The sequence below is a fragment of the Hyalella azteca genome, unplaced genomic scaffold, assembly GCF_000764305.2.
Source record: "Hyalella azteca isolate HAZT.00-mixed unplaced genomic scaffold, Hazt_2.0.2 contig3451, whole genome shotgun sequence".
NCBI lineage: Eukaryota > Metazoa > Arthropoda > Malacostraca > Amphipoda > Hyalellidae > Hyalella > Hyalella azteca.
The window spans coordinates 37142-181320 of NW_025933700.1; the positions used below are offsets into that span (position 1 = coordinate 37142).

The 144179-nt window shown below is 39.5% G+C and overlaps 8 protein-coding genes across 9 annotated transcripts in view; 5 read left to right on the forward strand and 3 right to left on the reverse strand.

The window, feature by feature from the left end:
- The first annotated feature begins 2646 nt into the window (after positions 1 to 2646).
- LOC108678919 lies at positions 2647 to 15751 on the forward strand. The gene is made up of 6 exons (XM_018167416.2): positions 2647 to 2835; positions 8714 to 8770; positions 9849 to 9977; positions 10367 to 10502; positions 10787 to 10897; positions 11544 to 15751. Exons 1-6 carry the CDS (start codon positions 2791 to 2793, stop codon positions 15155 to 15157), a joined length of 4092 nt encoding a protein of 1363 aa, XP_018022905.1. The 5' UTR covers positions 2647 to 2790; the 3' UTR covers positions 15158 to 15751.
- Positions 15752 to 15898: 147 nt separating this feature from the next.
- Positions 15899 to 21129, reverse strand: LOC108678921 (Hermansky-Pudlak syndrome 1 protein homolog). The gene is made up of 8 exons (XM_018167417.2): positions 20928 to 21129; positions 20499 to 20639; positions 19980 to 20092; positions 19691 to 19835; positions 19084 to 19444; positions 18819 to 18934; positions 18173 to 18355; positions 15899 to 17510 (listed from the first exon to the last, which is right to left on the reverse strand). Exons 1-8 carry the CDS (start codon positions 21054 to 21056, stop codon positions 16650 to 16652), a joined length of 2049 nt encoding a protein of 682 aa, XP_018022906.1. The 5' UTR covers positions 21057 to 21129; the 3' UTR covers positions 15899 to 16649.
- Positions 21130 to 27338: 6209 nt separating this feature from the next.
- On the forward strand, positions 27339 to 29419 carry LOC125177601. The gene is made up of 5 exons (XM_047879622.1): positions 27339 to 27434; positions 27548 to 27765; positions 27915 to 28083; positions 28194 to 28737; positions 28941 to 29419. Exons 1-5 carry the CDS (start codon positions 27399 to 27401, stop codon positions 29273 to 29275), a joined length of 1302 nt encoding a protein of 433 aa, XP_047735578.1. The 5' UTR covers positions 27339 to 27398; the 3' UTR covers positions 29276 to 29419.
- A 9227-nt stretch (positions 29420 to 38646) lies between these two features.
- LOC108678916 (RNA-binding protein 8A) lies at positions 38647 to 41158 on the forward strand. Its single transcript, XM_018167413.2, has 5 exons — positions 38647 to 38849; positions 39570 to 39710; positions 40223 to 40359; positions 40650 to 40774; positions 41051 to 41158. Exons 1-5 carry the CDS (start codon positions 38789 to 38791, stop codon positions 41076 to 41078), a joined length of 492 nt encoding a protein of 163 aa, XP_018022902.1. The 5' UTR covers positions 38647 to 38788; the 3' UTR covers positions 41079 to 41158.
- On the reverse strand, positions 41149 to 55194 carry LOC108678915 (exosome RNA helicase MTR4). Its single transcript, XM_018167411.2, has 16 exons — positions 54792 to 55194; positions 49710 to 49823; positions 48724 to 49324; positions 48321 to 48515; positions 47535 to 47714; positions 47113 to 47269; positions 46370 to 46530; positions 45880 to 46005; positions 45499 to 45649; positions 44874 to 45046; positions 43863 to 44003; positions 43411 to 43572; positions 42852 to 43040; positions 42264 to 42486; positions 41706 to 41972; positions 41149 to 41439 (listed from the first exon to the last, which is right to left on the reverse strand). Exons 1-16 carry the CDS (start codon positions 54887 to 54889, stop codon positions 41285 to 41287), a joined length of 3093 nt encoding a protein of 1030 aa, XP_018022900.1. The 5' UTR covers positions 54890 to 55194; the 3' UTR covers positions 41149 to 41284.
- A 221-nt stretch (positions 55195 to 55415) lies between these two features.
- LOC108678917 (dnaJ homolog subfamily C member 21) lies at positions 55416 to 62891 on the reverse strand. Its single transcript, XM_018167414.2, has 10 exons — positions 62644 to 62891; positions 61671 to 61802; positions 61342 to 61450; positions 59232 to 59328; positions 58975 to 59082; positions 58573 to 58689; positions 57862 to 58011; positions 57203 to 57458; positions 56046 to 56458; positions 55416 to 55624 (listed from the first exon to the last, which is right to left on the reverse strand). Exons 1-10 carry the CDS (start codon positions 62738 to 62740, stop codon positions 55490 to 55492), a joined length of 1614 nt encoding a protein of 537 aa, XP_018022903.1. The 5' UTR covers positions 62741 to 62891; the 3' UTR covers positions 55416 to 55489.
- A 5726-nt stretch (positions 62892 to 68617) lies between these two features.
- On the forward strand, positions 68618 to 110819 carry LOC108678918 (glutamate synthase [NADH]). 2 transcript variants are annotated; one of them, XM_047879624.1, is made up of 31 exons: positions 68618 to 68823; positions 72746 to 72872; positions 77471 to 77598; positions 83422 to 83548; positions 86538 to 86669; positions 88239 to 88382; positions 88656 to 88744; positions 89378 to 89582; positions 90377 to 90537; positions 91993 to 92098; positions 93185 to 93307; positions 93648 to 93650; positions 94109 to 94308; positions 94483 to 94646; positions 95032 to 95120; positions 95784 to 95965; positions 96239 to 96343; positions 96845 to 96980; positions 97245 to 97382; positions 97802 to 97987; positions 98196 to 98327; positions 98501 to 98636; positions 98915 to 99096; positions 99288 to 99488; positions 99834 to 100223; positions 100365 to 101987; positions 102202 to 102621; positions 103366 to 103533; positions 103651 to 103764; positions 104047 to 104203; positions 105308 to 110819. In XM_047879624.1, the coding sequence occupies exons 2-31, from the start codon at positions 72759 to 72761 to the stop codon at positions 105448 to 105450; spliced, it is 6198 nt and encodes a 2065-aa protein (XP_047735580.1). In that variant the 5' UTR covers positions 68618 to 68823; positions 72746 to 72758; the 3' UTR covers positions 105451 to 110819. The 2 variants fall into 2 exon arrangements, with proteins under 2 accessions (XP_047735580.1, XP_018022904.1); XM_018167415.2 differs by lacking the exon at positions 93648 to 93650.
- Positions 110820 to 127600: 16781 nt separating this feature from the next.
- The window catches only part of LOC108678922 (metalloprotease TIKI2), a 53440-nt gene continuing 36861 nt past the window's right edge, over positions 127601 to 144179 (forward strand). The window contains exons 1-2 of the mRNA XM_018167418.2: positions 127601 to 128426; positions 134600 to 134662. Of these exons, the coding sequence (XP_018022907.1) occupies positions 128391 to 128426; positions 134600 to 134662 (99 nt within the window). The 5' untranslated portion in view covers positions 127601 to 128390. The remainder of the gene's footprint in view (positions 128427 to 134599; positions 134663 to 144179) is intronic.

The following is a 144179-nucleotide window of genomic DNA, read 5'->3' on the forward strand; positions in this document are numbered from 1 at the left end:
TATTTTGAAATCTAATATTTGTTAAAGGAAAATTGAGCTGGTCATGGCATATGTAAGGGAAATTCATCCATTGTCAGGTTTTTGTTGTGGTCAAAATTATTTCTTGTTATACGGTATAATGTTACCGGTAAAGTTGGCTACCATGTCGCGTGTGCTGACGTGGCATCACCGGGTTAAAGTCCGCGTTAGGATACCCATTCATTATTTCGTTGAGACTTGGTCGGAGCGCACCTTCCTCTCACTGTGCTCTAGTGACTGTGTAGAGTCCCTAGTAGGTGAGTTGCAGTGGAGATATAAGATAGGCTAATTCTGTGTTTGTAATTTAGCTTATGAATTTTCTAATAAGTGTTTACCGACCCGCTAATTTGAATTGCATAACTGATGTAATTAATAGTGTTGTGTATTTATCTGCGTAACTAGAGTAGTTCACCACCATTGTTTGGCAGGATCGATTTCTTGCCTGGCCAACAAGTACGGCTCCTACGTAGGCCGACGACTGCGGCGCTTCTAGGGAAGTGTCCGCCACATTCAAGTCTCTACCGGTCCAGACACCTACTGTGTGTTAACTCACAGCTGATGCTGTGCATCTTGTTGAACACTCCTTACTGTACTGTGTGCCGTCAGCATATGGTGTCATCTGTGTATTGCCTTCAGCATAGAGCTATCTGTGTATTGCCATCAGCATATAGTATTATCTGTGTATTGCCTTCAGCATATAGTGTCGTCTGTGTATTGCCTTCAGCATATAGTGTCGTCTGTGTATTGCCTTCAGCATATAGTGTCGTCTGTGTATTGCCTTCAGCATATAGTGTCATTTGCGTGTTGCCTTCAGGATATTGTGTCCTAAGCTTATTGTGCCTTCAGCATATTGTTTATTTATAAAGTTACGTATATTTTCAGTTCCGTGTTCGTATGTTTTCAGTTCCGTATATTTTCAGTTCCGCCTATTATTCGTAGTTATCTGTTCATGTTTTAAACTATTAATTAGTTGAAGTGTTCTGTTACCTAGTCATTATTGTTGTAGTTGTCTCTGGTTAATAGATACTTGTTTATTTGGCTTTCATTTTTCCTTTGTTGAGGTTCGGCGGTAGTCGTGGGCTCAAATTTATCGAATCTATTTGGAGTCGTCCTGATTTGAACTTTACAGCATAGAAGATGTCAAAGAAAAAATTGAAAGAGGCTCAGGGGATAACGGAAGAAAGTAAATAAAGGAATACGACATCATCGAAGATTGAATTTATCAATGATTAAAATACCGGCTTCCGGGGCTCACACATGTTTTCCGTAGAGATAAGGAGTATGAAAATTCCCATAAATTAGGGTGGCTCATATATATCCTCGTTTTATACCGAGATGGAAATGTGAACTGTAAAACAGCTGTGCCTGAGAAACATGGTGAACGCCTATATGCTCTGATGTGACGCCCTGGCTTGATAACAGTTATTCGCAGGTTAATGCATCGATGGAGTCAAGCAACTCTCCTTCACTAAGATGAACATAGACGTAGACAGAACTTTTGCGCTCGGTAGTTAGGGAAAAAATTACTATTAAATGACTGAACGCACCATATCATCAATGACACCTACATTATCACTCACGTACACAAACATTACTTCTGTCAAAATCCCTGTATCGCTGGAAATTTTTTTCTTCCATTTCATTATTAAAATTTAATTTGGTGAACGTGACCCATAATTAAGATAAGATTGCTGCGAGCATTGATTTGTGGAGATGGGAGGCACGTTCAATAGGATATTTTGACAAATGACATGTCATCGGCCGTTGAACTGACCCATCTATCGGCATGAACACTTCAATTCGTATCAATACAACGGAAAAATCTCCAAGCATTAGAAGCTCAATTGTTGCGAAAACTGTTACATTTTTGCAGTCACATTCCCTGCTCCAGGTTCTGGAGCAGGGAATGTGACTGCAAAAATGTAACAGTTTTCGCAACAATTGAGCGAAAGGTTCTGGAGCAGGGAGGAATGATCAGTTCATGAGGAGGGAGATTGGGAAGTGCTCGTCGTGTGCGGGGGAGCGGCAGTGACTCCGCCATGAGACAGAGATGCCCTCAACGAGCAGTTCAGGAGGAGGGAGTCTCGGAGACGCTCCTGCGTGCAGGGCAGCGGCTGTGCTGCGTTCTCGAGTGCAGTGAACAATAATTTTCGAGTAAAGTTATAAGCGAATCTAGCGTTCACATTGATTATTTCTCTAAGTTTCATTAGCAATGGGATCATTTTGTATCACATGAGCAATTCTAAATGTTTTCTTACTTTTTTATCTCATAGCATTGTAAGTACTTAAGATATTGCGCAACACTGATTATTTGATTATTTTTTGCGGTTAATTTTGTGCAAGCCCAGAAAATCGGGTAAATCCTCATCTCCCGTTAAATTCGAATAACTAAACTAAAAAATCACAGAGGTTATTTCTATAACTATCCGTGCATTTAGTTGTTCTACAGCACACAAGTCAAAGCTAAGATTTACACCGCTCACTGCGGCGGCTGACAGGAACAATGGCGAAACATGTTCTTTAAGGAAGTGTCGACATGACAAGTGCTTCTTCCCGATTTGAAATGCATGAATACAAATTTTAGTGATGTGATTTCTACTTTTGATGCTCGCGATGCAGATAATATATTTTGCGCATATCTTTTGCAGTGCTGTGTAAAGAGACCGATGAAGTTGACTGCTTCTATATACGGCAGCTCTGAGTGAGACCAATATATTTCTTAGTCATTACAGATCTCGCAGTGTGATCATATAAGAAACGCTCGTCTCCAAAATGGCGGTCGTAGATGCCTTCTTCCTGGTCGGCGCCATCTTGCCGGTGAGTTTTGCTATCTCCACACTTCGATCATCTTAGCATCCGCTCAAGTTTAGCAAATAAAGATGACTCCACAGAATAAAACTTACGAGAGTCAGAAGTAAGCTTATTTTTGTTTGTTTATGAGAGATTCCGTTGATTTAATTCAACTATATGAACTAAATACTTTCAATTTTTAAACAATGATATCAAATTGGTTACTGGCGCATCAATTGCCATCCATACAAGTTTTCTAATATTCACAGAGTAGGCGTTAGTTTGCAAAAATGTACGTATACAGATTAAGTGGAGTTTGGCTTTTAAACTATGCAATATTCTATCTTCTGAACACTCTTAATTTTTACTACCATTAATGAGCTTTTGATCGCAATTGATTGGGGAATAATTCGAATGATGATAGTTTTTTCATGTGATTCATATTGTTATTAAACCCAGTGCATTTTTTCCCAATAATGGGTGAAATCAATACGAGTACATCAAACTAAAACGACTGAAATAATTTATTTTCCTACAATGAACTCATAATTTTATAAAACGATGTTTTGATTTAACGATGAATGTGGAAAAGTCTCTTTCAATGATAAATGTTATTAATTACCAGAAGCCGAAGCCGGAGTTTCTCTGAATAGATGGTCCCTGATACTCCAGTTCTTCGTACCATCGTTAATGATTTGCATTTTTAACTGGACTGTAATAACCCCCAGTTTTATATATAGCTAGAATTCTAACCATTATTTTTAAATTAAAATCTGACTAAACAAAATACCAAAATACAATTAGTTCGTTAATTTTCTTATCGAACTCTTCCCTTCACATTTCCCAGTGTCTCGTAACTCCATGCACTGTGAAAGTTAATTCTATTTGTATAGGCAAGTATCGTGGATGCAGCTCCAATACATTTGCGGTGCCAGGCTTCAAACAAGAACACAAATTAGTCAAATATGTACAAGATTTTTGCTCTATTACGAGTAAAATTATACTTTTTTCAAATATAAAGACGAGTAATAAGTGCGAGCAGGTTAACAGAATAAGCTGTCAGACTCATAATTTCATTTTTGTTGGTAGCATTAAATCCATGCGAGGTCAGCATGCGACTTGTAAATGGTGGTCAATAAATATTCTATTCAACAGCTTTCAGTCCGATTAGTGTACGAGAGTTAATGAGAGTCAAGCAGCAGTCAGTTATCTAAACCCTGCAGCAAACATGACCAATTCGAGAGAGTAGCATATTCAATTGCAGAACATAAACTAATATCTTGTTCGTATTCGCTATGCGTGTCTGGCTTTGAGTGACATCGTTGTTTGCTTTTATATAGAAGATATGTTTATTGATTATTTAATGCGTATATAGAGAGTTAGTTATTCATCGTTCTATAAATATGCGTCTTAATCTGATTTGGGTGTCCATGCATATACAACCGACACTGGGAGAGAGAGATCGGCAGGCATACATGGGGCGCGGGACAGAGGCCCAGTGTTGCCTCTCCCTTGACAACAGCGCCATAGTTGATCGCTTTAGCCGTGACCTCGTTGAGTGTCTTGTAAATGAACGCCTTCAAGCACCCCGCCTCTCCCTTGACAACAGCGCCATAGTTGATCGCTTTAGCCGTGACCTCGTTGAGTGTCTTGTAAATAATTAAACAACTTCAAGCATCAACGTCTCGCCCGTCTCTGCACTTACTTGAGACGCAAGAGCGGCCTTTGCTTTGTGATGATAATAACAACAATCACAACAATCATAGGAAAAATATTCTACAATTTTCAATGGAATGAGCGAGTAAACTTATATTACTGTGCGCACCAGCTGTATACTGACTTTCAAAGTGGTTAGTATAATAAAGTTTTACGATGGAATTCAAAACGGAAAACTCAAATAGAAATTTAAATATAAATGCTGCTTTTTGTTAAATTTAGTGATGTAGCAAGTTTAGTTCAATTTAGTGATCGACATTTTTCGAAAAATCTTACATTTTCTTTTTATTTCATAATGGGAGATTAACTGGAGTTTCATGTTAAATGAAGGTCTGAACGGGTCTCTTTTCGATAAAAATACTTTAGTTATAAACTGCCCACTGGATCCGAGATGTCGGTATTCTGCTGACGGGAATAGGTATGCAACAGAGATAACTAATGCGACTTGAGTTCCGGCTTACGCGAACGGGGAAGGAATTTTCTGTACCAACCGCAAGCGATGAGACACGTGATCGTATACTGAAAGCTGCTAAATGCGGCACTGATATAAGAGTGACTCACCATTGATGGGCATGATGCCGCACTGATATAAGAGTGACTCACCATTGATGGGCATGATGCGGCACTGATATAAGAGTGACTCATCATTGATGGGCATGATGCGGCACTGATATAAGAGTGACTCATCATTGATGGGCATGATGCGGCACTGATATATGAGCGACTCATCATCAACGTACAGGGTATTTAACGCGTGCACCATACGGTCTTGCTATACGAGTGCAAATCTGTTTCTACAATTAAACCCGTGCCACGCCCACTGCCTGTCTCTTATACACATCTAGATGTGTATAAGAGACAGTATTTGCAGAGTCATCATCACAGTGCTTGATTTAAAAGACACAATTTCAACAGTATAGCTTTTTGTATGCACGAGTTTTAATAACGTTCTATTTTATTATCTTGATTAGTTTCAATAAATGCGTATCAAATCTTTTTGTCGTTTATTCTTGCTCGTATTTTGCACAGCTGTCTAATAAACTGGAACTTCCAGGCTATCTTATCTTGATCAGCAAGAAAATCTTCTCGCACGAAGGAAAAAGTGCGTCGATCAGGTGAGATATTTCCTCTTTCGGTCAGGATGGAAGAGTAAATTATTTTATTTAAACACAAAGATGAATATTCCTCTATTAATAAATTATTCTGAGCAATTGAATTTCATTTATCGATGCATAGGCACGAAACATTTCCGCCCATCAACATTCTTTTTCAATAGTTAATTGTGTGCGGAATGTTGATTGCCTCTCACATTTGGATCAAATTGAGCTAGCTTTGAAATTAATATATATTTATTCAAATCAATTATTATTACTTCGAATGCCGTCAAATTTGCAACAGGCACTCGAATAATTTTTAAGTTGCCCCGTTGAGTCTCTGATCCTGTCAATTAAATATAAATATGTTCACTAAGTGATGGGATAATTTTACGTATATGTCGAAGATATAAAGAAAATGAATGCACGAACGCATTTTCAGAAATAATTTATAAACTTTTATTGGGAATGTAGTTACTCTACACGGAAAGTAGAAAATAATATTTGAAGTATTGAGGTAGTGAATTTGAGAGAAAAAACCTTGGTCTCAGCTAAGGAAACGTGTTCTTCAGCAAACTTTTGACACGTCGCCCTACATTGAGGTTAAACTTCAATTGATTAGTTATTGATTGATTTAATTTATTAATTGATCAAATAATTTATCTAGAGCAGCGTAGAATGCTGTCTGAAGAATGAATGAACCCTGAGTAAATTGACTACCTACTTTAACTACGAAATTGAATATAACCTGAATGAAATGCGAAAATTAACCTATTAAAATGAAGAAATAACAAAAATTTGTTATGGCGAGNGCATACATGGGGCGCGGGACAGAGGCCCAGTGTTGCCTCTCCCTTGACAACAGCGCCATAGTTGATCGCTTTAGCCGTGACCTCGTTGAGTGTCTTGTAAATAATTAAACAACTTCAAGCATCAACGTCTCGCCCGTCTCTGCACTTACTTGAGACGCAAGAGCGGCCTTTGCTTTGTGATGATAATAACAACAATCACAACAATCATAGGAAAAATATTCTACAATTTTCAATGGAATGAGCGAGTAAACTTATATTACTGTGCGCACCAGCTGTATACTGACTTTCAAAGTGGTTAGTATAATAAAGTTTTACGATGGAATTCAAAACGGAAAACTCAAATAGAAATTTAAATATAAATGCTGCTTTTTGTTAAATTTAGTGATGTAGCAAGTTTAGTTCAATTTAGTGATCGACATTTTTCGAAAAATCTTACATTTTCTTTTTATTTCATAATGGGAGATTAACTGGAGTTTCATGTTAAATGAAGGTCTGAACGGGTCTCTTTTCGATAAAAATACTTTAGTTATAAACTGCCCACTGGATCCGAGATGTCGGTATTCTGCTGACGGGAATAGGTATGCAACAGAGATAACTAATGCGACTTGAGTTCCGGCTTACGCGAACGGGGAAGGAATTTTCTGTACCAACCGCAAGCGATGAGACACGTGATCGTATACTGAAAGCTGCTAAATGCGGCACTGATATAAGAGTGACTCACCATTGATGGGCATGATGCCGCACTGATATAAGAGTGACTCACCATTGATGGGCATGATGCGGCACTGATATAAGAGTGACTCATCATTGATGGGCATGATGCGGCACTGATATAAGAGTGACTCATCATTGATGGGCATGATGCGGCACTGATATATGAGCGACTCATCATCAACGTACAGGGTATTTAACGCGTGCACCATACGGTCTTGCTATACGAGTGCAAATCTGTTTCTACAATTAAACCCGTGCCACGCCCACTGCTGACGGCTTAACATAGTTATCGTTGTCTTTTTACAACACTTCTCTTTAACTTCCCTTCTTGTTTGTCTGTCTGCTATAAATCTTGTAATAGAAATTTAATATACTTCTACTTATCCTATCGATCTGAAATCTAGCACACTTGTGTAAAGTTGGAGACAATGCATGAATCAAATGTCAAAATAAATTATTTTAAAAATTAAAAAAAAATTCTTTTTTAATATTAAAAAATTGAAAAAATAATTTCGTCAGCTACATATCTTATAACTGATATTTGACACACTTTTACCTGTCTAATTGATCTGAAATTTTGCACACTTGTGTGAAGTCAGAGGCAATGCATGAATCAATTAACAGAATAAATAAATTTGAAAAAATGTATATATTAAAAAAAATTATATGTTAAAAAAATTTAAAAATTAATTTTTTTAATATTCGACAATTAAATTAGAAATTCATTGTACATCTGTAAGATTGTAGACACTGGATTTTTTGGAAGTGTTGTCTTTAAAAAGTAATTTTTAAACGTATATTATTTTATTTACAACACTTCTCTTTAACTTCACTTCTTGTTTGTTTGTTTGTCTGTCTGCTACAAATCTTATAATCGATATATAACACCCTTCTACCTGTCCAATCGATCTGAAATTTTACAAGCTTTCGTAAAGTAGGAGACAATGCATGAATCAATTGACAAAATAAATACTTAATAATACTTAAAATAATAATAATAATAAATACTTAAAAATAAGATCAGAAATTCAATGTACATGTGTAACATCGGAGACACTGGCCTCTTTAAAAGTGTTGTCTTTAAAAGTAAGTTTTAAACGAATATTATTATCATTAAGGACGATAATGTACGTGTACTCAGAATTGTGATTGTTGTAAAAAAAAAGAAACCATAAAAACTCCTCTTATTCCTGATAACATCAATACTGGCGACCATGTTTGCCGAGGATTTCTCATTTCTCTATCGCGTTTACACAAATTTCTCTATCGCGTTTACACAAATTTCTCTATCGCGTTTACACAAATTTCTCTATCGCGTTTACACAAATTTCCCTATGGCGTTTACACACATTTCTCTATGGCATTTACACAAATTTATCTATGACGTTCACACAAATTTCTGTTAATATTAGGATTACTATATTTTATGTCATCTCTCCTTGCAATGACTTAAGTGCTGGGCTTTTATTTGCTTAAATTCTTTATGCTTAGGAATCTCCAATTTGACTAGGTAGAATCAGGTAATGTGTGATTAATAATGGAGAAAAATATTTTCTCTGTTTTTTACAGGTTCTGGCTCTGGCCAACAGCCAGGTTGACACAAAAACCTACGTTGCCTGGCGGACTGTAAGTATTAACATATCACCAAGGAAAAGGTTTTGGAATAAGATGAACTTGGGCAATCCAAGCTTTATTCAACAAATGTCCATTGACCTGAAAGGATCGTAACTGCCATCATATGCTTATAAACACAGAAGAAAACAATAAGAACACGAGTTATTACCGGGCGATTAACTGAGGTTTAAAATAAACTATGCAGTGAACTCATGACTAAGCAGCGATACGTCTTGCATCGCCCCACACAGCCGGACCACACAACACATTGTATCGCCCCACACAGCCGGACCACACAACGCATTGCATCGCCCCACACAGCCGGACCACACAACACCTTGTATCACCCCCAGTGCTGCACCACACAACACCTTGCATCGCCCCACATAGCTGCACCACACAACACCTTGTAGCACAACAAGGACCACAAACACCTGGACCACATATCAGCTTGTTTAGACTCTTATTCGTAGAAAACCATGTTCTTCTTTAACACAGGAAGAAAATTTAAAAAATTGTCGTAAATTTTTCAAACAAAACAGCAAATGCACAACTGGACTTAATGTAATCGATCTGTAGCTTTCGGCAAGTTTGACAGATTCTGAAACGCATGAAATACTGGAACTTACTCCCTAAGAGTTTCAAACATGTATATCTGATTCACATATATGCTTAGAATGTAAGTTTTCGGGCAAAATATATATGTGATTCTCGTAACGACGACATTTTAACCAGAATATTGTGCATTCTCTCATCGCATTTGTTGCTTAACATGGACGATTAATTATAAAAGATTATAGTGCAACTTGACATACGAAATTTAATAAATTGTAAGAATAAACATTGCTCATCATAAAGTATTTTACACTCAAACGTCATTTATGCAATATATCTGACCTCAAATAAGTCGAACGATTTACAAAAATATGTTAAGGTATAAATGCTGCTCTATGAGGATCTCTGTTTTAAGAAATCGTCTAATAACGAAGACTAAAATTGTAATTTGAATGAGGAATTTATAACAAGTTAGATTTAGAGCCGCATATTTTCAAGGCAGAATTCATGGTTAAACATTAAACTCGTCCCTCAGGGTGTGGTGGTGTACAAAGTAGACGACTTGTGCTTCTTGGGCACACTCACGCAGACGCCATCTAGCGGCACGCCGGCGCACCTGTCGTCCGCAACGCTCTATGCGGCCGATTATGTCGAGTCTTCTCAGGTCACAATTGAATGAGTAACATCTATTACATAAGAAGTCTTCTATAATCATTAAATCAATGAATATTTTTGACGATTCAGAAATATCTGTGTTGTTGCTTCCAAATTTTTGAATGATCGATTAGTCAGTAGCCAAAATTTTTGAAACATTTTTTCCCTTTTTGATGAACTCAAATATATGTCCCTAACTTTAATTATAAATTAATGATAGAATCTTTTCATGTTATTGGTATTTCTCTCATTTATTTTATGACGTTCATCTTTGACGTTCAGTTCGAAGTTAAGAAGGAACACCGAACAAAGACGAAATTTTATTATTTTCATATATTTAAACTTTGTGTAGTGTAGTGTTAGAACAATTTGGTATACTAACACATTTTCTAATTTTAGGTTACTCATGTCAACACTGAACTGAAGAGCAACTGCACTGCAGGTTCAACTTGGTGGCTGACAGCAACACGGCCTCAGCTACCGACACTCATCGACTACCTGCACGACTACAGGAACAACAAAACCAAGCATCAAGGTAAATAATGATAAACGTAAATGAAATCACTAAGATTGTGATGGCGTCGTCATGAAAGTTTAGACACCTTTGACAAAATAAGCCGAAGGAAAAACCAGAAACTGCAAAACGTATATAGGCTTTTAAATGAATTTAAAGTGATGTTGCTGTACGCAGAACTCTGTCTAATTCATAAAAAAAAATTGAAACTCTTTCAAAATATTAAATGCTTTTTAGAGTATCGATGCCTGGACACATCTTGTTTAAAATATTTTGTCAAATTCTCATAATACAAAACCAAACAGAACTTCCGGAGGACATCCCGAAGCCTCGCGTTCGCCGCAGCTCGGGAAATAGCAATCCATCTGACAGGCTTCGAAGACGTCTGCACGATCTCACGCAGCGACTTGCTCCAAGTGAATCAGTGTAGATACGATGCATTTATAATTTAGCTGCTTTCATCTTGAAGAGTGCATAAATGTGCCGCGTAATACTTTATATAGCTAACTCTAACCGTACCTCATGAGTCCTTGTGAGCCATAAGCAGAGCTAGGCAGCGCTACTTTGAAATGTAGCGGCCGCTACCGCTACCGAAAATGTAGCGGACGCTACATGTAGCGCGCTACTCCCACCTCTGGTAACAACTAACATGTTGACACTGGTAACAGGCTGAGGTTGACAACATTACACCGAAATCTTTCGTACAGTTTTATTCTGTAATTTATATTATTTATGTATGTATCATACTGGTTTTTAAATAATATTTAGTACTATTAAGTAAAATCTAAAGGCTTTATCTATAAATGTAGCGGTAGCGCTGTAGCGGCAAATCTCGTATCGCTACTTAAATATGTAGCGGGCGCTGCCGCTACAATTGCTTAAACGTACCTAGCGCAGCTATCGCTACCGCTACATGTAGCACGCTACTGCCAACCTCTGGCCATAAGTTTGCCTCAGCCCTGCATCAAGCTTATGTTCTATTCAGTGAAACACTATAAACACTGTCTCTTCTATTGTTCTATTCATTGTAACACTATAATATATAACGCTATCTTGCGCCAGATGCTGCTTGGACAACGATTGGCGCGGCAGAGACGCGAGGAAGAGTTCAGCTTACCAACGATCCTTACCCGTCTCCTCTCTTCTCGAGACAACCAAACGGTCAACGGTTCAAACACTACAGAGCATTTTACGATGAAATCGCACGTCAAGCTAGCTCCAATCCACAGTTGTCAAATACTTCGGATAAACAAAGTTTGAATGGAAATTTTCCAATTCAACGTTACTCCTTGAGGGTCAATAACCAACCGTCGTCCCATGTGAGACTTAAGAGCAAGGACGGGCCAGAGATTCGTCCCCGCTCGCCGAGACGACGACTCAGGTCTCAACAATCGGCATCCAGGAACATGGCAGTCACAAACAGAATATCAAATAACGACAAGCGCAATGTTGACTATGAAAGTTATGATTCAGAAAATGAATCAGATGAGGAAGAATATGACGAAAATGAGCATTCAGATTCTCACTACCAAATTCCCAGGAGAAGTCAACGATTACAAAATTACGAATCCAATAACAGAAGAGAGTTAGATACCACACAAAATCGTAACGAATTATTGGGAAACTCTCTTATTTTTTCACAAGCACATGGCAGTGCCGGTCCTGATGGTTCATTTCAAGCTGAATCGCGTGGAACTGGCCAGTCTGGAGAGTCGACCCAGAGCGCGGTTAATGGCGGCGCACGAGGTGCATCTGCTTCATCATCAGCTGTGAGGTTCAACCAACAAGCTTTAGCTCATGTTAACGTCTCGCCAACTTCTTCAAGACGAGCACAGACACACGAAGCTGCAAATTCAGACTATTCGGAAACGTCCCCAATAATTTCTGCTAGTGAAATAGAAGGCATAATGCGGAGTAACGGGTACACTGGGCTTGCAATGGCTTCAGTTACGTCAAGAAAGAAAGAACGAGGCCGGAATAAGGTTAAACCTTTGTCTAGTTTGGGTCTTTCAGTGGCTGGTTATCCTAGTGATGCAGGAAATGATAATTCTAACACTCAAGTGAACTCAGAAAATCGTGAAACAGGAGATGTACGTGTCCCACATGTTGCAAATAGAATTATTGATTATGGTGGACTGATAGGTGGAACCGGTTCTCATCATCGAGAAAGTGAATTTGAACAGATAAATCAGGGAGATAACCCCGAAGGGGGATTAAACAGAGATGGAAATGAAAAATCTGTTGGGTTGGCTACTTACGCACAAGGAACGTCCGGATATCCGTCAAGCGATTATACCGACGCCTACTATGACTTCGAACGCTACGGTCACAACCCACCACTTGATTTTCCGGATGATTACAACTCAATCGATTATCAGGCTTACGTCGACAATTCTTTTGCTAGTCCAGACAGCTCAGCCAATGCAATTCAAACACCTGGACGAGCCGGCGAGGCTATTGACAGCGGGGTCAATCATGCATCACCTGGTAGCTCTTCTCACCATGAAGCTGTGTTAGAACAAAATGATCCCTACGTTGCTAATGTGGACAATAGCCTTGTATCCGATCAGGAAAGATACCCTTATTTTCCTGGAATACCATATGGGCAAGATATCATTTCAAACCATCAGACTGGAACAATTAGCAATCCAGAAGATATTTCTCTTCAACAACCTGGCGAGTACGAACAAAGTGTCCATAGGCACCCAAGTAACGTGCACCCTGGACACGAGGCTCCAAACCTGTACGATCAAAACCAGTTCTACGGTCAAGGTAATCAAGTCTTAAATGAAGGGAGCATTCCAAATGAAACTGGCGTGGGTAACGATGAAAGTAGTTATATCCATGACAATGGGGAGCTTAGCTCACAAACTATTAACAATGGGATGATGATCGTTGATGATAGTCTACAGTCATATTTCATTCAACCTCCTGATGTAGAATTTCCAAATTCAGAGAATGCAGGTCAATTTTCAGTCCCAGACCATGTCCTGGATTATGATATTCATTCCAGAAGAACAAGTTCATCCTCTTCTCATCCTTCGTACGATTTTAGTTCGGGTGCGGATAGTACTTTGCCAGTGGATGTAGTAGAGTCACATTACAATTTAGAAGACGGTGGTATTCATCGGATTGAGAATGATCATGAGCCAGTCGACGCTTCTGACAACGAAGTTTGGGATCATCGACATTCAGGACCAAGTATACAATCATCAGCCCTACCGAGATACGACCAACCACATCATCAAGGAGCCAAGGGAAGGATTACACCCCCTCCTGATAGAAAGTCAGCCAGTAGCGTTACCCACTATCCTCCGGGACACAGAGATCAAGATAAACAGCCAGCTTCGCAAGGAATTGATAATAGTTATTCACGTTTTAATACTGAAAATTATCCAAGAAACAATTTTCCTGCAACCGCAGTAGATTCAGCCGATTCATCACAGTCTCTTCCACACTTATACGATAATCAACCTCGATCGAATTCTGGGAACGATGCTGGGGAGAAAAGTTACGAACCAAAACCCCCCGAATATGACAATACGGTCAGCAGCGGCGATTTTAATTACGAAACGGATGATTATACATCAGAAATTCAACCTGTGTACAACACGTCACATTCAGTGTATTCTTCATCTCATCATTATAGTTACCAACGTGGCTCCGATGAGAGAGGCATCGGCAGCTCATCAGACACGGTATTAGTTCCTGCGACAATTTCGACCGAACCTCCACAGCCGCATGTTACGCAAGCGGCTGGTGTTACTGCCAATGGACCATACCAACCAGTTTATCCGCTCGAAGTTCACCCGGAACCAAACATACATACAAGCAGAACGGATGACAATATTTCCCCGGGAGGTCAAGGAATGGAAATGATGAGACCTATAACGCCAGGCAGTATAGGAACCATGCATTCAATTCCTGCGTCAGATCCTAGCATAGCTGATGTGAAAGTAGTCATGGCTGCTGCTCCCAGCTCCTTTGAACTTAACAACAGACAAGGAACGGTACTTACCTCAGGAGAAAAAATCCCGGGCACGACTGGTTACATTGTTCCATCCGGCTTCCGGGGACGATTGATTTTAGGAAACTTTGGAGTGTCATCTACGAGTGAAGCGCAAATGATGCCTGGGGTTTCTTCTCAGGCATTCGACCCGATGCAAGGCATGCAGATGAGGGTGAGCTCTTCTTCTTCAGCTCGTTCGGGGGGATCTGGAATTTCACTCTCGTCATCATCATCGTCAAGTGCGTTTCCCCAGGGTATGTTGACATCTTCTTCTTCGAGCGCAAGTAACTCGCTAGGTGGTCAAACAAATTCCAACTATAATAAGCAGCCTGTCTATTCATATCAGCAAACACTCCACTCCAACGAGAATGGAGGTCCAATGATGCCTGGAAGTCCTGATTCCCATCAAATGCGTTGGCAGCAAGGAACTCCTGGCATCCCTGGTATGCGGAGTAAATCTTGGTCTAGTTGGAGGACAACATCATGGAGCAACGGAGAGCCTCGAGCTGGAGTTCCTCAGTCAGGCCAATATTCAAGCCAATCAGCTTTTCAGCCAAGTCCTGCTGACTGTGGTTACTGGTCAATGCAGTGCTACATGGTACAGGGACCTTTCCAGCAGAACGAACTTTGCAGGCCAACGCAGCACATCTTGCCGTGTTGCTGCTAATATCTGGCGATAAGCCTCTCATTTCAGTTAGATTCAGAGTAATAGGCCATCAACTACAACATGTTAGGATCATATTGTGAATAGTTAAAACGTGCATTAATTTGTGTAAATGTTCGGAGCACTTACGATAGAGCTGTATCTGTGCCTACCATCTATTTGCTTTAGCATATTGTTTGTAAAGAAAACCAAGCGTCGTTACTCAACGTTACTCTGGTAAAATAAACGTCACTAAACCGCACCGCAGAGTTACTCTGCTACTCTGAAGTAACCTGCTGGTGACCAATATCAAAGTCGTCTATGAATTGACGAAACAAATGAATGAGTTTTATGGGTACAACACTTCAACATTAGCAATATATGCAAACTAATGTAACTCAAGGAACGATGTTTACTCTGAATGCATTTCTGTTGAACAAGATTCCTCCCTGCCTTTGTTACGAATATTGTGACCTACAAGTTATTTAGCCCTGTCATTTAAATTGATTAAAAGAATAAAATTGTTTCGTTTGGTATTTCCAACACGTAAGAAGTAATCATTTCAATGAGAATTGTCTATTTATTGTAAGTTCATTACGTTCATATGAGAAACGTCAAGACAATTTTCGTTTTTCCTATTTATTTGAAAACAATCAAGTTCCAAACACTAACTATAAAATTGTTTTCCTCAACTAATAACTGTTATAGACGCAATGCAAAATTATGTTGGTAAAAACAAGACGAGGAAAAGAGTTAGATGAAGAGCAGCGCAAAAACATTTTTATATCATGACCATTGAGATGTGTCAAGACGGATCCTTCGATGGAAAAACATTATAAAAATTGGATCTCCTTCCGGTTTTTGGTACAAATCTTATCGGCTGATCTAATGGCATGAAAATAGTAATCAATCTGATGAGATTATTAGACTTTGGCCTTCAACTAAGCAGTGAACACATTTAGTACACGGCATTCTTAAAAACTACACGACCAACTCTTCAACCAATATATATAAATACATTTAAAATAACTTCAACTCACATTTTCCTAGTTGGAAAAAGGTTATTTCATTGAAAATTAAATAAAATCGTATAAAAAATAATAACAGCTAGGAAATAAAAAAGTATTTTCGACGTCAACATGACTGACAAAAATGACTAGAGTGCAAAGGAGTATATATATCTAACAGTATACGTCATACTACATCATACGTACAATTCGCATCAAAGATTATATTAAGTAGTCAATAAATCATTGAGATCAGAATTGGAATATTATAAGGACAATATGGAGCGCACTAGATAATTTTGTACGCCTCGTGCGAAAAGGAGCCATCGAAAAATGTTCGATTCATGAACTTTTAAATCATGCAGAAGTTGAATTATTTTCAATTGTAAAAAACAGATATCACGGAGAGATTCATTGGATTAGAATTACTATTTCATGTAGGAATGTCATTCATGATGAACATTTAAGAATGACAAATCAAGTGCCAATTCATTGAAAAGAAGAGCAATTCAGAGCAAGTCGGCAGGATGGCAGGAGGTTCCTTGCCCCGCGACCTCCCACACGGACGCCAGCAGCCGACGTGTCTGCTCGAGGATGCAGGGCGCCGTGACGAGGCCGAGGTGCACGCACAGCACCTCGCACACCTGCACCTGGTCAGGGCTGAGGGCGGGCACGCAGTGTGCCGTCAACCGGCGGTAGAAGTCCTCACTCAGTATCCCAGGCAAGGGCAGAGCCGCCAACACGTCCTCGTCTAGCTGCTCGGGAATCTGAGCAACTCCGTTACGATCCTCAAACCATAGGAAATAAGCGTAGCTAAAAGTTGTGTCCTTCCACATGACAGAAAAGTTGCCACTACTCAAATGAGATCGGGCAAACTCAAACATGGTCCATACGCGCTCCTTCGTGAGCTGTCGCGTCGCCTGGCACGACTCCAGGAACTGGTTGCTGGGGCCGTCAGCGTCGCAGGTCTCGCTCTCTAGAGGATCTAGCGACGGTGCCGTGAGCTCGTGCGTAGATCTGTTCACGTAGATGAAGTGCACGAGACCAGGAAAGTCATCCATATACTTGTTGACCGTCAACGCCCGGCACTCAAACTTTGAATTAGTCATAGCTTTGACATCGAGGAACTGAGCGTATGATGCTAGTTTTTCCTTGGCATAAAGTGCAGCTTGCTGTGCACATGCAGCGGCCACGAGGCTGCCGCCAGTGCTGGGCGAATATGGCAGCGAGATGAGCTTCCAGGCGACACGTACGGCGTCCAGCAGCGCCGTCAGGGCGGACTCCAGACGAGACGACATCTCGACGTCCTGGTCGCCCTCGCGCCACTCAAGCAAGCCGCCAGTCTTGCAGTGGTGCCACTGCAGCTCAACCTTCATGAACAACAATGAGCTTTAACAATCCAAAATGCGTTCAAAATATCAAGTTATGAAAGCTTTAATGACTGAAGGCTGAAATGGAAAGTTCTAAAAATCTGAACAAAATTCTGTCATAATTTAGTGGCGTAACACGAAGCAAAACAAGTACAGTGCAAGCTACAAACCGTTTCAAATTAATATTAGTCAACATTCAACGATATATATTCTGCTAGTGGAAACTTTCCGTATTTAATTATAATAGGTTTCTTATCAGAATATTTTGAGAATTTTTCAATGACAAAATTTGAATATTGATACACGCTCAGAAAACCTTATTGTCTTATTCTTGTCAAAGCTTATTTCGCGCTACGCTTCACCCAACTCATTATTTTGTCAACACAAGCAAGTATTTTCTTGTTTACTTATTTGAGCAAAAACTCTTCTTTTTGACGCGTGATATATAGCTTGTGATTGACATTAAATTGCGTTATAATAATGTTGATGTGAAACCAGCAGAAGGAGCGCAAACCTAGAACATTCACTTTAATATTCATCAGCATAATAATTTAATATACCTTAAAATTGTAATTGTTAAACTCGCTACTTTGTACCTGTGCACGGTAATTCGTTTGATACCAACCTCTGAGTTAATAGTTAGCAATGTAATAATATAATACCTTATCAAGAGCATGCGCTATAGCGTCGGTGTTGGAGTTAGGCGTGAGCTTGCGCGCGAGTTGCAGCGTCTGCAGCAGGGTTGCCTCGCACACGTCGACGGCGTGGGTGCCGCGGCCGCTGCTCAGCCCTGCCACACACTGCAGCAAACTCATCACGCTCCCGCTTACGCGACTCCGCCCGATCTGTCATGAAGGAAATACACGTAGGAATGTATTGGAGGTATAATTAGGAATGAAATGCAGGTATAATTAAGAATGAAATGCAGGTATGATTAGGAATGGCGTAACGATTCTTCAGGTTTGACGATAATTACGAAATTATCCGGCATATCAGATTTTCTGTATTTCAAATTAAGTAGGGGAGATTCACAAAAAAAATTTTGTGTTAAAGGATATCTGGAGAAATTGTTTGTTCAATATCTAATTTTCATACTAATATCTGCGAGTATCAAATACCTCAATATCTACATCAAACGTCCGAAAAAGGGATTCAAGACCTCAATTTGTCTTATTTAATAAATCTTTAAACGCCATATTATGAAGTTAACAATATCTCCGTATATACCGTATGACGTGACGTTTGATATCAGTTCGTTCACATACCTTATAGGAGCCATTAATTAATATAGCCCCGACATGGTCTCACCTCAGACACAACAATGAGTGCCAGGTTGGGGTGTAGGACGCTGTAGTGCACGAGGTGAGGGGTGAACACCGACAGTTCTGTCTTCAGCAGCATCAGCACGCTATGGCATGACACCCCTGACACAAATTAACTAGATTATTGTTCATATGTGTCCGATTTAGTGGTCAGACATCCATGACTTGCTAATTATTTGTAAATTTTCTACCTCCTCAGTACAGGAAACCAAGAAAAATTAATCACCATATAAATTCTAAGAGCAAATAACCTTCAAGAATCTGCTGTTCTTCTCCCTCCAGCTGCTCAAGAGTCACAGTTTGCAGGGTGCTGCCCTCATCCTCCACTTCTTGTAGTTGCGAATTTCCTTCAGTACGGGCAGATCCTGGGGACAGAGTGCAGTCATCCTCCAGCAGCAGCTGCAGGGAAGATGCTTCACTTTGGTCTTGATTTTCCTGCAGCAGCAAATTGAGCAGAAGAACATCACATGCCGACAGCTCCTGAGCACTGCGAGATGAGTAGAGAGCAAGCAGCTTGTTCCTGACAAGCAGGAGAGCGTGACACGGCAACAGAGCCCCGCCACTGCTTCTGCTCTGCTTACTCTTCATCTTGTCAAGGACTTGTGATAGAACCTGAAGTTGATATATTCTTGTCAGAAAAGCTTTAGCCAGCTAGCCATTCATTTAGGTATTATTTTATAGCTGCTTCACCAAGAAATAATTCAAACGAAAATCTTGGAGAAGGCAGAAATATTCAACTGATTTAGCTCATACTTATTATTGAATAAAAAAGATTAATCATCCTTCAAAGTAATGAAAATGAATGCAATTTTTTGAAATACTGTAAACAAATATTATATACAACTGGATGGTATGTACCTGCACAGCAGCAGTGGTAACCTCAGGACTCAAGACTAGTCGTTCAACAGCCTCCACAAGGTAGCACTGCTGGGAAGCTGATGCATGCAGCCAAGCCTTTATGAGTCTACCAAACACCTTCCGACGCTCCTTGCTCTCACGTAAACTGCCAAGAATTTGATAATATTGTCAGAAGAGGAAAATAAAAAATAGTTTATGCACCACACTGTCTTTTCTAACACAATAAATTTATCAATTATATTGTTCTAACACAACAATTATTGCCAAGTGAAACATACAATTAACTCACACAGTAACACAGGGTCCCACTAGCAGCTTTGTGAGTCTCACAACAGTGCTGAGAAGTCTTTGCAGCCACTCTTCCTCTGCCTGGCCTATCACCAGGAACACACAGGACTCATACTGCACAGTATAACAACTCTATTAGTTTCTTATATTTAACAATGAGTAGAAATTGTAGCTCAATATGGAATGTGACTTTATGCACAATACTTCGGCACCTACAATTATAAGCTGGTCTCATGGATAATCTCTAGGCAATGTAGAAGATCATCCTCAATTGCAGGTATTCATGGACTTATAAATAGTAATTGTAATCATTATTTTCTTATAAAGTTACATTTAAGAGCCTTTAGGGAATATTACACCCTTTGAAACATTTTTACCATAACTTAGTACTTATGCATTAGAGATGTCTATTGATCACTGTGAACAATGCTAAATTATCCACAATGAGCATTGAAATTTAATTTAGTTATTGTTAGGTCTCCTAAATCCAATATTAACAGAAATTTCCATCAGTTCTCACCTTATGAATAGCTAGTGTTGTGCCATCATGGCAAGTGATGGCTGTGTAGGGGTTCCCAAACTGCAGATCCATCACTTGGTGAGAGGTAAGCAGAGGTGAAAAAAGCTGCACCAAAATATTGGCCTCCACTGCCTTTTTCAGCTGGAAAGTGAAAATAATTGTAGAAAAATTCTATGCATCTCATAAATTCTGCTACAGACCATGAATTACTAGCTGCAATTTTTGTTGTTGGCATGAGTGTTGACTTGCCTACAGGCAAAAAAAAATTATATAGATAACATTTTTTGTGAAGAGCATATTTTATTGAATATGCTTGGTATATGCTTGACAATATACATTTTTCTGAAAATACAAGAACTGACCAAAATCTAGCCAAAACCATCATCACAGCCATCATCATTGATTTACAAGGGGAATTGGGGAACTTACATCATTGATTTCAGAAGGGGAATTGAGGCCTTGAGCCACAGCCATGCCTTGAACATGTCGAAGAAATCCAATATCACTTTTTATATAAATTATATCATTTAACTGATCAAAAATTAATATACCTAGCATGATGAATAATGGAACAAACAAGAATATACAAAGAGACAAAATTGCATTCAGGCAAAATAAATTTCTGCAAGAAAAATCAATCAATACTGCAAGAAAAATCAATCAATACTGCAAAATTCCTGTTACTCATAGCTAAATTACCTTTTATCTAATTGTAAATAAACAAAGTGTAACATTGGGCTGGGTCCTGGGAGATTCCAATGCATTGTAAATTTTTCACTTTGAGGCTGCAAGATTTCAGCAATAAGTAAATAAATAGGAAAATTCCAATGCTGCAAGCTGCAAGCGTGCAACCAGACATGGAATGTATTGTAAAACAGTTTGACTTGGACCATCGATGATGTGACTTCTGATTTGGACAGTTTTGACATTTAAGAAAAGAAAACTCTATATTCAAAATGTTCTAGCCTTAGACATTTTATTCATAGCTCTTCATTTCCTTGAAGTACCATAACTTCATAAGAAGGCAAGATAAAAACACCTACAAATAAAATTAATTTCTTTATAGCATTAAGCATTTATTTGTTTATTATGTCTATGTGACTGTCTCTGTCACAAAATGGTAAGTGCTAAAATTGGTCCAACTTTAGGTATACTTATTTACCTCATTTTATGGTATCACCTTTTTCAATGTGACTGTCAAATCCACAAAATCCTACCATTTATGAAGCTGTGAAGCTCTGCATAAATTTATGCAATGTATCAAGTACTATCTAATTATTATAAAAATACATGATCAATATGCAACCCTTTAACATTTTCCTAGGCAGGACTTGCCAGACTTGCCCTTGGTGACAGGCTGACACCAAGTACTGTCAGTGTCAGGACAGGATACAAGCTCCCACTGCTCTTGTTGCAGGGCAAGGTACAGGCTGGCAGCAAATCTAAAAAATAATATTAGTAATAATAATTTAAAAGCAAAGAAAACAGCAAAAAAATCACCATTTCTTATGCAAGAAAACGTTTTGGAGTCCAGCTCCATTGCCAGTTGAAAAACCTAAAGCACAAGTAAAACAATTACTAGCATTAGCAATTTCAAAATTTAACAATAGGAACACTGCTTTTTGTTCATTTCCTTAAATTTGTCCTGCTTTGGAGAATGAATCAGTAGAGACTATGATGGCTAAGGAATTAGAAATTTTGTTTTTAAATGCCTCCCAAATGTAATTCTTTGCATATTGCTGGTGAATGATTTAAAATCATTTTTTCCAGGCAAAAAGATACAATCCCCATTTCCATGCAATCATCTCTACTCCAGTCTTCCAGACTCCCTAGTTTATCAATATAGTTGTGCACAGTGCACATCTGCCGCAGATGTGCGCATAGGCCTACCAACATATGTAGCGCAGATGTTCTGCACCACTGTGCAGAGAGTGGATGAATATTGCAAGATCTTTGGCGACGCTTCATTAGCAAAATTTACGCCTTCAGAAGATCTTGCCGACACATTTAGATTGTATTTCTTGCATTTAATATATTTGTCAGTCTTTGGCACACTATTTAGAAAAAAGTAAGGTTTCCGGTACATTGGATAGATCAGGATGCAGTAAAGCTTGTCCGGAAATTGGTTGCGATGAGTTCCCGCCAAAAAAATGTAAACAATGTAATTGTGGTCACATTAGAGCGGTCAGACTGCATCATCGCATGTTCAGTTGACACTTGCTGTACAATCAGACTGTTTTTATGGTAAAATTAGTTATTTGGGGTAACATGTGCATGCAACCTTGTAAATAAGTTTGTGGCTTGTAAATAGTTTTACATTACTCAGTTTAAATGGCTTTTAATTAAAAATTACCTGGCGACGCATCTTGAAAATTGTCGGCGACGCTTTGGGCTTAAAAACCCATATATTGGCAATGCTGCTTCCACCTTCTGCACCCTGGGTTCTGCATAGGCCTATGTTGCTGTTGGCAACTTGGCATACATGCAATTTTTATAGTAGGCTGGCTGGGCATAAAAGAAGGAGTTATAGAACAGGAAACTTGCTTGCACTTAGTTGCACATTCCTGACCCTGAGTCTGATTTTAACACGTTTTTCTTAGCTTAGCTTCGCGTTTGTTTGTTTGTTTGTTTCTTTGTTTGTTGTTAACATTGACAACGAAAATTAGCCCACTTCTGATTGTTCTAGAGATCTGAAATTCGGCATGCAGGCTATTTTCGCCTAACAATTTCAGATACAATCATAAAAACTAGTAATTAGAGACCTAAATTAGTTTAATTGAGTAAAGTATATATAAGTAGTATATATATAGTATGACGTGCGGGCGCTCACGTTATAGATGAGCAGACGCTGCGTATCGTTGATAAGTATGTGAAGTCATACTTAATCAAATCTTAATCGTTTATCTTGTGGACTAAAAATTAGAAAATAAAATACTTAAAAACTTTTTAAAAAATCACATTTTTCTTGTGGACTAGAAAATAGAAAATAAATTATGGCTCGCTCCAAAAAACGTGTCGGGCAGATTTATGATTAAAGCAAAAAGCACACAACACACGAATTTTGGAAATTTAAAGGTGAACGTACAGCCCGACCCACGTTTTTTGGGGCGAGCCATAATTTATTTTCTATTTTCTAGTCCACAAGAAAAACGTGATTTTTTAAAAAGTTTTTAAGTATTTTATTAATTACTGTGACTAGGCTAGTTTTGTCTGCTCTGGCTAGTGGCTCATAGCCTGAAGCTAGTCTGGAAAAGTCCTATTTTTGTCTGAAATATCGCGGCTCTAATATCATATAATTTCAGTAGGTATGAAATCTTACGGCTCGAATGTCATAAATTTTTGTTTGATTAACACTTTAACCGCATCGTGACCCATATGTGGGTCACGCGTGTCTGTCTCAACCTGCATCGTGACCCACATATGGTGCACTCCCTTAAATTTATAATAATTCATTAAACTTCAATATTAACCTCCTCAATCACATTTTAGGTGTTATAAGTAAAGGATAATGATGACGATAATGTATACTAAGCATATATTTTGCGTGTAGCGAGTAAACATTATTAATCATTCTTCGTTGAACTTGAGTCCTTAGGCGCTCTATGACGAAATGGAATGCTTCAGATTGAAGCATGATACGCACAGATATGNGAGATGGATCCATGGGCCTGAAATGAGGATATTACATAATTCATTATATAGCAAACACTAAGTGTATCCAATAATCAACAATATATAATGAATACTTGAAGGATCTCACGAGAAATTTTACAAATAACATGCAGTGGTTGTGGTCACATATGGCGCACGTTGCTACAGATAATAGCTACAATTACTCTCCACATCGTGCACCTCTATTGGTGCACGGGCCACACTCAGGAAGATGTATATAAACGGTGAAAATTCCCGCGTATATATAGTTTTTGAAGCCCTAGGTCAGCGCAGTTCGGCGCAATATAATCTAATTATATTTTCTTAGCGCAGACGTTCGCGTAAATCACGGTCATTGATTTCACGCCGCGCAGCACTCGGCGCGCGGCGCGGAGCCATCCGACACAGTTCTGATTTAGACACAGTTTTCATCTGAATGGAATGGCAACATCATATGACACGTGCATTTTCGATCTTCGACTTCGAGTGTGATGTGTACAGTGTCCCTCTGAAGCCATTCTCATTTTTATTAATGTTCGTTGTTCGCCTCTATAATTAACCTTCATCGTTGCAATAAAAATGAAAAATTATCATTAAGATAGATTTCTTCTGGTGCCTGTGTTTTTTTTATGCAATTAGCACTTATTAGTGGGGCGTGAGCGCGTTATGGACGGTGAATGATTTGCGGTGTGGTTCTTTAATCTTGACTTTTCTTGGTACAATTATATTTATCATTTTATGTCCACTCTATCTTTTTTATTAAGAAATTTGTTTCGTTTGCTTGCTACGGACTTACGGCGCAATTTGCAAGTGTTGTCCCATAGTATGATAGTGCTCTAAAGAATTTTGTTTTATGATTGGTTTTTAATGGAACAGTGTGGGTGAATAGCTAGATAGCCTAAGTAGAGTTTTTCTAGCATTTTCTCTGACTTTGAGTTGACACTTGACAGGTTTCTATGGTGCATCACAGACAATGTTATAATGTGTGTCTCAAATCTCAATGGAAAATTATTTCACTGCTCACTGCTGCATTTACATGGGAATGCATGCGATGCGTAGGCGTAGCTATGCTTTTTTTCTAATCTAAATCCAAAATGGCTCATTGCCTTAAATTTTAATGCAATATGGCTAGGCTATAAGGCATAAGCTACTGGAATTTTAAATTTTGGAAACTGGAAAGGTCTAATCTTGCATCTTGGGCCACTTTCTGAAGCAAATTTGAAAATTATTTTCTTCTTTACTAGTGTATTTTTTATAAATCTATTGCTACAAATGTCATTGAGAGTTTTGTTCATTTTTTTCCTCATAGTTTCAAACTTTCAAGTGGTATTACAAATTTTGACATAATTGGTATTACAAAATACGACATACCATACCGCCTCAATAGTGTCTAAGCGACAATACTTATTAACTTATATACTGCTGACATTATGACATACGGCATACCAATTACCAACTGACTACCTACTGAGATGGATTCAAGCCAAAATAAGGCAACGGGTGATGTTAATGGTAAGCATGAATTTACTGATGAATTTACTTCTACCGTCTACATAGCTGATAGGCTGAGTGATAGCTTTATTTGATAGTTGAGATGTCTGCTGTGCACCTCAGTCGTCATGAGTCAGCACCTCTGCACCTGTGAGGCTGTGACCTGTGTCTGAATTCATCCAAAATCTGGCAGATGCTAGACTGGCATTACTCATTAGTTGTCTAATTGTCATATTTGTCCAGACAGAATCTTGCACCCTTTACCCTTTGCAAATTGCACCTTAAATTTGTAATAAATTCCAAGTTATTTGTTCTATTTCATTTTGAATTCATATTTTTAATAGCATTTTAGATGTATTTCAACTATTGAAGACACAGGGCCAAAATCTAACCCTGTCCCCATCATCCCATGATGGCGTTTTGATTCACTGCTATCTCTGGTTAATTCACTTCTATCACTGGCTGTATCCTGTAGGCTGTAGGACTGTTTCAATGAATTCTGTTAGCTCATACCAATTGTAGTATATTAGATTTTCTTTAAAAAACTTTGAAAATTATGCTTAGTGTTCATAAGTTACCATGCATGATTACATATTCTTCCTTTTCAGCATTTTCAGTTCTGATGAGTTGCCAGAAAAGGCCATCTTGTAGAACTGATTTATCTACAATAGCTTCAACTTCATCATCATCATCAATGCCACTTGTCAGGGATCACCGGAAGGGCGCACGTTAATGCGGTGCACCAATATGAGGCGGAGAAGAAACAAAAGACTCTAAATCAGAAAGTCGTGCGAACGCTCCTGCGATGTGCAGTGACTGACATAGAGGTTGCTGCTGGCTGCATGCATTTCGAGACGTTTGTAACACTTCTGCCGTCCTCTGGTGTCGATATTGGGTCCATTGGTCATGGCTTGTAAGTGTCCATTGCCTCTGTGTTCTAAATAAGTTGAGTTTCAATTTCATCCTAAAATAAATAGATTTTTAGTCTTATACTTTCTTTATTCTGACGTCAGTGCGTTGTAAAAAAACAAATTTGCACGCGACATATGTCAACAATGATGAAATGTATATAAGTGACAAATTTTCTCTTGCTTCTTCGACTTAATCTATACAAAAAGTTCTTTCCTACAACCCAGCCAATTCTGCACTGAGCTTTGGAAGCTGCTCGAGGCTTGCTTAGATAAAGAAACTTCACGTTTCCTGCAGCAACAATTACCGTCAACTGGGCTCCCACCGCTCTTCTGTTTGACGTGCGACAAGAGCACACCTTCACGCACCACCAACCAGGCCGTCATGTTATTAACCCGGTGCGATACTGGGCAGGCTTTGGCCATTCCAGCTGGCGCACCACCGATCTATGGTGATGACATGGATGCTGGAGGCAAGTCTTTAGCAATAAATCTTCTAAAGACGGTACGGATGCTTGATCCGCCTATGGGCAACCTTGTCGGTGTCGTTGCTGATGGGCAATACCAAAATGAGCCATTTGTACGTGCACTAAGAGATCAGCTTGAGATGTCTCCAAATGACAAGCAGCATCTACCTATCACCTGGGACCCAGCCCATTTTCTTAATTTGGCAGTGACCGATGTCAGAGATGGACCAGAAGGCCTCTTGCTGCAACGCTTCATTAAGCGTGCAAATCGGTTTGCTTCTTTGTTTGGGCGAGGCCGTGGGTATGCGGCGTTGCAAGCAACATCCGAGAAAGGTGCTCGTGCAATATCATCCTTTGCAACCCAACGATTTGCAAGCTCCGCCATGAAGCAGTGGCATTCCATTGCTTCCAGCTACGAGGTAATTGAGAAGTATATTATGCCAAGTTTACGATTTGAAAATTTAAAATGCTCACACATGTTGAAACTGCAAGCTACCTTTAACATTTCTTAACTATTGTTTATCTTATCTAGGAACTACACTCTGCATTTCGAACTGAAAATCCGAGCTGTTCAGACAATGAAGAACTGCAATACCAACTTTTCGGGTACGATTTCGTGTTCGATTTGCTGTGCCTGCGCGACCTCCTATCTCCCATATGTGCTTTAATGGAATTGGTCCAGGACATGCAGCAGCCACACTGGAAAATAACTCTACTTTGGCCTAAGGTCGCCACCTTTCTGAAGAATAGGTAAGCTATTGAAATTTTTGGATAATTACTTTTAATATGTTCAAGTGGAATTAATGTGATAAATTATTGTACAATTATTCCTAACCATTCTTTAGTGATGCATATAACATTCCTACAAAACTGCCAATTTTGTTCTTTTTTTAATACAGGTCTTCAGATTTTCGGGTTGAAGACTACCCTTCCCTGGCAGCGTGCCACCATTCTATCCGCCCAGGTGGCAGTTATTTGAACGTGCCGCTGCTCGATGGGTGGTTGGTTGAATCTCACAAAGCTGGAGGCCCAGTCAAATGGTGCACTAGAGAAGTTGAAGATATCCAGGTCAATTTTTGTCGTGTAGTGTTTTCTTGCTTGTTATCCCAATATCTAATATTTGTGGCTTGACGCATTTTTTACGCATCATGGGTCACTAGTTTTTATTTTAACCGCAGGACGAGCTTGTTAAGCTAGCCGCAGCTCTTCACAAGTCATTCGTGTCCCGCGTCTCGAAAGGATGTGGGTCGGAGGCGACTGATGCTGCATCCATGGATGCTGCTGCTGTCATACTGCTGCTGACGAAGCCTGATGTTGACATCGAGATCGAAATTCACACCAATTCAGCTTCCAGCCGGCGCCTTGTTCAGCAGGCGGAGAGTTACGAGCACCTAGAATTGCAAGCCCCTCTTTCACGAAAGTATTTATCTTCCTACGTGACTACTCTCCATGAGGCATTTAAATCTGGCTTAGGCAGAGACGCATGGCTATCACCACCGGTAACTGGTCCCATCACTTCTGTGTCAGAAACAGAAAGCTCAGCCTCATATTGCAAGTTTGAACTTCTTCTTCGGGTGTCAACGCCGAGTGGGGATACTATTGATACGCGGCTAAACGAGAAGGCAATTTATCAGTCGCTCTACAAGGATCCACGTCTCTACAAACGCATGGGCTACTCGGCTTGCCGGCTCCTCGACTTCGCCCTGCATCGTGGCGGCTCAGGTAGATTGTTCATTGCTTATCTAAATTTGGGTAAAATTATCTACTGTGTAAAGTATCACTAAATTAGTTTCCATGACTGCATTTGCATTTCATTCTCCAGTAACAGCGTAATCACGCTTATTACTCGCTTATAATATTAAGAATTAATTAAATTAGTTTTTTGCTAGAATTTCCATGTTACATAAACTATATCTATTTTACAGAAGCTGTGGTGGAGACATTTTATTCCACCATGCGTTCTCAGCAGCATCACGGGGGGCAGAATAACAGCACGCTACAGAGGCGTTCAAAGCTGCGATGGATGTTGCCTCCAGTTGGTAGCCAAGCTTGTGAGCGACTTTTGGATATGGCGGCACGGATTTACTACACGGGGGATTCTTCACGTGGTGTGAATCCTCACCGAGGCCCCTTCTTTAAGGATGCGAGGGCTAAAAATTATGATGTCAGCAAAGTTGTCAACCGCCGAGCACATTTACAGTCCAGATGTCCCTTCATTGGCTGCCCTACTGGAGAGGACAACGAGGAGAGTGACGAATAAAACGTGTTTCTTGTATTTTGTGAATCCTTTCAATTTGCTAACAACAGACCAAATATATTTTACTATTAATAGGTATTTCTTAGCTTTAAGTTACGGAAATGTTAATGTTTATTTTTTCTATTTGAATTTAGGTCTGTGATTCACTTAGCGACTGGAAGAAATTTGTTTCAACTTGCATGTTCATTGCACGGTCTTGACCTCAGAGGGATTGAGTACAGAATGTAAGGCTACGACCCTTACCACCGAGTTCAGTAAAGATCCTTGTACAGTAAATGCAGCATGCGGATGCGAACGATAACCATGTGTTCACTCGACCGTTAAGCGACGGAGTCGGAAGCAAGACGGAGACGTCTTATATTTTGTTATCATATTTCGCCTTGCGTAGTTCAGTAGTTGATATTATCTTTCATGACCAAGGATATATAAATTTTTAATAGGGAGATTTTATGTTTATTAATTTAAATGCGATGATCTTGATATGATTATAGCCAGGTTGCATTTTTTCTGTAGAGCCAGCTCTTAGATCGTTGTTGGTAAATACATACATCCTTTGCATTGTTAGAGACGCTCACCGCTCGCATCAGATCTGAAAGTAAAAAAGTTCAATAAATGCACGTTTGTAGGTCCATTTAATATCTTTGATCATATTTAATTGAGGGTGAAACCTGCTGTCAACCTGAGAATGGCTATGACTAATCTGGATTCTGGAGCAACTTTCACAAATTACCGTTAAATGAGCAAACGGTTGTCATTATTTGGGAACACGACCACCACAGCAGAAGGGTATTGTATGCATCTAGGATAATCAAAAATGACATAACATTCTATTTGCTAGTTTTACTCGTGTAAGAGAACAGTAAAAAATAGGATATTTGGCCTGATGCTTTCACTGTTTAGTGTTGAAGCCCTTCAGTAATGTCCATCCGCTGCAGCTCTCGCTTTGCCTTCGCGTCATTTACCAATTTGACCTGTCTTTTTCTAAATATATTTGTCTAGCGTTCATTAATACCTGATGGGCTGGCTGTACCTGTACGTGCAGTCCCCCAATGCATGTATACGTTCGGGTGCCATTGCGCTCGCGCGCATCCATTCTCAAACTATATTAGTAGCACGGCGCACCTCTGCGCACGGCGCCTTTTATTTGAGAGCATAGAACGGCGCACGGCGCGTATCGAGAGAATCAATATATCAATTCCCGCGCACCTGGCACATCTTCCTGACCATGGTGCACAGGGATCGTGACCCCATGTGGCGCACGATGCACAAAATGAACACAGCTTTTACTGTCCACATCATGTACCACATTTGTCCCACGGATTTTATAACACCAAATGTTTGTACTTACGTTCATAGAGCGACACACAACCTCTCGTCTTCCTGGCTCAATGGTGACTGAAGCAATCGTAGTTTGAACGAGATGCAGACGGGGCATAATGGCGATTCTCGGAGATGCGGTTAAAGTGTTAAAAAATCGCGGTTTGCTTCGCAAACATGTCATTTCATAAAATTTTCAACTTCCGCAATCCGCATTGCTTTACCTTTTCCGCCAAAAATATCTTGCAGAAAAAACATAAACATCGTAATGTAAACAAATAAATAAAACGTTTGTTGAAGATCGCGCATAGTTGCGGTCATGTCAAAGCGGTCAGACCATAGTGGCAAACCAGAGCTTTTTTAGAATCAGTTCATTTTTAATTTCTTCATTTACTCAAGATTTAAATCAATTTCTTAAGTATGATAATGCTGGTATCCAGGATACATTACTGGTCTACTTATAGGACTCAGAAATGAACTTGAGAGAGAATCTAAACAACTCTCTGCTTTGCCACTATGGGTCAGACTGTAAATTAACACATGCTGAACTTACAGTAGAGACAAATTTTATTGTTGCCGTTTGACTGTTTAAGGGTAAAATTAGAGATTTGGGGTAACACGTGCATAAACTTTGTAAATAAATTCGCATTCGCACCTTGTAAATGGCTTTTCATGGCCGAGATCTGAAATTCACGGCTCGGTGAAATAGAATCACGGCTCGTAGAAATGGAATCACGGCTGGCAAATCCATAAAACCACGGCTCGAAAAATTCAGTCGCGGCTCGCCAAGTAGATATATTCCATACTAGGCCTGAAGTATGGTTGTATGCCTAATTTTTCCTTGGTTTTATTTGACAATTGATGTTTTAACATCTCAAATGTGAAATTTAGTTTGCTAATTGTTTCATTTGTTTGTACTTGTGCTTTAGCCTATAGCGGATAGCCTAGGTTTTTGAACTGACGATGGTCTGAATTCCGATGGGGTCATGGGCCTGGCCGCCTGGGAATGGAGCTGGACTTGGACTGCATCACTGCAAGACATTTTCTCACATAAAAAATGATGAATTTTTTGGTGGTTGCCTGTTTTATTTGCTTTTAAACTCTTGATGAACTTTCAATTTAAGAAATCATGTAGTATTCTTAATTAAAAAATAGGAATTGGGAGTATGAGAATAAACTGTGGATTGGTTTAGAAGCAAAAATTCTTAGGTTTGATGAGAAATTGTTCAACATCAATTTAACAACTGTTCAGGTCACAGTTTTGTCGACAGGGAATACTTCTCCAAGATCAAGCTTGGAGCTGCTGTCAGACTGTCTGCTTGGTGACATGGTGATGCCATGATGGTGATTAGGAGAATGAGTTGACTTACTGCCAGTTAGTTACTACTAGAGTAACTGGACCAGTGTTGCCAACTTTTTTTCTCGGCGAGAATACCAGATTGCCTAGCTCAAAATACCAAAATTCTATTTTTTCACAGACTAATACCTTCGAATTTAATGAAATTATTCGTCAGAAATGTTGGTTAGAAAAATAAAAGTCGGTTTTTCTTCTTTTTACTGTGCATTTATCTGGCTTGACAAATAAATAGTCTGATTGAACATGTTTTATTTTTTCCCTCTGTTCGAACATTCTGACACCCCTCTTTTCCTATGTTTGATTACATTGACACTTCTTCCATTTTTTATCGCAGTGCGACACTTCTTCCCCTACACTCAAGATGAGCAAGCCACAGAAATTTTCGTACATACTTATATTGCATTTATCCAACATCTCGGTTGTGATCACCGAATCGACACTTCAGCGGACTCGGCTGCGGACTGGCCTGCGGACTCGAATCGAAACCTAACTTGCCGTTTCCGCCCGGTTGCCTCTGACGAGTTAGCAGAGGTGGGCAGTAGCGCGCTACATGTAGCGGCCGCTACTAGCGGCTGCTACATTTTCAGTAGCGGTAGCGGTAGCGGCTCTACATTTAAGGCAATGTAGTGGTAGCGGTAGCGCCCGCTACATATTTAGGTAGCGATACGAGGTTTTGCCGCTACAGCGCTACCGCTACATATATAGATAAAGCCTGTAGATTTTACTTAAGGGGACCGGCTACCCTCCAACAAAACTTTCTTGTTTACAGACGGATCCTTTTGAAACTTGGTACACTTATGTAAAACAGAAATCTATGACCTTTTTGTTCATGTAAATTTTAAAAAAATGAAAGAAAACGTGGAATTAATAGAAAACGGCAAATAAGGGGTACCTACTCTAAAAAAGTTTATAACTTTTGCAAATCACATGCTACAATGTCGAGGCACATATCATTCGATTTGTAACAACAATATCTAGCGACAGTAGAGCCCCGATTTTTTATTTATTTTCCTCATCGTTTTTTTCGCGTTCTTCCCATTTTTACATTTTATCCCCCCCACCTTCCTCCCCCTCCCATATATAAGTCAAACCATGCACAATGCACAAATTAAAAAAAGGCTTCTAGAGTCGCTAGGTATTGTTTTTACAAATCGAATGATATGTCTCTCATTACCGTAGCTTAAAAACTGTTGGAGGTATAAATTTTTTAAGATGGCGTTTTTAGATTTTTAAATTGTTCAGGGGAGCCAAATAAAGTAAAATTCATTGAAAACAGAAGAATATGCCCAAAAAGTCTTGATATTGTAGCCCAAGCTTTCCCATTGCCAATTGTTTGCATTCAAGGTACCAGCACGCGGCTTTAGACCTATTAATGTTCAATTTAACGTGAATAATAGGCTATAAATGGGACTTTTTATATAAATATATATATAAGCTACATTTAGAGCATGTAGCGGTAGCGGTAGCGCCGCTACATTTCCAAGTAGCGCTGCCCAGCTCTGCGAGTTAGGTTGTCGAACCGACCCTCCTCGAGTGCTAAGGCCAGTTCGGTTCGCAGGCGAGTTCGCTGAAGTGTCGATTCGGTCCTATTACTGCGGTAAGTTCAAACTTCAGAGGTTGAACTTAATGCATTTAATTAGCAGCAAGTCAGAAATTACCAGAAAAAATACCAGAGTTAGGCAAATATGTAGGAATCACCGATATTTGTTGTTCATTTTTCCTCAAATAGTTTGTAGCGACCATGTATTTACGTTTCCACAAGTTACCCCGCAACTCATTTTCTACGAACGTTGCTAGCCTAGTGAATTCTAGCAAAGTTACCCACCAACTATAACTCAACATTATTATCATGTTATTGCCTTAAGCATCATAAACAATTAGCAACTGCAGTTGATATTCCGTTAAATATGATTTAGCTACATATGCATATTATTAGCACTGACCTAAGATATTACAATATTGAGTAACTCCTGTAGTCATAATCATTTACAAATCTGTAATACAGCGCGTAACCTGGTCTCCTGGGGCCAGTTAATGAGGAAAATTCCTTCTGTGTTTCATTCCCAAATTCGAAACAGAATTGTAAGTCGCTAGCGCAGTCTGGTCTCTGAATATATTACACGTTAGCAGCACTTACATGACTATCATTACAGTGCGGGAGGAGGTGACGTCATCACTGCAGCTGAGCATTAGCAGTCAGACAACCATGCGAACTTCTTATATATTGACAGTCATTTCACTTCAACCTTGCCCGCCAACGTGTGGGGTAAGACCTTAAATAGCAGTTGTTATAGCATTGTTCAATTAATCGTGTAATTTAAACCATGTTATACAAGTATGCTAGCCTTATAAGAGTTCGTTTATTCAACAGGTGAAATATTTACCTTACTCACATATACACCGTTCACCACATCCGCCTAATAATTACTTGTTGGTTTCCCTGTTCGCACTTCCCTTACTCACCATTAGCTTATAGCGGTGCCGATATACCCACTATAAATATACCAGATTTAAAATATTCACACCAGACACCGTTTGAAAATACCTGATTTGTGAAATCTGGTATGTATATATACCAGTTGGCAACGCTGTACTGGACTACTACGTTCCTACGTAATTATTCGTAGTTTCGTACTATTTAAGGTCAAATCAATGCCAATTGAGTTTCATGTCACCAGCCAGTACAGCCTTCACCAGAAACAATCAATTTATAAAACTTGATAGGCTGAAATAAATTGTTTCTGTAAAAGTCGTGTGGTCGTGGTCGTGTGACAGGGTGGCCCAGTGGTTAAAGTTTACCAGGATTGGCGCAGGGAGGCGTGGGTTCAATCACAGCTCGGTGCGCCAGTTTCTGGTCAGAATCTGCAAGGAGGCCGGGCGGGTAAGCAATAAGCACAGCAGAACTGTAGCAGGGAGTTGCGAGTTCGAGACCGCAAAATGCTGTGAATGTTCTGCGGTGTTAAGAATCGGCGACAGGCCTACGGCCTACTAAACGCTGAAACCGCTATTATTATTATACGTTAGTCATGTTCAGTGTTTTTGAGACGAATCCGTGTTTTCGTTACTACAGAAAATTGACTCGTAATCCGTTTAAACATCATAGATATGTGAATGAAAAACAGTTAACGAGTAACACTCGCTGCTCGTTTAACTTTAACATAGGTACGAGAAGGATTTTGGTAAATTGCCTTGTCCATTTGTGGTTGCCAGTGCAGTGACATTATAAAATATTTTTGGTATTATTGCAGATTAACTACATCCAAAAAAAAAGGGTGTTTTTTTTTTGAATTATATGTTTTAAGATTTTAGGCATTTTTAGCGCGATTTTTGGGTCGGAAAAAAATCGGTTTTCCGATGCCGACCGCCAAAAATGGATTTCAGATTCGTAATCTACATCCCAAAAAACATATAATTCAAAAAAAAAACACCCTTTTTTTTGGATGTAGTTAATCTGCAATAATACCATATTTTTAATGAGTAATATAGATTGTAGAACGGACAAGTGAACAATGGATTATGCCATTATGGCTAGTGGCTACTAATTTGAATAATGGGATTGGGGTCCTACATGCAATGTCGAGGACACTATTAATCATTTCATCTTGCATTGTTCGCTCTACACAAATCAGAGGCGCGAGTTTCGCTCCAACTTGGAAAATCTTTCACTTCCTTGGAACCTTGTGTCAGCTCTTGGTGGAGGAGATATCCCTCAGAAAATACGCACAGCAGCAATTCGTCGGCTGGGACAATACCTGCTAGTAAGCTGCAACATGGTAAACACCCTATGAAGACGCCCAGTAACTAATCCTTTTATCTCTTCTTTCACACAACAACCACCGGCTGGTGAGAGTGAGCTAGAGATTAATCTGTGATTGACTGTTGGCCAGAGAAAGAAAGGCTCAGAGAAAAATCAAGTTGTGCTCAGACTGGGAGGTGTGATCTCATCATACCCGAAGTCTTAAAATCAATTTTAAAAAAATGGGATTGGGACCCATCACCCATGGGACACAATGGCCATAGGCTGCTAGGCATAGTGGCTAGGGAACTCTCTAAGTAGTAAGTAGAGAACTTTGGTCTTTTGAAAAAACTCTCTAAGTAGAGAGTTTTTTTAGAATCTACCTCAGAGGCTCAGTCCACTGACCACTGTCCTCAAGTTCAATTTTGAGTCCTAGGCTATAACGAATTATAACTTGTAAGTTGTAAGTAGTCTAAACTCAGCATGGTGGCATTCTAAATGCCTTTGAAATGACCATGCACCTATGTAATTGAGGAGTGCAGCAGCCAAAAATAGGAGCGTGCTCACTCCAATAGAAGTGGCCAGTGGGACTGTGGGAGTGTGGGACTGTGGGACTGAGTCCTGGTGGATCCTCTAGTGAGTAGCGCTGGGGCGCTCTGGCCGTCCTGGTGGATAGAAATGACCAACCTGTCCAACCATTTTTTAGAATTTGACCATGACTGTTATAGCTGTTAGTTGTAGGCTTGCAGGTTGCAGCACATGAGCTTAACAGTAGACATTGTCTGTAGTCTCACAAGTCTGTGGACTTGTAGACATACAAAGTGTCAGGTGCAGTCCCCTGCCTTTTGGCCAGACTGGAATAATGGGCAGTAGCCGCCCGTTAGGCTTTTGGTAGAACTGGATCTGGATGTTTCTCTTAACCAACTGAGCTAACTTCATTGTGTAAAACCTCTAATATTGGAGTCCTAACTGGATTTTTTGAGCTTTAAGTCCTTGGATTTTTGAACTATGAAATGTGCAATTCCCTTTTTCTCACCATAAAAAGCAATTTTTGATTGGCAATCTCATTTGCCACCCCTGCCCTGCTTAGTGGCAAACCAGAAATTTTGTTAAATCAGTTTATTATCAATTTCCTCATAGAAGAAAACCAAATTGATCTAATAATGATAATAAAAAGTTTAAATTGATTTTTTATGTACTGTAGGTTCATGTAGTTTATTGGGATTAGAAAACAAGTGACAAAGCCAGGGATAATAAATGGAAAATTATAGCATTGAGTCAATTTGGAATGCAAAAGTTTAGTGCAGGCAAGTATAATTCTTAGGAAGTAGTAATATGTGGTTTGGGAATTGGGATGCAGTACTTTAAATAGGTAAACTTGAACAAAATGTTTTGTTAGAGCATTATGAATGAGGAGCATGAGCAGATTGTGTGTGCCTAGAGATATTTAGAATATATGGAGTCCAACAGTAGGAAAGGGTATGGGCGTATGGCAAGAATGGAGTCTTCAGTGGTAAATGGGAAAAAATATATAAACTTTAACTTGCATTACATCTTTTTAACAAAAAATATTTTTAACCTTCTGAGAGCGATGTTCTTAGCATTTTGCAACATGATAGATATCCAAAACTGGCAAGTGCTAGGCCCTGACCTGAGGTTACTATGCACGCCAGTTAAAATTAGCTACATTAAGGTATAGAAAACTCTAGGTATTGTTAACATTGCAAGCAGCAATCCCGAGCCTACTATTATGCAAGAGACAGGGTTGGCGATTTTTTTTATTTTTTTAAAAAAATCAAAAATCAATGATTTTTTTTATTTTTTCATGATTTTTTTTATTTATTTGATTTTTTTGATTTTTTCAACTTTTTTGTCTTTTTGAAGTGTTCTTTTTTATGTTGCAATTAGCCCACTAACAATAACAGCATATGGATCATAATGGATGGCTAAAAAGGGCACTTATTGCCTTCAATAATAAGCTGCTAGCTACGTACAATGTATTGCACACTTGATGCACCAAAAACATTCAATTTATTGGAACCTAATACACACTAAAGGCAACAAGTTTATATACCAATTTGTCATTTATAGTACATTTATACTAAACCATGAATAACAATACCTCAATATAAATTAAAGACTGCCACTCAATATATTTAAATATATGAAAAAATCAAAAAAATCGAAAAAATCAAAAAAATCATGATTTTTTTTATAAAAAAATCAAGTGATTTAATCACTTGATTTAATCATTTTGATTTAATCACTGCCAACCCTGGCAAGAGATGTTTAAAATTATGACAAGTAGACAACTGAATTGTTATGAACAAATCAGAATAAGTTTGAGAAATTTGTATACAGAAAGTTGTAAATTGTGCAAAAAAGGTGCCAAAATAAGATTTTACAACAGGGAACCTTGAAGTGCATAGAATTTTGTGCCACTGAGTAACAAATTTGATTGAAAACTAAAATCAGGCAAGAAGAACAAGAAGATTGAAGATTGGTAAAAAAAAGTCTTAGTAAAAATTGTGCCAGCAAAGAAATTAGATTCTTTGAAGAAAATTATTCCTCTTGTAAGAACAACTGAGTTGTTAAAAATCACTTAAATTTAATACCGTACCTTTGAACTAAAAAACTTCAGTGCATACCCATCCCAGAAACTTCAGTTATATGTGATTCACTTCCACTGGATTGGATAATTGAGTATTTACATATTCAATATTCCATATTTATCATTAGGTCTGCATTAGCAATACAGGTTTTTAATGGCTCATTAAATTTTTTCATATGAATTTCACTACGGTAGACCTAGAATAATGAGAGTAGGTAATATATTTCAATTTACCAATTTACATGGAACGGGATTTGAGGCATTGCTGGTGCCAGTATAGTTGTGGCTTGGAAGTCAGATGATTCGTGGCTCGAATCTGAGGAACAATTTTAGCTTTAGATTGGATGGATTCTTTCTTTGTCTGTTATGATCAATGTTTGTTAGATTACTTTGGTCATAACCTGATGCCAGATAACTGTCTTTACTCAATGTCTCCCCAGCAAGCTCTCGGGTACTAATTTATCTCTTTATTTCAGAACAATCTTTACTTTCAGAATGACTGATGTCTTAGATATTGAAAACGCTGAAGAATTTGAAGTTGATGAAGATGGTGATCGTGAGTATTACATATTTGCATTGTGTAAATTTCCTTTCTTTTCTTCATATGCTAAAAAGTATAGATTTGATTTGCTGCTCTTCATTATAGATGATCACATGTCTCTTGTTTAAGTCTACATAGTCTCAATAAGGAATGTCTATTAGGAAGACTAAGTAAAGGTTTTAGTACTTCAATTACTAAATGGATGACCTTCTAATGTATAAACAATTTTGTTCACTGATGTTTGATGTCTACCCGTGAATACAATTGATACAATTTTTTATGTAAATTAGTAGTATAAGTTAAGCTTTGAGTTTTTCAAGATGAAATCTATTCATGCTATGTTTATTTTAGCACAATCACTTCCACTTTCGTACTAATTTCACAGACAAATTGCATCCCATTCTTGACTTCTATTGTTTCTTGAAATTTAGTCTATTTCCTTCTTAAATAAAATTCAACGGAGAGTTTCTATAACTTGACAAAGTAACCGTTTATCGTTTGCTTTATTATATGTATTTTTATCCAATAACATTATTACCTAATAATGAGTAAGATTTCAAGATATGCGGAGCCATATTCATTTCTGATGGATGTTTTTGCCATTTAGCTAGGATGATCATTTTTTTGTTTGGATTTGTTGGCAAATGCACCCTAAAAAGCGATTAAACAGCTATTTTGCAGGTGCCTTCCTTTTCTTGTGCCTGCGTTCATTACCAATTCTCTGTTGCACTTCAGATGGGCTTGTAAAACTGAAGGAGAGAGCGCGCACCCGCAAGGGTCGTGGCTTTGGAGCTGACGATCGACCGGAACGCAAGGAGAAGGGCCGTTATGAAGCTGTTGAGGATGCATCTGGAGATGAACCTGGACCTCAAAGATGTAATTCAATCTTTTTTGATGATGAGTTTTGGCCTGTTGATTAGCAAGCCTAGTAGAAGAATTTTGATTATATCATTGTTAACAATTTGGCCTGACCCATTCAACTTTTTGCTCTGTAGTCAAAGGAAAAGTTGAACGATACTTCATCTTCATATGGACATAACTTTTCATGCAAGGTCGTTATAATTCATACTGCAATAGATCGATGTAGCATTAACTTGACTCATGTTAACACCATGAGTAATGTTGATACGAACAAGAATGCTGTAAACTGATTATTTGTATCCAATTGTGTAATTTTCAATATCATCTTGTTCATCTGTTCATCATTGTGGGCCACAACTTGCCCACACACAAAATCAAGCAATCGCACGCAGTTACTTCGTACAACTTATTCATTTATTCGTCTTGACCATTCATTCTTGTGTTAAATTTTACCTTGAAATTTTCAGGCTTTTATCAATGTAGGGAAATATTGATTTTGTTCACTGATCAGAATTAATATCCTGCAGCCGTCGAAGGTTGGATTCTGTTCGTCACGGGAGTGCATGAAGAAGCGCAGGAAGAGGACATTCAGAACAAATTTGCTGACTTTGGAGAGATAAAAAATCTGCACCTTAACCTTGACAGACGAACAGGGTTCTTGAAAGTAAGCTATAAAAGGTTGAAATTTTATTAATATCATCGTGATGGCATATTGAATATTGACCAACAGTCTTGAAATCTAAAACTGGGTTGACTGCTTCGCTGAAAACTCTACCTCCCTGCTGAACATTTACTAAATGCTTAAGATAAATGGATGTTAATCCTCTGGTGCATTGAAATGGAGATCAAAGGAATTTGCATCGCCCACTCACTAGTATAATATAAACCTGCACTCGTTAATGTCAATAATATTCTGTGCACTGATCTAAATCTTTGCTGTATCGTTGTGCCCAGGGTTATGCTCTGGTGGAGTACGAAATGTTCAAGGAGGCGCAAGCTGCTCTTGACGCTCTCAACGGAGGAGACATTCTTGGCCAGACCATCTCCGTGGACTGGTGCTTTGGCAAGGGCCCCAGAAAGTGAGCTCATCAAATTTATAGTAGCTTATCAACACGTATCAATATCATTTTGATATTGCAAGATCGGCAGTTACTTGCAAAACATAATGTGTGGTAGCATAGCTTCATGGCCTAAAGTTTTCCTGCCATACTGTTCCTATTGCTCGTGAAATAATAGATGCCATGAAGGAACGTGATATTTTTGCCTTACCACATGAAACTTCAACTAGTGGCTGAATGAATAGCTCCCAGCTAGTAGAAGTCATATTAGTTCAATTAAATTATTTTTCTTTTCAGGACCAAAAGGGATCGCAAACGGCGCTGAACCCATGGCTTCGAAGAACAGTTCATATTTCCAATTCAATAAATTTCAGCTGTTAGGTTAATTAATAAAATTTTGATAAAGGTAAACTTTTATTACCCTGTTATATTACAGACCAAAAGTTCGATTAATAATTTTGTAGTGTTAATTCTCAAACAAGTTGCCGATTAATTGAAAAATGTGAGTTTATGAAACCCGCAACTCGAGCATTAAAGATACAGACTGGCGGCAAAGACGATGTCTCTCTTGAGAAGCTTAACTCCCTCGGCAAATTTGTTCTCGAGGTCGATACCAATGGCCTTAGCTGCCTGGATCATCTGACGCAGCAGTTCCTCCAAGCGACGCATTGCTCTTATGATACTTCCTGCACAAGGAGTCTTATTAAAGGCCAGAAAAGAAATGTGCATGACATAATTTATACAAAAACGCGCTACACTACCCGACACAATGAAAGGCACGTGAAGATGATTCTTATTGCGATGTGGTTTCATGCTAAATTTTGTGTTGACTAATTTTAAGTTAATAATATTCCTTTCTGTGAGCCACTTGTTTCTGTTGCAACAAGACATGGATAACATCGTTTAAATTGATGGCCAAAACGTTTACAAATAGTGAAGCATGCGCACATACCTTCAAAAATATCGGTTTTCTTGCAAATTTCTAAGAAAGACGACCCGTTGCACCAGTCATAAACAACGTCCATGAGGAAAGGTTTGAATTTTTCAACGTATTCTTCTTCAACAATGTCGAGCTTGCATTCTTGCACAACTTTGGCAATGCGACGTGCCATTTCCTGCATCTGGCGCAGAGGTCCCGAGAGCTCGTCGCCGAGTTTAGGCATTTCGCTGCTCTTCTCGTCGCACACGAAGGTGCTCAGCAGGGAACAAGTCTGAGCAGCTGCAATGGTGACATGAATTAGCTGTAATAATCTCTCGAGCACCTCCAGCAAATGGGGAAATGGCTAATTCTCGTCAAGAATATTACACGCATCTAGAATAACGAAGCTTACTGAGATGACCATTGATTGAAATTCGTTCATGTTCAATGCTTGAAATAATTCCATAAAATATTTATGAGAAATTACAAGTATGTGGTACTTTTAGCAGGGGCGTCTCTAAATCTAGAACTTAGAAGTAACTGGACAAATCATCAAGTAACTGGACAGGGCTTTGAAAATAAGTTACGTACCAGTGAGGTCATTGAAAAGGCCGTTGAAGAGCATTTCAGTGATGAGCAGCTCGTCGGCAGCAGAAAGTTCACAAGCGACTCGTCCCTTCTTCTCGATGACGTCCTGGGCGGTGGCGTAGCCGAGGCGGCGCAGGACGCGCTTACGGCACTTGAGCTCCTCCAGCTGCAGGACGCTCTTGGCCGCGCGTAGTTCAGCCTCCGCCACTTTCAGATTTGCTTGCGCCTGATCATATAGTTAGTCATAGTATCATTATTATTATTACTAATAATAATGGTTAGTAGAAGTATCATACATTGTTATTGGAAGAAGCTTAATATTTCGTAATAGATAAATTTGTTCGCAAATTTCAAATATATTGTTATATAACATTCTCGGTTTCTACGCGATGAACTAGAAAACCATGAGCAACTTCAAACTTTTGAATCTCATAGTCTCTAAGCCCCCTGGTATGTCCTCTCCCTTACAGCACAGATAGCTCAACTAAATTCGTGACATTTGGGATGCAGTTGAGTATATTAAATAAAGTAAATATTATGTACCGCGGAGGGTATATTTGGTCGTCCAAGGCTCTATAATGCAGTACGTACCTGCATTTTCTGCTCAAACAGCGCCAAAAGTTTATCTTTGCGAGGGTCAACATTGAGGGCGTGTTCGGCCAGCCGCTTCTGCAATTTCTTGAGTTTACTGACGATGGTCATGAACGTTTCGTCTTTGATCTTCATGTTGGTGACTGGGTCGAGTAAGAATTGATCCTCCGGCACTCGTTTGATTGCTTCCTGCTCAAGAAAACATACAAATGCTTGAAAAAAAAAACACAATATTCTAGTCAATTTCAGAACATGGACGAGTACATTATAAATTTGAATAATTTACACTCTAGCAAGAAGCCTCACGTACAATCAAGTATAAGGCGATTCGAGCCAAATGGCAACATACCTTAGAACTTCATTGATATATATTATTTATTGTTTGCATTTGCATGTGCATTTCCAGGCGTATATATTACACTTTGAGGGCTTATCACTAAAATGGAATTTATGACATTAGACCAGAATTTTTCACCAATGTTCAACACCGCGTGGTAACATGAACAAAATTACATAATATGTTCAACATGCCAAGCAGTGCCAGGCCGCCTTCACGAACCTGAGCCATCTTCATGACGACAGTGCGGTGGTCAGGGGAGCTGAGGTCGGCAGGCAGCTTAAGCCTGACGGCGCTGAGCTCCTGCACGAGGCGCAGCAACACGGGCACCACAACAGCAACGCTGCGCTCTCCTGCCAATGCCGGGGCCAGCAGAGACGTTATCTGCACATCAACATTTTTTATGAAAATCTGAGCTTGCGCTATGAAAGTTTATAGGCATATAATTATGAGGTCGCGATTAACTGTGATGCAACTCTGCAGAGCTTGATAACTAGTAGCAATCTCTGAGGAATTAAACTAGATATATTTTAATTATATTTATTGCATAATAGCAACCAGGAGATTTTTGATCCACCTTTAAAATTAGAATAAACAACGAAACAAACTAAAAATAAGTGAAGAAGTTGGAATCGATAAAAAAAAGCACTCGAGGTAACAGCAAGAACATTTACCTTTTTATCGGCCGTTACTTTAGATACGGTCATAATAACGTCAACGGTGATAGTTGGGGCAGCAGTTGGGTCTTTCTTGTTGTCCTTCTTGTCGTACTTCAGAACAACAGCCCAGCCAAAATCGTCAGCCCCGTTCTTGATCTGACCGCGAAAACAAATATATTAGTACCGGTACTTAAGTACTATAACAAAATTATCATCGACAGGAGAAAATGTACTGTACTGTGAACCTAGCACGAAGAATTAGACGCCTTGAATTTATAAATTGAATTAATTGAAGTTGAGATTAGGATTTAGGCAGGAATAGGCAAGTCAAAGACACGTCATTGGTCTGCAGCAATAAAAATACACTCGACTCACGACTCAAACAGAAGCGGAATACTTGTTGAATTTCTGATCAAGGCAGATATTAATGATTGTATGGCGATTCCTTATCACAAAATGTATTTTTAGCCAAAAAATTATAAAAATTCTATCTTTAATTACAAGTGACGGTTAAATTTACTCATCCTTCGTTGATTACTATGTTGCATGATCGAATTACGTAAGCAAATGTCATGAAATTTGTGGAGTTAATTTCTGATGAATATTATCCTCATTTGCCTCCTATTGGACGAATAAAAATAATCAGGCGTGCTGGGTAAGGCCCATTTAGCTTTGCACCCGAAACACGTCCAATTTAGGATGGAATAGTGAGATTAATGTAATGTAACCTTTAACACACCAATTCACAATAATAAAGCTAAAACATAATCAATAACTAACTTTGCATATCAAAATTTTTAAAAAGTTATGACGCTTATCTCATTAATAATCTAAATGCTATTTCCAATATAACCTTATTTATACTGGCACAATACATTCATTTCGTCCCTACAAGATTATATAAAATAGGTAAACAAATCCTAAGAAATACGTTTTCTTATGATTTGAATGTCTCGTTTAATCAAATTCAGAACCTGGCTTCAAGAGCTACTAACTGTATAGGAAGTTAATGAACTAAATACTGACTTTGACAAGCCTGCCTGGTTGCAGGAAGGGCAGGATATGAGCAGGTCTGGTGATGAAGGTGTGGCGCTCCAACAGCAGGTTATCAATATTTTGCTTCATTTTATAGTAACCTTCGACAAGCTCGTGGTCTGGCACCTCAATGTCCTCGTTGGCTTTCTCCGCTTTCTCGACCTCTGACCAAATCAAATGCAATGAAATGAGAGCCAAAACATAACAAACATAATTCCTTTAACATATATTCGTAACATTCGTATTCGTAACAATAACATTTGTATTTGAACGTATTAATCATATAGCAACTTGCGCAACGAGGAGCAAGGTAACTTGATCAAAATTTGGAAATAAATAAGATGATAGTACACTGATAATTCGATACTGTTAAGGTGAAAGTTACCTATTCACAACCTTCAAATTGTGTACATATCAAAGCAGCATTACGGAGCATAATGATGATGGGTCCTTGTTCCACATTATGGAATCTAGAGTGTATGGAAATTACAAATGTCCATAATTAGCCAAAATTCTCCCGCCGTTTCTAAAGCTCCATAGACATGTTGCACAAAGCCAAGGTTGTAGGCGTTTCGAAGTGGTGCAATGGAGATGCACTTGAAAAAGCTACACTCACTTTCACATATCGATGGAATATTCAGGAAGTTTTGGAACTGGAAGAAAGATCGTTCCAAGATGTACTCAGGGTTGATTTGCTCCACTCTCAGCAAGTTCAAAACCATGTTGTAGGTGAGGTGGAAGGCCGAGTTCATGGGATCAGCTTTACCCTGAAATAGTATCAAGACGATAAGAAACCGAATATCAGCAAGATTTCTAAATTTTTTCATAAAAAAATGAAACATATAATTGATCTACAATTGTTGCTCAAATTCAAGCTGCTAAAGTATGTGAGTGCTCCGCACAATGATAAGCGTATGAATGAAATGCGTAACTGTCGGAAAGTTAACGTGCAATTAAAGTTATTTAGGCATATTACGGAATCACAGCATTGCCGCACCTGTACGAGATTCTTCGCGATAGCAGAGTCGAGTTTCTCATCAACCATCATGATGACGATGCCCTTGTCATCCTTGCCACGTCGTCCAGCTCGTCCTGACATCTGGATGTACTCGCCTGACGTCAGCTGGTAGGGACAAGTTAAGAATTAATGTCTTTATCTTCCATAATTTCGAAAGTTCTACCATTTAATGAAATGAGATGTAAATAAAATACTTAAAAAAAACACGTTTTTTAAAAAACCACGTTTTTCTTGTGGACTAGAAAATAGAAAATAAATTATGGCTCGCCCCAAAAACGTGGGTCGGGCTGTACGTTCACCATCAAATTTCCAAAATTCGTGTGTTGTGTGCTTTTCGCTNAGATAGCTTATAATATTTAGCAGGCGAGACTCACCCAAACTACAGAAGATAGCTTATAATATTTAGCAGGCGAGACTCACCCAAACTACAGAAGATAGCTCATTAATAAATAAATATTAAGCGACTCACCCATCTGAAGTCTTGGCCATCAAACTTCCTGGTGCTGGTGAATAGCACCGTCCTGGCCGGCATGTTGAGGCCCATGGCGAACGTCTCGGTCGCGAACAGCGCCTTGATCAGACCTTCACCGAAGAGGATCTCCACCGTCTCCTTGATGATGGGCAGGAGGCCTGTTGAAATGGCGTAACTAGAGTTATACGAAACATTTATAGCAATAAATGAGAAAGAAGATTTTAAAAATTTTTATTCCACCATCAATTCATGTAAGGTAGGAAAGGAGGCCTGTTGAAGTAATTAAAAATATATGGATCTGCTAAAAAGGTACTAAACTATATACCAGAACATGATTTGTTTTGTAAGCAAATAGTGATTTGAAAGTAATACTGTAATACTTCATAAGGATAATTTTCCAATTTCGAGTTAATAACAAACTGTAAAGTAAACCATCAAGTTAATTGGTCAAGAGTATTGCCCGACTAAGAACTCCACCTAATTTAAACAATCACCGATGTGTGACCTAAAACATGGACTGCATTGTTTCATATAGTCATCGGTGCTACCAAAGATGTATCACACACGTCAAATCCTGAAATTTTCAGAGATCAGTCTCAACCATTCTAGAGTTTAGTGCACTGAACAAGTCTTTAAAAAGAAGTGCACCTAGAGAAAATTACACACTTTTACTGACAAGAGCTACGTGTACCAAATTCTCACATTTTACAATGGAAAAAATCTTGAAATTTTTATCTCACCGCCGTGATGGATTCCAATGCCACGCCTGAGCAAGGGCAGGACGGACACGACCTGCGGCAGCTGCTTGTCCTCGTCAGACAACACCGCTGTGGCGTTGGTGAACACCTCGTCTACAAGCTGCTTCTCTTGAGGCAAGTTGAAGTCCAGCTTGGATATCTTAAACAAATAATGGTTAGTTTGTTACATTATAAAATGGATTTTGAATCGTGATTCATGATTCTACAGATAACGTGGTTAATAAGAGCATAAAATCTGTACAACAAATAACTCCCTGAGGAATATTAAAAAGTGGAACTATAGGTATTTAGTATCTCTATGCACACTTTGGTTGGGTATATACGAATAGAAAGTACTATTTAAATATTAAATCATGGATGCAATGGAATTTAATGACGATGAGATTTCAACAAAATAGGATTACCTGCAGAGCAAATGCTTCACACTCTTTCTTAGAGAAGCTGAAAATTATTACAGGAGCCATGTTCCTCTCCATGACCGTCTTGACGAGCTTCAGACATTCACTGTTGCCACTCGTGGGCTTCTTCTTCTGCATGGAACTGCTGCTGCCTCCTCCACTCACGCTGCCGAACGCTTGGTTTTGCTGCTCAATACATTTGAAAGTTATTAAAGTTAATTTTCGAAATATTAATCTTCAAAAGTTCTCATAATATATTACAACTCTACAATATGGACAACATGAGCTTCAAAAGTACAATCAGAGGCAGTAATTCGAACGAGCAATGACAAAGGTATATGACAAAGCAATGACAAAGGTGAAAGGTATATCCAACTAACTTAGGCAGTAGTAATGTATGTTTTTGTTTTTGTCTTGCCAGCCTAAAAAGTTAAAAACGCTAAAATGATAAAATTTTAGTTACACTAGAAAGTGTCAGGCTGAAAAATTTAATCAAAATCACTGAAGAAGATAATAATGGCAAGTTTTTTGTGTATAACAAAAAATGAACAATTACAAGCACAAAGAAGCAATAAGGAATAAGAGACTAAAGCTACCTTTTGGCATTGAAAAAAAGAAGTGGTAATTGATTAAAAAAATTAATGAACATATAAACATTTTGCATAATTCCAAATATTTAATTCAATTTTAACTTTTTTTCATCACTTCTTTGATAAAAAGAGTATGCAGCAGGAATTATGCCTCAATTTCTTAATACTAAATTTGTAAACAAAATATGGAAAGAAGTGTTACCTGTTCTGGGGCGGACTGCAAGATAGACATGGCGGTGTTGAAATTGTCTTCTCTGAAGACACCTTTCTCGTCAACAACGAGATACATTCCCTCACCCCCAGCAGGGTAAATGTAGTGTTGCAGTGGTGTTGGTCGGTAGTCTGTATACACCACGTGACATGGCTGATGGTGCAAGTATACTATCCACTGCGCAAACTGTAAGCAAACAGAAATATATTATACATCATATGAGAGTATCTCTATGTTTTATAAGTGTATAATTTTTTAGGCATTTTAATTGTAAACATGACTCATGTAGAGTACATTCATCTAGTATTCCAATAAAATCGTTTGAATTTAACAGAAATAGTGTCAGCATTTTTGGCAACCTATTTGTCATTGATAACATAACCCTGCACCTCACCTGGCTGGCATTTGGAATGGTTGCAGACAAGAAAACAAAGTGAACGGTGGGACTTAGAAGAATGATGGTTTCCTCCCAAACATATCCTCGTTCCTTGTCTCTCATGTAATGAATTTCATCAAATATAACCCAGCCAACTTCTCTGGTGACTTCCGAGCCTCTGTAGAGCATGGAACGCAAAATTTCAGTGGTCATGATGAGACATGAGGCATTAGGGTTGATGGTCACGTCCCCTGTCATGAGCCCCACGTCAGTAAACTCTTCACTGAAGTCCCTGAATTTCTGATTGCTCAGAGCCTTGATGGGAGTTGTGTAAATAACTCTTTGTTTGTTTGCCAGGCACATAGCAATCGAGTATTCCGCCACAACAGTTTTGCCTGCAGAAGTGTGAGCTGATACAAGCACTGACTGGTTGTTGTCAATGCACAAGATGGCCTCTTTCTGGAAGGGATCCAACACAAATGGGTAGGTTTTGGCTGGTTCATGTTTGGGGGCCTCGAGAGGCGTGTAGTTCTCATGGGGAGGAATGGCAACTTCGTGTGTGCAGGCATCAACTGTCTCAATGGTGTGAACTTTGATCTGTGGCAGCTCCTCTGTTAACCTGAAATATAAACAAGGTGCTATAATTATTAAAAAAATTGTGTAGAAAATTGAAAACCCTATTTATATCTCTTGAATCATTTCCATTTAATAATAATTTTCAATAAATTTGTGTAGGTTTGTCCAAACAAGATGGTTCAGCAACGTTATTCAAATAATTTAAGTATACATACATACTAGTCAAATTGTAATTTAATTCAAATGTCTAACTAGTAACATCCAGTGAGAACAAAACATTAAATAATTTTGAACTTTACATAGACTAACAAACATAGACTAACAACTATTTGGAATCTGGTTATGAAATTCATTCAATAAATTAGTAACTTTGGATTGAAATATATTGCTAGGTGTCTAATTGGTGTCACCTTATTAAGGTGTCTTACCTTAATTCTGCATTCCTCAGGGTCTTCTTCACTTTCTTTCTCGGTACAACAGAATCTTTCTGATTGACATCACTTGAAGTTCTCTTCAAGAGCTCTTTCAACTCAGCAGCAGCTCTAGGAGATATTACATAATTAGTTTGCAATTGACACATTTTACAGAAATATAGGAAACTTATTTTAGAATAGTGTTAAACAAAGTTAATGAAAGGATAATAATGATATGTATTAAAATAATTACAACTTTTTAGGGAGGCATAAAAATGAATTCAAATAATTGTCACTACTAACTGTTGAGTGGAAAATTCTAAATGACAAAATTATAGCACAAACTACAAAAAATGATAATATAGAGACAAACCTTATTTCAATTGAATTTGGCAGAATACATTCCCTCTCAAACAGACCAGAAGACTACATTGATTTATTTCTAATGAATCAAATATGTCGGACTTAAAATAATGGTTGAAAATGATCATTTCATGGGAAATTTTGGAAAATTATGGACACAAATATGCAGTTTTTCTTAATTTTTACAAAATAAATTATGCAAGGATACATTAAAAAAAATTCTCTCTACTATAATCTTGTTAGAAAAAATTGTTAATAATTTGGGATTATCAGGTTCACTTGTGCACTTTTGTTAGCAATCAAATAGGAAATTATTCATCTAGTGCAAGTCTTATGGCATCAAAAATGACAGCAAAGCCCTGGTAGTGGCTTGGAAGTATATATAATCTATGCCTGAAGCAAGGGCCATAGAAATTTGTGCAATTGTCTGCACATAAGAGCATGTCTGTCTCATTCATGGGTGACTTCTGCCCAATTTCCCAATTTGGCCAGGAAGGCTGCAGCTAGGATGTACATCACTTTACCACTGTGTAAAGCTTGGCAATTGTGATAGCAAGATCACATTTTTTGGCTCTGAAATGACAATATTATTATTGAAGATTTGTAGCTAAAACTACCTATACCTTCATGATTTTTTTAGCCAAAAATAAGGTAATAAGGTTTCCAAAGAGAAATATTTCAACATGATCTTCTGAAAACATATATTTTGATACTGATTGGTCATTAATGCTTGGTGTTCTTCACAATGGATGACATATAAACATGTGGACTTCAAAAATGCACAGTTTTTCTGAATGAATACATGATGGAAAAGCAGGCTTTTTAAACTATTCCTTCATTAGTATTCTGGAAACCAGCAAAACATACAATTAACATACATAGATATTGAATAGAATTTAAACTGGATTGTTGAAATTATAGATGAAATTTTTAAATAACTCATCCACAAGGATTGATTGAAATTGTCTGTAGGCATTGGCCAATTGGCAAATTTCTTTCATTAAAACTAAGATAAATGGCATAGTTTTGCCTGTGGTTTGCAAAAACCAATCAGAAAAAATTATAATTTTAACCTACAATTTTCATATAATTATGCTTGATCTTCCTAACTTCCTTTGAGCCCTGACATAGGTAGTCATTGCTGCTTTAAACACTACTAATTATTGGTAATTGTAGCTTTAGAAAGAAGTCTAGGCACATTTGGATGGATGGCTTTTGCCTCTACTTTGGGCTTTTCTTTACCCTTACCACATTAGTCCCACATTAGCTGCCAATTAGCAGCTGCTGCACTGATCTTGTCTCTGTTCTTTCAGTATCACGCTGTAGTGTAGGTAAACCGTTTAATACTAGTCAGAAATAAATTCTTGGTGGCATTGTAAATATCTTTTAAATGACCAAATACCTCTGAAATTGAGGAGCAAAGTATAGCCATAAATAGGAACGCGCCTGCTGCAATAGGAGCTGGTTGGCCAAATGCTCCAATACAAGCGGACCACCAGCAGCCATAACTGTCATTTCCTCAAGAAATAAGGAGGGCCTCCTTAACAAATACCATTCTTGGAATTGGAGGGTTTTCCATTTGGACCAGGCATGGAATATATTTAATTGGCAAGCCACAACTGAATTTTTCAAGCCATGGTTTTATGGATTTGCCAGCTATGATTCCATTTTTTTGAGCTGTGAATTCCATATATCGGCTATGAAAAGCCATTTACAAGACCCGAATTTATTTAAACAGTGGTTCCCAAACTTCTTCAGGCTGGGGCCCCCTTGGCTCCCCAGTGAATCTCTAGCACCCCCCCCCCCTGCTGCCAGACACATAAAAACAAATGCCTCTTCCTTGATATTTAGTATGCTGCAATTTTGAAAGAGAAAGGTTAAACACAGATCTTTCCAGAGGCCCCCAAAGATCTCTCCACTGCCCCCAGGGGGCAATATTGCCCACTTTGGGAACCACTGATTTACAAAGTCTGTGCATGCGTTACACCAAATCTCTAATTTTACCCTAAAAGTCAAACAGCAACAATAATGTTCGTCTTTACTGTAAGCTGAACACGTGTTAATGCAGTCTGACGTGACTGCAACTATGAGCCATCTTCAACAAGTCGTTTAGGTTGACTTGTTTACATTATGATGATTACGTTCTGCAGGATATTTTTTGGCGGGAATGTTAAAGTAATGCGGATTGAGATAGTGGAAAATTTTATGAAATGACATGTTTGCAAAGTGCAAACTGCGATTTTTGCAATCAAACAAAAATTTATGACATCTGAGACGCAAGATTTCATTGGATAAACACACCATATTCCGACACTGGGTAATTCTGACACCCCTTAACTTCTTCCTTTATATTAAGATTGGTCTTAGTTCCACGCATGCATAGATGGTTGAAATAGTGACGTCATACTATTGTGCGTAAGATTTCCGCAAAATACTAGGTCTAGGCGGAAAATCTCAAGATCCGCAGAGCAAAAGTCCAAGACAGCTAGTGAGAACATCGAAACATGTGTGAAAGTTGATAGTTGACCTTGCTTTACTAAATAGTGATAAACTGTTTGTGTAGAAAGAATATTATGGTTTGAAACTTTTAAATAAGTCTGTGCATGTATTTGGAATCCTTCAAGTATACTTTGTATTTGCTGATTTTAAGTGGTAAATAAATTAATAAATGATTGATTCAAGAGATGCTCTTAGACACACAAAAACTAATTCCAAAACAGGGTGTCGGAATTACGCCACAAAGGGTGTCGTATTCCAACACAGGGTGTCAAAATTCCGACACAGTGTGTCGGAATTACAAATTACGATTCTGAAGCACTGTCATAATTAGTCTCACAATATGCCGCATTTAGTCACACACAGTGTCGGAATTCAGCGATTTTGTACATTTGAATTCTAAAGGCTTTTAAATAAATATAGCAACAGTTTGTGCCATTTCATCATTGCTGGCAAATAGTGTGGTGTTTTGGGAGTGATGTAAACCAATCAGAACTTGAGTTGCGCATATGGTGATCTATTTATAGCCATTTATTTCTTGCTATGGAATATGGTGTGTTTACCCTACCTACTGAAATTATACAATATTAGAGCTGCAATATTTCAGAAAAAAATAGGACTTTTCCCACCCTGATTTGGACCCCATCTTTTCTCAGGTGAGTAGGCTACCTAGTGCTTGATGGCTCAGCAGGATTGGAATTTTCCTACTCGTTTCTGAAATCTTGCAAGTTGCAGCTCCAATGTAACAAATTTTCAACACATTTGTAATCTCGTGGCCCAATCGTGCACTTTTGTTAACAATTAGTTAGGAGGTAGGGTAAACGCGGTATATTCCGTCACATTAAGGACGCATCGAGAAATGAAAAACTATAAAAAAAAAACGTATGCGTTACTCAAGTTCTGTTTGCTTTAGGTGACTCTCAAAACACCGTAGTATGCGTCGGCAACGATGAAACATCACAAAATGTTGCCATATTTATGTAAAAGCCTTTAGAATGCAAACCTACCAAATCCCTATATTCCGTCACTGTGTGTGGCAATATTCGGCATGTGGTGAGGCGTATTCCGTCCGCGCTTCAAATTCTACTGATACGTAATGCCGTCATCCACGTGTTCGAATTCCGTTTGCTGTGTGAGCTGTATTGGAATACAACACGGCTTTGAATTAGAACACTAATGAATATTGAACACTACTTAATTACGCTTTTAATTAACAACTATTAAGCTTTTAATTAGGCAAATTTTAATTTTTGTAGTTACATAGCTTGGAACGATTTGTGCGTGTCCAATTCAAGTTGTGACGGAATTAGTTTTCATGTGTCTAAATCCATTTCTCAACTTAATCATCTATTAATTTATTTACCACTTGAAATCAGCAAATACAAGTATACTTAAAGGATTCCTAATATATTCACAGACGTATTTAAAAGTCTCAAACCATAATATTCTTCCTATACATAATACAAACAGTTATTCACTATTTGGTAGAGCAAGGTCAACTGTCAAATTTGACACATTTTATGATGATCTCACTGGGTAGCGTGCATTCTCTCTTTGGATCTCAATATTTTCCCGCTAGATGGCCAAGACCTAGTGTTTTGGCATTAGTTCGACCGTCGACGCGCAAATGTATGACATCACCATTTCAACCATCAACGAACGCATGGAACTAAAACAAAGCTTAATATAAAAGAAAAACTAGAGAGGTGACAGAATTACCCACGATGACAGAATATACCGCGTTTACCCTAATTCATCTGGCTAAAATCTTGCGGTTCCTGAAATGGCAGGAAAGCTCTAGCCTCTACCCTCTAGTAATCTAGTTGCAGCCTTAATGGTCTTATCACTCTTATGGTTTTATGGTAGAAGTTTTTCATGCTTGAATGGCTCAAGTGGCCCAGGAGTGCTCTGGCCATCCTAGTACCTAGACCTAAATGACCAAATACGAACCACTTTCTACAATTTGACCATGGAATCAGAACTTCAGAAGTACAATTTGAAGGCAGCTCAAATTTGCTCAATTACCATTTTGCCACAGAATAACTAATAAGCATTCTCTATTGTGATAGCCTACTACTAGAAATATTGTGGATCAGTTTTATTTAAAAAATTTATAGTTTCTTTCAAAGGATGGCGACATAAGTGCTATGGCAAAGTTCGTGGCATTGAGTTTGAGTGTTTGACGGGAAGGGAACAGGAACAGAGGCTTTCTGTTAGTGTTCTGTAACTTAAACTTACTTGATAATATCGGCCTCTTCAGTAACGTCAGCTTCAGGCAGTGCTTGATCATTAGTTTCCAAAATATCAAAAATGTCTTCATCCCCAAAACACGCCATGGTATCTATTTAGTCCACCAAATTACAATCTAATCACAAACGAAGTCGATAATAGGTAAAGCGATAACCTGGAGCAAGCTTACGACTGATGGAGTTTGTTTACGAACTCGATTGCGAATTAGACCACACGGCGGACTATTGTTCTGATATTCCAAAAAAAAAGAAAATATAAATCTTCGATGCTCATGATTCGAATATTCTGATTCAAAAATCTTATTAACTGGCGAAATAATCAAGCGTATTGGCATAGGTGGAATTTGAATAACTTCAACAGGTGTGAACGTTCTAAATTGCGGACCTCAACACCGAATAAAATAAGCTTATCGCGAATAAAAAAAGTTGATTTCTGTCGGAAAATACGTATTGGAACTTCTCCACTAGAATAAATCAACTTAGACACGCCTTCCCGTTTAAATAATCCTTGAATGCGTAGAACTAGAATTAGCAACGGTAAAAAAAATAGCTTCATCCACCTCACTCCCACAGAAAAAACTTGAAAATGGCACATAGGAAGAATTAGTTGACAATAAATTAATCGTATAATTGACACCTTATACAAAGTTTCTTTAAGAATAGTCGATTGCAGATATATTTATTGTTTCATTTTTTCTTTGCTTTCCCTTTTTTGACCGAAGAAACGTCTTTTAGTGCTGCATGTCCGGTCGCTTTGATATGCTGGAAGAGTTTATTCTTCGATGTGAAAGTGCTGGAACAAATCATACAGGTTGACACCACCTGCAATATAAAAAAATAAGCATAAATCTGACTAGACTTTTTCTCTAGAACAAAAATCTTAATTCTCTTAAATCATATTTATATTTTACAAGCAGTTCTCAATTTCTCATATCTAAAATTTCTAAGGAAGTCTTCGTTTAATTCATGCTTAATCAGGGAGGCACACTTCTAAACAGATGAAAGAATTTGAAGTAAATCAAGTTTGTGAATCTGAAATAAGCTTCCACTCATACGAAAATTAGGGCTACCTGGTTCGTGATGAACATTCCGGGTCATTGGTCTCAAATATCATTCAACACAAGTACAAATAATTACTCGCAATAGCAAATAATTCAAGATTACGAGAGGTGAAGAGTGATGAGAAAAAACACCTAAGTTCAAACAGTTGATCAGAATACTTCATAACGTTGTAAACACTCACCGATTCACTGTCACCGTCTGTGTGGTTTTTAAGAGAGGCTAGTTTCTTAACTGGGGGCGCAGAATTTGCTTTGGCTTTCATGGGTTTTTGCTTAGAAACTGCTTCAGTGTCTCCCAGTTTTGGATCTTGGGAGAACTCAGCTTGCTGGCTTAGTTCTTCTGTTCTCCCAGGCTGCTTGTCACCATCGTCTAAACTTAATTCACTGATTTCGTCTCCCAAACTTTCCGACGTTCTAGGTTGCAAGCTGTCCTCGTATTGACATTGCATCTTTTTTCTCTTTTGCATTTTCTTTTCTAATTTCTTTTGTTTGCGTTCCTTTTTAGAGATGCTGGTCTTCGGTCTGTAGTCGTCCGACTCGGAGTCAGACTGAACTTTCATCTCCTGTACAGGCACTTCTTCTTCATTATTTGAACCTTAGGAGAGAATAATACTAATTAGTTACATTTTATTACAGAATATTTTGGTCTGATCTATTTGATTTACAAAAGGAATTGCACAATCAGAAACTGATGAATAAGATTATCTTATTCATAAGTTAGATTATTGATACATGGAATAATTTTAAGTGAGAATTTTTTGAAGATATCTCATCGGCACGAGGGCAAGGAGCGAAGAACAGCAGCAACACACATCACTAGCTCATTTCTCAGTTTATTACCAAGTAACCAAGCAATGAGAATGATGCTGATTATCATCGAAATTTCAGATACTTTTACAAAATAAAACCACCATAAAATTTTTCACAAGAAATGAATCATCTCAAAAAATAAAGTATGTTGGTAATTGCAGCCGTTAAATACAACCTTTGATACGCCATCTACCTTGAATAAGGGAACACTATCAAAATAGTGTAGAGTTTATAACCAAGTCAGCCAATAACTGACAGTTCTCCAAGCTAAACCCACTAATTACAGGAAATTGGCCGCTACGTTTACTTAAGCAAGTTTCGAAAGGGCGGATCATGGTCTTATGATACAATGTTCTTGTTTTATAAAGTATGAAGTTTGATCAATTGAAGTTGAGGAAGATAATATGCTTTAAAGACGAACTTATCATGCTATCAAAAGCTCCTTAAATCGTCTAATTAAATACTCAAGTGATTTATGGTTCCTAGCCAAGGATAAATTCAGAGTAAAATTGGAATGATAAATACACACCAATTTCAGGTGCAGAATTGTCGTCTGTTGGGAGCAAATTTTCAGCTTGTAAGAACGCAGCCCACTTCAGCTTATGTTTCTTGGTCTTCATGTGCTGGTCCCTGGCCTTCTCGTGCGTAAAGAACTTCATGCACACGGGGCACGAGAGCTCCGTGAAGTCTTCATCCTCCTCCTCCACCTCCTCGTCCATGAGGTCATCGTCATCCTCATCAGTGCTGCTGCTGTCATCGCCGTCCCGCATTGATTTTTCCATGGCCTGCAAAGTACTCTACATTCAAATATGCATGTGATCCAAGCAAACTCTTATAGAACTATTTCATATATATCTCTTTTATATAAAACTTGCGTCGGTAAAATTATTTGAACCTAAATTTAAACTTGTTGAAAATTATTGTTTCATGTCTTTCATTGTTCAAAATTTTCCCATGTTAAGCTAAAAAAATAATTATTGAAATTTTAGTGATGATGGTATCAGTGCAGTGCAAGGATCACGAAAAACATGGAAATTGAAATGAACATTCAGAAACTTTATAATCATTTAGGATCATTCATTTAGGATTCAATCATTTATTAATGGAATTAGATCAAATTTTCAAAGTAATTCATATGAGGTGATAAGAGCTTTGTAAGGTTCACATAAAAAAGTGGTTAGAACTAACTTTGAGCTGTCGCAGATACTCCTGTTTCTCCTTCTGCAGGGCCGCGTCCTGCAGATCCTGCTCGAGCTGCTGCTGCCGCTCCAGTAGCTGGCGCTTGCTGTGCTCCTCCCGCTTTGCTGCCACCGCCCGACTCCTTTCTTCTATTTCAGCCTGCCAAAAAAGTGGAAATTTTCTTGTGTGATAAAACCAATTACTGTTCCTCCAAATTAACTTGTAAAACGAAGACATTTCATCTAAATATTGTTGATCGCAACACAACAATTGTTTCAATGGTCTTAAAAACAATGTAAATCGACAAAACATCCTGTAACTTAACATTCGTGAATAAAAAATTCCTCAAGTGAAATGAATGAAGAACAATGTATAGGTATTCATATGGACGAGAACACAAGCAGGCATTACTCATGGACAAATGATTTCAGTAAAATTTTAACATCAATTTGCTGACATTTTGTTTTAAAACTGAACTCTAATTGCACCTTCATCATAAATGCCAACAGTAAAAGGGTAGACAGACCAACAAATACAACTGACAACTTGTACACACTCACCATTCCAACAAAAAATGAATTGATTTTATTAATTAAAAACAGGGAATGGTTTCATGTCAATGATCAGGGCCCCGACCTTAACGCCTCTGATGGTGAGTGTTGTTTTTGGAATGGTGAGTGTGGGAGGCCTTTATAAAAAAAAAACTTGTACACTACAGACCAGACGTCGCTTCCACCGAGGGTCTCTCTTGCGGACAAACAGCACCAAGTTGCGGATCTGCTCATTAAACTGCTTCTTCTCTTTATCCCGGAATTTGCGGTTTTCTCTCTCAATTCTCTGAAAACATTGGCACCATAATATGATAAGCGTGAATATGAATAAAACTAGTATTGGTTTTAAACATAAACACAAATATGACCTATCTTGTATGTTAGTCAAATCAAATTACCAGTCAAGTTTTCCTTATAGATGGAAAATGCTTCAATACATACGTACATTAACACTTTATAAGACATCAAATCATTAAAAAAATTCTAGGTATGTGAAGGGTTTTTATAACAGCATAGAACTAAAGGAAACCCAATGTTTAAAATTTAGACATTTGAAGGAAGTGGCATTCACCTTCTCCACATATCTGCAGGAGGCCTGCCGGATGTCTATCTGATCAGCCCAAGCAAAAGACATGGAGGTGCAGTAGCTTGTCCAGTAGCCATAAAACTCAGCAACATCCTGGAGAACACAAGAATAAAAATTCCAGTCTTTTTTCTACACTGAATAATTCTCAAAACTTATTAATCAAAACTTATTAATCAAAACTTATTACTTATTGCCATCAGAATTGGACATGGCCAAATCAATGCACAGGCACAGGTCTTCACCTCAAGATCAGATAAGCTGTCTCCAAAAGAAGGCACATCCACGTCGTGGTCCTTTGAATTTTCTCGATCTCTCTCAGCTAAATCCTGGAAGAATTTTCTGAGGAGGATAAGAAAAGAGGATGAATAATTCCCAGACATGTTTTCAACATGAAACTATCAATAAAGTGATCAGCATTTCTGCAAAAAATTGCTTTACAACATCTAGGCTTCGTTCATTAATAGATGATACTTATCACTTAGTGAGCAATCATACCCAATTTTTAGATCAACCATACCCAGACTTGTGCAGGCCTAATGAACAATGCAACATGATTTTTGCTTGGAAGTTGGTAAAATAAGTCAAGAAATGTGATTTCTGATGCTGAAATGAAATATGGATTTGAGCTTGTAAAATAAATTAGGTACCTGTAATTAGGATTTTAATTAGGATTGGCGCGGATCAAGGAAATTATTTTATGTATTGTGGGCTGGTTAAATAAATTATGTACTATTGTTTTTCATTGTTCATAAACAAAAATAAGAAATGCGATTTGAGCTCATAAATTATATAATGTAATGAGATTTTGGCAAAAAATATATGATTCGGGCTGGTAAAATTAATTATGTTATGTGGTTTGGGCCAGCCAAACAAATTGTGTGCTGTAACTTATACTAACATAATAATATATGTACTGTGATTAAAGCTATAACATAAATTATGCAGTGAGAATAGGGCTTGTTAACCTAATTGTTTAATAAGATTTATGCTTGAAAAATTAATTAAATAATGAGACTGTGATGGCAAAATAAATAATTTGATCTAATTTGGGCAATGAAATAAATTATGTACCGTAGCTCTCAACAGAAATAATATTTTACTTATCTTACTTGTGTATACCTCTTGTAGATCATTGTACCTGCACACCTGTACACTGTGTACATGGCGGTGTCTATACCACTTGAAGATCATTGTAATTAAATACCTGTACACCGTGTACATGGCGGTGTCTATACCACTTGAAGATCATTGTAATTAAATACCTGTACACCGTGTACATGGCGGTGTCTATAACACTTGAAGATCATTGTAATTAAATACCTGTACACTGTGCACATGGCGGTGTCTACTGGGTCATCAATATCTAGCGTTACATTTTTTTCAAAATCAATTGTATTGTATGTAATTGTATGGAACCATGTCGACTGTTCTCCAGAAGGACCTAAAGCTTTCCCCATTCAAGCATGTCAAAAAACACCAACTGTCTGCTCAAGTTGTTGACAAACGCCTCCAAAGATCCAAGATTCTTCTTTCCCGCATTCATGATGGCACGCTGCCAAACCTCGTTTTCAGTGACGAGAAGATATTCAATGTTGAACACCACTTCAACTCCCAAAATGATCAAATTTGGTCGAAGAATGGGGACGAAGGATCCCGTGTGGTGACTAGGAAGCAATGCCCGACCTCAGTGATGGTCTGGGCAGCCGTAACAGAGTCCTCAAGGAGTCCCCTCTTTTTTGTTGACAAAGGGGTGAAATTGAATCAGAAGAACTATTGAGGTGCCATCCTTGTTGGTGCATTGTTGCCCTGGGCACGAAAGCACTTCAAAAAACGTCCCTGGTCGTTCCAGCAGGACTCTTCACATCCCATGGGGCCAAATCGATTCAGGAGTGGCTGTCCGAGAATGTTACCCACTTCATTACCAAAGATTAATGGCCCCCATCGTCACCTGGATTTTGGGATCTGGTCATACCTTGAGAGCAAGGTCTCGACCGTTCACCATCAAAGTTTGGACGCCCTAAAGGTCAAACTGCTGAAGGAGTGTGCCAAAATCCTGCAGAGTGTCATTTGTGACTCGTGTAAGGCTTTCTCTAAGCGTCTACAACTCGTTATTGATGCAGATGGTGGACATATTGAATGAAATTGTGGGAATTGTATCTCTGAACCTCTGCCAACATAAATACATTTTCAAACATTCACAATTGTGTTTCATTTCATAGTTCTAACAACTCAAAGTTGTAACGCTAAATATTGATGACCCTGTATACCACTTGAAAATCATTGCACTTAAATACCTATACACCGTGTACATGGCAATGTCTATACCACTTGAAGGTCATTGTACTTAAATACCTGTACACCGTGTAGAATCCATCATCAGCATCAGTGAAAGCCCCAGGGTAACATTTGCAACTGAAGTATTTGAAGACATTTAGCTCATCACTGGCTGAACTTTCTTCATCTGAAACAGAAATAGATTTAAGAAATAATAATATAAAGAAAAACAATATAATAAATCAGTATTAGCTTTGCACTGCCTAACTTTTTTTTAACAAAATTTTATAAGGCCATGGGTTATGTGGATGTATGATAAAAACTATATTCATGAAATAAAATATATTAGGAACATTAAAAAGGCATCACTAGTAATGATTTATAATGATAATCATTTGAAGAATAACCTGCTCCTCTGAGGATGCTCTCTCTGTTTCGATCATAGAAAGCCCGCTCATGAGGATCAGACAGAGTTGTGTAAGCCTGGCACACCTCCTTGAACTCTTCATTGGCCTCATCTTCTCGTCCCTTGTTCTTATCTGAAATCAAAGACAAGCATTTGCACTGAAATCTACAGTAAAATAACATGAGGATTTGAGGAAGTGGCAGAAAAAAATTCTGACACATTTTACTTGTGCCATTTTACCAAATTTTACATGATTCATCTGAAATGAAAATGAGCTAGAGAAATGACCCACTAATCCCAAATGGGAGAAAATAACTTATTATAGCGATAACAAACTTCTATGATTTCTATAGATAATGTTTCAAATAACAGTATCTTAAATCTAACATCTAACAATTATATGATACATCAAGGTTAATTATTTAATCTATTTATTGACAATGAAAAATGATAAAATGGCAGTACTTTTTGTGAGGTCAGAAATAAGTAGTATATTGACAATTATGTGAATCTTATATGAATGAAAGCAACATACAGCACATTTAAATAATAGGAAAGAAATAAATTATATAAATTATGATGTAAAAGTTGTTAAAAATATATTTTGTGAGAAAATTGCTGCATTAAAAATAACATAATATATAAAACAGGTACTTGAAATGATGAGATACTACACACATACCATTATAATAACAGGAAATGGTGAAATACTACACATATAACATCATAACAGCGGGCAAATGATACACACATCACATACCATTGTAACAACAGGCAAATGATGAGATACTACACACATACCATTGTAACAACAGGCAAATGATGAGATACTACACACATACCATCATAATAACAGGCAAATGATGAGATACTACACACATACCATTGTAACAACAGGCAAATGATGAGATACTACATACATACCATCATAATAACAGGTAAAAAATGTTGAATACAAAAACAATAATACCCACCTGGATGACATTTAAGGGCAAGTTTACGATAAGACTTTTTGAGATCCTCTTCAGAAGCATTTTGAGGAACTTGCAAAACCTCATAATAGCAGCGCATTATTGATTGTTGCAGAAAGTCAACAGCAACAACAATATTTCCAATTAAATTAATCCCAACAAAACACAATTGAGGAGTACAAGCTTTATTAGCTATCAAGGATTCTACAGACACGATGGACTTTCACTGAAGACAAGGAGAAGAAAAAATGAGCCAGTCAATAGAGGGATGGGAAGAGCTTGGATTTGTATAATAAAGTAGCTCAGCAATGAATTAAAATGACATACTGTGACATAGATACCCCATACTACTAGTATAATAGATTTTTTGGTTGGCCCAAATGTAATGCAAAAGATACAGGCATCTATTCTTCCCTCTTAAATCTTCAAACTTTAGTCTAGTGCAATGCATTCATTCAATATTTAATTTGTATAATACAAGATTTGTATAGTCAAGTCTGGGAATTAAGTAAGCCAGAATCTAGCAGTCAGCCAGCAATGCACATTGCTAGCTAATACCACAAATTGATTCAGTAGGATTTCATTGGTTTCAGCTCACTCTACATTTTATTTACATTATCTGGCCTAATTCCACTCATTTCCGAGTCAACCTTCATAACTTTTGCTAGGTAAGAACAAACCAGAACTTCATTTAAAGAGTTGACCACATCACATATAATTTAAATTCTCACTTCAGCAATAGCCTTAATTTCTTTAGCATTGAACAAGTATTTCTCAGTCATTTTGCTATCTAAAACATGCTTGCTATTATTTGATGGCTCTTAATTCTGTTTGTTCATGGTGAAAATTTTCATTTTGCTTGCTTAAACTGTGTCCATTCATGAATAACTCAACCTCTCACAGATTATGGGTTAGAGACTTTCCTGTTTGTTTTAAATGTTCTCCTAAATTTGCATGGCTAGTCCTGTTTAACTTATTTATTTGATGATAGGAGACACCAATGTGATGCCAAGGTTGTTCTCATTACAATAAAGTGTAATGAGAACACATGATTGGCATAATGCTGTTGTTCCTCTAATGATATTTATTGCAGGGGTAATAGACATTCAAAATGCTAATGGTACTGTCAGAGTTAGTTTATATTGTTGAACTGTTGTTGTCGGCCAACACTGTCTTTTTTTACTTACTTAGAACTCCTGAGTGGATTGTTCTGAAAGGAGATTGCATTCTGAGGTAGAGGCAGGAGGCCATACTGACTCTGAGATAGCAGCACAGCCAGCGGACCATGTTCTGTTGTAGGTCCAAGGCTGCAATCATGCTTAGGAAAGGGTGGTTGACACTATCAAAAACTTTTGACAGGTTGACTGCAGCTGCCACTGTGCAGGCTGGAGGCTACTGTGAGTTAAAGCCTGTTGCAGTCTGGTGCACAAGCAGGAGGGCGGTGACTGTGGAGTGTGGAGTGTCCCAGTTTGAAGCCATATTGTGAGGGGATGGAGGTAAGAGATTCTGAGATGTATGGGGGTAGAAGAAGCTCCAGGATCTTGACTGCAGGGCAAAGGAGGGAGATGGGGCGGTAGGAAGAACCCTGGTTACTAGGATTGCCAGGCTTGAGTATTGGAATAATTATTTAATTTTTCCATATAAAGGGAATAGAGGCCGTGAAAATTTAGATATTGAGGCCACAAATTGAGATATAAGGAACTGGAGGCCACGTGGGCCAAGATGCTTGAGGTGAAGGACTGCAACATCATTTGGACCCTGAACAGATGATTTGTTGGTGGATTTCCCATCCCTGTCATGGGGATGCCCAGCCCAGATTTGACGCATAAGGTGAAGGTGGTGGGTAGAGGGGCTTTGAGTGTGGAGTGGTCACTCTCAGTGGTGGAAGTGAAAAGCTTACAGAAGGTGGAGAATATCTTGTGCTTGAAGAACAGGAAGTCTGACCAAATAGGATTGGCTGATTTGGGGGAGTGGGCAGTTGTGCTTTCTGTCTAGGGAGCAAAGGGGATTATAGTGCTTGGACTGGTGCATGTGTCTAATCTGTCTATTGCATGACAACACAAGATGCATTCACCAGGTGTTCCTGGCATGGGGCATGGGCCTGTTGACTTCTGGGAGCCGGGGGTTGATAGCACGCCAATGCACAGTGCATCTTGCAGCTGCAGGCCCTCTCTTACCTAGTCAGGCTATTGCCGCCCCTACTACCTCTTATAAACTATGGTAAAGAGAAGATGCCACTGTGCAGAGAGTGGATGAATATTGCAAGATCTTTGGCGACACTTTGGTAGCAAAATTCACGCCTTCAGAAGATCTTGTCATACATTTAGATTGAAATTCTTGCATTTAATATATTTGTCAGTCTTTGCCAACTATTTAAAAAAAGTAAGGTTCCCGATGGATGGACAAGGATGCAGTGAAGCTTGTCTGGAAATCAGTTGCGATGAGTTCCCGCCAAAAAATGTAAACATCAAGCTTACGATTACGTAGTTGCGGTCACATTAGAGCGGGCAGACTGCATTATCACATGTTCAGTTGACACTTGCTGTACAGTGTACAATCAGACTGTTTTTAGGGTAAAATTAGTAATTTGGGCCTTTTTGGGGTAACACGTGCATGCAACCTTGTAAATAGGCTAAGTTCATGGCTTGTAAATAGTTTTTCATTACTCAGTGTATATGGCTTTTCATTAAAAATTACCGGTCGATGCATCTTAAAATTACCTGGCGACACTTAGGGCTCAAGAACCCATATATTGGCGACGCTGCATCCACCCTCTCACTCTGCGCCCTGAGAGAAGAGGAGGGAAGAGGGATGAGAAAGCTAGCCAGCCTGAGCCCTGAGCCCACTGTGCAGAGAGTGAACGAAGATTTAAAGACCTACGGCGACGCATTATCGGCAAAATTTTCGCCTTCAGAAGATCTTGCCGACACATTTAGATTGAAATTCTTGCATTTAATATATTTCTCAGTCTTCAGCCAACTATTTAGAAAAAAAGTAAGGTTTCCGGTACGTTGGATGGATTACGATGCAGCGAAGCTTGTCCGGAAATCAGTTGCGATGAGTTCCCGCAAAAAATGTAAACAACATTTTTTTGATTGCGTAGTTTTGGTCGCATTAGAGCGGTCAGACTGCTTTATTACTTGTTCAGTTGACACTTGCTGTACAACCGGACTGTTTTTAGGGTAAAATTAGTTATTTGGGGTAACACGTGCATGCAACCTTGTAATAAGTTCGTGGCTTGTAAATAGTTTGTCATTACTCAGCGTAAATGGCTTTTCATTAAAAATTACCCGGCGACGCATCTTTAAAATGGCCGGCGACGCTTTAGGCTTAAAAATGCATATATTGCCGACGCTGCATCCACCCTCTGCATAGTGGCCCTGAGCCAGGTTCTTGAAAATGAAATCAGACAATTGACCAATATAGGCTACCTACTCGTGTTGTACAGAGAAGTTTTTCAATATCAAGTCACTCAAGTGGATTGATACCTAGGTGTGAAGCTGTGAAGTCACTGAAGTGGTAGCCCGTAGGTAATCTTATTACCTATTTCTTAGTGTTATTATGGTGATCAGTGATCACAGAGAAAATTTCTAGTCTATGTTGAGTTGTTAATCCAGAGGAAAATCATTGCATCATTCACAATTCACAGAGCACAATCAGTCTTGACAGTCAATCTCTCCACTAGGTACCGGTACCATACTTGTAGAATGTAGCCTGTAGGATGTAGGTGACAGCGGCCACTGAGGCACTGACAGCAGTGACAGGTGTATACTCAATAATACTGTACTTTGTAAAACTAAAACCTATATTTACAGTGTTCAGTCACTGTTAACTAGAGACCAACACTCTCTATTCTCTCTGTGTCTGTAGACTTAACTAGCTGTATTCATAGTGGCAAACCAGAGCTTTTTTAGAATCAGTTCATTTTTAATTTCCTCATTCACTCAAGATTTAAACCAATTTCTTAAGTATGATAATGCTGGTATGATGGTATCCAGGATACTTTACTGGTCTACTTATAGGACTCAAAAATGAACTTGAGGGAGAGTCTAAAAAACTCTCTGCTTTGCCACTATGCATGATACTTTACTGGTCTACTTATAGGACTCAAAAATGAACTTGAGGGAGAGTCTAAAAAACTCTCTGCTTTGCCACTATGGCTGTATTACCTGTATAGGCAACCCAGCATAGCTGCATAGGCAAACTGAGAGGCACAAATAAAGCCAATTTATTCTGCTACTGGCATTTAGCTCTAAGCCTGAATTTAATAGTAGTATAGGGATTAATGAATTGAAATTGAACGAGGCCAAGGTTTGGGTTTTTCAGAAATTCATTTACCAATTTGTTAGAAAATATATCAAATTAAATAACTCGTAAAGCTTACAAATTCAATGGTTAGCAAATTAGTAAGGCATTCATATTGCCAAAATATAAATGGGTCTTACATTCCATCTTTCCATGATTGAACAACCATGCTAATTGCTACAGGAGTGCACCACCAATTTTGTGCACCAATAAGCCCTGAATCAAACGCCTTGGATGATGATGTTGGATCTCTCCGGCATAGTGGCAAACCAGAGCTTTTTTAGAATCAGTTCATTTTTAATTTCCTCATTTACTCAAGATTTAAATCAATTTCTTAAGTATGATTAATGCTGGTATCCAGGATACTTTACTTGTCTACTTATAGGACTCAGAAATGATCTTGAGGGAGAGTCTAAAAAGCTCTCTGCTTTGCCACTATGCTCTCCGGACATCCACCAATCAGCCGTGAACCACTCGGCTCTGTCTTCCTCCGGCCTTGCTTAGAACCTGCCGTGCACCAACAGGCCGCGGATAGAATCTGACTTCCGGGGCTCAGGGCATCGTTAAATTACGTAATTTTACGTTCACCGTATCTGAGGTTAGGTTTCAGATAGCATAGTTCTGTTCTAAAATTTATCGTCCTTCGACAAGTGGCCGTTCGACCAAGGGCTGGTTCAACCCACAGCCTAGATACGGACGGCTTGAAGTGTTGAAGGCTACGTTCCGGAAGGCAGGAATCATGATGGTCCATTACATCCTGGATAGTGGTGGTCTTCGGCAGGCGACCCGATATTGCTACCTTCCCTCTTGGACCTCTTCCGGCCGGGCTCGTGGTCGGTCTCCAAGGTTCAGTGAGCCTAAAAATGCTAAAATATCTCCCAAATTAGTGTTTGCAGCTCAACAAAACGTTGCACACCAGCACACGTGTTTACTAGGACCTAACAGCAATCAACACTGTTTATTTCCCTGTCATTATATATGAACCTAATCATATAATCGGCGTCATCACTTTTCTATGGCAGAAGTAGAACTGTAGAAGAAATGAGTACTTACACCCTCGGTTTGCACAAGCCAGAAATCTAAACGGCTAAGGTCGCAGAATTTTTTTTTAGTTTTCTATACAAATAATGACCGTACAAAACTTTCAGTGACGACAATATTATGTTACCATATGTAATCCTAACCTTAGAGTTTTAAACCAAAGTTTGTGTTTCTTTTGAAGTTTTTCTTCGTTTTCGCGAGTTGCGACATAGCAGAAATGACGATTTCTAGCAGAAATAACATAATAATAATAATAATAATAAATTTCTAGCAGAAATAACAATTCAGCGGAAACATTTATTTTGTATAACATTTCGTACTAGTCTCGACCTCAAAAAACCAAATGATGAGAACGTAACGCACTCTGAGAACGGTATGTGCTATTTATTAAATTAATTAATATTTCAAAAATTCAGGGATCAAGCAAAGTTTCAATCAATGCATTAGTTCATAGTTTTAATTAATGTTGCGAATGGTAAATTTGATGATAAAAAATTGTTAAAAAAAATGATTGATTTTCAATAAATCACTTGTATTCTCTTCCTATTTTTTACATTGTAAGGTGCTGTAGATCAGCGAGATCTGAAAGCTCATCTGCGCAGTCAAAGACGGAAAGAAGCTGGCAGTCCGGCCGGCGGCATCAGTTCAGTCACGGTCAAGCTTTGTTGTGGTGAGGAGCACTTGGCTGCGACTGACTGTTTGGTGACTGAATTTGCTTTACCAGCGTTGTTTCCCCTAGAATACTCAAGTGAATATTTGTATTGACATTATTAAATACCCTCCATATATATTAAAGTTTACCTTAGAATCCGAGTGTCTTCTTCTAATTGACAGCAGGTGAGATTAACTAATTTCTTTTAATTCAAAGATTGATATAACGATAATTTTTTCCGGCAGTGCAAAAACATTTTACGTAGGTATAAATTATGTAGACCACTTTTAGTGAGATTTCTTCCTTAGTTATCTTATAAGTTTTGGTTATGATTCAACCGATCAAAGTTAACGCATTAACTGATTAAGCCTCTATAATGAGGTTAAGCTCCGGGCTGCCAGCCAGAGTGACGGCCGCGGCTGTGATGTGCCTGATAAAAAGACGTACCTATGTGATGTGCCTGATAAAAAGACGTACCTATAAATTTCTAACAACTTTTTCATATTATTCGACAGTTTCCATAGAAGAATTGTGACTGACCAGAATGCCTTAGAATAATATATTTATTCCTAATATTGTGCCTCGAATATTTCAGGGTCCATAGGTATTCATCACCACACGATGTTCATGGCTGCTGTGCTGTGGTGTTTATGCTATTTGTTCATGCAATAAGTGACTAACCTTATCAGTACTGAAAAAAAATTCTTAAAAATCGTTTACAATGATATTTTACATTTTTTTCATTTGTGTTTTGTTTTTCTCTGCTGTTGAACTGCTACTGATGCTAATCTAATCCTTCGTTAATAACAATGACAATAACAATGACAATAACAATGACAATAACAATGACAATAACAATGACAATAACAATGACAATAACAATGACAATAACAATGACAATAATAGAACGACCAAATAGAAGCTCGTACGTGTGGCCAGTTCTGGCAGCCAGAACCAACGACCACAATTGGCCGACAGTTAGCAGTTTGATAGACACGACACGGGACAGCAATGAAGGCCTCCTGAATTTTCCAAACTGAGTCCGATATTATAGATGCCTTTCTCCGGAACAGTAGTGACGGTCAGTACAACTTGCAAATTACTAACCGCCACGATTTAACGTTCTATTGGCCAATCGCAGTTAGCGTTTATGAGCTGTCGTGGCTGCCGCTACTGTTCCTGTGTAGTAGCACCTTAATAAGTTTAGATGTCATAGAAAAACTTGTTGTGACAATTTCATTCTCAGGAACGATTAAATCGCATACCAGCCACCATAGTTTTTCGATTAGGTCTTGAAGATCAACAAGAAATCATTGCTGTCTAACAATACTGCTGTCTCACAAACGATTCTCAACATTTTATTGCGATTTAAGTTGATGAAAATAAAAGTGAAATACTCGTCGCACTATAACTTTTGGTAGAATCTTGACCGTCCTCAATGCTATTTGTATAGGCAATATTTAAAAAGCCTCCCAACGAAAGTCTCGCAGTAGACAATCGGTTAGGATCAATCAAGTTGTTTGGCAAAAAATAGAATATATTGAAAACGTTTCAACTGTTAACCGATAGTAAATATTCAGTATTATTAGGAAAATAGTAAAAAGGTTATCTCTAACCATGTATGCTGACCGTTGAACGAAATAAGCGTGTCTATGCGAATCAGAGATTAGTCAAATTATATCAAATCCTAAAAGGTTAGTCAAGATTGATAATCCCTGCTATTTTAGAATACCATTATTCCGGATTCTGTTAATAAGAATAAAACTAATGTCGGTACCTAATGAAAGAAAGACCTGTTCGAACTTGCTTTAAGATAGGATTCCCAATTAAATAATGAAAGAAAGACCGTATAAAAAAATGCAAATAGGATTCCCAATTAAATCTCGTTCTAAAATGCAACAATTTTTTACTTGCCTTCTAAATTAAATTCATGTGTACTCATTAAAATCAAATTTAAATTTTTGATCCATGTCCTTTCGTCCTCCGTCTTGCAGTGCCTTCTATTATCCCACTAGAAATAAATTTTCGGGTCTCGGTAGTATCCCAGCATATGACAGGTATCATGGATACCTGCCTGACAGCCCTATATATTTCCATCCCCAGGCTTTAAAGAATAACACAAACATTATCAAATTAATATTGACTCAAAGCCATTGATATACCAGACCCTCTAATAAACTCTGGATTAACATAATGTCGTGCCACTTTCTATTCAGTAGGCACCCACTGGCCTCTCAGTTTCAGGTCACAACTACGGTACGCTTGCTCATGGTTGAACTAATAATAAATTAGTTCAACCATGCGCTTGCTGGACCTCTATAAATGATCAGAAGGCATTAAGTGATGCCCGTGCGGGTAAATTCGCGAGCATCTATACCGTACGCCGGCGTGGTAAATGCATGCTAACAATCGAATAAACCTGCATGCGCTATTCCTTTTTAAATCAATATTCAGTTTGTAAATTAATAGTGGAAGTATTGACAACTTTTGATACACGGTCTATCTTAGTTTCTTGACTAGGTGCTGGAAAATTGTCCGTGTATGTTGTTGACCTGATCGATGGCCTATAAGAGAAATACTCTTATTCACTATAGAAACGAGCGATTTTTCTTGGAGCAATTCCAACATCGTAATTCCCAGGCTGCTGTAAAGTTTATGACTCTTCTAAAATGTCCATAAACTCCATCCCAGACCCAAACATTATCAACCATAAAGGTTTCTCGAAATCGGTTTGTTTTAAAGGTTTGTCAAAATCACATATTTATTTAATTTCATTTTTTCTGTGAAAATATTTAGTATTCAAAGGTCAGTGTTTGCTTACTATGGTAATGACGATGCGTTTGGTTGTAATATTATTCGTCTTAGCTTCTGAACTTAACTCCCTGCAGTCAAGGTCGCACTGTGCCACAGCAGGTTTATGGGAGTCAATCTTCCTCAGCCCAGCAGCCCAGCCCCATAACAACTCGTGCTTTGGCCTTCAAATAGAATTTTGGTGTCCAGATCTGTATAATGGGTCTAAACGGCAAGAACTTCATGCAAACAAGAACTAATCGTTAGTAAAATAGCAGCGTAGGCGGTACCGCTACAGAGATAAGAAAGTTGTGATGAGTAATTGCGCTAATTTATTAATCATTCTAAATCGCCAATCGTTTCTAAATTATCTACAATTTGAATGCATTAAAAAAATTTTCATGGATTCCTTCTGATGCAAGTTGACACCATCAAATAAAAATGTATTCTCGTCTATCCTGGTCCGAAGATTGCGGCAAGTACGAGTCGGTTCGATCAGTGTACATGCCGTGCTTAGATTCTCTGAGCAGCTCGGTGATGAAATCCCTTGTTCGCCATTCAGTATAAATTTGTGCCTGCTTGCCATTCTTGTTGCTGCTGCGTAGTAGCATCTGCGAGGTCTCGGCTTACCAAACATCCTATGAACTCTGAGCTTCTCTGGACTCAAAACAGCAGGTCGCTCAGCATCTTTTTGTCATTTTGCTGAGCCTGCGAAGTGCGTTCAATGGCAGCCAGTCAGAGTCGATCACGCTCTTCCCTCATGATAGCATCGGGTTTCTCAAGTCCAAGCTTCTTCCTTTTTGTTATCTCTCGAGATGTTTGGTGTTGGGTACTGCGCATCAGAGCACCGGCGCGTATCATCCAATTCCTGCTACTTGATTTGCACTTGTGTTTGATGAGAAACTGCTTTATCTGGAGGAAGGTGTGTCTGTTATTGCTTTATCAATGGTTGCACTCACAGAGTTCTAGTCTCGTACCTTTGATTGCCTCCTGCGATGCTTGGACTTACGCCGCTCGTTTGATGCTGCGTCTTGTTGGAAGATGCACCACGCAACTCTACCAATTCCAAAGTCTCCCAAAACGAGCCCATGCATTAAGAATTTCATTGAAGTAAAAATAATATTATGGCTTTCAATGGAGAAATCTTCATCTGATATTTGAACTTGAAACTCTACAAGGCGAAGTAATTCTGTTATATTTTCGGATTTGCCTGAATTGCTGGTAGAAACTCATAAAACCAAACTTTATTCTACTGAAAAGTTTACACGTTTTTGCTCTCTTTGTTTTTAACGTTATCGTGTTTGTTTTTCCTGTAAGGAGCGCGACGAGCATGAGCCTTCCGTGGGAGTACCCTGAGAAGCAGGGCCTGTACGACCCCTCGTACGAGACCGCAGCGTGCGGTGTCGGCTTCGTCGTCAACATCGATGGAGAATCCTCACCTAAGGTGCGTGGCGACCGCAGTGTTTTATCTTCAGGTTAAATACCTGGCTGTGTTGTTGGTGCTTACTGCATCCTGTTCAGAATCAAACTGTAATACAATAACATTTACCATGTCTTTGCAATCGGAAAGTGCACAGTGTTCAGACATAGCTTTCGAATGCCGGCAATTTCCTGTATTTTTTTATAATTTCAGTTGAATCATAAATAAAATTCATCAGATTCTCAATTGATGGGCGGCCCTTGCGTCTTTTTAATCCTTGAAATGAATTCCTGTGGCAATCAGATACATTATAATTTATGATAATTTGGCGGAATCCACAATTGCTCTCCCTGATTCTTTTGAACTTCAGATCGTTTATTTTAACTTTTCATCTATATTAATTTGTGGAGAACCAGCATTTTGGACAGAAAGCAAAATGTATATTTTACTCTAGGAATTTTTCATGATAGCAGATTTTATACATTGTATACATCAATCCAAAATTGTTTATAAATAATTGGTATAATAATAAACAAATTGAGTTCTCACAACACTTCAATTCGCTAAAAGAATCTAACATAAAGCATATTTTTTTAAACAATTCAGGGTTGTGTAGTATTGAATTTTATTTCTGCTGACATTTTCTCTAGCATTGCAACCTCTGGTCATTCTCTATCGCCGCCATTGCTGTAGAGATTAAAACCTGCATAGCGATGCTGACTCTGTACTTTGTTGATACAGCAACTCTGTGACTTTTTTTTTTTTTTTTTTTGAGGTTGTTTATTTTCTCATAGCTATCTCGATCAATATTGTAACTATTGAGAGTTTGGGAAAATTTGCTCGGTCTAAAAGTACTGTTCGTATTTGCTTATATTATATTATAATATATATTATTTATATTGTTTCCTGGTTGTGTAACTCATCTATAGGCTTACTTTAGCACAAGCGTGTCGGCGTCGGCTCTCGTGCTGCTGCCAACTTTCAACTTCTGGCAAGGCACGTTTTGCTCATTCACCGACATTGCCGAGCTACGTGAAGAGTAGCCTCACGTGCGGCCAACCAAAGTGCCTTGTAGCTCTTATTAATTCTATTACCACTATATTCAGGCTTGTTTCAATTTTTTTTTACAAGAGGGTCTGAAATCTTTTCATTTGATAGACGATATATATATACACGGCTGACAAATGTTTCATATATATGTTTATGATAATGTTTATATTATTTATATGTTTCAATCAATATATTTTTAAATAATATGTTGCAGATTATTTTTGAACAAAGTTTGCGACACACGACTAATCTTGTTGCAATGATTGTTGCAATGCAATCAACGCCGGCAATGAGAAAATTGCCGGCGTCCTTGCCCCGACGCCCGCCTGCATTGCGGTATTCTAGGTTATGCCTTTGTTCTTCTGGCTCCCTGCATGGCTCCTCGCCCCCTTCGGCCACTTTATCTAGCCGGGTTGGGCCAGAAAAAACTGGTTACTTGTTGGTCATTTTGGCTTAAGTCAGCAAAGTCTCAAGGCGCGACTCATGCATGTCTAAAGTACATCAAGTTGAGGTCGTGAACTCGAGTTAAAAATGCCTTGCGACTTATGGTTGTAGGTCAAATTGATTTCTACTCGTAACACGAGAGCTGTTGTTACGTACATGGTCCGTACACAGGGTTATGGTTATTTTTCTGACCTGGTGGGCAGAAATCTTTTTAACTTTTCCCAATAATAGTATTTGAAGGATGCTCCATTAATATTTTCTACATGCACAAGTATATAACATACTGCAGTTACGAATCTAAAAACGGACTGGTGCTATCCTCGAAAGAAACTAGCGTATTAATTGATGACCTAGCCGCATAGAACTCATATATTTTTCCCACATGATTTGTCTAGTCCCAAAAGCTTATTTGATTAGTTCGATTTGCAGTGCTACACTCAAACCGGTACTTGTTAGTGAAAAGTTCATCCGTCCTGTTCTGTAGCCGCACTAACTCATGCACGGGTTTGACTTATCTGATTCATATCTATCAAAATGGGACTTCAGCGCAAGATGCCTATGTTTACTATTTCTATTGTCAAACAACTGATAAGAAATTTGTATTGCTAAGTTCTGCCTGGCTTTCGCACATTCAGATTGCTATCACAATAGGTCTGCTCTGCCCTGACCCCGAGTTGGGACGTGTATGGGGTATAATAGACAAACTTGGCGGTGCCTTGCATATGTGGCGGGACGAGCATCAGCGTTATAACATGAAAAGTTTGCGCGATGGTCAGGCTTGCGCGGTAGAACTAGAGATGCCTTTTCTACTGTCTGTCTTATATCGCAGTATGTTGGGCTATTCATGCGCAACTTCCCGTATCGGCCATGTGTTGTCGGCCGTTTAGGGTCCCCTGTGTCGTCCATGTACCGACCCCCGTATCGGCCTCGTAGCGTTCCCTGTGTCGGCCGTGTAGGATCCCCTGTGTCGTCCGTGTACCGTCCCGCGTGTCGGCCACGTGGCGTACGCCGTGTCGACCGTGTAGGATCCCCTGTGTCGTCCGAGGCCGTGTAGGATCCCCTGTGTCGTCCGTGTACCGTCCCCTGTGTCGGCCGCGTAGCGTCCCCTGTGTCGGTCGTGTAGGGTCCCCTGTGTCGGCCATGTACCGTCCCCCGTGTCGGCCACGTGGCGTCCCCCGTGTCGGCCGTGTAGGGTCCCCTGTGTCGGCCGTGTAGGGTCCCCTGTGTCGGCCGTGTAGGATTCCCTGTGTCGTCCGTGTACCGTCCCCTGTTTCGGCCGTGTAGGGTCCCCTGTGTCGGCCGCGTAGCGTCCCAATGTCGTCCGTGTAGGGTCCCCCGTGTCGTCCGTGTACCGTCCCGTGTCGGCCACGTGGCGTACGCCGTGTCGACCGTGTTGCGTTCTCCGCCAACTAGGTGATCGCTGCATGCGACGTCGTCGAACGCTTGGCTATGAGCCAGCAACACCTCTATAGCGATCGTTGCACTCTGCGTACGAGATAACTTTTCAAGTAATACCCAACAAATTATCAACCCAATGGCAAGGCATTGAACGAGTATATAATGATTGAAAATTATACGAATACCCTCTCACCAGCAAAATTTTATCAGATGATACATTGCTAAATTATCCCGCAATCTTTATTCGAGATAATTTGAAAAACTTGTTAACGTTTAAATTACAGACACTTAATCGAGTGAAGATAAGTAGAGTGAACACATGGACTTCGTTTGAGGCAAGCATGTGTACGTTAGACCATTCATTAAACCATTGCAAATGCTGTCTTTCTTATCTTTCAGGTATTCATAGTTTTCGGTCCCTCTGTGCTTAAGGTATTCTTCACATTGCATGTGCACTTATTCAATGCGCTATAAGCTGTTAATTTATTTGATGATCAGACGCACCGCACGCCTTTGTTCACATTACAGCGTCGTCATTTGAAGAATACCGTGCTGTTCTTGTGGTGTAGATGGTGCAGCAATATCATAACAGAGTCGAGATTCAAAAACCTCTCAAAAATGCAGTTATAGTTTTATTAAAGCTGATATGCCATGCTTCTTATTAAAGATATACAACCCCTGGCAAAAATTATGGAATCACCGGCCTCGGAGGATGTTCATTCAGTTTTTTAACTTAGTAGAAAAAAAGCAGATCACAGACTTTACACAAAACTAAAGTAATTTCAAATAGCAACTTTCTGGCTTTAAGAAACACTATAAAAAATCAAGAAATTTAGCCAATCAGCCAATTGGCTAAATGCGGAAAGAAATGTATCACCGCGGAAAGAAATGTATCACCGCGGAAAGAAATGTATAGAAATTCTCCGTAAATGAGTTGCGACTATGTTACGACGGTGTTAGAAAAAAATTTTGTTTTAACATAACATAACATAGTGAACTCTGCGCTGCAGCGTAGGTCTGATGTGGCCTGTCGCCGATTCTTTTCCTTTTCGTGCCTTGTTCACAGAAGATCTAAAGTCGTGTCATTTGACCGGATCTTTTCAGGACTGACGATAGTTTGAAATAGCAACTAGACTTCCACCGGGTTCGATATGGTGCTACGCATTTCAAGTCTGAACATATATTTTTCCATAGCTTTATCTAGTCTGTTCTTGAACGTGTTCATACTCGGAGCGCCAACGACGTAATCGGGGAGGCTGTTCCACATGTCGGTGATTCGAAGCGAGAAGAAATTTTGTCGCGTGGAGAAGTTGCAGCGTAGTTTTTTTAGTTTATAGCTGTGGCCCCTGGTGTTGGTTCTTGTTTCAAATTCTAGTAATCCTTCGTGGACCTTGTATAAACCATGAGTATACTTGTATACTTCAATGAGGTCCCCACAAGCCTTCTGGGACCTTGTATAAACCATGAGTATACTTGTATACTTCAATGAGGTCCCCACGCAGGCGTCGAAAACTGAGGCTTGGAAGCTTCATAATCTTTAATCTTCCTTCATGGGACTTGCCCTTGAAGCCTGGAATTATCCTTGTTGCACGTTTTGACCATTCTCTATTGAATTTAATGTCGTCATTAGGACTTCATATTCTTATGGTAATGACATTTTTTCTTCTTTTAATTAATGTAATTTTCTTCTTATAACAACTTTATTGTAATGACGCATTCCATTGTTGCAGATCATCCGCGACGCCGAAAGGCTGGCGTCGCGGATGAAGCATCGCGGCGCGTGCGGCTGCGACAACGACACCGGCGATGGCGCAGGCGTGATGGTCGCCATGCCGCACTCCTTCTACCGCTCCATCCTGTGAGTTTGCTACTTGATATCACCTGCAAGGGTCCTGTTGTGGAGGAAAAACTTGAGAAGTGAAATGTCTCATATCAAAAAAATTTAAATAAATTTATGAGGTCAATAGTAGGAAATTATCAATTATACAAAGAAATGTTCCTTACTTAGCGCGCAATACCTAGCAGTTAGTCGTAACGTACTGGGTTTATGTTATTCCATTGCATCTACATGAGGTTTATAGCATACCTTCTCTGCTAATGGAGCGCCACTCAGTTGAGATTAGCGCTTCATCTTGCGTCAGGACTTCTGCTAATTCTACTTATGTTCATGTGGTGTAAGGGAATTATTTCTAGCAGTTTAAATCGCGGTAATTATCTTGGAGCACGTTTTTATAGTTTATATAATGGCAGTGTTGAGGGTGGTTTTTTTCCCGTTGATCTTGTCTTACGTAATTGGGAAATTATGGTGGCCAGTGGTTATTGAAAATTTCATGCCGCTATCACATATGCGTTATTAGCTGCAATGATCCACGGCGTGTGAGAGCGCCATCATTGGATAATTTACGTTATATATCCCGGCTACGTGAATTAAATTTGGATAATTTACGCTATACAATTTAATATATTTACGCTACGTGAATTAAATTAAATATGTTAAAGCTTGCCAGTGATGTGAGCACGCAGGTGTCGAGATGGCTGCAGGTCATTCATGTAACGCAAACCGTTACTCAGCCCGGCATCTACAAAATACTGAGATTTTTGTATTGCATTAACATGAATTTTCTTGGCATGAAATCGGTGAAGTGAAGCATTGTGCAACTGTCGCCTGTGTATTCTAGTGCAGGCTTGTAGAGCAGCTGTTTTTGACGTTTATCAAGTATACCGCTGAGTCTTGCTGTTTTTCTGACGTTTATCAGGTATGCTGCTACGTCTTGCAGCTCTTCTGACGTTTATCAAATATGCTGCTATGTCTGCTGCACCAGCACAATAAGACCGTCTCACTATCCTCACTTTCTTCGTGTGTTGTCTTAGTTTTCACATTAGGCACAAGGGAAATATCATGTGTTTTCTCCTATTTTTCATAATTATGATAAATTATGAAAATTGGTGATCATCCAGCGTTATTTCCAAAATTATGTTGCCGTTAAGAGGCTGATGCTTCTGGTCCAAGAAAACTGTTTCAAGAGGGTTCGTGAGAAATATTTCCATTTCACCGTTTTTTTGCGATGGTCTACATGGATTGAGGAAATCAAACCGTACGTATTGTGCGTGTTTTTAAAGCTATGTCGTTTCCTCCATGAAGCCTTAGGATAGGACAGTGCCTTCATTATATATGACGTTAGGCCTCCCAAATAACTGTATATTAAATTATTGAAATTGTTATTTCTGTACATAAAGTGAACAAAATTAATACAGTGTTGTTAATACTGTAAACATACTGTACTTCATGCATTTGTTGTTATACTGTCCTAAAGTTGTTGTAAGCTGATGCGAAATTAAATATACACTCACATCCTGTACTCGCCCTCTGTCCCTAAAACCTATAGTAACGTCCATGGTGTAAGGCCTAAAATTTCTTCAAAGTTTACCCCTACCTTTTTCTGGCCTGCTCCCATAACGTGTTTGGTATCTTGTTAGGCGAGAGTCCTGCTAAGAGCTGGTCTATATTGGGGCTGTTCCCGATGTGTAGGACGATAGCACATATTATAGACACTTTTCTAGCTCCCCTCCTCATTATTATGGGGAGCCTGCCTACCACAAGCTCTGTTTGTGATGCGTCGCTCAGGTTATTGAGGCTGCGTGTAGACTGTGCAGACTATACACCTTGGGCTGATCGATAGCAACCCTCTATTGTTCATAGAGATAAGACTCCCGACAGTTGCTGTTGATTGCTGTAGACGACGAACGTATATATACATAAAAAATTCTTTACTACAACAAAGTTGAGTTAGTTTAGTTACAAAATTTTCAGATTAATACAAAAGAGGATTCGTTGCTTTGTATGTTTTTAATGGCGCAATACAGGTTCTCATCTCCCAATAAATTTCCATTTCTTCTACACTGAAGGCTAAATTGCTACACTGGAACATACTTTTACTTTATTTCTTTCTTTAACAGAATCGAGATAACATTTCAATTTTTCCCGTAGTAGTTGTTACGATTTTTTTGCGCAGGCTGACAACGGTATTATCTCGGTCTGCTGCATTTGTGTTTATAATGAAAGTCAATAAACCAAATCTAATCAACTTCTTGTTTATCTATTACTGAGGAAAGACACATAGATAAGCCGTTTCACGCACAATACATCTCTGTATAATTTTATGCTAGGCGTCTGTGGGCGCTGAGGCACACAGCTATTCCAGCTATGTTATTACTGTTCTGTCATATCCGAAACTTACGGCATACTTCTCATACGACTTCAGCATTTAAAACTCGCATAACTTTTCAAAAATGATCGAGACATCTTACGATTTCTTAAACATTAGTTTATTTTAATTTTGCAGGATGGCAGTAGTGCCTTCCTGCAGTTACTGCCCAACTTTTTGACTGTGGCATTACTCTAGTTCTTGACTGTTCTTCATAACACGTAAGACGTCCATTTTATTAAAGAATAGTGCCAATGAATTGCGTTGGTGAGGTACTTTCCTTTACCAAATGTTCTTTTAATTCTATGGCATTAGTACATCCCGTGTTTTTGTGAATTATTCACGCGGAATAAGCCAATTGCCCCGCGCTAATCCCCTATATGCACAGGTCTGTCCGCACTCTTTGATCTCCGCTATATTGGGACGCCTGAAAATACACGCACTCGCTGTTGCCACGCGGCGCCCACGACGAGCCGCTGGCTACTCACGTGTCATTTCTTCAGCTCTAAAGTGGACTTCTCGTACAGGCTCGTTAGCCTGCGAGACCCTGTCGAGGTGGCTTTATTTTAGGCGACTTTCGGTGCCACCCGCAAGTGTTATTCATTTCCCATAATGGCCCTGTGATAGTTAAATTCAACTTACATTGAAAATAACACTTCTAATTCTTATAATTGAGGATTAATATGACATTGTGCGTCAGCTATTATGACCTTATGTGCGTATATGTAAACTGGGCGTTTATATAATAATAAAACAAAACTCTTTTAATGACAGTACCGATACAGGTCGTCTAACAGTCCTTCGTACGCGAACTATAAAAAAAAGGATTGCGCGGTCAAAGTGTAAATTTTTGCAGTCAACGTATCAACCAGCTATATAAAAACAAATAGCTGCGCATTTTGATACTCAAGAGAAAGCAAGACTGGCGACGCAGTGGCGCCAGCGCCGCTAACCTTGCGACATTTGAACGGAATCTCGAGGTCGGCAGTCGTGCCCATGAATGCAGCAGCCTGCAGGGTCAAGTTAATAAGACGTAAAACACGTGCAAGGATACCAGCCAAGTGCGAAGTGCATTCACCGCAGCAGCTACTACTGCTACACAGATTACTTGCGCGTATTTGTTAATGGATGACACGCCGCCATTACGCGCCACTCCTGACATTTGATGTTCATTAGTTTTTATCAATGCGCTTTGATCAGAAAATATTTGATAACAATTACATTGATAAAAGTTGATGGACTTAAATAAGTGTTTTTTATGTATTTTATTATTTTTGTGCATTCATTGAATTATTTTTCATTCTGCAAATCGCCATTTACTGTGAAACATTCGTGGTTGTTTCACTTTTTCATTCCATCAAACGTTACATAACTGTGCAGACGCTTGCTCTAATTCACTCAGCATGTTTGCTAAGTTTGATCATCTTTGTTGACTTGGAGGAAAGTTAGTTCGGCGCAATGCGTCACCTCTAGCAAGTCTGACTAACTCAACACTCGAGCGAATATGGACACAAGTTTCTTGCGTCTGCACGCGCAGTAGTGCCATCCTAACCGAAGACATCTCATTCCTTTCGATGTTTAATAGTGTGAATTTTGTCCGCGATTTATTGATTAAACTTTTGAAAATTTCTCAGAACCAAAGCGTAAGATTTCATCAACATTTCCCCGTCTCGTTATCTCTGGTGTTGGCAGCCACTGAAGCGAGCTGATAAACATTCCCAGAAAGACACGTGTGTGTAGAAAATCTCCACGATATTCGCGCCTGACTTGAGTTTTCTCGAACGTCACGTTTATTCAAGCATGTCTCGTGAATTCAAAGACAAATATTTAGTCTAGCACGTTTAATTGGATTTAACTTTGGTGGAACACGGCACCTACTGACGATGCGGCAAATTTACAAGCGTAGCAATTAATTTGGTTTAAGTTTGTGGTCGTCATTATTATTTCCATTCATGTTTTACAGCTTGAATTAGTTCGTGCTATAACATTTACTAAAAATTTATATTTCAAGATACAACAGCTGTCATTAGAGAATTTGAATTACTGTCGGAATTATCATCCTGGAATACTGGAGCCATCCTTGGTAATTTTTTCTAGACATTTATCTATTGAGGTCATGGCTGCAGTTTAACGTACCTGCAAGGTACACGCAGTGCGCAGACTGTATACGTTATCTGCAGCGCTCGAGCGCAGGCAGGCGGCTGGCGAGCCTCTATCGAGATAACGTTGCCTGATCGCTCACTACGAGCTTTCTCCTCCACTGACTTTCAAATGAAGGGATATTTTGCCTCGTTGCTGCTGAATTTGAAAATTTTTATTATATTTAATTGTGAACTTACTTCAATGTTTCCTCATTTAATCTTCAGAGGAACTTTAATTTAAAATTACAATAAATGCTTAATGTATATTCTCTTATGTTAAACATTAAATTAATTGCAATTCATGCGCCGTATTTGTTTCCGAGTAGAAAAATCATATTTCGTATTCTTTTTAGCGCATTTTCTCATTTATGGAAAAAATGCACTATTGTGCTCGCCATGTCCGTCTGTCCGTCCGTCTGTCCGTCTGTCGGTCCGTCCGTGACCTCAAGTTTTCGTCGACGAGAAAATGCGCTCTCTGTCACTCACTGCAGTGAGTACTGAGTTATATTTTTTGTGTTAGGTTTTAGTGAGAGGCAATAATTAGTAAAGTATCAAAATTAATACTTATTAAGTATCTTACATTATTATTAGATTTCTAGGAAAATCATAGAATTAAAAAAAATTCTCCCATTATTTGTTTGAATGTTCTACTAATTTTCAGTACTCGAATTTGAACACATTATCTATTGTCGCATAAATCTAATTCTTAACATCGATGAAAATGCATTTAACAGTGAATAATTTTTCGCGTGAATTTAAAAAATTTAACAACGCGTGAAAGCAAAAATGGGGGGAATAAAACGGTAATTTCAGAGCAAAGCGTTATCATATTTGTCTATTTATTGAAATTATTTTGTCAAGAAATCTGCCGAGAATCTTCCATTGTAATTGTGTGCAAATGCTGCTTCCTGCAAATAATACGAGCTCCTGCTGCTGCCAATACTCGACCCTCACTGATTTTAATCAAACGCGTAGCACAGTTTCTTCTTCATTATTTACTTATTTCATTGAATAAAACTGAACTTAATTTCGATTTTAAAAAGTTACTTTAACGCATAGATACTGTGACTTTTGTTGACGAGGGCAAAACAGGCTATTCCATCCCTCAGACGTGTACTGCAATCCATGTTACTAATTTCAAGGGTAAGAACGAGTTCATTCATTTGTAATGGGTTAATATGACCGATTTAGACCGTGGAAGCATTCTATCCCTAGAAAGCTGTGAACTATTTGAACACAATAGCGTGATTTTTAGTAGTTTGCTATCAAAATTCATTGATTTTTCTAATTAAACGAAACTTGGACGCCCTCAGTAATTTATTTTGTATGACACAGGAAAGAAGCGGACTTAGAACTGCCAGCTCCTGGCCGCTACGCGACGGGCATCTTCTTCCTGGAGGAGTCGAGCGTCGTCGAGTCGCAGGGGCAGTTCGAGAACCTGGCCACCGCGCACGGCCTCAAAGTGAGTAACGGGGCCGTATGTAATTTTTTACACCGTTGAAAAATATAATTTTTGCATCGTTATACTATTTAATTTTTGTACCGTGTAAATTTTGCTCCTTGCAACGTAATAAAGTGTACCTATCATAAATCATTTATGTGTATTTTTTAGTACAAGGTTGGGTAATATAATGCTGCGACGCTGTCCAGTATAATTTTTTCGAGTTTGTTAGCGGTGGCGGCAGTATCGTGCAACGATTATGTGTCAAATATCGTTTATTTGTGTTTATTAGCCCCAGGTCGGCAGTATCATGCAGCGCCGATTGTAAATAACATCATTCTTCGAGTTTCTTCACAATCTTATGTTTGTCGAATATGATCAACTTTACTCTCAACTATTATGTACTCTCAACTATTATGTAAAACTATCACATATCTTGCATTAAAAAGGGAATAATTATTATTGTGGTGATGAAATGAGTTATATTTTTCAATGATACTTGTTTAGTATAATGCAATGAATAATACGGCCACAAGTGTCATTCGTTTAGCATTCCCAGTTGACTGGAATTTACGTGTCCTGCGTTTCGCGTTTTGTGGGTGTGGAAGCTATAAATGGAAACTACTGCATCATATGTTTAAATTAAATTCGATATTAATTTAATAGTAGGATTGATAAAAAACGTGATTTTAAACAATATGAATTGTCACCTCAATTTCCGCTGCCTTTGCCTTGCGATTCTAAGAAATTTCTTATGTGTATTCCATACGCGTTCATGTAATTGCACGCTTGTGTGTCAGTTAATTCGCAATTTTAAGAGCAATTTAATACCGTGAATGAACTCTAGCCTTTTCGTAGCGAGGTTAAAAGTCGCGATCGATGGACGAGGGCGTGTTTCAGAGACCTGACCTCACGAGCTTCCCATTGGCTGTTGCCGAGTGACGTCAAGCCTACGGTTTCCCGTATTGATCCAAAACGATGTCCAATTCAAGGACGGAGGAGGGGGGGGGAATGGAAATATCTCCCTCCCGTGTTATCAATCTTATGAAACTATTCCCTTTGCGCCGTCTCTGCCATGAACGGTGACGGCCGGCTTCCATCGCCTCATTTGGTCTTCACTCTAGGTTCCAGAAGCGCAGTATTGGATGCACTGCGGTGAAATTCCCAAGGTTTTACCTTGATCTGAATAACATGGAGATTCTTTGAATCTCTATGCAATAAATTGCATTTTTCCTCCATAGTGAAGGCGATTTTCGTGCATTAAAATATCAGTGCTTATTTAAGCTACTTCAGAGATAATGACTGATTTCATTATCCCGTTCAATTTAAATCAGCGCTCGTAGCGGGACATGCAGGTGTCTTGTATCAGCGAGCGGTGCTGGTCAGATACTAGAGCCTGTACAGTGCACAGCAAGTCTTCAGAGCTTTATACTAATTAATTGTTTTCGTTTACATTTATTACGTTCAGTATTTTTTATTTCTCTTTTAACGGTACGACGAATTATTTTATGCCATCACGTTTAGTCGCCGCATTCCATGCAGTGTTGAGGACATGAAGCTTCTAGCGCCTCGCGTGCCCTCGCTGTTTCGCTCAATAGTTGAACCTGTATAATTGTAGCCCACGCTGCGCCACCGCCATCACGAATAGCCTTCACTGTCATGAGGACGAGTTCAGTTCGGACCATGAATTGCTTCAATGAATAAAAAGTTATTATGATAAGCAGTAAAAAGTTCGTGCTATGAATCGAGGACGAAGCGATCGTCTTAACCAGTGTTAAGTTACCAAGAGACTTGATATTACGAGCGTTCCATTTCGTTTTATTTGCATGATTTACGATTAATGAAGTATCGCGAAAAGGCAAAATTTTCTCATTTGCTAAACATGAAGACTTGAGTCCTACCATGGCGATTGTTTTTTTCTGTTCGACTCCGCGCACGACTTGCTGGATCAGGACTCAGGCCCAGCCTGCTGTCTTTTTTCTCAGTAATCAAGGAGTGTTTGGTCATGTCCAATACATGCCATTTATACTTCCTGACATGATATTGTGAAGAATTTTGTAGCAATTGGAACTTTCTTGATATAATGAACGTTTCTCCATTATTCACTGGTGTCCATTGGGTGCCTCACACCTTAGTCTTTACTAACGATATTTCGAGTTTCTTGGCTTCATGGTAAGAATAGTATTGGCGAAGATTAACGCATCAACAGACAAATGGTTGAACAAATCTCATTTCGTAAGCCTCGAGATATAGCGACATTGCTGGACACTAACATGCATGTGTCGCAACGGGCTCCCTCCCACCATTTCTACCTCAAACGAACAGAGCCTTATTGCGGTGAGGTTTTGTCAAGATTCTCTTCACGTGCTGCTCCTTCCTTCTGTCTCTGCTGCTCAGCCTTCGACATGTGACCTTGACCTGCTGCACTCCCTTTGAACGACTCTACAGAACGTACAATTATGTGTAATAAAATGCCATTACCGTTATCACTTCCATGTTATTCCGTCTGAGATCAAAGACGCTGCAATGCGTTATCCAAGAGAGTTTTTACTGTCTAGAAATAGAATATTGACCTCGATTGCACAGAGTCTATGGTTCTCTTCATACCAAGCAATAGCTTGGGGTACATTGCCATGTGAACTTTAGAGCGCACGTTGCTCATAAACTCTGATGTATGAAGCTCATTCTTATCTTATCGGCGCCGATTAATCGAGGGGGCGCAGCCATTGGCCTGTGCGCTATATCTTGGGGGAGGGGGTCGATAGGGGGAGGGGGGTTACCCCTTTTTAGGAATTATCCTTGGTTTGATAATTTTGAAGGCCGGCTCTAAGGATTTGCATTATCCCAGCTTGTATTCTTATCTCATCATAATAACTTTAATTAATATTTTTTTCAAATAGTTACAGTAAATGGAAACGAAATTTTAGATCATTGTAGTTAGCTAGTCAAAAGTCATTTCATGGTATTTTGAAATTGAAACTCTAAATATTTCGATGCACCTGGCGTACAGGTGCTGCACTGGAGGCGGGTGCCCGTGGACAGCAGCGTGCTGGGCAAGGTGGCCAAGAGCACAGAGCCTCTCCAGATGCAGGTCTTCGTCATCCCTCCTGATGATCTTGACGACCACGCCTTCCACAGACAGGTGAACATTAGTTATATGTTTCTATCAAAGTTGTTATACATTGAATGAACGGATGTGAGAAGCCGTTATTATTATTGTACTTTATCTAATACCTTGAATTCAAATGTTAGCTTTAGACCTTGAGTTCTACTTTGATCTGAAAGGCCTGAAGCAACTAGCCATTGCAGTTTGTACTTCTTGGAAAGTCGAAGGCAGTTGGACTTGTGGCCCAACGAGGGTGTATTATGCAGCTTTTGTGGAGCATCACTCTCGACGTAATGTGGCATTAACGGGCAGCCGCATGAAACATTCGCCGACTCCTTCACCTCGCGCTCTTGTATTTATTCATATGCAACCCGACGCATAAACCTTGCATTTGCCGTAACTGTAACATCTCTAACGATGAAGGTCTACGCTGAGCTGGAGCAATGATTACTTACCCACCGTCCATCAGAAAACAGGAAGTCTACATGTTCACCAAATACTAACTGCCTGTTTTGAAATTAGATACGTCAGTAAATTCACGAATTATTAAACTGTCTTTCTATCTTTACTCGGCTCACTTATAATAGAAACTAAATACATGCCAATGTTCAATACCGTTTGACTTTGGTTTCCTTCTGTATTTGTCACATGGGGATGTTGACTTAGTAATCGGGATATCGACTTCTGTGAGAACTGACGATAGTATCGCTACTGTATCGATTCTCTTCTATCACCCTATACTCGACTAATGCCTTGTTCACGATAGCTTATCTTGCTATTCGTGACGTGCTAACCGCTCACGAGTTTGCTGCAAGTCGTTTATCCTATTTTATGTTTTCCTTAGCTAACGCAGGCTCACAATATTATTTCCTGATTTTTGCTAGTTTTTGCAAACAACAGTTTTGAACCTTGGGGGTTCTTTCCTTGCTTCCATATGGATGTACCCTCGCTAGATTCTCTTAACCTATTCAGGAAAACTCACAGAACTGGACAAAATGAGTTAGTTCTCCGTGATACTATTTTTTTCTCTGGAGTTACGACGGCTACATGGACTATCGTATTTAATAAAAAGCTACTTTGCATCGCCCTGTGGCAAAATGCCGAGGAAATTGTGTGGGCGGTAATTGAACAATTGTACCGCGCACGGGTTGTCTGCTCTGCTCGGCTCACTGCCGTTATTGATCTCTCCCTCTGCCGGGCCTCTTACTCCATGCGCCACGTCTCTTAAAGATCACTTGCGCGTTGAAGCTTTGACGTTGTATCAAAGAAATGGTAATATTTTCGCCAACTTACAGCAATTCAATGATTTATATTTGGGCTGCGATTCCTATATCATCGTTAGTCATTGATAATTAAATTCTTCGTCACCTACAAAGCTATCCATGCTTTCCCATCTGCTCAATGATCGGTAAAGACACAGCGACTTTTAGCTTTATAGTGATAATTAGAGCAAACAATCCTAAGAATTCCACTTCCTTAGTATGCTTCTGAAGTAGGTTCTGGAAGTGGGTTCCAGAAGGGGTTCTAGAAGTGGGTTTCTAGAAGTGGGTTCCAGAAGTGGGTTCTAGAAGTGGATAAGTTTGTTCATTTGTTTGGTGGTTGCAGGTGTGGGTGCTGCGTAAGCGAGCATCTCACCGCCTGCCAGCCCCCGGCCGCCGCTTCTACGTGTGTTCGCTGTCAACCACGACGATGGTGTACAAGGGGCAGCTCACGTCTGATCAGATCTGGACATACTTCCTCGACCTCGCCGTGAGTGCCGCGACTATTATATGTTCGTTATCGTTTGAAGCGTCTTTGTTGTTTTTCCTCATGGTCATGTTGGGTAAAATTGATAAATAAAAATGATATTTTGCATGCGAAAAGTAGTTTAATTCATATCACGTTTATTTGATTATATTTACAGAGACTACATTTTGACTGCCTATGTTCAGCATTCACTCAATATTTTCATAACAAATACCTAAATATATTTAGTAGATCGTTATGGAAATGAAGTATGTTACGTGTTTGTTACTTGTGCAGAGCGCTGACTTCCAGACGTACCTGGCCCTGGTGCACACACGCTTCTCCACCAACACCTTCCCCTCCTGGGAGCGAGCTCATCCTCTCAGGTCATCTAAATTTTACTCGCCACGATCCCACCCGTTGTATTATTAACCAATAGTGATTTGTTTTGAAATGTTCCCATGATTACTCGATTGAATTTAATAGATGAGAGCGTGTTAATACAATACAATTGCAAAGCCCTGACACGGTTAGATCTTTCTTAGTAATTATTGCAGCCCATTCACTGACTACAAAGCATCAAATAAAAAAGTAATAATAAATAAAAATAAATGATATAATAATTCGAGTACAGCAACGGCATCGTATGTACATGACGACGCTAGCTTTCGACACGGTTGGATCTTTCTTAGTAATTATTGCAGCCCATTCACTGACTACAAAGCATCAAATAAAAAAGTAGTAAACCAAAAAAATATAATAAATAAAAATAAATAATATAATAATATAGATAAAAATTTCAATAATAAAAAATAAAATATTCTTTGAAATGCGAATAATTTGTGTCTTGAAGTTTGCTATTTAGTTGGCCTTTCCCTTGAGATTCACTTGCAAATATCATAATTAACCCCAGGCTTCTATTCGTTCGTCTGACTACTTCAACTCATCAGCCACACATCTCTGCCACGCTGTATGAATAACATACAAGCTTTCTTTACTTATTTACTCGCGTGATGCAGGATGATGGCCCACAACGGCGAGATCAACACGCTGCGTGGCAACGTAAACCTGATGACGGCGCGTGAAGGCGTCATGAAGAGCGCCGTGTTTGGCAAAGACTTGCCCACGCTGTACCCCGTCGTCGAGCCCAACCTCTCAGACTCCGGCGCTGTCGACTGCTGCCTCGAGTTCCTGGTCATGGCAGGCGGCCGCTCCCTGCCCGAAGTGAGAGTCTCAGAAGACTTTGGTGTATATGTTTGGGTGTCATCTGATGGTGATGTTGGTGGTGCAATCTAGTGTGAATAAGTTTGTGCATGTGGCTGGTGGTATGGTGTGAGTATGAGTGTTAGCATCTTGTGTTGAGTGAGGTAATGCATGCTGGTGTGGAGAAAGATGGTGCCAACTGGTGTGAATGTGGGTGATGGCATCATGATGTTAGGCAAGCGACATCTCGTCTACATGTGGTTATCACCTGGTGTGAATATGGGTGAGATATGTAGTGACAAGTGAATATGACTAGTGCCTGGTATAAATGTGGGTATGACAAGCAACTGGTGTAACTGGTATTCAATACCTTGGCATCAAGTGCTGAGGTCGGAGACATCTGGTGTGAATTGGATGTCATCTCGTGCGAACCTTGGTAACATCTGACGAAAATTTGGTTGGAAACTAGTATTCATTTGGTTGTCGCTAGATGTGAATTTGGGTGGTATCTGGTGTGGTTGACGGCGGCATGGTGTGGATGTAGGGGGATGTGGGTGGCATCTAGTTTATAGTTGTTATGGATATCGGTATGGATGTGCAGAATGTGGGCTAATTATACTTGAATTATTAGATTCTGTTGCAGGCAAGTTTGATGGTGTCAGAAAAAATCACTTAATTAACCCTGGCACGAGGTCTGAGCATAAGTTTGCCTTATCAGTGGCATTTATCTTGGCTTTTCATGGATTTTAAAAGAAATTTACCTGAAAGCTTTTCTTTATTTCAGTGAAATTCACTGAGAATATTTTGCGTGGCAGGCGATCATGACGATGGTGCCCGAGGCGTGGCAGAACGACCCTAACATGCACCCTGAGAAGCGCGACTTCTACCGCTGGGCGGCCTGCGCCATGGAGCCCTGGGACGGCCCCGCTCTCATGACCTTTACTGACGGCCGATACATCGGCGCCATCCTCGACAGGTTAATATTCAAAGGTTTTATTAAAGTTCGCTGTGAAATGGGCTGAATATACCATCGGAAACCAGAGATTCGAAAGTGATTCACGTTTAAATTTCAACAATTAATCTTATTATAGAAGACTTAGTCAATATCTGTCGTGTTATGACATGTTACAACTCAATGAACATATCTTCCACTATCACTTTCTAATTGTTGGGCCGGTGGTATGTATCAGGAAGTTGCGGAGTGGACATTCTTTCATAATCATTCTTTTCCGAATTAATTTATTTTTGGCTAGTGGTTAATGGCAGCTGCCGATGCTCTTTCGTCGCGAAGAGTGTATACGTCACACAATAACCTTCAATTTTGTGCGAGGTGAGATCCTGTAATGTTCACTAAAATTCTCTGGACTGTACGGTATGTTGCAATCAATCAATTATATACAGGCGCGAATGAGCCAACTGCATCACTTTATATTTAGTTACACCTCTAGACTGAGCTCCTGTATTTCGAGTTACAAACGAGGCACTCGACTATCACTCTATATTGTTGTCAATCCAGTTACTTTTGTGCATGAAATTGATGATGGGTCCCATTGTCTGGACCTGATACGTGTGATCTGAATTATAATTCACTTCCACGGGTACCCCAGACAACGTAGCTTACGTAGGGCATTCGTTTATCACACGAATGAATTGCAAGTATGTTTACACTTATGGGCTCTCGACGACACCTCGTGTTTCTTGTAGCTGACGTGAAATGTGCATAGATCCTCACTCTCAATACCAGAACGCATTCCCGCGTCCAAGGTTTTTGGCATCGAGGGCCAAAATCTCATAAATGAGCATCTTTCTCGTGAACCTTTCATTATGGTCTTCTGCTAACATTTCGTTTGCTTGACAAACTCTCTTGAGTTGTTGTAGTTTTGTCAACCATCTTGTGCGTCGTTTTACGGTTTCATTTCGTTTGTTTTTGGTTTTCTGGTTTATTATTATCTCTCCGAGCTTATTATCTTCTAAGTTTCGCTTTAACAAGTAGTTTGCACCAACCATCGTAGAAGGTCTCCACTTCACTTATCTTCACTATTTTTTTCTGTTCTTTATTGTCTTATTGTTTCCAGCTAAGTCTTCTGCCACATGACTTTTTTTTTACCGTCGTCAAATATCTAATGCCCATCAAATTTATGAGCACTCGCTGACGATGTGAAAAAAAAACTCGTTTAGCAAAGCTAGTTCGAATTGAATCCTCAACCAGGTATCGACGTAAAAAAACTGTCGTGTGTGGGAGCATTTGTGTGTAATTCCGTAATTGACTACAAATTCAGACAGGTTTGTTAGAGGCCGGTTTTGGGCGGAGCTCCTGCTCCACCGCTCACGGTTTCTACTTTTGCTGTCGCTACGGCAACCCGCAGTGTGTGCAATGTTGGCTATACCCGCGTGTCGTGCTAGTCACTAACCATTTTCTTTGACTCGACAGGAACGGTCTTCGCCCTTCGCGCTACTATGTCACCAATGACCGGGTGCTCGTCATGGCCTCCGAAGTGGGAGTTTATGACACCGAACCGTCCAATATCCTGACGAAGGTAACCTCCTGGGCAGCCTAGCTCACGTGGTTGCTTGCTTCATGCATCATGGAGCTGAAAGGCATGGCGGAGTCATGAAGACCGCTTGCATGTGGTGTGCAGGCGCGGAATCATATCGTGATACCGGCATCATAACTCTGATTATTCCTACCAGCTGCTACGTCATCGTCCTTTTTTCTTTCAGTGCCTAACTCAAAAAATTTTATGTTCATGATTAATGATTAATCTCGGTATTAGGAGGCGAAGTGTTTTTTATTTCATGGCAGGAAAGCCTACGACTAACAACAGTTCTAACGTTACATGTCCTACAGATCCTTCTTAATGTTTATCTTTTAATTGGATTTACTACTTTAATCGTTTGTATTTTTGTTAACCCCGCAAAGCCCATATGTATTGGAGGAATTTTTGAGATAATAACGAGCAGAGAATCAGAGTAATTTTTTTTTGTAATCAGCACTTCCCAAGAAATTTTTTTTCGCATTGACTCCTCTTTTTACAGATTCCTGTGCTAGGCCGGAGTGTTTTTTCCTATTGCTCACACAATTATTTTTTATAAGTTCTCAAAGTTTTCACGTGGTTTACATGAATATTTGAATCATTACCGATGACGACGGCTTATCAAAGCAGGTATGTCCCGCGGTCCGGCTTCAAATGACCAGCCAATTGAAAAGATTCATCAAATGTCAGATCGATTCGCTTCAACGTCCCATGCTTACGAACAGTTGGTGCATTTTTTTCTTATTTCAATGAATAAACAGCACTATCGCTACACGCTCGAAACATTTTATTACTTTTTTTTCAAACATGACTTAAAGTGCAGATCCATTTATGCTTACTGATTGATTTCTTATTACCGGTTTATAAAGTGAGAAGTGAATCTAATCGAAACAACGCAGTAATCCCCCAGTTCTACGTCCTCTGTTAAAGTGGATACCTGGTAATCACCTGTGACATCAAAGTTGTTTAGTCCGTGTCTGGCTTCATTATTTCTATCCTTTTCTGGACACGACGCAGTTTTGGACTTTTGAGTTTATAATTTGGGTATCGGGTAGGCGGGAAGTACACGTGTTGTTGTGTGTTGCGCAGGGTCGGCTGAAGCCTGGCCGTATGCTGCTCGTGGACACCTTCGAGAAGATCGTCAGCAAGGACGAGGAACTCAAGCTGCAGATCGCACGATCTCGGCCTCACGCCGAGTGGATCAAAGAACAGGTATATATCTTCTGACGATATCTTCTGCAGTGCATTTGTCAGCTTGGTAAATGAGTAGCGTTATTGAATGTGGCATATATTTTGATTCTAAATCGTGATTTGATCATGTCTCGTGATGAATCGCGTGAAAGATAAATACTTCTTAATGAACAATGCATGCTTCAGGCGAAATCAAGCAACTTCATAGATAGTTCTACCTTAAAGTCTTCGGCAATGTGTCATGAGCACAGCACGGGATTTTACGGGTATATTAATATGTATATTGTAGCGAGTCATAATCAAGTGTTCTGACATTAACTCTTCTGCCATTTTCCTCCCATGCTCACTCGGATGAATCTAGATGGTAAGCAAAAATCTCGTTCACGGAGACTATATCGAAATCCGTTGACGTTTTGTCCTGAAGGAATCATGCACGCAACTTTTCTATACCCGGAATCCTCTCGGATTCTTTAAAATCATTTTAGATTTCTTATCTGTTGCCGTTAACCGTCATTATTGTATGTTACTGCTTCTCCTCTATCTTTGGCCTCACCCCTTTAGTCAATTCTTACACCTTTGTGAACGCTGCTTAATTAGTTTGCAGAAGTACTAAATGACCTTGTTTCCAGAGCGCTGTACGTGCATCGCGTAAGATGCGCGTACAGCGCTCTGGTGACCTTGTTTAAAAGAAGTTTTTTAATATTCCGCTGCATTTGTATATACAAAATCTTGATGTACGATATAATAATCGAACCCCAAATTGCGATTGTACTTGCATCTTACGAAATTGTTTGTCGTACCTCTCACCCATACGCGCTACAGTTCACCATGGCTGACCTCTACGCGGTGCACGAAGGCAGCCTGCCTACGATGGAGCACCAAACACCCGTCACGTCGCCCACCACCTCCAGCCCCGTGGGTGAAGGCGTCACCAGGACATATGGAGGCGACCGCCGCCTGCCTGCCTTCGGCTACACTCTCGAGACGATCAGCATGCTGCTGCTGCCCATGGTCAAGACTGAGTGAGTCTCGCCTTCCTCTCGTTATTTTGTTTTCCTTTACGTTTTTGTTTTTGTTATTATTTGGGAAATTTAGCCATGGTATTTTGTTCAACAGTCTTATTAAATTGATTCTTAAGTTAATCTTAAGTGTGAACGGCAATGAACTAATTCACAACGTATTCATGTTTCTCACAGGAAGGAAGCCTTGGGTTCGATGGGCAACGACGCGCCGCTGGCGTGTCTATCCGAGTACCAGCCGCTCATGTACGATTACTTCAAGCAGCTCTTCGCTCAGGTCACCAACCCACCCATCGACCCCTTCAGGGAGCGCATCGTCATGTCACTCGCCTGTCCTATCGGTGAGATACGCTTGCGTTCTTAGCTTGTGTTTCTATATATCTTGTAAAGTGTTGACTGGCAATACTTAGAATTAGCATTTCCATTAAACTGTGAGCAGCCATTGTTCTCTTTCATTCTCTCCTCGTAAATCGCCTCATTTGATGCACTAGTGTAACTATTACATTATTAGGTTTTCGCAAACTTCATTTAGAAAGTCCGTTTTTAATAGAATCAAATTTAGGATCAAACCTAACTTGAAATGTCTGCTCATACTTTTGTTGCTATAATGCTTTTCGATTAATTGTCTAGTCTATAATGTTTCACCCCAATGTGAGCTGTTTCTTCCATGAAATGAATAATTTTATTTTCGTTTATTGTTTGATCATCACTTACTTCCCCCGTAAGGTCCTCAAGCGAACATCCTGGAGCCGTGCGCCGAGCAGTGCCACCGCCTCTTCCTGGAGAACCCCATTCTCTCCCTCAACGACCTGCAGGTCAGGCGCTTACATGCCTTTGACTTGGTGTTTAGCTTCAGAGTCATTACTATAATTTTGGAGGAAGAATCGAAGTTGTGCATAGAATATTTTATCTCGGTGTAAACTATTGTTTGCCTTATATTTTTCTGTCATAAGCGTGGATGAGATAGACCTTTTACTTTCATAGCTTTGAAAATTTTGTTTCAGAAAAAATGATCATCCTAAATTCCAACTGTCACTTTTCATAATATGGCTCATAGGACATAAGCTTTGTCGGTTCACGGCCTTTTCACACTACATCCCACAATTCTTCCATCCCCTTTCGTCTTTAGAAACCTATATTTTTCTATTTTTCCCTTCAGTCAAGAATCTTAAACTCAGTGCTCCAGCCAGAGACTTTTGGGAGCGAGGAGATTCTCACTCTGCTGTGTGAAGCCTCACTTATACTTCCTAAGAAGATCAACCAATTGCCACCTAGTTGATGAATGTGTTGGTTTTCCTTCCTAAACAATAAAGAAGTTTAGGGATTTGGATTAAATTCAGACTACTACTGAAATGTTTTAACATCTGCTGAAACTTGCGCAGTTGATGTTTGTTTAAAAGCATCAAGATTTCAAAGCCCATGCACTCTAAAAAAACGCATGTGGAAAGTCATATGGAATTTTTTTTCCTTGCTGACAGGTGCTGAAAGCGACGCGTCACCGCAACTGGTGCTCGCAGATCATCGACATTACGTTCCCTGCCAGCGACGGACCTGCCGGCCTGCAGGCCGCCATCCAGCGCGTCTGCGACGAGGCCTGCGTCGCCGCCAAGGAGGGCCACCAGATCCTTGTCCTCTCTGACCGCGCTATGGGCCCTGACAGGTGCGCCCAAATATAGTAAACAGTTTAAAAATATTTAACTATAACACATAATTTTATATGGTATTAATGACGACCTCAACGACCTTTGGGAACCCACTACTTGGGTATCACCTCTAACACGGAATTAAATAACTCCTACTAATGTAAAGCCAACTTAGCTCAATCTATCAGAATCGATTTGGTAGCTCTGTTCAGTTATTACTTCGTTTGAACATGTTTCTTACTATTCCAATGAATGTTTTACTGTTTGATAATATTACCATTTGCCTCCAGGGTTGCGGTGAGCGCGTTGATGGCTCTGGGCGCCACGCACCACCACCTCATCGAGAAGCGCCAGCGCATGAAAGTTGGTCTCGTCCTCGAGACGGGCGAGGCCAGGTGAGATAAAATTAATACCATAGTCTTATAAATTCACTTAGAATTTAGATAATGAGGAATGATTGAGAAATTGAACTTCAAATGTCAAATTGTTATTAAATGTTACTCGAGTTGCTCGTGTTACTGGTTTTGGTTCAACGAGTTGGCCCTCTTAGCTCAAGTTTCTCAAAAAATCCTTCTGATGAACTTGTCCAACATTACTTTTAATTTTCACAAAAAATTTTGTGCCTGAGTAATTTTTGTCCATTTGTATGTTTTAATTCAAAATGGGCATATTTTTAAAATTCAATTTCGAATGCTCTTCCGAACTCAGTTAACGGGATTTTTATTTTTTCGTGTTCATTATTATCTCATCTTATACATGCAAGACTGGAAATTTTTCGACCCAGGTAGAAAATTCGTCCCTATTCTTTGGCTATCATTTTACCTTACCTTATTTTTATGTCCTCATATGAGGATTAATTAATTAATTGTCCTCATGTTACCTGTTGTTGTTAATAGGGAGGTACACCACATTTGCCTGCTGGTGGGTTATGGCGCTGACGCGGTGTGCCCTTACCTCGTGTTCGAGACCATGGCGTCTCTCAGGGAGGAAGGAGTCCTACCTCAGGACCTGGACGATCACACAATATATAAGGTATATTTGCTTAACATTCTTTGTCTCATTTTCGTGTGGGTCTCCAACTGTATTTTATTTACAACTGCACAATTAGTGTTCATGTAGTAAGTACTGGTAACATGGAACGAGCGCTGCATCAATGTTAATAACTTTTAAAACTTTCTTGAATTCAAAGAGGATTTTAAAAGGAAGTAAATTGAAAGCGCCTACTGCAGGGATAATGAATTTTGATTATAGCCCCAACTATCCATGCTTCGAGTTTGATGTAGTGATATTTTACAGAACTACAGCGCTGCCATGGACCGCGGTCTGTCGAAAGTCATGGCAAAGATGGGCATCTCGACGCTTCAGTCATACAAAGGCGCCCAAATCTTTGAAGCCGTTGGCATCTCGGCTGAGATCATTGATACCTGCTTCAAGGTAAGTTACTTGTACACTCTCTTCCAGGGAATTAATGCTCACAGTGAATATAAACAAATCGTTATTGGTTGCGTCCAATAAATTTTTTTTGTCTCAGTTTCGATACCAGCTACTCTTTAGAATTTTTTAATGCGCCTGCAAGTACTTAAAAACTATCTTTGCGGTTCAATGAAACATGTGAAATTTTTATTATTCAATTAATACAGTCCCGATTGTTTAGTTAAATTCAATGCAACTTTGAGATTGAAACACCCACTTTAACAGCGCTTTTATCGTAAAATGATATCTCTAATTTTTTATTTAAATATCATTCTGCAATTTTGAATACTGCATCAGATACACCCACTTGAATATTTCATAAAGTGACATAAATCACCTACAGATGGTCCCAAATTATTGTAATAAATTCCTACGTTCAGGGCACGGCGTCGCGTCTGGGCGGCGTGACGATGGCTATGGTGGCAGAGGAGCAGTTCCAGCGACACCTGCTGGCGTACGGCGAGCGCGAGTGCGACACTCTCACGCTTCGCAACCCAGGCTTCCTGCACTGGCGGGCTGGTGGCGAGAAGCACATGAACGACCCTGACTCTGTGGCCCACCTTCAGGTTTGGCATGTGACATTCATGCTTCCTTGAAGACTTCCTTGTTTAGAGATAAATTAATTCCTTACTTGCAAAATCAATTTTACGTTGAATTGATATTATAAATGCTTATTAGTTTGCTGTCTTGACAAGTTTCACGGTTAATTCATGGCTTGGGAGGATGCCAAGGTATGGTGTGGACAAAATTAATGCTTTGATTGTGTGTTGGCAGGAAGCTTCACGCAGCAACAGTAACAACGAGTACGACAAGTTCCTCGAGCACACGATGAAGAGCATCAGGGAGTGCACGCTCAGGGGGCAGCTCGAGCTCAACAAGATCGCCGCGCCCATTGACATCTCTGAGGTGAGACATCTGGCGTTCCTTGCATGACAAGTTTTGGTACTTTATTCTTCTCTCTATTGGAGAAATATCTTATTATTTCATAGTCTTTTATTCAACTACCAAAACAACTATCATTGCAAATACGTTGTTAAGATAACGTTGGGGCATAAGTACTTAATTCATTGTTCGTCCAGGTTGAGCCAGCGTCTGGGATCGTGAAGAGGTTCGTGACGGGCGCCATGAGCTTTGGTTCGATCTCCATGGAGGCTCACTCCACTCTCGCCATCGCCATGAACCGCGTGGGGGCAAAATCCAACACCGGGGAAGGAGGTACGATAACTTCGTTCTAATTTATTATATTTTTACAAATTTTGTTTCTAGTATACATACGAATAATATCTTTGAAATGTATTATGATTCTTTCCTTAATAGTGTTGAAATATAACATCAATTTTCCTAATCCTAACTCTTATCGAGCAATAAAAAAAGTAACACAAATTGTAAACACAATCTAAGATAAAAAAATTAAGACAAATTTTAAAGACAATCTAAGATGCGGGTTTTGGTTCGGTGCAATTTAAATGCACCAAAATTTGTTATGATTCTAGGCGAAGACCCCGAGCGCTACACTAACCAGGACCCGAACAACAACCGCCGCTCCGCCATCAAGCAAGTGGCCAGCGGACGCTTCGGAGTCACCGCCGCGTATCTCGCCAACGCCGACGAACTCCAGATCAAGATGGCTCAGGGGGCCAAGCCTGGCGAGGGCGGAGAGCTGCCTGGATATAAAGTAATAAGTCATCGATGTCGATATATCGCTCCTGTGTATGATCAGTTGCCCAAAATGCGATATTTAAATTTATTTCTTAGCTTCATTCATAGCTTGAGCTTATAACCACGCCAGAGGGGCAGTTGTCAATGTCTACTTAAGAAATTTTCCTGTTGAAAAGTTATGAAATTTTTGCGATCTTCCCCCGTGAGGTGTCTGATGGCATCGCCAAGACCCGTCATTCTGTTCCTGGCGTGGGCCTCATCTCCCCTCCGCCACACCACGACATCTACAGCATTGAGGACCTCGCTGAGCTCATTTACGACCTTAAATGTTCTAATCCGAACGCGCGCATTTCCGTTAAGCTCGTCTCCGAAGTCGGCGTCGGCGTCGTAGCTTCTGGTGTGGCGAAGGTACAATATATTTAGCAGTCTCATGTATTGACGCTAGGTGTGTTTAATCAGATAGAAGTCTTTTTCAAGTTACTGCAGGCGGACTATTTTCAACCTGCGTTTTTATCACAAATTTTTAGCGTTTTATTTTTTGGTATGGTATAGACTCCCAATTACTGTTCAGAGGCCAACGGCTTGAAAAACTTGAGCAAAAATAATGTACAACTGGTAAAATTTCAACACTATAATTTTTAAACTGCCTAATTATTAAAGTACCTAATTTGGATTCAATTCCTTCATAGAAATTCACTTACTTTGTTCGTTTCTACTGTGGTAACTTGGATAACGGTGGTTGAATACGCTCAGGGCAAGGCAGAACACATCACCATATCAGGACACGACGGAGGCACGGGAGCCAGCAGCTGGACTGGCATCAAGAACGCTGGTCTGCCCTGGGAGCTGGGCATCTCTGAGACCCACCAGACGCTCGTGCTCAATAATTTACGCTCGCGAGTCGTGCTCCAGGCTGATGGTCAAATCAGGTGCGGCTTCGACGTGGTCGTTGCAGCCATTCTTGGTGCTGACGAATTCGGCTTCAGCACCGCACCCCTCATCGTCATGGGATGCACCATGATGCGCAAGTGCCATCTCAACACGTGCCCTGTCGGAGTAGCAACGCAGGACCCAGAACTCAGGAAGAAGTTCGAAGGAAAGCCGGAGCACGTGGTCAACTACTTATTCTTGCTGGCTGAAGAGGTAATTTTTAAGTTTATTTGGCAAGATTACAGAATTTTTGCATTTCTAAACCATCGGCTCGACTGTTAATTGAAATGCTGAAATTTCATTCTATAATTTGGTTAATTGTTAACGATACTTATATACAAATTTTCTGTTCAGGTCCGCAAGCATATGGCATCTTTGGGCATTCGCAAGTTCCAGGATCTCATTGGACGCACAGATTTGCTCTCCGTACGCAAGTCTTCGATGGCCAAAGTAAACACAGTCGACTTCTCCGCCATCCTCAAGAATGCGCTCACGTTGCGCCCTGGCACAAACATCGTGGGTGGCTCCGTGGCTCAGGACTTCGAATTAGATAAACATCTTGACAATATCCTCATTGAACGAGCCGCTGGCGTAATTGAAGGAACCGAAAAATCGGTCGATATCAAATTGGACATTCACAATGAGTGCCGCGCAGTTGGAGCCACTCTCTCGTACCGCATTGCTTTGAAGTATGGCGATGCAGGGCTGCCTGAAGGGAGCAGCATCAACATTTCCATGAAAGGCTCAGCCGGTCAGAGCTTCTGTAACTTTCTCTCTAGGGGCGTGCATGTCACTTTGGAGGGCGATTCCAATGATTACGTCGGAAAAGGTTTGTCCGGAGGTGAGGTTGTCATTTTCCCTGAGAAAGATCTTCCTGAAAACTTCAAATCGGACGCGAACGTAATCGTCGGAAATGTGTGCTTATACGGCGCCACGAGTGGTCAAGCTTTCTTCCGCGGGATCGCAGCTGAAAGGTTTGCTGTGAGGAACTCGGGTGCTGTGGCTGTTGTTGAGGGTGTTGGCGACCACGGTTGTGAGTACATGACCGGGGGCGTTGTGGTTATTCTTGGAATAACGGGACGAAACTTTGCTGCTGGTATGTCTGGTGGCATTGCTTACGTATACGACAAAAACTTGGAGAAAAAGTGCAACACATCAATGGTTGAACTTCTACCACTGGAGAAGGAAGAAGATCTCGCATATGTTGCGAACTTACTAAAGCTTTTCGTCGAGAAGACTGGATCTATTGTGGCCGAAGACATCCTATCAGACTGGCCTGCGAAAGCTTCCAACTTCGTGAAGGTGTTCCCCTATGAGTATCAGAGAGCTCTTCGTCAGATTGCTGAACGTGAAGCTCTGAAAGAAGAAGAAAAGCTGCCTGTTAAGGAACCTGCCAAGAATGAGCCCGTCGTTCAAGACATAGAAGACACAATTGCCGACTCCCAGCAGATGGACAAGAGCAAGGCTGAGCGTATCTTGGACAAGACACGAGGTTTCATGAAGTACAAACGTCAGACAAAGACGTACAGAGATGCAGATGCACGCCAAAAAGACTGGGACGAAATCTACAACCATGAGAATGTACGCAAAGGTCTGAAAACACAGGCTGCTCGATGCATGGACTGTGGAGTTCCTTTCTGCCAGTCTTCTCATGGATGTCCGCTCGGTAACATCATCCCTAAATGGAACGATCTAATCTTCAATGACAACTGGAAGGAAGCGCTGCAGCAGCTGCTGCAAACAAACAACTTCCCTGAATTTACTGGCCGTGTTTGTCCTGCACCTTGTGAGGGCTCTTGTGTTCTTGGCATCAACGAACTGCCAGTGACCATCAAGAACATCGAAGTGTCCATCATCGACCATGCGTTTGAGCAAGGCTGGATCAAGCCCGAAGTACCTCTGAGTCGCACGGGCAAGAAAGTTGCTGTTGTTGGATCGGGTCCGGCAGGCCTTGCAGCCGCCCATCAGCTCAACAAAGTAAGTACTTATTATCACAATTTCACTCGTGTTTAAAATTTCTAGATATATTTCAGGATTGGATGCTGTGAATCATTTTAGAGGGGATTTTTACGTTTAAGATTGTCTTCGTATGAAATTTATCTGCAGCAAGCTTACCCATTAAATTTAGTAGCTTCATTGATTTTATTACGTGGATTAATATGAATGAATTAATATTTCTCTTCGATTCTAGGCTGGCCACAGTGTAACGGTGCTGGAGCGCAACGACCGAATTGGCGGTCTGCTGCAGTACGGCATTCCCACCATGAAACTCAGCAAGGAAGTCGTCCAGCGGCGCGTGCAGCTGCTTGCTGCCGAAGGAGTGGAGTTCAAGACCAATGCTTACGTGGGCAAGGACATTTCTGCCAAAGAGCTGCGGGACTCGCACGACGCGGTGGTATTGTGCATGGGCGCTACTTGGCCACGAGACCTGCCCATCGCAGGACGGTCTCTCAATGGGATTGAGTTTGCTATGACATTCCTGGAGACGTGGCAGAAGAAACAAATGGGAAACGTCTTGGATACAGAGCGGGTCACCGCCAGGGACAAGAATGTCATTGTTATTGGTGGTGGTGACACAGGCTGTGACTGCATTGCTACCTCACTTCGACAGGTATGTTAGCTGCACGCGTTTAATTTCGTTATAAATAATGGTTGTGTACTTCTTTCGACTGTATTAAATTGACGTATTAATCTGGCGTTACTGTTAACATAACATAACATAATGATGTCGGCGCTGAAATGTAGGCCTGATGTGGCCTGTCGCCGATTCTTCTCCTTTTCGTGCCTTGTTCATAGATCTAAACTCGTGTCATTTGACCGGATCTTTTCATGACTGGCGATAGTTTGAAGTAGCTACTAGACTTCCACCGGGTTCGATAAGGAGCCAGGCATTTCAAATCTGAACATATAAATTTCCATAGCTTTATCTAGTCTGTTCTTGAACGCGTTCATACTTGGAGCTCCAACGATGTCATCGGGGAGGCTGTTCCACATGTCGGTGATTCGAAGCGAGAAAAAATTTTGTCGCGTGGAGAAATTGCAGCGCAATTTTTTTAGCTTATAGCCGTGGCCCCTGGTGTTGGTTCTTGTTTCAAATTCTAGTAACCCTTCAGGGATCTTGTATAGACCATACGAGATAAATTTTGTATACCATGTATAAGTCAATACCATGAAGATTTTTGGTATTGTCTGATTTAATACAGCTATGACCATGGTTATATGTATTTTTCCCTTATCATACTGACTCCATTATATAATTCATATTTGAGAGCAAGTTTAGAGCTCGCATGAGACATCAAATGCATTCGATTATATGCGCAATGATTATTCTTAAAGAGGTGGCCATTCGTTTCAGGGAGCCAAGAGCATCACCACCTTCGAGATCCTGCCTCAGCCTCCGCCATCCCGCGGCCGCGACAACCCCTGGCCCACCTACCCACGGGTCTTCAAGGTGGACTACGGCCACGAGGAGGTCCAACTCAAGTTCGGCCGCGACCCTCGCCAGTACAGCACCCTCACCAAGGTAAGTTTCCCAAGTTACGTAAGTATTCATTCGTTTTTATGGTATATCTGTCAAGATTTTAGTGTAGAAGTCAATTAACTGATTACAAATTAACGAAGGCTCCATGTTCCTTATCAGGAATTTTTGGACGATGGAGCTGGTAACGTGAAGGGCGTCAAAACGGTGCAGGTCGAGTGGACCAAGGACGATGCCGGGCGCTGGAAGATGGACGAAATTGCTGGTACCGAGAAGGTGAGAAGAGTGAAATAATCAGTTTATGCAAGTAATAACTTTATTTCGTTATCAGACAAGCCCGCATGTATAGCGGACTTACAGTTATTTTATGGAACTTGCTTATTACCATCGCAGAAACGTTCATATTCAAAAAAAAATTTACATGTCTGATCTATTATTTTTAATAATAAAACTGAATATGCACACAGTGAATCATCACAAGTTACTTTTGTCCCGATATGCTACTAGACGATCTGTAGAATAGTTAAAGAATTCTCATCGATGTTGTTCGTTGTTCAGGTGTACGATGCAGATCTGATATTGTTGGCCATGGGCTTCCTGGGCCCTGAGAAGGACATCATCGGAGAGCTGGAGCTGGACCAGGACCCGCGCTCCAACATCAAGACCCCTGCTGGCAAATACGCTACGTCGGTCAGCAAAGTTTTCGCAGCAGGAGGTGAGATTCAAAAGCTTTTGCCTGTATTTTCATTTAGTTGCATCCTCTTTCTGTTTGTGTATCCTTGAATTTCTATAAGCGTGCGTTTGTGGGCACTTATGTCTCCTGAATGTACATTTATTACATACGCCGCTGATTAGACAAAGACTGTCGGTAATGTTACTTACTGCAATAATTGTTGCCTACTACTCAACTGGAATATTTTTGTATTATGTTCATCAGATACTTGCAGCTTTTACCGGCGTTGACCGGGATAGATAATCCTATACAATCTGAAAATCCCGTTATCTCTCTTCCTGAATTCTATTATTCCGAATGCCATTTTCCTAAATTCCGGAACCATTTAAAAATTTTTAAATTAACACACGCTATTTTAATGAATTTTCTGTTTAACTTGGAACTTGCATTTACCCAGTAGGGGGCACAGTCCGCTAACCGCTAATTAGCGAAGCTGACGTTTTCCTTAGCCGGTGCGCCACACTGATGGCTGACTACGTCAACATATGTGCGTCAACCAATCACGTCTTGTGTAACCTATCACGTCTTTTGTTATCCAAGACGTGATTGGTTGACGTACATATGTTGACGTAGTCGGCCATTAGTGTGGCACGAGAAATTCGAACGATAAGGAAAACGTCATCTTCGCTAATTACCAATTACCGGACTGTGCCCACTTCTGCATTTACCTCGCATTTCGAAATCCGTAGCTAATTTAAATTTTTTACTATTGGATAATATACGATGTTTTGAATTATAAAAAAATTCGCAATTCACCGTTCGTTTTCCCTGTTTTCAAATGACCTATAATTCAAACCAAGAGTAACATAATTTCAGATAAAAAGAATGCCGCCGACACGATAAGTATCCTGGATACGTGCTTTTTGGTCTTTGAAGCCTAACGCTCCTATATACATATTTACGGCGCCAGGTTTCAAACATTGACACAAACACACAAGCTTTGACAAATACGTACGTATTTTCAACTTTTCGAGAATCGTTTCATTATTTTCTTCTGTTGGTTTTACACAAACAGTATATAAGTTACTGAATAATCTAAAACTACAGAAAACTACGTTATAAAACGGTCTCTTCTTCTCGGTACAGACTGCCGAAGAGGCCAGTCCCTGGTGGTGTGGGCGATATCCGAGGGCCGGCAGGCCGCCCGCGAGGTGGACGCGTTCCTCATGCAGGGGAGGTCGTCGCTGTCCACCGTCGGTGGTCTCGTGGTCCTGCAGCAGCAGGGTTAATTTCAGCGTCTAAAAACGACCACGTCCTTGCTCGTCATATCGAGCGTCGTCGTCAAATGACGGAACACTGATCTGCTCTCGTCTGAGCATCGTCGGCTGGAGTGAGTTACAAGATGGCAACTTACTGTTCTTGTTGTGTTATGTGGCAGTTTGGATATGAAGACGTTTACATTTCAAGTGTCTGGTGGACTCTCTGAAGCGTCTCTGTTGTTGTGATGCTGAAATCTTTAGCATAATTGGTTGGCAATCTTGATACAATTCATGCAATATCCTCTTCCATAATTTTACTGATAAATTTCTTGTAGATGTTCTTGCACAAGCATTTTATTCATCATCAAAACTGGGCAGCATAGTAAGTAAATATTCAGCTCGGTCTTGGCTACTAGAGTCGAGTATCTTTTGAATTTTCCATAATTATCGGCCATTTGTGCGTCTGGAAGAAGACTTATGCTCGTGTAAGAGCGGCAATAAGTGAGAGGCTCGTACGTGTGTTGGATCGTGCAATATATTCTGTGGCTTATTAGTGTGTTCCGAGCTCATGAGGGTGAAAATAGTTTCTTGAGCGTTTTACATTCATAAGTGAAAGCAGATGCTTTAACGAGATGAGCAATATACGGTGAAACTCTTCGTCATAGAATATATCGAATTTAAATAGATCAAATGTTCTTAGGGTGAAGTCGTTGCGTGATATTGATCCTGAATAGAGCCTCCCTCCAGCTACTTGCTGTGTCTTAGGTTAAGAGTTTGATGTCATCCACGGTGTACTCACAACGCTGACTACATTAAATTATACCTCACGACGCCTTACATGCACGCTAGCATTTTATGTTCATTATGAGGGCAAGGTTCCCTGTGGTGGACGGTAAAATTGACAGCTTTAAATTATATTTTTGTTGCAATATTTGCAACTTTAAAGTCTGATCTTTCTCAACTTTGCGCTCTATGTTATCTGTGTTGGAAAGTTTAAAGCTGCAACTGAATTTTTGCCTCATCGAAGACTTCATCAGTATTGCACCGTCAGTATTGCAGTTTTTATTGCACCACTGACGGTACTGTAAGTTGATTATGTTTTCAATGATGTTAATGATATTCCTGTAGTGATGTTTGTACTGCCACAATTGTAGTATCAATGCATGGTCATCTAAATGCATGTACAAGGAAATAGATACATGAAGAAACGCCCATGTCATGTCTGAGATTAATGATAATTTCCTTAATTGCTGTACTTATTTTTAATATTTGTAAATAGTATCTTTTGCCATTTACTTTCTTGCTTGAATAATTTCATTCAATAAATGTATCCTCACCTTTTTATGCTTTTATTTGTTGACCTTATACATTTATTCCGTAGATTTAGACTGAAAATGCGACCGGACTTGCACCTTGGCCCCTCCGTATCTGACTTCGATCTCGTATTTTCACATTTAATGTGATTTCTATTTGTGTTTGGTTGTGTTGCTATCTAGTCAGTAGAAATTTTACTCTTTTTTGCATCGCTTCTACTGCAATATTATAGTGGAAAATATTTTTGTTAAAGTTGTAAAGTAGTTTCTGAATCCTTGCTGCCGAAATCCACTTCCAGAATGCAATCGGCACGGTGAATGCCGAACACACTAAAGTGAATCATTGAATTCACGTTCATCGCTATTTTTTGAACATCATTACTCTGGACGCTTTTAACTTCTTTGTGCACGCATTCCTCAAAGCTCCTTGTTTGAAGTGCATGTGTGAGCCGCATAAACGAGCCTGTCTGCTGTCCCTGTGAGGTATTTCTGGGCGAATTGTTGCTGGTGCGCCACCGCTACCGTAAACAGCCTTTGATTTACTGCCCTTCCTTAAGGTTTCATCATAACTCTGACTTTATGAGAGAAACTCCCGTAAGTCGCAAAATCATTCACTGCTGTTTCTGTGTCAATATGAATCCTTTCCCTAATGCTTTTTGCATTTGTTTGTAGAATGTAATCATTCATATAATTTTGACTGAGAAGCATGCAAGAGCGTTTAGCATACAGGCTGCAATCGTGAATAGAATAGACCAGCTAGCCTTGTAGATTCGAACAGCCGCTATTCAATTAATCAGGCCTTTACGACACTGAAAACTTGTCCTGTTCACGTCGTAGTGAATCTAATCCATCCTGAGTTGCATCGACGTCTCTACGTATTAGCTAATTTACGTGTATTTATGATTGTCATAAATTTAGTATGGGTTTACTAAATTCGATTTCCGTATAGCAGACTAATTCCTTCCACTAGGTGCCCACTGTATGAAAAGAACTATCTAGATTACTAAATAAGTTTCAACGTTTAAGCCCTCCTTAGACCTACAAGCGGACAACTGCGGTTGTGTGTTCTGCGACTCTAGGAAAATTAAATGTTTGATTATTTGATATTTCAGTACTTCTAGACAATTGATTTTCAAACACTTATTTCTAATGAAAAAAATTTTCTGGTTAACGAAAATCGATTTTCATTAACTAATCGATTTCGTTTTCTCTATTTTTTAATGTTATATTTTAGGGGCATAAGCACAGTCGACTTTATATATGTCATATGATTGATCCTTGCTCTTTACCATACAAGGTGAACAATGTAAGTTATAGATTGAGCAGCTACACAGCACACTGTTAAGAACTTGGTCATGATTTAAATTTAATTTAACATCTTATGCTCTACAGCGCATCATTTAATGACCACCCAAATAATAGCGTAAGTTAGGAGTGATTATGAAGTGACTTGGTTAGTGAACAATTTAGAAGATATTGAGATGTTGCTCCTATTGTAGTAGTTGAACGTTCGTATCTATAGTGGAATGTTGCTCTGACTTAGCGCAAATAAGTGTAGATTAAGGCTCTGTCCTTGCGACTGTCTTCCAATATGTCTTCCTGGGGACTTAGGGTGGCCAGTTCTTTCCTTAAATCTATAATTGATTTCCCTTCATTCAATGCATTTCTAACCTTCTGTAGTGTTAAGTTCAACTGAGTCACAAGTTCTCTATAATGTTCTGAGCTGAGCTGCCTACGTTACGAGAGAGTTGGTATTGATGTTGGGGAGGCATGTTTACCTCCATCATGAATTCACATAAATTCAATGGTATGGCTTTAGCGACGAGATTACTTGCAATGTGCTTTTCAGCTTCCTTTCTCATTTATATTTATCATGAATGACATTTATGATTTCCCGTCTCATTAATGATAGAAGACAAGATCCACTATCTAATTTTTATGTTTTTTCTTTCTTTTTTTATCACGTAATTTTATTTGATTCTCGTTAGCAGCATTTTTTCTAAAGAAACCTTCGTTGTTGGTATTGGTTATATAAGTTATGTGCTTGCTAAAAGCTTCGTCCCAATAAACTGAAGCAAGAGCTGGCCACCCTCGTCCCCATGGCGGTTGAACGCCTCAACTCTGCCATCACTTGGTGTGTCTACAAGAGATTGTGTCTTGGATGTTTCTGAGGCTTTCCAACCATCACGTGCGTTGGGTTAAATGTTAGTCCTCTATGTGATTGAAACGTGAATGTGTGATGCTAATAGAGGATACTATTCCTCGTCTTAACGTTACCTAGATTAGCTAGCGAGCCAGTATTCATATCAGATTAACAGTATTAAACTCATGTCGTTCAAGTTATTACTGTGGTTTTATCATGAAATGATATGGCTTAGTATGAAGGATTATTGTTATTATGTAAGGTAAGACACAATGTAACGACAAAATCAGTCGATCTTTCTGCGAGAATGAACCGTATTCAATTAATTGCCCATCAGTTTAGCAATTTGTATTAAAGGCTACGAAGTACGTTATTGCCGTAAAGTATTTGCGTCCTTAGCATCTAGACTAGTGAGTTCCACTATCATAACCTACGCGTATCTATTAAAAAATTCGTTCTAGCCTATTTTAATCCGGAGAAATGAATTTTCCCACTAGATTGAGGATGTCTCTTAGCCCATGTATTCAACAGAGTTTACCGATAATTGAAGTGACGGAGGGTTGTAAGGGGGTTGCTGAACTGTGTGCTCCAGGTTATATGGGTTATATACTATTGGTTGAATAGGAGACATTATTTATGCTTTCTTAACTTATTATTATATGTAATTCGTCTACCGACTGAATGAAGCCTGTATGCTCAATGCTACGCTGTGTTCGACGCGTGTTCTTTCAGCACAACTTCTTTAACATGCGTCGATCTGAGTCTGTTAATGAACCTTGCAATGCTCGCAAGGCATTGCTTGTTCTTTTCAAGAGTCTTTTCTCGTCAAATTACAGCCGTGCATTTTAAAACTCATTTTTGTTCACTCAATTGTTTGATATTTTTCTTATCTTATTTGCACCTGCACTCAACATGCATTTTTACTCTTTCATACGTCTCGTATAACCTTATCTCGAGCATGCATTTTTACTATGCATCAACGAGGGCCAATTTAATGCCGTTCTCAATTCAAATCTCAATATCTAATTGAAGTTGTAAAGTTACGATGAGGTCAAGCTGTGACCTATTTTACCTAACAAAATACTGCTGCTATATTCTATCTAACCACTCCGACAAAGAGTTGTAAACTTTGATTAAAATATCAGATAGTTGTCTCCATCTTCGATTGCAATTACAAAGACCAAGAGGAAAAATTCATAAATTCGTAATATTAAAAGTTGAGCTTCACAGAGTCAAGACAACCATTTGACTGAATGATCTACTGACCATGTCTTTCCACACAATATGTACGCGTTGGATGATATGCATCATTCTTCGGTCACCATGACGGCAACAGATCAACAAAATGATGATTGTTTGATGGCATGGTTGAACTATTATATATAGTTTAACCATGGCTTGTTGGTACTCTCATAACTTATGATCTTCACGTAATAAATGCGTAATAATAATTCCAATCACTAACTCCACTCTGCCGCAATTTCATTGCATTATTTAGCTATTTTTCTTCAATTATTCCGCATGTTTTTAATCTTATATTTATAGATATCTTACTTGTAGTCATCATTATTAGGCCTGCAGTTCTGCAAGTAGCGTAAGAAGGGGAAAGTACGTCTTCAAATTTTCAATCCATTCGCCGATAACACCGAGGGTTCTTGAGATACACTTATGGGTTTTAGCCTCCAAATATGAATCCTACTATTGAGTTGAATATTATTGAATTTTCTATATTAAAGTGATGAATATTGATATAAATAAAATTGTAATTTCGACTGAGGTGCATGTGCGTGGGATTTTTGGCCTTAATTCAACGATCACTTCCTGAGGACCAGAACAATGGCCGGTCGATGCTTTGGGCAAATTGTTTCAGTAGTCGTAGTAAAGGAGTGTAAAACTATATCTAGTGTTTAAAATTCGATGTAAAAATAAATAAATAGCTGGATGAACATTTTTTAATGCCCTTTCCTTAGTGAACCGAGTTAAGGTTAATTATTTAAATCTCACTTGTTATCTTCCGTGAGATCGTCTCCGCTTTTGAGTATTGAATCAGATACGAAACTGTCACCAACTGAGAAATTTCAGTGTATACAAAATATCAGATAAAAGCGTTTTATATCTTAGAGCAAATACGGACAATAAGTTTCTTCGCAACGTTGCTGAGTTGTATACATGAAACCCCATCATTGTCATCGATCAGATACTAATTGAAAAAACGGGCAAAATCGCTCAATTTTTTTCGTCGTCGAGGCCCGGAGTAGATACAAAAGCTGGCTGAGTAAGCGTATGAAGAAGAGGCGCTGACTAACACCAGCAACTCGTCAGTGAGTAACCTCATCAAAGGCGTGTTTAGCGCGTCACTCAGCGGTGAGCGTCAGCCGCAGACAGCCAGAATTTCTCACCTGAGTAAGAGCATCAACTGGCTTGGCTTTTGGTTAACCGTGAACGCGAGGGAAACTGTTATAATCTTAGATATAAACAGGAGATCTCCAATATCAACTTTACTTCTTAGGTCCTGAATATAGAGGCTCTATATCATTTTTGGTGTATAATTAAAGCTACCGTATTGCAATTTAAGTGAAATTTTTAATCGTTTGCTCTCATATTCCATCATCGTATTCTTATTGAGTGGAGCTCGAACGCCATTTTCTGAACGTTATTGAGCACCGTTCAGTGGATGCAGCACTGTGACCAGACTAGTTGTGGATGCAGCACTGTGACCAGACTAGTCGTGGATGCAGCACTGTGACCAGACTAGTCATGGATCTGTCTCTTATACACATCTAGATGTGTATAAGAGACAGGACTAGTCGTGGATGCAGCACTGTGACCAGACTAGTCGTGGATGCAGCACTGTGACCAGACTAGTCGTGGATGCAGCACTGTGACCAGTCTAGTCGTGGATGAATATCACTTCCTCGTTGAGATTTAGTTGGTTTACGTGTGTTCCAGCGTTCGTCAAATTAAGTTCAGAAATGAGATAAAGTTTATATATATTTATGTTGAGCAATTATTCAGGTTTAACAACTGAACTATTTTTAGAAAATACCACAGCAGTGTATATCGTTTTAATTTTGGCTAAAGTTTTAACTACATTGGTAGTGTCTTGAGACAATTGTGTTAGCAAGCGGTTTTTCTTTCACCATCATGACTGTTTGGGTTTTCCCTCCTGGATTGAGATTTTTCTATCTTCAATAGCCATTTTCTTATATGCTTTGTTTGCAACTCACTTGGCCTTATTCATTGATCTTGGCTAAACCCAAGCACATCCATGTATTCGCAACATGATATAGTTTAAGAAAAAACCTTTAATTACCTCTAAACCGTTAAATTAATTCTTGAATTATTAGAAAAATAACTGAACAGTTTTAAAAATACGTGGAAAATTTTCAAAATAGACTGAAACTTTTTGCATAATACCTGACTAATTTTTCCGCTGCGGTAATTGACCCACGACCATTAACTGACCATGCACTTCCGCACGATGAAGTCCGAACGCAGCCTCTGATGCTAGTATCTGCAATGTATTTGTGAACTCAGTTCCTTGCCGACATGAGGTCTTGAATTTCAAGTGAACTAAACTTATGAAATATAGAGCTAGTAATTATTTTTCAAAACATTCCAGTAATGATTCAACAAATTTGTGTTTATTAGTATGCAAATTATGAAATTATGAAATTGATTGCAGTACATGATAAAAAAAAAACATGTTGACGTGTCGTAAAATAAAAGTCGGATCGATGGGCATGTTTTAACGCCATTCTCGCTTTATAATTTTATATTGAGCTCCGGCGGTGCGATACCAGCAGCCATGTCCTTTGTTGACGCAAAATTAATGGCTCAGAAGATCTCGCTAGTCTTCTCCCTCCTATTCATCATCGCCTTAAGGAACATTTGACTGGAAACCCAGTGAGCGTTCTAAGGGAGGCTCTGCCTCTACGTGCAGCTTTACGACTCCGCCGCTCCAAAAGAAATCCTGGAGTCATTTTTTTCCGATAGATGTTACGCTTTCCCTGGATTTTTGTATTTTATCTAGAAGTAGCTTCGAAGCTGCATTAATTTTGAATTAAATTTACACACCTCGTTTGTAAGTAAAACTAAGAATTCGGCAAAAGTACGCCTGAGAAAAGGCTTGTTCAACAACAACCTAAAAAACAGCTCGCACGAGCTTCGTGGACGAATTTCAGAAAGGAAGTGCCAGTGCATTTGTAGATACAAATTTTCTTTCTCAAAGGATTCGCTCAAAGTTATGAGCAGCGAGCCCAGGCTGGAGCCAAAAGGCGTAGGCTCGTTTGTTGCAAGGAAAGCTGTTCCGCCGGCTGTCCATAACTCGACCTCCTAAAGAGCGACTCGCGGGCCGGACTCACGCGTCGTTAGCTTTTCCGTCCGCAGCTGCTGGCTGGCACTCATCCCGGACTCCTGACGCAACCCTTGGAAATTGTGATAAAACAACAGAATTTCCAACTAGAAATATAACACGTGTCGTGTAAAATGTCGTATTTATGCTGATTTTTTCATTAGATACGCATTAAAATTCACATCACCCTTTCAGCTCTCGGACTACCAGATGGAAAATGATTGAAATATTATTTAGTTTTTTGTGTAATCTCCACCAAAACTTTCTTCTCCATCAACGTCACAAGAACATCATATGAACTTCCAGGACTGCCCAGAGTTAAGAGGTTTTATAATTAAAAGACGGCTGAAAAATTTTCAGAATATTTCATGAATGCCAAATGGCAAAGTGTTTTTAGAGCAGTATGCATTTCGGATTCATTGCATTATGCATTGCAATTTTAGTGCAGTATTCACTTCAGTGTAAACATGTGTCTCAATGTATTCGCAATATACCAACGAGTTTACGACCTACACTCGACAGCATCTCATGAGTGATCGTCCTTATCTCGACACATTAATTCTTGGCCTTCCATCAGCCAGTGTCTGTAGCTGAAACATCTTTAAAATGTTTATTCTTTTATTGGATTGGTCGACCGGCTTGTAGTTCAATGAAACAATCCAAAGAAAAAGTTTCATTGTTTCATCATTGTAAAAATATTTCTGAGTACATTTGTTAGCCATGTCCATATGAATAAATAACTTTCAAGTTATTTAAGACTAACTTCACATGGCTTTGTTGTATCTACCGAGATACCAATCAAGGAACACCTGTATCATGACACATCATTACTTTAATTCTATTTTCGCTACTCGAAAATGAGACTGAAATTAACGCTTTCACTTGTGCAGCAAAAATTTTCATGTAGTCCACGATGCTTCGTGTTCACATTTCATGGATCCAATTGTTAGTTTTAAGGATCATTTCATCGCATCACGAAGCGGCATGTACACAAGATTGAGCGTCACCGCAGCTATCAAGCTCATCGTCGATGCCGTCATATCGAAGCATCGTCCGTGGCAGGCATTCTTTACGATGATTGCTCTTCGTAATCAGGCGGTGATGGATCGGTTAATTGATTTTCTCGCGGTATGGCGAATGAGAACCACGATGCTCTTTGGCGGTCCATTCTGAAAGTAATCAACGAGAATATATGGACTTTTTATGGTATCTATCAACAGTGAAGTTTTTTTCTCAATCCGACATCGAATCGACGAAAGAGGAAATGTCGGAAACTCTTTTCATAAAGCAGATGGCTTTTTGAAGTTTAATTATGATGGAATATATCCCATCTATAGACCCACACAAGCGATCGAAATTTATTTAATTCATAACGCGGTGACACAAAATATTCATGGAACGTCAATATTTAATAACTGATTTTTTATGCACGGATATTCCTCATTGCAAGCGCTGATATTTCCCAAGAAACGGCAGCTAATTTCCGATTGGAATTCGATAGAGCGTTGGGAGGAGGGCCAGCGGCCGCGCCAGGGGCGTTGTTAGTTCATTACGCGCTAATGACGGACGCCAGGGACCCGCAAGACGCGCTGGCCCGCCGCAGTGTCAACAATGACGGCGCACCGCCACCGTCCACGAGAGGGACAGCATCGCGACATTTGTACGAGCACGCAAGTTCTGCATTCGTTTCCTCAGCGCGAAAAATGTGCTGAATGCTCTCATTATTTTCAGTTCGAGTAAATTTCAATTGAATTTAAATTGCATAATTGGAGGAAATATTGATACTTCAAAGTTGAGGCAAATAATCCATTTCTGATTGGAAAATTGTCAAAGTAATATTGTAAATATATCAACCCAAGGAAAGTATTACTAGCCTAAGTGATATAATTTACAATTCAGATAACTGAAAAAGTGAAATCCTGCTGTTCTTTTTATTTCTCAAAGTGCAGTGCCGTTAATATCTCATCTCTTCTGCATTCAGGTAAGCGCAGTCGTTATTTCACATCCTAAATTGCGCTCAACTTCTAGATTCTTGATCGTTGTAGAAACCTACCTACGTATTTGAATGGAAAATTTCGGTACCAGGAACCGTCTCTATTAACATTGTTTTGATTCGTGATGCAGATTTGAGCATCTAGCTTGTCAGGTGGTTGATGATACACTCGCTCCATGCCGTCGAGAAGAATCGAGTCTTGGCCGGGAGCCAAACTCCTCCGAGGAGCTACAAAGGAGAAGATCGAGACAGTGTTTGCTGCCATCTCTCATTCCTCCACTAATTCTCTTCTAAGCGATAACATCTTGAGAAGCTGCACCTCAATCATGGAGGGTGTGTCACGCCCGATACACGTACCTCATCCCCAACCGCGGAAGTTTTTTGTTTATTCACAGAAGTTAATACCAAAAATTTGTGTGTGCATAATAAAATTTTGATTTCGTGACTATTAATGATTTGATTATTGATTATTTGGTCACTCGGAAAATGTACGTACCAATATGTATGCGCAACCAGCTATTACTCTATCACAATTTCCACCGTAATCATTATGCACAAGACCATTGCGCTCTTGGTCTCGGATTTTCGCGCTTACACAGCAAAGTACGAAGCATCTTAAATTACATGGCATCCAGATCATCGTACCTGTGGTCCAAGTACAGGTTATCGGAGAGCGTTATAACATAACAAGTATGCGCTGCGGCTCCGTATTATAGAACACATAGCTGCACCCATCACACGCAGGCTCTGAGACACGCCGCAAGCGACTGTCCCAGTGTCGTCCGAAGATCATACGTTGCGCGAACCCAACCTTTCATTTACGCTCTTCTAAAATCAATAATGCTTCGTTACTGCACAAAATTGTACTGTAATTACGATGGTTGTTTCTTTGCACCAAACTTCTGATCAAAGTTGCAGCGAGCAAATATCAAGATAGTTTTTCGTGAAAGCTTCGAAAGAGTTTATTCAACTCATCGGAATTTCCGGTACAAGTGTTTTTTTTATTAATCTGAATCATTTGAATGTGCACTTGTGCAGCCTCACGGTAGGAGGAGAGCCTAGCTCTCTAACTTTTCGATCTCCAGCCTCTTTTACTAGGCGCAAAGAAATTAAGCAATTAAACTACGAAAAGTACTTTTATAATGTTCCAATTCAGAATCCTTGAAATCTCAAATTTATTCTGAATGCTAGCCTTGAAAATGCCCCATCTCATTTACCTTGCAGTGACCGATGGTAACTAGCTTGGTCCTCCATATCATATACTTTCTCCATCCATATTCATTACAGGGAATCTCCAAAGGTCATCTGATGACTCGAGCCTCCGAACGCAGGATTTTTCTTTGCCAAGTTCGGGGCGATAGCAACAGTAAGTGCGTCGCGTCGCTACGAGGGCTTTGATTTCAGCACGAATTTTTTTGCCAGGCCTCGTTATCCAGGCGATCAGTAATAAGAAGAAGCAAATTGTAGCGCTGGCTCTGCTTGGGCTGATTCACTGCCGCTTTACTTTGAATTTGAGAGAAGCTTGCCTGGCACCAACCGGAAATTATGGGTTATATAGCAGTGAATTTGGTTGCCGTAAATCGTGGTCAATATTGAATTGGTTTAGCTGCGCTGAAGAAGTTGTTTTTCATGCACTAACTATCATCCTTTTTGCTGGCAATAGTACACTCTCTTCCATTATGTCGGATGTGTTCCCCAACAGCGTCTTCTAATGGCTCGCTACTGAACACGACACGAACCGAATGCGATGTTACGCAACGAGAATTTCGCGGAGCGCGTCCAAAACCTACTCAGATCCTTAAAAAGTTGACTTGGTAGATTCACGCACTGTAGTCGAATTGGCATTTATTAAGAAGTCAGGTATTAAGTCAGGTCCAAGAATAATGTTTCAAATTGCAGTGTTTGTAAATTTGGCGTACGGAGAAAACGGTCTGCCAGGTGAACCTTTATATTATTACTAAACCTTCTGACAGAGCAACTCTAAAGGAAAGTCCAACAATACCCATGTGTTCTTAAATGTTGACCTTTTCGTAATGTGCTAGCTTGTACAAGTTCAAATTTTTCAATGAAGCCTGTAACAATAATTTGAAATGTCGTACTTTCCATGATTATGCTCGTAACAATATACCAAGCAGCGTCTGGTATAATTCATGACTCTGAGCTGGCATTGCCCCGACATCCTAAGGTTACATTAATTTGCCACAAATGTCCGCAAATCAGAAAATTTAGTCATGGCAAGACACAAACTGATTTTATGACGACACTTATGTTTAAGACTGCCACCCACAGAGCAGCCCTGTACCCCTCCTTAACTGGTCCACATCTTGCTGCATTTGACCGGTGCTTTTTGGACTCATCTAGAATCTGTAGCGGTCCAGAGGCCCCAGGAAGCTTCTTCATCAGGGCGATAGTTTATTATTTATATAGCTGAGTGTGACGTGGATGTGCGTCCCATGAGCATATCGAAATACCGCTGCAGTAATTATTTTGGCTCGTAGAGCCTCCTCTTTATCTCAATTTATGTGTTGGGGGAATGTCGTAAAGGTGCCATTTTCTGACCGGAATGTTCGTTTTAACTCGAGTTATTAACGATTTCTAACCTCTCAACTGTAGGTTGCTTCACTTTAATATTGTGGTATCTATGACATATCGTGTCGTGTCAGAGTTTTATTAAAACATTGTAGCGCCGTTTACAGCATGAACCTCATATGCATCAAAACCTTGACGCAATATAACATGAGCGTCAACCTTCAAGCCGGTACTAAGCAGAAGTCGTGGTATGATCGAGGCTGTTGTACCTTTGATTGAGTTTAATATCAGATTCTACTCTGGTAAACACTGATTTTTGTCTTGTTCATTTTATTCGATAATGAAAACGTAAATGCTTAATTTATCTTATAGGTTACATTTTGCATGTAGGATAACATTTTGCTCCTCATAAACCCATTAAACCTATTTTAGCCCAACACTTGTGTCGTCCCATAGTTTTTCCATCAACGGCGTATTTCATTCTTGAATTTTTCCCCACTAACATCAAGCGAGGAAAAAACGACCTTGAGGTTGTTTATATTTGTAATTAGGGCAAACATGCAATCAGCGCCATATGCGACACGCGTCGTCGGCTTGAGGAACGGCGGAGCACCGCCGCAATGTCATGCACGCTGTCCTGGCCGGCGTATACCTCGCGGCTTGCAGGGGCAAGCAAAACGCTGTTTTGTCACTTAATTTTTATCCAAATAAGAAAAAAATTAATGCACACGCTCCTAGCAATTTAGCCGCAATGAATATTAATACTTGCTCTCAACAGAAGTGAATATGAATTGAATAGTTTGCAATGGACTCATTCCTGCTAGGTAAAATATAATTACAGACCCAAGCGACAAGCCGTTCAGCATCTGACGGCCCACGAGATCAAAGCCCTCCGGCTACGATATGCATGGCCACGCACGAACAGGTTGCTGCTCCGTCATTATAGTCTCTTCAGCAATAATAAATCATCTTAAGCAAATATCTAGTGTACTAATTTTTAATACCTCATTTTTTTTACTTAGTAAACTATTTATTTTCGTTTAGATCTGAGATATGTCTTAACTTGAAATTTCTGGTTCGAATGGAACTTAAGCATACTTTGCTTCAGTGCTGGATGACTATTACAGTTTAATGCCGAAGGAATATTTGTTCAAAATTATACATATTGGACTGAAATTGGAATGAAAATGTGACTAAATGTTCTTTGATTTCAGAAAGAATCATCTTAGCCACTGCAAATAGTTTGCTGCAATGCGTGACTGGGGCAGCTTCGTTCGTCCTCACACGAGAACGTGACATGACATAACTCTTTGGATTTCGTCAACGATGCAATCCGGAATGGAGATACAAGTCTATTTTGCACAAACGATGTTCGATAAAGCACGTTCTGGTTCACAAAGCTTAAGCGGGCACGAATTGGGACTTTTTAAAAGTTTTTAGCGTCTAGTGGGAAAATAGAGAGACGATTGCGTGGGAACTCGACTAAGACGATCATGGTAACCTGCATATAGTCTTAGGGATCTCGCTATTAATGTCAACTAACGATCACGACCTGACCTGGATACTGCTAAGAAAGAGCCGCATTGAAGTCATTGTGTTGCATGCCTGCTAAGAAATTCGTTCTCACAAAGCCATCTATTCTGCTATGGTATATTTACCTGGATAAATTAATCTCGAGAAATGAGGATACATAAGAAGATATTTAATTTAATACTCAAGTATTAATATTGAAAACGGAAACACATTTCAATTAGTATTCATTACATTTTTGGTTTGTCTCTAGAAAGTTTTTTCTATGATATATATACTGTAGTTGAGGCTTCAGAGCGACCTGGCACCATGGAGGGTCAGCCACACTGAGCGACATTCCGCGGAGTCGCATTACAAGCCACGATGCCGGTGCTGGGCGTCTCCCTTCCAATAATATGCTATTTCTTGCGAACGTGATCTTACAAACAGGAGATTATATACATATTGTGAGTTCACAAACCGGATTGTGCAGGCTAATCATGGTGGGATCCTGAGATCGTTTAAAATATATAAAAATATCTTAAATGCATGGGCTTAAAAAATCGTTTCACAAGTTTAATTCGAATAACAATTTCCTGACTTGATGCTTATTAAAACACAAACGAATAATAATCCGATTCTCTGGAAAAACAAAATTTAAGGATGGAAAATATCATTTATGAAAAAATGAAAACAGATTCGAAAACAAGGTTCATGCAGCGCTAGTTGAACTTGTGGGTTGTAGCGTAGCGTTTCTATTTAAGATTCAGTCCAAATAAACGAATCTTTGAATATTTTTATGTAGCCGTTTACTCAAATCACCCAGAAAACACAAATGAGTAAAATAAATAAAATATGTATAGTTGGGAAATTGATAGGGATTTGCCCAAATAACCTTTTCTCAATGAGCCCTCAATTAAAATCAAAGGCAAGCTGCATGGGCAGGGAATTGAACAAACAATAATCCCGATTACCAGGCTGTGGCATTCAAATCCGAACATATTTTTTCACTAGATCTTTCAACATTGAATAGTTTAAGAATTGTAGTTCGTTATTGAAATTCCGGTCAGGGTAAGGTTTAAATTTCTGAAATTATTAAGATTCATGATAAAATTTCAGAACTTATGTTACATCTGGAAAAATAATAAAATATTCTATTTGAACTTTAGCTTTAAGGATGAATGTACTCGTTGATCACCCAGCATTTATTCATTTAACCCCGAGATCCTGCACGCCAATTCTGTTTCCAAAGACAGTCCCTAAAGTCTGTTATCAGTTCTGCTCGTTTAAGAGCTTTTCTCCCAGAGAAGATCGATTAAGGAAGACGGATGACAACAACGCGTTCGTAGATTGCGATGGCACGACTCTCCTCATTAGACAAGTCAATCATGTGATAATAGACTTGCTGTTGGACAGACTCTCATTCTGTACATTAGACAGGAATGTTGTCATGAAAGTCCGTTAAAGCACTCTTCTTATCTGCCAGACCAGTCCGAGACAACTGTAAAGTTACATTTGGACCTGGCTTTGTTAGATGTCCAATCTTAGTTTGGGGGAACCACGACAGTTGCGCGTTCGAAATCGATAGGGAAGTGAAATACTTTAAAACCTAATTGCCAATCTGCCAAATGATTCTAAAATTTCAAGGAGCTAAGTAAAGTATGTTACAAAAATAAGTTTGCGAAATCATATTGTATGCTGTTTGAAAGACTCCTGTCAAAACCTCTTATGGTGTAGCTAGGAAAACGACGCAGCGGTGAATTTTCATTTTAATCTTCGTAGAAATGACTTCCTTAGATAATTCAGTTATTATAAGACAGCTCTAGTTAAAATTATAACCTAGTATTTCGTTCAACTTGAATGCCTTCATTTAAAAGTGGCTTTCAAATTCTCTAATTACAATTTTCAGGCCTAGTTAGCAGGTTTGAAACCGAGACGCTCTCGCTACGATGTTTCTGTAGGAGTTGATTTTCTTGGCGAGAGCAGGTAGTTTTCCAGGTAAAAGGGCATCAAATGACAGGGCAAACTCATTTTTACAGCTGCCTGACGGTCGGCCACTCCCACAACAGTCAGAGGCGACGCTTTCATTCTTCGGTTTTGCGTCCATTTATTTATTCTGAATTCTATTCCTGTGTCTCGCCTTCAAGTCGGGATGCATGTGGTGATCAGGCTCGACAAACAGACACTTCTCTCTGCATGGTGTCGACTCAAGTGTCAGTTTTAAGCTTTTTTTCAGGTGAGCGTGAGATCTAATCTAGAATCGTTAATCTAGCGGCGATTCTTTTGTGTCCCCTTGAGCTCCTTCTAATCGTCGTGTCAGTCCGCTCGTTGTGGCGTCAGGTTTTCAAGTCCGTAGTGTCAGGTTTTGACAGCACCACAATTACGAGTTCTTTAACACAGCTTTTTGCTAGACAATTTCTCTAGCCGTTCTCAATTTCAGTGTTACATCACTTACTTGTTTTTATAAGAAAATTTTCAATTATTCTGTATCACGTTATTCTGAAATCTTAACCGCGCAGCGCAGGGTAAGATTTTGAAACCGATTTAGTTTAATGGGGAGAAGGAAGATAATCTAAAAAAATTAATTGCCTTGATAAGTGCTTGATATTCGAACATGTAAAACTGATTATAAGGATCTAGGAAGCAAATAAATTAAGGGACACCACTTGAATAAAAAATTGAAAAGAAGAAAGTCAACACCAATTTTTAATCTAGTCGTTACGTTAAACGGCTATTTCAATTTTCCCAAACAAACTTTGTACAGTCATTTAGCAAAAACATTTAACGTCACGTAAAGCTAAAAAAAATTAAAAAAAATCATCATTAAGCGAGTTGTGGTTGAATTTTTCCCATCGCGCGAGTTCGGACCGAACTACGTGCACCAGACCTGAGCGGGTCCGCGGGCTTGAGGTGCTCGAGCTATCCTAAGTCAACACGCACCGCTAGGCTGACACTCGCACTGCTTTATTTGCTCTGTAAAATCAATGGGCAAGGAGGGGACTATTGACACAGTCATGTGGCTGGTGCTAAACTGTTTTGACATGTCGATGCGACACAAATAATATTCGATTAAAGCTCGATACTCGCTAAATGTTTATCTGGTATGGCAAAGCGTGTCGATGTAATCATGATTAAGTACGCATCATGGCTATGGGCATAGGAACAAGTAACTGATGGTGAGTAAAAGCACACCGGCTGTTGTTCAGCTGGTGAGAGGCTGGTGATATGTCTGTGTCGGAGTGATGATATATGTTCATGAGTCATCAGGAGAGTTGAATAATATTAGTTCCTTCAATCAATACTAGATTTATGATCAAATCCATTATCTTTTGCGTTTGGATAATTTCGTTTTGCCCATTGTCAGATTGATTACGAACAATTCAGACGATATTACACCTGATTAAAAATTACAAATTTTACATTTCTAAGTAGATGTAATTTTGCAACTTATAAAAAATTTGTTGTTAATAAAGTTAGTATTGGTTGATCTTGTGCACACAAGTTCGAAGCTTGTATCATTCGTTAATGCAAATCTAATTGAATTTATTATGAAAAACAAAGTTTTAGTTGAAGAGTTAGTTATAAATGTGAGGACAAAACAACGGCATCCGTAGGGTAAAATTGATAACTGTCCAGGCATTGGAATTTTCATGTTGCCCGCCTTGTGTTCGTATCAATTAAAAATTGAGAGCCTGTTTCCACCTCATTTTTACTTGATAACCGATTTATATGTGTTCCCTAGAACAAACACATCTAAACCTGGCAAGGAAAGAGAAGTATAACAGACGAATTCTAGAGCGACCGGCGAGTGCATGAGTCATGATGAGTGTTATGGCTTTTGTTTTGTATTTCGTTTTGTATTTTCTCTATCACAGTTTTGCAACACAATTTCATCTAATGGTAGCCAAAATGTAAATAGAAGTAAATAAAAATAAATTAAATTCAGAGGAAATAAAAATATAATAGCTTACCATAAGTCAGATATTCTTTTGACGCCATCAATATGTTCATCCACGTTTCTCCAGTAATGCATGGTAATGTAATGTAGTGCAAAGATGGCAGGTGGTAATGCTATCGGGCGCTAGAGATGAAACAGTAAGTGGATCAACAGCAAGCAGATTAAGTTCAAAAGTTTACAATGATTGTTATTAACGACATGCAATAATAAAAAATGTTCTCACGCCTGGCATGAAGTCATGATATTAAATTACTCAGCCACATGGCTCTTAAGCCTCCACAAACTCTCCACTAATCCCCTCACTCGGGAATAAGTCCCACTAACTCTCACACAAACTTCTTCGTGTCCCCCACTCTCCCCTTAGCCGCCTCGCAGCTCCCCAGCTGCTCACAATGCCGCTCAAATATTGGTCTGCCACTTGACAGGATTTTTCTTCACACTTCCCTGATGAGTTTTACAGAAATGCGGGCGGTGAGCCAGGCTTAGCGTCTGCCATTCGCGGCGGTTACAGGTCGCCAACGCACGCTAAACTTTAATGGATTTCTACGTTTCTCGAATTGTCGCATTGTGTTGTTAAGTGAATTTCTTGTTTGTTTAGACAGGACCATTTGTAGTCTACGGTTCAGATTTCTAATCTGTTTTCTATAGTTTTTTTTTTTTTTGCATGGCGTCGAACGAGTCGGAACTCTGGAAGCAACGTAGGAGACAAATGAAATATAATGAACAAAAAATACATGGCACAGTGGATGATATCTCCAGTATCGTGAAATAAAAAACGTCGTACTATCATCGTGATGATGGATTTCCACTCGTACCTGAGGACATAGTTACGATGCGGTGACACTGGAGGGACAAACCTCAACAATTTTGTGACAGATGCGCAGCGCTGGCGTCAGTTGCGCGGGCCGAGAATGCGGGAAGACGATATCGTCGTGTTACGTGATCTCAGGGCGACCTTTCAACACGACATGATTAATTCTCGCCACGTCAAAGCTGAGAAAGATTAGGGACTTTTTATATGGAATCGTACACGAGAGGAGAAACATCCGGAAGCAGGGCATGAGAAAATATTGGAAGAAAAATTACTTGAAAGTAATTTCATCACAGAAAAAATTACTTGAAAGTAACTTTTCAAGTAAAAATTGCAGTTTTTCTGTTGAGAAAATAATGTGTATTTGCTCTTCTACGTAGCCTTGCGGCAAGGGTGTATCATAACGTAACCTAAGTGCGAATTTTGCTTCACACTTTTATAAAAGTAGAAAAAGAAAAAAAAAATAGAAAACTTTTCGTATTGAACTTGAATCGGGAATAAGTATGAGCGATTTTCAGAATTTTTATTGTGAATAATGTTGAGATTTGAACGATCTGTCAGTAAAAAGTTTATCCGCGTGCGGGCCAACCAACTTTCTTGGCGTTTTCAAAAAGTTTGGGACCAAAGTTTTTTGTAGTCATTAGGACGCTTTTCGAGGAGACTTCTGAAACATCCCGCTCTCCTCGACGACGGGATGTGTAATCAGATAGACCTAAAAACGAGAAAATAACTTTAATAAAGGAAAATACGCTAGATCTTGTAAATCGGCGCATCGTCAGTAAATTTTCAACTGATTACATGAGTATGCTAATTCTTAAACTAGGGGGAGCGTCTGGGTCATACAATCGGATAATTTGGCTTTTTTGTTTTTTTGGGTTCATTTTGTAGCTGCGGAAAAGGCGCGTCCAACGCTGCAAACCGAATGTATGTTTGTACTTATTTTTTTTTTTTTTTGCCTTAGGCAGTTTCAAATTTATATGAAATGAATATTTTTCAACAAAATTTCCAAAGATTACTTTGAAAAATTGAAAAATGTAGGCCATTGTTCTCGTTAATTGCAAAGTGTTTGTACTCATTTTCAAGCTGCAAACAATTGACGCGTTCAGTTAGTAATTACCATGGACGTTCATGCAATGCTTTTTGCGTAAAGCCGTTTTAAGCTTTTATAAAATGACCATTTTATATGAATAAATATATCAGAAAAATCCCATTTATTGCTTTTTAATTGCGTAAAACTGGACAAGAATAAGTCTAAGACGCGTGATGGTATATCCTCAATACGAGTAATTGACAATGGAAAAGCTGGGGCTATGGTATCAAGCAAGTTTGTTATATAAAGTATTTTATTCTTTATCAATATATTTTACTTATTTGGCTCCCTTAAATGATTTAAATTTCCGAAATATGATTTGATGATTTTGAAGCTATGACGACGTATCTTTCGATTTGTAAAGACCGTATCTAACGACTCTATAGAAGATCTTTTTTATTTGTACATTGTTTAAAATATATTTTGAAAAGCTATGGGGTAGGGGAAAATGGAAGAAGTCGTATAACAAAGTTGAATAAAAAATCGAAAAAGTGCTTTTATAGACGATAGATATTCTCTTTACAAATCAAATGATGTATATCTCGATGTTGTAACACGTAAATTGAAGAAGATAGATTTATAAAGGACCTTCTTTTTTACAGCTTTCTATGCATTTCACGTTTTTTTCAAAAATTCGCATGAGCAAAATTTTCTTCTTTTGATCCATTACAAATGTGTACTAAGCTGCACAAAGATCCGTCAGTAAAAAATTTTTTTTCTTACCCAGACGATCCCCTTAAGATAGATGGAGGTCTCAAAATTTCAATCCTAAAATCATGAATCCTCTATGAAGAAATTTATTTCGCTTTTATATAAGGGCAATGGTCTAAAATATTCCATGGGAAGATCTTATATCGACTTCGTACCAAACATACGAGTACACTGTAATTATCGTCTTTCAGTTTAGGTTAAATGAGTAACAATATTTATATGGGCCACCAATAAATTAGCGAAGCAGATTTTGCGTGAGTTTTTTCGGAAGCAACCATTTATGCGCAGGTGTATTTTAGTTCGTTGCAGTACGTGAACCAGGCGTCCCGCTCTCAGTAAACAACGCGTGTGTGGCGAAGAAGCGCACGTAAGTGATGGCGCCTTTAAGGTCGAATAATGATGGCCTGCGTCTATTAAATCCCGGTAGACGTAAAGAATGATCTTCAGTGCAGACCAAACCTAATTGAAAATCAAGGCGAGATTTTCGTCGGCCACGGCGGCCACTTGTATGCCAGTGGTTGGCGTGTGCATTGAAGTTAGGATTTGAATCTGTAAATCCAAGAGTTTCGGGTAAAGTAGCCACCATTTACTTTTCTTGAAGATGTTATAGGAGGAAATAATTTATTTAAAAAATAACCCAGAACATAATTATTATTAATTATGAAAGGAATCGGATTTACTTACAAAACACGTCGCAAACTACGAGTAACTAATGATTGTAATGCAATCACCCAAGCAGATATTTACATGAAGAAAAATATACTAGTCAGAGCCGTGCTCTTACCTAACTGCTCCTGAACACCGACTAACATGACGCTCTAAAAACGTAAGTGAAAAGGAACTTCATCGGTAAAGATATCCAAGCCTTATTAAATTTACAGTTTTTTTCCAAATTCACCATCTCATACGTCAGTATTCTCCATCAAAATACCATGTATACTGACAGTATGGTATAAAAACCAGTTTTTAACTAATATCATAAAATTATGATAATATCAGTATAGGGTAGAGGCTAGACGTGGTCAGGACGCAGCAAGCACATCGTTGATGAGGCCAAGGAGAGGCGAGGCAGCTCAGCGTGAGGCTCAGTGCCCCACGGGGCTGATCTCGGCGTAGGGAGTCTTGCTTCCATTCATCACGATGTCAAAGGGGATTTGGCGGGGAGTCTGAACGCCGTCTCCACGCACACAACTTACAGATCACAACGGATTAACCGTGAAGTGCAAACTTATAAAACGTTTGTGTAAGGAATAATACGAAGTGGTGACTATCAAGGTTTCAATTATAAAATCATACGCCCCTTATATTGACAGACAACATTTGACGTACAATGTCAATAATAAAAAATTGATCTTTCGTTGCCTTAAGTAAGCACTCAATTCCAGCGTAGCGTTCCAAAACTTATAATGGGAGGTGCTAAATTGGCTGTGTTGCGTTCTGATATCATTGACTGCCATGTGAAACCTATTTCGATCAACCTAGCACTATCTTATAGGCTGTATATTTCAGTCTGCGCAAAATATGTACGAGTGCTCGTCGACTTGAGTTTTTTTTCAATCTTAATCCATCGAGCGCTCAAGGCAGCCATCATTTACCATTACGTTCTTTATTAGCGTTTTTTGCCGCGCAAATGAGCCACCATGAAATGGTTTGGGCAAACTAGTGTAAATGAAGAGCAAGTTGGAAGTTGAGCGCTGCCATTCTAGCCAAGCGGCTCGCCTGTCGAGCTGTGCCTCAGCACTGCCTCTGCCTCTCTGATTTTCCGCTCAGTGCGCTTCAAGAAGTGAGGGTGGATGGTCGTCGTTAAAGCAGCTGCGTGCTTCAGTGACCACGTGTCACCTGTCATCAGCGTTAAGAGTGTAGGCTTATCGTGAGGAAACTTTGAGTTCATCGGCTTGTCTCTAGACTGATTTGCAGTCATGCTTCGTTGTCTTTATCTTAAAGTGTGGATGATCAACTTGATTATTTGAAAGGAACTAAACAAACGTTGTATGATCTTAGCAGCCTTGACTTTTCCTCTCCATATTGTGAACTGACGGGACAAAAAATAGAAAATTGCTCGGCGCAATTAGGCACGCGTTGCTGAAGTCATACTGCACGACGCCACGAATGTCATCATCACTCTCACCTCATGACTGGCGCTGTTTTCTTAACATTTGCGTAGATGCAGTCGCTACAGCCACACTGAGTCCTAATCACACTTCACAGTAATGTTCTGTCGACTTCAGTGCACGAGATGAAGGATTATCGATTGTAGCCGTTGTGAACTTGTGAGTCATGGACAAATCGAATTATTTTGCCTTGAATAAGTTTGTGTTTCGAAATTTTATCGTTTCGCACTTGCAAGAATCGATGCTCCAGCCATGTTTTTGGTATCGCTGTCGAGTGATTGTGTAAATCAAAGATCTTGTGGAGCTGCTGAACTAAAAGCATCCCTAGGAAAAATTGCTTGACGAGTGGATGGTAGAAACAGCAAAGAAGAGCCTGTATCGGCGGTTGGCGGCCGACAATTTATTTGGCCATCGATAAGCCAGCCAAGATTTGCTATAGTATATCAACATGGCTGGCAGAACCTTGCTTCTCCTGCTAGTGACGGTAAGTTGTTGCTCGGAGCAACAGTCGACAATAACTCGACATGGTTGTGACAATTTGACATACGCCATCTACCTAACCAATTAGCAGCACGTCACGAGTAACCCTAATCTTCAGCAGATTTAAAAATTGATTTCTGTTCGAGTATGTGAAAAACGCAATCTCTCTGAAGTTCAAGCAGGGTGGAATTTATGAGGGTTAATTGTGAACAAGTGTGCATGCATTTGATCTAATAATTTGAAAATAGACTTTCTTTTTATATTTTGCTGATGTTTTGGAACTTTTCGAGTTACCCGACTTTCGTTAAAAGAACATTCATTTTGCGAGTACTGATCCTAAATTTATATACTTCCTTTTAGTGACATAAAATACTGAACGTTCAGGTAGAGTTCGAATGCCCAATAATTTGTAGAATGTAATGTGACTGAGATTTGCTGCAGCTTTGCTGTGCACATCGAGTAATTTTACCCAACCATCCTTTCGTTAGATTATGGCGAGAGTTATTCATGCGCGTGTGTTTCGTTAGAGTTGGTTCGTTTACTGCTCACTTTGATGTTATAATCTCTTCGTAAAATGTAAGCTCTAATCAAACGCAGTATTCAGCATAGTTAGCCTACCCGAATCTCGCCGCCTACTGAAACGGGGCAGTTGCCCTGCATTGTCTCGGATGGTCTTGAGTTGGTGGTTGACCGCGTCGAATCAGCTAGTGGCTTCTCAATTACTATCTACGCAGCATCATGAGCCGGGAACTAATGACACTATTAGTGGAACTGCTTCTATGAAGCTCTAAAAATAACGATAATCTCGGATGTAAACATAACTTAATTTTTTTTTTGTACCACGAAGTCATCGACATTGACAATCATGTTCAAAGTCTGGAGAGCTTCTCATTTTATTTTAATAAACTTCTATTTCACTGCATCAAACTTGTCATTATAGCTTTATTATAACTTGGCTTAAACTGACATTACCTAAGCTAACCGCACGATGAAAAATTTACGGAGCAGTTTCGTTAATTTCAGTAGTGTTTCTGAGGCCTGTAGGCCACCAATCATGAAGGAATTATTTATGGCCTGGAATGCGCTGATTCTTTCTATGTCAATGGTTGTCGATGGTCTGATCCTTTCTTATTTTCAGTTTAGTTCAAAACTACCGCGAATACTGAACGAATATATTTCTATTTACAAGCGGCTAATTTCATTTCATATTGAAGTGAGGGTACTCTTCTAACATGTATGAAAAAGCTTCGACTATTAATTACTGTAACTTTTTTTGGAAATAAAATTTTCCAAGTTGGTGCTGAGATTTTTGGGCAACGTGCATCAATGACTACGTGCAATATGAAGTTCGCATTGAAATCCGGAATCTTCTAGATTTCAAACAAGACCCTTATGCTTGATGATGTATTTTTTCTTGTTGCTAGGAGTAGTTTATACCAAGGCACATAGTACGCATCTAACTGCTCAATGTTCCCCGTCAAGTATGAAGGATTTATGAATGACAAAATGGGTTTGCTTGAGTCCCGAGTGGAAACTTGGTAGGAAGGATATTTGATGAGCAGTCGGATGATGAGGCAATTCTAAAACATGTCTAAGCACAGAAGTAGGTTCCGACCTTCATGATGTGGGGAGCTACACAAGAGGCCGGCGCTGTCGCGATGTAATGAAGTGCCAGCGCTTCATCATTTGATGGACTGAGGCCTCATGAAGAAAATATCCGTTCGCCTTCGTTTCTTTTGTTGGTGGCAGAGCCAGACTGATGGACTGAGCTGTGGTCTGTGGCTTCTCAGGGACTGTGCGTGTTTGGTATGGTCTTTAATACAAGAATTTTGTTGGTCTACGCGTCACCTTTGTCAAAACGGATTTTCTTCTAATTCAATTGTAGTGTAAAGGAGAGTAGTAACATGGCAGAGGACTTTCCAGTTAGCTCATATTTAGTGATTTTGAAAACGCATGTAGATCATGGAATCTGGATTTCCTGAAATGTTGGCTCAATTCGTGGCGCTTTATTGCCGTTAAACACGTTTTCGGAGTATGGTGATTATATAGGAATGAGTTGTTTAGGAGAGTTGTCTCGCTTCCTTTTCATCTGAGATGGAAGACGGAGTTAGGGAATGAGTTGCTCAAGAATATTACCTCACTTCTTAACCATCTAAGTCAAAGAACTATGTTTAGGAATTGGTTTTTCAGACACGTCATTTGTCTCCTTTCTTAGCCATGAAAAATGGAGGACGCTATTCCCATGCCTGAAATTCTTTGATTATAGGCGCACAACTAGCCAATCTCAGGATGGCTTGTGCAACCATGTCGGCCATATGAGGAACCCGTAATAAATGTCCTCTATTGCCCTGATATTTCATGCCGGCGGCCTCATGATCGCGTTCCGTGTTATTCTTGCTCGCTGGTGAGTCTTGTAGCGCCTAAACGCGTCTCCTTACGGACGCTCGACACGCCACCGGCTCCGGCTCCGACTCTGGTTAAATACGGACCTGCACGCTAGGCTGAATTTTTCAAGATTATTTTCGCGATTAAGAGGTTTTAATGATCTCAAATCGACATTGTATCTAAAAATGGAATGATTACTGGTTAAAAACAATATAACATAGACATGAGAGTTTCTGCTTAGTCGTTATAAGCTGATCCGGGTGAGAGAGCTTTGGTGAAGAACTCAGTCCGGGGCTCTGCAAGTTTTCATCTGCCATTGCCAACTTTGGACGACTTCATCACTTGTGTTGGCAAGTGAAATGCTTTATGGTGCGATAAAGCTTACGTAAATTCACTGTTTCTTTCGGTTGTAAACGCTTAAGTTCTAGGAAAAATTTACCAATTTGACTTCCTTCGACGTTTGATTAGAAAGGAAAACGTTGCTCGTTTCTCGATTTATTTTCTCTGATTAATATTCTTTTCACGTAAAAGTAATTTCTACATCTAAATAGTCCCTGTGAAATTTTGCGCGCGAGTATCAAAGATTTAAGAAGAGTAATCATGTGTAAGAACGTGCCCCGATAATGAATTGTTTTAGACGAGCGGAGGGGAGGGCAAAGAGTGGGTGAGGGTGCCAGCTTGCGTGTTGCATTTGTCATTTTTAGCGACAGCGCCGAACTTCGCGACACGCGCGTGCCTGCGCCTCGTAAGTCGCGGGACAATCACTGGGCCTGCTGGACTGGACGGCTTGCTGGAGGTGCTGGATATCCTACTGTTTGTTCTGGACGACCTGCCTGACGATCTTAAGGACGTACTGAGCGACCTACTATTCGTCCTTGACGACCTGCTAAACAATCTTCTTGACGCACGAACGGCCTGCTGTAAATTCCATTTAGCAAATTTAAATGCTGGTGGCTCGCACTATTTGTCACGGACATCAGTTCCATTATAATGTGTTAAGTATAACTGGCGGATCAGAATTTTTACAGGAGGTTGAAATTTTAGTCTCCAAAACTTCGTCACATCCCGAGTCTGTGTGAATCTCCATTTTTTGTCAAGCCTAAATTTATTGCCAAACTTGCTTGTTCTTATTCACTTATAATCATATGCGCATAAGTTTAAATGATTCTAAAAAATGTTAGGGATCGCGCAGGGTGCGCCAGCTATAGGCTGTACCGTTCGGTAGTCACTCGCCACCGACGATGTTTTCACGACCGTGTTGTATGAGCAGGTGTGGTGCGGGCAGTAGGTGGCCTTGTTGCAGCGGCCCCCCACTCCTCTATAGAGCGCCTGTGTCAAGGCAGTAGCCTCACAGTACTTCATGTCAATAGTTGAGGTGCTTGAACTGATCAAGAGTGCTATGTGTGAGAGCCGTCTCGTTAATTTTTGTATCTGCTAATTCAAGTGCGAAGGGACAAATTCTGATAATATCCAATCACATATATTATATAACGAAAAATAATTTCCCTATGTGCTTTTGAAACGAGATTGTTCTGTGATTTTTGTTGATTGAATGAAATTTTCTACGCAGTTTGTCCAATTTATTTAAAGTTCTCCACATCGACTAATAGCTCATTACTATTTATTTGCATGTTACTAATTATGAATAACGCCACATAAAGCTAATATAATCACATTGACGCTGTATTTGAAATGAACATTACAATTGGTTAAATCTGATTCTGATTTTATAAAAGTTTTTATCTAATTTGGCAAGAAAATGTCGAGCTTGTCACTAGACGATAGCGCACCGCACTAAACGCTTCTTCTGCGCACTTCCATGCAACATTAGGATGCCATCGATCCAACCACACGACATTCTTCCTCCCTTTTAATGCTACGATGGGCTCACTGATGTGTTTTTTCTCTTGTGTTTTGTTCGAGAGCTTAAATACTCAGTGAGTTACAAAGGTCACTGCGAGTCAGAGACCTTCCAAAACTGTCTGTTTTTGGTCATTCTTGACGAGACGCTCTACCAGGCCTTATACTCTCCATGAGATTAGCGCGTCTATTGTTAGATAGTCTTCAAGGCTGATCTGCATGTCTTTTTTTGGTCCGTTATAATAAGACTATTACGTTGGGGAATCGAGTTAGCGACGTTTCCTTCGATGTAGTTCAGATATCTTGAATTGAATGGAGATTCTTTCATGCAGTTATCCTTTCCGCAAGTTGTGAATTTCCGCTTTGTTTTTTACTAAGGTTCTGACTTTATTGTTTCCTTTGTCCCTATTTTTATATTAATGGCTGAATTTTGTTATTATTTCGTTTGTGAACGCAACTTATGATGCTTGCTGGAACGCACGTTCGTGGTATTTGACACAATTCAACTTTCGATGCCGGTCACTGAAGAGGACGAAATCGAGCGTTACTTAGATGAACAGGCTTTTAATTGAATCATTTACGAGATTATTTAGCACTGTAAATTCCTAATTAATGCAATCAAATTCCTGAAATTTATAACTTTTGCTCTAGGTTCAAATGAGCTCACATTTCAACGGTCGAATCTCATAAATTATAAAATATATAATGTGCAGAGAGCACATTAAATATATAACTTTCTAAATATCTCATCAGAATAAAAATATAAAACAAAGGGATGCCAGTTTGAGGAACCAATCGGCCGCGACGTCTTCCATACATTATTATATTTAAATTCAATATATCTGTAGCAACGTAGCGAGCTCCCGGTGCTCTAAAAGTTTGTTTTTGCATCGCAAATCTCCGTGTCTCAAGCCGAGTTCACGTGCATGATGTGTATGATACTAATTCATAGCTAAAAGTACGTGCGAGCTCGTATCGCGAATAGCCAAGTTACAGGTCTAGTACGACGGCCGCTCGTGCCGTCTGCTTGTAAATATTTAGAAGCAGAACTCTACACGAAAGCTGCTTGATGTGCTTCCGTGCCTGCGCTCGACGTGAGCACCTCAAGTCTGAGCCCGGATGCATAAAATGACGCAGGAGCACCAATAACGATTTTAATTCACATTTAGCTAGATTGGGGCTACTTATATTTATTTTTTGTTACATATAGTCGCAAAAATGTAGTGAGATTTTTTAAGGACTAGCGACAAGACGAGATGAGGCCTCCCGGCACGAGTATGATTGTGTGGTTGAGGTAGCGGTGCGCCGTTTCATCACAGGCAATCATCGATGAATTATCGTCCACCAGTTAAGGGTTAGATCAGTGGCATGGTTGGCGGCCACATATTTGCGTTGAAGTTCCAAGTATTTTTTTTCGTGTTCACAAGTTCAAGCAGCGAATAAAATGGCCATCGACCTGAGTTGAAACATTGACTGCGGGTTTAATCTGTCTCACAATATAGTATTGTAAAAGATTTTATTCGTCCTTTATTGTGGATAATGTCCGAGTCTCGTTTACTTTTAGAGTGAAGTCAACTTTTATTGCAAGTAAAAAGTTTTAGATAGGCATTAATTTATTTCTACAAGTGTATTTATCTAGTATTCATTTGAATGTCGATTAATTAAATAGTGGTAAATTATTTTAATCCTTTTGCTTATAATCGTATGAGTTTGACCTACCACTCATCCAATGATGAATGATTCATTACTTTCTCTGTATGAGTTTTAATTAAATTAATATAATACTTAAAAATAATTGTATTAAATCCAAAATTTTTAATACAAGCATGTTTTTCGTCCAATGTTATGGTAATAAATTTATTGGAGTTTTGTTCATGTTTTTGATTGCATGCCATTTGAATGTCCTCGAATATCATCTGAATATTTTTGCAGGCGTTCGTTGGCTGCAGTCTGGGCCGGCGTCACCAGCGGCCGCAGTTCTGCGCAGACTTGCCTGTGAGTACTGCGCTGTTGCTGCGCTGTGTGCTGCGCTGTTGCTGCGCTGTGTGCTGCGCTGTGTGCTGCGCTGTGTGCTGCGCTGTGTGCTGCGCTGTGTGCTGCGCTGTGTGCTGCGCTGTGTGCTGCGCTGTTGCTGCGCTGTTGCTGCGCTGTGTGCTGCGCTGTGTGCTGCACGTTCTGCGTCATGTGCTGCGTGATGTGCTGCGCCATGTGTTGTGCCATGTGCTGCGCCATTTTCTGCGCCATGTGCTGCGTGACGTACGTTCTGCGTCATGTGCTGAGTGATGTGCTGCGCCATGTGCTGCGCCATGTGCTGCGTGACGTGCTGCGTGATGTGTTGTGCCATGTGCTGCGCCATGTGCTGCGTGACGTTCTGCGTCATGTGCTGAGTGATGTGCTGCGCCATGTGCTGCGTGACGTGCTGCGCCATGTGCTGCGTGATGTGTTGTGCCATGTGCTGCGCCATGTGCTGCGTGACGTGCTGCGCCATGTGCTGCGTGATGTGCTGTGCCACGTGCTGCGTGATGTGCTGTGCCATGTGCTGCGCCATGTGCTGCGCCATGTGCTGCGCCATGAGCTGCGCAATTAATGTCCTCTGCAGCGTGCGGCGCTATGTGCTGTGTGATAATCTTGGTTTGCGAGGTCTATTCTATAATCAATGGCTTTCATAAAAAAAATGTTATCAAAGAACGGAACACATATGGGCGACTGAACTGGAACTGAATACTAGCAAGATTGTAAGAATATTAAATTTAATTAATGCGATCACAAAATTTACAGAGCGCAGGAGCGGCGGATATGTGGCCTCCCTACAAAGAAATTAAGTCCATTTAAGTTCAAATTTTAATACTGAATCGCGTTTCCTCTAATCTTCAATCATATTGCAGTACGAAAGCTAAAGTTAGCAATACGAAACTTTAGAACATACAATAGGACAAATAATATAATAGTAGACCCATACCTCTTCAGGTGCAAACTTTCGCTACACCGAAGTCTGCCAGGAATCGCGAGCAGAACAGAGTAACGTCGCACGCTGCAACGGATAAGCAACAGCCCGCTTTCCCAATCTATACCTATTGCTACTGTTTCATTTCTTTTCTTCCTTGCTTACAAAAGAAATCCTGAATATTATTGCTAAATATTCTAGTTACATCATACATGCTGCGAATGTTTTTTACTGCGTTCTTCTACTTAGAGTTGACTGACTATCAACTCCGTCAATCGCTAAAATAAATGACATGTTAGTGTCACAAGTCTATCGCTATTTGTTTAGTGTCACTATTTGTTTAGTGCTGTGCGCTAAACATATTACACAATTAAACCAAGCATGCGTTCCACGCGCTGAACCTGAACACCAGTACAGGTTATATCCACGTACTATCGAGCTAAGATTGAACACAATAAACGTCATGGGCACGAGTCTCAGTGCTACCTCGTGAGCGGTTGTTGAAAGTTGCATCTCGGTAAATATGTTAACATTCATCTTAATCGTACTATCTACTTGCTTTCATTGTTTTAAATAATAGATTTTCCGATGAATTTCAGTCTATTTGGTTTTTTCGCGACCAGTGTTTTGAAAAAATTTCGAACCCTGCACTGAGGTTTTGAAAAGGTCAAACGTATTCTTTATTCATATCATTGTTTGTTCCAGAATATTTGTTCCAGAAGCTTCACATTCTGTCATTCTTTGTTCGTGTTACCTGAAGTGAAACTCTGCTAAGCCTCATCTTTATGGACACGTTCACCTGCAACATCAAAACTCTAATCAATTCCGCTGTTCGATCCTATACTTTATTTTTCGTTAAATGCCACAGGAAAAGGTCTCTTTGGAAAACTTCCATCGTCTCCAGGCCAATTTTAAAGCATGAATGCATGTAAATCACACAATTAAGAGAACGGCAATGCTTGTGCATTTCTCAAGACATTCAGCTTTTGGGGCTCTTCTGCGCAGCATATCTTTCTAGGCAATAATTAGGAACACTTATATACCCTAATATTGATCAATAGATATTAAGAAAATGCTCTCACTATAAATTATGATAGGGCATGCCACTTAGTAGGTAATCTTTGTGTCGTATTCGAATGCTTATGAGAGCATTTATCCCCTCTTGCTGGAACAGGTTTTGCCTTCTTAAATTCTGCAAGGCTTTAAAATAGGCATTGCTACGTAATCTCCTGCTATGCGCTAAGTGCTGTGCTATGCAAATTAAGCGATTGGATATTGAATTTATGAACGTTGTTTTTTCGTGTATATCTTTTACTTGAGTTTCAAAAACTTGCAATGGAAAGCCGAGATCTCTGCTGATGGTTCTTCCGCACCGCCTAACATTCTCGTGATGATCGAGGCTCTATGACTCCTTGACCTCGGCTAGTTTCAGTTCATGATCCTGCATGGTAAGAATAGCAAGGAGAGATGGCTGCGCTCGGTCAATATAAAAGGTAATTAATTTTGTGGAGAATTCACTAATATAATTAGATATGTAGACCTACTTCTGAGCGATCGTGCTGAATCTTGAAATTTGTATAAACGTTAAGGACAATTTTTTCGAATTTCTCTTACATCGCTCTAATTAATTAGAACGGAAATATTTTATCACCGTTTTGCTGACTTAAAGTAGTTCTCGCATTTACTGCAATTTTAATAAATAAATTTATGTTATTCACTGGTTTTAATTCCTAAATGTTTGTTCAAAGTTGTAATGCTTTTCCTGGCAGTTGTTTGAACTTACGTGAAAATAACGATGTCATTGAGGGAAGAGAAAGTGCGACGAATAACGAAGGATTTGTTCGAGTTATCTGAAGTGAAACTCTACTAAGCCTCATCTTTATGGGCATGTTCACCTGCAACATCAAAACCAATCAATTCCACTGTTCGATTGCACTCTGCTTCTAAACCAATCAATTCCATGCACTCTGCTTCCAATAGAATGAATCTCGGGAAATAAAATACAAAACTCAATCATGTTCCACGTAATTTTGCCTTACTATAACAACAACGCTGCTAATGGTAATGAAAAATGTCTATTTAAATAAAAATAATCTGTATTAACAAATACAAAATTTCTTAGATGTGGCATATGGACCTAATTCTGCATCTGAAAATTACAATAATTATAAGGGAATTGATTCAGACTTCCGTTGATAGTCGCTGTCACTCGTTGTCTATTGTTCGTAATAATTTTTCCTGTAGATATCATTTGAAACGAGTTCTCGTAGCAGCAAAGAACACACAAACACCAGCAGGCGTTGGGTGTCGCTGTCACTTGATCGTTTTTGTTCGTCATGCGATCGCTAGCTCCCCATGCGACAAGGACAGCGTTCGTCTTGAAAGGCTTCACTGCGGTGACAGCGGCCACTGTGTCACCCATTGAGACCTCGTCAGTCTCATCGTGTTCGGTTCTTCGCGTGAGTCGTGTGGTTCTTGTCATGTATTGTTCTTCGTCGTGACTTTCTCCATCTTCGTCTTTTGAGGTTCGAATTTCGCCCGCTTGGAGTAGAGCTTGTAAAAGCACAGAATTTATTTTTTATGCGCATTCCAAGTGTAAACTGTTGCTGTTATCTGAGTTCTGTTATCTAATGTCAGGTAATTATATAGCATATCTGCCTGAGGGTACGCACGATAGGTAAAAAAATTACCGAACGTGTTTTCTCTGATAATTCCGGGATGAATATTTTATTCTTTTATTTTGCTTGTCTCTCCGAAATATCAATTCGGCTGTTTCTACGATCTGCAGACTATTATTGCATAAATTCGTTTTAAGAAACGTGAAAAGATCACACTTTAAATGAGACGGTCTTTTCCTGAGTCCCAAAATTAAGAAACTAAGTTTACAATGTGGATGCCCTATAAATAAGAAATAATCATGTGAGATAATATAATGGTTTATATTTTTTATCAATTTAAGTATGCTTGTTATATTTTGCATACGTTAAGTAGATGTCTGTCGGCATCTGTGAAAATGTTTACCAAAATTTGACGGTTGACACTTGAACAGAATATGATTGAAGACCGACTTGAATCGACAACAAAAGGCATTTATAAGATAGCTTCTCATTGCCTAAACAATTTTTCTACTCCAGTAGGTAGATATTCTACCCATATTGATTTTATACTCTTGAATTGACCAGTAACAGAAATTACAGTTATTCAGATTCTCTTCCGCATGTGCTGGTGAAAATTACCTGAAATGTTCGAGCTTTTCCAAGTCGGAATACTTTCGTGTTTCTGTCTTGTCGGTCTAAAGCAGGCAGCTGAACTGTTCGTACGAGAAAGAATGTTGATATAGAATTCATCCAACGTATCGATCAAAAAATAAAAAAATACCCAGCTGTACCTCTACCCTATTTGGCTGCAATGGAATGCCCGTCAATGTATGGGTAGGGCGAGGTGAAGTGCACCGCTGCTTCTCACACATTGACATGATGATGAGGTAGTACGGCTACCTTAACTACCGTTCTGGTGACAACCTGCTCACTGCTCGCCTCATTCGTCATGTCGATATTTACCTTCTCTCTCTCTCTGCAATCATGGTAGCTTTTGCGTACAGTAAATAGAATATTACCGTCGCACTTGGATGATTTGCGTTGTTCTAAGCCGTAAAAAAGTCGGATTTACTGATTACTGACTGATATAGATCATACAGATGCAATTTTTAACGAACTTGGAAGCACAATAGCAATTCGTTTTTTTATATCTATTGAAAGATGCGCGTGTTTGTTCTGTTGGCATAAAATGATATGGCAAAAAAAAGTGAAGTGGTTTTGTTATCGAAAGTGTGTGTACGAAAAACAAAAAATTAGATCAATACTCGCTGCAGTGAGTTACAGAGCGCATTTTCGCGTCCGTCCGTCCGTGAAGTCACGGACGGACGGACGGACATGATGAGCACAATAGCGCCTTTTTAGCGCATTTTCTCATTTACGGAAAATGCAATGGAATGCATTTTCCAAAGAACACACCATTGTGCTCGCCATGTCCGTCTGTCTGTCCGTCCGTGACTTCACGTTTTCGTTGACGAGAAAATGCGCTCTCTGTCACTCACTGCAGAGAGTACTGAGTTATATTTTTTTCTATAAATGAGAAAATGCGTTAAAAAGAGTTGAGACGCGGGGTAAATAAAGCTAAGTAAATTTTATGGTTTTCCTGTAAAGTTGGAACTCATTCATTTCGCGTCATGTTTCATCTATTTTCATTTTGTTGACACTAACGGGCGGTGAATGTGAATGCCGAGTGAAAGATGCGATGCTCTTGAAATATCAGAGTTAACCTATTCTTGAGTGTTAGCCGCGAAAAAAGAAAATTTCTTTCATGAATCAAATTACCTTTTTAAAATTTTCTACCTTAACTATATGCTGCGATGTTTTTCATTGTGAGGAATATATTTATGTTCTATAAAGTTATAAACCAAAATGACAGTTTTTAACCAAAAAGACAGTTTTTAACCAAAAATGAGAAACGCAATCCGTTTAAATCAATTCAGCGTAAATATGCTGATTCAAAACCTAATATATATTTTTGTCTATGTGTATCTCATCCGACCTGTACAAGAAAATTTAAATAAACTTTTAATTGAATATAATTTAAATTCGATTTTTTGTTCTTCGTGTATGTGTGAGCCTTAAATTGCATATCAAAATATTTGCTTGAAAAAAAGTTATGTTACCCTAGGATTACTTGTATGTAAACCGCTGAATAAGGAACGGCTTTTTATCATACGAGTATCATTTTTCTACAGATTTATATTTTTTCGACTAATATCTATTTAACGTAAAAAACTGCAAACCTGCACTATTAATTGAGTTGTCATGAAGTGTCAGTCACTCGCAGATCTTTTTGCATGTTATATTTCCTTCATAATTCTTTTTAGATCGCGTCTCTCCTTGAAGCCTCTTCCTGGCTCAGAAGATGCTCTGATGTCCAATTAAATTGTGGGTGTAGTCGAAATACCACAGGGTAATACAGCGTGCTGAGCTCTGTTTGTGTCACTAATTTACGACGAGGAAGATTGTTATTGCTCTCTCGCTTGGTTTTATGGGAGCAGGACAAGCGGTGGATTATGGTCGAAGCATCGTGCGTCAGGCTTGAGGTTTACCCACAAAATATATTGCTGGGACTACAAGCGCTCTTGCCGACTCAATAAGTTAGTCGAATGCTCGAATCAGCGATAAGTGTCAACCCTCTTGCCGATTCCCAAGAAACGGTCGTTACGATCGTTATCGAGCCAACTTTTTGGTTCTCTTCATTGCCGAGGCTCCCGAGTCCGTTCAAAGCTCAAATCGACTTTACAGGGAACTAATGAGATTATTTATGTTCTTTGAAAGTACTTCTTCTAGGGAGCATGCAAAGCACACATATGCTGTGCAGGATTTTATTTTTTATTCTCATGGTTTGAATTCTATCCGCAGTTCTTTATATTCTGAGTGTTTTGATAACAAATTTTGTGAAATAAAGCCACTCGCATCGAATCAGAGTAACCAGCAGTCTAGGTTGCAATTATCTGGCTGATAAGAAATTCCATTGGCTCATCAGCTGGCCTCTGCGCTTCAGAGCTCATGAACTCTTCCCCTTCTTCCCCTCGTATGTTGTCTTATCTTGGGGAGGCATTAAGGGGTCATTGAGCGGCCGGCTTCCTAAACGTTATCCAAGTTTTGCGGCAGCGACTTCAAAATCTGTGATGGTGAGGAGAAAAGAAATTTCTTAAGTTGTAACGAAAGTCAATTTTACTTGTTTAAGGTTCAATATTTTTAAGGAATTTGGGTTCTGAATCTACGTAAAAAATCAATAAAGAGAATGTCTGTCAGCAGTCGTTCATCCTTGCATGAATGGAAACCCAATTTGAAATTGGTAATTAAACTTTCATTTGAAATTCTTCTGACCGTGCTTGCAATTTCATCACCAGATCCACCGTGACATTTATAATGTTTTTAGAGTTCTTCGAGGATGGAATTGTTAAGTTAACGAGGAGAGACAGCACGTGTCGTGCTCGCCATCAAGACCTTCATATTACAGGCATCATAAGCTGTGATTCTTCCTGAGATTGTGCCGTGCATCTTATGTGCACCGCTCCGCCCAGCATTGTCTCGCTCAACCGCATTCCTGCCTTTTGCAGAAAAAATCCGCTTCCAAGGTTGCTTACTTGACTACTTTTGTTGTTCTAGACTTTACTTCGTAATGTGATCGCTTGCCTATAGTTGCATCGACTCTGAGTAAGTGCGTGCTGTTGTAGAACGATACGCACATACGACTTCTTTCCCTTTTCATCATCAGATTGTCTGCATAATTTTGTCGCCTGTTGTTTTCAGTTCTACAACAGTTGCTTGAAAAATAGTTTTTATTTGTATTTTGTGAGCTCGTGAATTTATGAGCAAGCCATTTGAAAAAGAAATTTAACTTCTATATAAATAGACTGATTAAGTGACTCAAGTCTCGTAATTCACGCTAATTCCTCTAACTCTAATACCAAAAAGAAAAAAAACTTCAGCAAATTTAAGACTTTTCGGAAGAGTTGTGTAAATAACGCGGTTGAGGAATGGCAATGAACGGCACCAGGCATCCAAATTAATGAGTGCGTTGGATGAAGGCGAAACGGAGTTTGTTCGCGCGTCTCGGTTTCTTCATGAAAACATTCGGGTTTTCGTGGCCTTCAAGAGCTTGAGGTTGTTGCCAAATGGGCTAATTAGAAGCCGTGAGTTTACGCAGCTCCTCAACATTTCCTGATGAAGTTTAATTACGCGAGTCGCGCGTCTTTGATGCCGAAGTACGCCACGCATGCCAGCTGAAATGCTAAAATGAACGCAGATATATTTTTCTCTATTTTTTTAAGGATTATTCCCAAGTCTCACTCTTGTAAATAAGAGTTAATAATAATGATGTTACTGAGAGGAATATAATGAAACCTGCTAATGCATTTTCACTATACTTATCAACATTTCTTAAACTATTTGCCATAGTACTACATCCTTCGCAACGAACATCGTAGTCCATTTAGCCCCCTACGGCACGCGTTAAAGAATTGTTAAAGAAGTTTAGTGTGCATCATATAGGATTAAAGGACGTAAAGTTACTGACTAGTCTTGCCGTGACTTCTGATTGTATGATTTCCTTTTGCCATCATTGATCCTCCGATATCGACAAACAATTAAAAAATATCTCATAGTGTTTATTCAGTCATATGGCTCATTTGATCTTATAAATATGTTAGTTGTCTATCTTCAATATTCAATATATATATATATATATATTGGTCTTATAATATTTTTTTTCCTTGTAACTAATTCATCTGTGTCGAGTTTTGCTCGATCATGATTTATTCAGTCATTTACAGTTTCTTCTCTTTCTCGTGTTCTTGTCGATGTTAAACGCTTTACCGCCTACCAAGTTTGCTTGTGTTTCTAAACCTCTTACATCGCCGAATCTTGTGCAGTTTATTTGATTTGATCTTCATGAATAATATGCCTGGAAAATTTTAAGAAGTCGGAGTTTTGACTATTGATTACTTGTAAGTAGGCAATTCGACTCACACATCTGGCATTATGAAATACGAAGCTAATCTGTGTAGATAGTTCGGCAGTATTCAGTCGTTGATTGTATGATGAATCAGTTACTAACCATCAGAACAAGAGACGATCGAGGCGTTGCTTCACTAACTCGCTGAAGCCCCGAGACGAGAGCTTCTGAAGCAGCTCTCGTCTCGCTGCTACGTGCTCTTGTCTCGCCCTAATGATGTCATCTTCCTTCTGATCATCTGATCAGTCCTGCGCATACCTTCTTTATAAAAACTCGCATCGTTTACCCGTAATTGCTCTCCATATCAGCAAATGTATTTGCAGCCGCTGGTGTGCGTGATTAAGTCGCCTTTCTGATTCGATTAAACGTGCTGTTTCCCCCAATTTGAAGACTTTAGAAGCAATATATTTAGTATGCTCTCTGATAATGGTTTGATTAGACTGCGTGTAACCACGTTATATCCTTTCCTCATTAAGCTAACTGTATTGTTAACAAGCTGCTATCACCTAACTGTCTTAATTCGACTCCGTATCCGCTTAAGGAGAAATATAAGCTTAGATTAGGTTTGATTGCTGACTACGCTGAAATTTCAGATCCGTGACGGTAACAAGAGCACACTTACAAACATGACTCCATGAAAGCCCCAAGCGAATCACGTAGCATTTGCTTCAAGCTTATTTTTTTAATGGAATATATGAACTTTCATTACAGAGGCGATTTGTGTACATAACTTGCAAATATAGGTCATAGGTCAAAGGGGCTTGCCTGGCGTGGTCCTTGTTTGCTCTGTGACTTGGTACGGCGGCTGCATTCGTTTGATGCTCTGCATGAGCCCTCGAAAGATCTGACGCGAGAGTCTAATGACTTCTTCACGCGACCCAACCTCAGCGAGACCGCTAACAATGAGCGACTTCTTCCCCTGTCCTCCTATGCAGCTCGACTAGATCGCCCTCGGATTGTCAAGCGCTGCCTTTGATGGCAGGCGCACTCAAAGTTTTCAGTTCGCAT

What these genes read in the sequence shown, in the direction of transcription:
- LOC108678915 (XM_018167411.2), bottom strand. Translation starts at nt 54,889, where the DNA reads ATGGCGTGTTTTGGGGATGAAGACATTTTTGATATTTTGGAAACTAAT. An exon ending in TATTCCATCGATATGTGAAA is followed by an intron (nt 45,047 to 45,498) that starts GTGAGTGTAGCT and finishes TGATTTGGTCAG; the next exon opens with AGGTCGAGAAAGCGGAGAAA. An exon ending in GAAAACCGATATTTTTGAAG is followed by an intron (nt 41,440 to 41,705) that starts GTATGTGCGCAT and finishes CTCCTTGTGCAG; the next exon opens with GAAGTATCATAAGAGCAATG.
- LOC108678917 (XM_018167414.2), bottom strand. Translation starts at nt 62,740, where the DNA reads ATGCGCTGCTATTATGAGGTTTTGCAAGTTCCTCAAAATGCTTCTGAA. An exon ending in GGATTCTACACGGTGTACAG is followed by an intron (nt 59,329 to 61,341) that starts GTATTTAAGTAC and finishes TATCCTCCTCAG; the next exon opens with AAAATTCTTCCAGGATTTAG. An exon ending in CAGACGGTGACAGTGAATCG is followed by an intron (nt 55,625 to 56,045) that starts GTGAGTGTTTAC and finishes TTTATATTGCAG; the next exon opens with GTGGTGTCAACCTGTATGAT.
- LOC108678919 (XM_018167416.2), top strand. Translation starts at nt 2,791, where the DNA reads ATGGCGGTCGTAGATGCCTTCTTCCTGGTCGGCGCCATCTTGCCG. An exon ending in CAACAAAACCAAGCATCAAG is followed by an intron (nt 10,503 to 10,786) that starts GTAAATAATGAT and finishes AAAACCAAACAG; the next exon opens with AACTTCCGGAGGACATCCCG. An exon ending in CACGCAGCGACTTGCTCCAA is followed by an intron (nt 10,898 to 11,543) that starts GTGAATCAGTGT and finishes ATCTTGCGCCAG; the next exon opens with ATGCTGCTTGGACAACGATT.
- LOC108678921 (XM_018167417.2), bottom strand. Translation starts at nt 21,056, where the DNA reads ATGCTAGGTATATTAATTTTTGATCAGTTAAATGATATAATTTATATA. An exon ending in CCCCTTCTGAAATCAATGAT is followed by an intron (nt 20,640 to 20,927) that starts GTAAGTTCCCCA and finishes TTCACTTTCCAG; the next exon opens with CTGAAAAAGGCAGTGGAGGC. An exon ending in CACTCATTGTTGTGTCTGAG is followed by an intron (nt 18,356 to 18,818) that starts GTGAGACCATGT and finishes CCTTCATGACAG; the next exon opens with ATCGGGCGGAGTCGCGTAAG.
- LOC125177601 (XM_047879622.1), top strand. Translation starts at nt 27,399, where the DNA reads ATGAAGCAGTGGCATTCCATTGCTTCCAGCTACGAG. An exon ending in CCATTGCTTCCAGCTACGAG is followed by an intron (nt 27,435 to 27,547) that starts GTAATTGAGAAG and finishes TATCTTATCTAG; the next exon opens with GAACTACACTCTGCATTTCG. An exon ending in GCCACCTTTCTGAAGAATAG is followed by an intron (nt 27,766 to 27,914) that starts GTAAGCTATTGA and finishes TTTTTAATACAG; the next exon opens with GTCTTCAGATTTTCGGGTTG.
- LOC108678918 (XM_047879624.1), top strand. Translation starts at nt 72,759, where the DNA reads ATGAGCCTTCCGTGGGAGTACCCTGAGAAGCAGGGCCTGTACGACCCC. An exon ending in GAGCGAGCTCATCCTCTCAG is followed by an intron (nt 88,745 to 89,377) that starts GTCATCTAAATT and finishes CGCGTGATGCAG; the next exon opens with GATGATGGCCCACAACGGCG. An exon ending in TCTCCCTCAACGACCTGCAG is followed by an intron (nt 95,121 to 95,783) that starts GTCAGGCGCTTA and finishes CCTTGCTGACAG; the next exon opens with GTGCTGAAAGCGACGCGTCA.
- LOC108678916 (XM_018167413.2), top strand. Translation starts at nt 38,789, where the DNA reads ATGACTGATGTCTTAGATATTGAAAACGCTGAAGAATTTGAAGTTGAT. An exon ending in AGTTGATGAAGATGGTGATC is followed by an intron (nt 38,850 to 39,569) that starts GTGAGTATTACA and finishes GTTGCACTTCAG; the next exon opens with ATGGGCTTGTAAAACTGAAG. An exon ending in TTTGGCAAGGGCCCCAGAAA is followed by an intron (nt 40,775 to 41,050) that starts GTGAGCTCATCA and finishes TTTTCTTTTCAG; the next exon opens with GACCAAAAGGGATCGCAAAC.